Below are 106,041 nucleotides of genomic sequence, written 5' to 3'. Positions count from 1 at the left end.
ATTTTCTGGTTTCTTTAGTCCTCTGTGATTGTAAACTGAATATATTTGTATTGTGGTCCAATGGGAGATCCCCAATGGGGTGAATGGGAAGATTTGAGTTGATTGTTTCTTAAAAAGTGAATATAATTTGTGCTGTGTTTTGTTTGTTTTTTTATGTTTTAGTTGCCTTCATCATGAGACTCTGTACCGGGAATGGTTGTGGCTCCCTCTGTTGGGATATGCTTGTTGTGCTGGTTGGGGTCACCTATAATTAACCCCACATGTGTCTTTTGATTGTGAAATTGCCAGAATACACACTGAAGCGGGGCATCTAGCCCAAAACGTCCCTGTGGAAATATTTAAAAAGACAAACCGCTGGACTGGTCTCTATTTTTTTTAATGATTAACTACATTTAGGATCCAGCACTTAGTCTTCAAAGTCTAATCCTGAGTTTCTATGTTCCAAAACAAGGCTTTGGGAAACACAGATCGAATTATAACAACCATTTTCACAATTTCCTGACATTTTATAGACATAACAACTATCGATTAAATGAGAAAATAATCCACAGGTTGTTATACAGGAATCCTGCACTCTTGTCCTTTAAACAATACAATAAAATAAAACAGAACAAAAATCGAAACTTAATCTTAACATAAAATCCCCTCACTATCTTATTTAACCCTCCTGTTGTCCTCGAGTCAAGGGAGGGAGGAAGGAAAGGGAAAGGAGGGAGGAAGAAGGAAGGAAAGGAGGAAGGGAGGAAGGAGAGAGGAAAGAAGGAAGGGAGGAGGGAGGGAGGGAGGGAGGAAAGAAGGAAGGAAAGGAGGAAGGGAGGAAGGACAGAGGAAATAAGGTAGGAGGGAGGGAGGAAAGAAGGAAGGAAGGGAGGAAAGGAAAGGAAAGAAGGAAGGGAGGAAGGACAGAGGAAAGAAGGAAGGTAGGAGGAAAGAAGGAAGGGAGAGGAAAGAAAGAAGGGAGGAAGGAGGGAGGAGAGAAGGACAGAAGGACAGAAGGAAAGGGGATGGAGGGAGGAAAGAAGGAGGGAGGAAGGAAGAAGGAAGGAAGGAGAGAAGGAAGGAAGGGTGGAAGGACAGAGGGAATAAGGAAGGTAGGAGGGAGAGAGAGAGGGAGAAAGGAAAAGAGGAAGGAAGGACAGAGGAAAGAAGGAAGGGAGGAAGGAAAGGAAAGGAAGGAGGGAAGGAAAGAAGGAGGGAGGGAGGGAGGAAGGAAGGAAGGAAGGAAGGAAGGAAGGAAGGAAGGAGGGAGGGAGGAAAGAAGGAAGGAAAGGAGGAAGGGAGGAAGGACAGGGAAGAAGGAAGGTAGGAGGAAAGAAGGAAGGGAGAGGAAAGAAAGAAGGGAGGAAGGAAGGAGGGAGGAGAGAAGGACAGAAGGAAAGAAGGAAAGGGGATGGAGGGAGGAAGGAAGAAGGAAGGAAGGAGAGAAGGAAGGAAGGGTGGAAGGATAGAGGGAATAAGGAAGGTAGGAGGGAGAGAGAGAGGGAGAAAGGAAAAGAGGAAGGAAGGACAGAGGAAAGAAGGAAGGGAGGAAGGAAAGGAAAGGAAGGAGGGAAGGAAAGAAGGAGGGAGGGAGGGAGGAAGGAAGGAAGGAAGGAAGGAAGGAAGGAAGGAAGGAAGGAAGGAAGGAAGGAAGGAAGGGAGGAAAGAAGGAACAATCAAAACAGACGGGGTCAATTTGACCCAGGAGGACAACACAAAGGTTAAGGACCTTTCACTCAGATGTCACAGTCCTCATGATGGATTGAGTTTGCTCTGCTTTCACTGATGAAGACCACAAGATGCAGTCGAAAGCTCTGGAAAGTTCTGACAAATAACATCTGGTGTTTTGGGCGGGGGGGGGGGGACAGGTGCACTGACAGGTTATTATTTTACACCTTTATTTCCAGACACCAAACTCACAACTAGTGTATCTTTTATGTCTTTAAACTTGCTGGAAAGTAGCCTATGTAATCATTGTTGACCACATCTATATGGACTCAGTAAGTTAAAACTATATTTTCTCTCACAGCCCTTCATCTTATTTTCTATTTACGTGTTTTCCCTGTTTGCATTCATTACAGAAGTGACTGCTACATTTGCTTGTGAAAGTACAAAAGATTCAAAGTTATTACTCAAAAATGTAGGGCATCTCTGACTGTAACAATGTGACCCAAATTCTCTGATCTCATGTCTGTCTCAAATATCAACAAAAAGCTTGTATCTTTATCTGCCTTGAAAACGGCGCCAACAGTGACACACTTCACTTCATGTATCAGTGCTGACTGATTAGCAGCAGGGCCACTGTTGGTCCTGCTTCATGACCAGCATCCACCCTGACATCCAACTAATCTAACATCATGACCCGGTGCAAGACTAAAATAAGTCTGACGCAACAACATTGAAAATTTTTAATTTAGATTCAACAGCAATGCATCTTTTCAGAAACACTATTTAAAAAAAAGACTTCCCTCTGGACAACTTTCAGTGGAGTTAAGAGTTTAGTTTAGTGGAATTTGTTGGAATTAAGACATAAAATTAAGAAGGACTCTGAGCCCAAAAATGAATGTTTTTGTTGTTTTATATAGACGTTTTTTTGTGTCTTTTGCTAACTCATTGATATTGACTCATTGTTTTAGAGTTTAATTGATCACCTATAGCACTAATATTGTGTTAATGTGCACACTCCACCTTATTAAGTCATACCTTACACACAAAGGTCTGTTAACTTGTGATTGTTGGTGCTACTCAGCCTGTGAAAACACAATGTCATCGGTGGCTCTGAAAGGGGTTTGGTCCAAAAGCTGAAAATTTGAAGTCTGGTAGTGTTGAGTGACAAGATGCTTGTGAGTTGCATCAATCGAAGTATAGGACCATGATTCAGCATTTTTGGACCTTGACCCACTCAAGATACTAAAGGTCAGGGTGTCTTGGCCTCTGCTGCTTTGACTTTGATATTTTCTTTAAAAATCTGTCTCTTTTGAGTCTCCCAGTATTATGGAAGTGCAATACACATGTAATAATATCACTGGAGGAAAAACTGAACTAAAATGATAAATATATAACCTTATATTTTCTATATGTGCCCCATATTAAAGCGTTTTTTCATGTCTGTCCATTGAAGATGTTTTATTCATGTACTTAAAATGTAGGTGATGGAGGGCAAAATCCAGAGTCCTCTTGCTGTGCAAACCTGCGTTTAAAAGTTTATCTGAAGCCATCATAATGAGTCAAACCAAGCAGATATCTTTATTACATAACAGTCTTTTTAGTGCCAATGTCCCTCTTTTAGTTACTTCCACCACAACTCAACAGGGAAACACAAAAAGGGAATTTGATTCTGAAGACTGTAAATGTGGCAGATATCCACTTGATATGACTAATTCAGACTGCTGAAGCCTCATATAAGCTCCAGATAAACTTTGAAATGCATGTTCTCACAAAATAACTGCATGGGCACACTGTGGATTTAGGCTCACATTACTAACACTGAAAACACAATTGAAGGGGATCTTTTAATAGCCAATATGAACAGGAGGAATGATTAGAGCAAGGAAAAAGCTCTATCACTGTTCATATGAGAAGTTTCAATACAGACAAATGAGAAATTGTGAATCTATCCTTGAAAGTACACTTGGTTTTAAAAACAAGTACTACATATTGCCTTTAATTATGAGCCTTTTTGTCCTGAACATTTGTACTTTTTCCACTTTATTATTTGTTGCTCTTATGCTTTTCAGGGCCATACTGTAACTACAAGCAAAGAACACTATGGTCGTGTACTGTTTTCCTGAGAATTTGCAAGTACGAACTGAGGAAAGTGACATTCAACAATTAAAAAATGACACTCAGTATACTTAAACTTAACTACTTTTTGGTGAGCAAACAATTAGGAGATTCAGTGCTTGTCCCCCCAAATTTTAGCATTAATATCTTCATTTTGGAAATAAATTAAACATAAAGTATAACTGAACTTAATAATTTAAATGAGAAAATCCTAAATCAGTCCAAATGTTCATTTTGCTGTCAGGTGGTGGGGCAGTAGTAAGGCCCTGAATAAAAAATATTTGTCGATTAGGGATTTAAATCAAGCAGTTTAAAAAAGCAATTCAATGTCACTGTCGCCTCTATTTAAGTATTCATTAGTACAATAAGAAAAAATGTCTAAATCAGACACAAGATACCCACCATAAGACCAACAAAAGTAAAGGATTGTGCACTGGTGAGCCAGTAGATGGCGCCCTGTCATATCAAATGAAGAGGAGCCCAAAATAAGATAGAGCAAATGACTCCAAGTTACTGCAGATCACACAGCATCTCTGCTCCTCTGTGTTTTATCTGCAATGGACGCCTGTAAAATCTATTTGTTCTCAAGCAGTGACATCTCTGCCTATAATGGTTTAATACTTCCAAACTGAACAAAAATCCATTAGGCTTTATGCCCAAATCCATTATCAGAAAATGCTTGTTCCCTCGAGGTCCAAACAAAGAATCTATTGACAAACTAGTTGTGCTGCTTGTTTCATTCAAAGAGAATCACTGAGGTTTTATTATATCATTATGTATCGCTGCCATCTGCTGTATTGTTGATGGGACAGGTGTCCACTGACCACACATGTTTATACATGCAAATAATTAATCTGTGGCAACACTGCAAATACTGTGTGACAACATGTCCAACAAGTAGATAAAACATCATTCTGCTTTTAAAGTGTTTGATATTCCTGAGTGTGGTTTCAGTGTTAGCTGTGTCAATGCATTCAATGTAGATAGTATGGCTGTTAAACTAACAGTTGAAACTGAGCCAGTAACCCACAACATGTGAACATGACCCTCTGTGTAGTTGTATATCATGATATTGATATATATCTACTGTATTATAGAATCTATATAAACCATATATATCATGATATAATTAATATTCTGGAAAACAACTAAGGTGTCATTTATGGATAAAATAATCAGTCAGAAATGTTTGTTTGTGGTTCATTTTGGCAAATTAAATGCATGAAATCACAATCAAGATACTTCACTAGAATGATGCAAAAACCATGCGATACTTTGACATGTGACACATTTTCCCAAAGTTTTACTAAAACCAGAGATAAGAGAGTGATGACAAACAACTATGTATTGTTTCATGGTTTATATGTTTATATTGTTCAAACCTGAATAGTAATCACTGGATATAAAAGCTGCTTAGATTAAGTTGTTGTGTGTATATGGAATTACTTAATAAGAGACAGGAAATTATATATAATGTATGAAGGAGTTATTATTATTATTTTTTTATGTCAGATGTTAAAATGGTCCATCCCACATGAATTTACATCACACACAATTATTCAATTAAATATGATTTTCAGTACTGAAATCACTTTTGATCAAACTGTATGTACCCAAATCTCAAGAACTGAAATCCAATATTTAACTTTTCTGTCAAAATGTAAACTACCTCACAGTACACATATCTGTACGTCCCACATGAGGGGTTTTCTTACACAGTCGACTATAGTTCCCCAATTACTTTTATTAACTTTCACTTATTTATTTTGTCAATATGTTTTCCCTGGCATGTGAAATAAACTTTCATGTTCATAAAGTAAGAACAACACCCATACATATTACATACATATTAATATAAAGCTGTGGTATTGTGTATTTTGTGTGTATTCCTTTGTCGTAAATGTATAAGTGTATCACTGCTTTGTTATATACATGCACCGTGGAGCATTGTGGGAACAAAGGGCATATTTTTGAATGATCCCCTTAAGTCCCACTTTAAATTTTAAAGTTGCATAATGATGAAATTATCATGAAATAATTTATCAAACCAGTAGTCAGCAGCTCTCAGGCTCTAAAGATTCACTTTGTTGAGTTTCAGAAAAGTTTGAAATCACCTTGTTAAGGAGACATTAGAGTAAACTTTCTATGACTCCCATAACAAACTTATAAATTTATAATCTTACCTATGATGTGTTCAAATCTGCTAGCTGCTCATAAATATTCATAATGATTTATAACAATAATCATAACACATTATGGAGCATTTCATGATGATGTAAAAGGTCAAGTATCACAATACTTAATAATTGCTGGTCACTCACTGACATATTTAGTAAGGATCATAGTGCATTATAATACCCAGAGCTTTACAGTAATACATTATCATCATGTTATAATGCATCATAATCACTGTTATAATACATTATAATGTCATTATAATTTACTCTAAGTGGTCACTGAGTGTTTTAAGTGAAGTAATGATATTCCTGATATAGGCAGATATTATATATTACAAGCTGGTTATAATAACTAAGCGGTCATTATTTGCTTTGAAAATTGAATTGAAAAGTGAAAAAATGTAATTACATTTACACACAATGAATTGAGTTCTTCAATTTCACAACTAAATGATGGCTATTAATGCTGATATTTAGTGTCTGTTACACTTTCTAATGATAAAAACACTTAAAATGTGTTATAGTCTGCTTATAGTTCCATATAATTATAGTTGTAATCTCATTAATACTCATAATGCTTCATAATCAGAGCACATTACAAGGAATTTTATAATGACTGAAGTCAAGTATTATAATACTTTTAACTGGTCACTCACTTTTTGCAATGATGATACTGAATTATTATTCTCATTCTCATTTTATAATGCATTATACTCACTTATTCTCAGTTTTCACTTTTTCTGATCAAATGTTTACATATAAGTTAAATATACAACTACAGGTACAGCAAAAGTATTGTCTATAAGTTTAGTCTTTAGAGTGAGTTTTTTTTGGGGGAGAACACTACATAAGTCAGTTGTCCATCATCAAAAAGTTGTGTGAAATTGAAGAACTCAGTTTCTGTTATGACTGATTAAACAAATACATACATTTTACAACATTTTGTGTTCTTGTGTAAATTGGATTATATTTTTAGACTTCACTTAACGCAAAAAATGACCACTTTTACGTAGTGATTTATAACTAGCTCGTAATTAAAAATATCTGCCTATACCACAGGGACATGATTACTTCACTTAAAGCACACAATGACCACTAAGAGTAAGTTATAGTCACATTATAATGCATTATAACATGATTGTGAAGTGTTACAGGTCTGAGAATTATTATACACTATGATCCTTTGCAAAAAGTGTCAATAAGTGACCAGAAATGATGAAGTATTATGATACTTGACATTATAAGTAATTATAGGAGGCTTTATAATGTGTTATATTATTGTTATAAAGTATTATTAATATATATGAGTGCTTATAATTAGCAGAACACATTTTATGTATGTTTATAATGCCTTATGGGCGTCATAAACAGTCTTACTAAAATGTCTTATTGATCAGGTGTTTTCAGACTTTTCTGAAACTCAATAAAGTGTTATAGTTAATTTGTTATTCTATTGTTACAAAGCATTATGAATATGTGTTAGTACTTATAACTGTAATTGTAGAGCACTTTTAGCAGATTACAGTGATGAGTTATGAGTATGTTCATGATGCATTGCAGACATGGGTCTCATAGAAAGTGTACCTGTCACCACATATCAGCATTAATCAGATCTCGCCTGATGCTGAACAGCTGAATAAAAAATACAGCAGCTGATAGTTCATTCCTACAGTGGCTCAGCTCGGTTCAGCTCTGCAGGTCTTGTTAGTATTCAAAGAGAGCAGGCTTTGCCACGGAGGGCAATTACGTTCACAGAAAATTAACATTCATTGTGTGTCAGTGACATTATGCGAGTATCTGTCTCAGTATGAAGCATCCAGGGACCGAGAGCCGTGTAATCAATATCTATTAGTCCTCCCATCAGAAGAATTAGATTTCACTATTGGATCAGCCTGCTCCCCTGACTCCACGTCAAACATTATAAGTTGACTGAACATGTCATGCGCTGATGTGGCTGCCTAATGAAAGAGATCATGTTGAACTCAAATACAATAAGAGGAAATATGATCCATCTCATGAAGAACTGTTCTGAGCGGAGACCAGCAGGTGTCAGGCTCGCACTAGGAACAAAGAGGAGAAAGTGTTTTTCACATTTTTATTAATATTGACATGGGTACATACATAAATGGAAAAAATGGTGGGTAGATTGTGTCAGAAACCAGGATTAACTACTGTTAGATCTGCTCTGTGTGTTTTCTTTTTACTTACAAACCCAAATTGAACTTTAAATGACAGGAAAAAATGAAACGTGTGAATGGCAGTTTACACATATTGTAGACCCCAAAAAAAAAAGAAGAAGCTTCAGATGATAAGAAAAAGTTTTGGTTTTTGTTTGTTTGGTGATGGGATTTTACAGAAGCATGTCATGATAGAAAAGAAAGAAACCCACAAACAAGAGAAGATGACGGGATCAGAACTGCGGTCTAAACTGTACATGAAATCTATAAATGGCTCTTCTTCTTCTTTTTTTTTAAAATGACCTCAAAGGTTTTATGACACATGACTCTGTGAAAGGAAATCTTTTTTTGTTGTTGTTGTTGTTGTATGATTTAAAGGGCTTTTGAAGTAAGTGCTCACAATAATGTGCTCTATTTTAAAACATAATGATCCCTCTAAGAATTTTGGTATCAGGAGGAATGGTCAAATTCAGAAATGTTGCCCATTTAAAGTGCTTAACAACACAGTGTTACAAAGAATGTAAAGAATAAATTAAACCAAAAACAGATAAATAACAAATATATGTAAAAACTCAAGATATTCAAACAAGCAACAAAAGCTAAATAATGAGATACATTTCAACTTAATGTCACAATTATACAAGCCATTGCACATCGTCACGTGATATATATATATATGTATATGTATATGGTGTTTTTTTTCTCCTTTTAAGGATAGCTAAAGAGCAGACGACTTTGATTCAGAGAGACTCGTCTTTTTGAGCTTTGCAGCTTCAGATCAACATCCTTTGATACATGACGTCATGTTTTAAGTAGAATCCTGATCTCTTTAGCACAAGAGTTCAGTTTGTTGGGGAGACATCGCTGCCAAAACCTCTCCTTCAAGTCTCCATGTATTCACTCAAGTGCTAAAATCAATATCTATACAGTAAGGGTGGTAATCCTTGGGTTACAGGTGTGAAGTGAACACACGAGAACTCTTGAGGTGGACCTGTGCGTGTGTGTGTGAGTGCAGGTGTGTGTGTTTTTTGGCTGTGCTGGGCACTAGGGAGGCAGCAGCGGGGGCTTGAAGGTGCAGGCTCCGGTACACTGGCGAGGGGTCAGCATCTTGCACGAGAAATGATGAAGGGCGTCATGAGCTTCTGGGGAGGAACAAGTCCAACAGTGAGAACATGCAGACCAACACTCGCACTCAATTTATTGCTCAATTTAGTTGCAAGTTATTTCCCACCCCACCAAATATTGACTACTGATTGGTATCTTAGTCACTTGTCTACATATCGATCACACTAATGTTGAATTTTTTAAAAAGTAGCACTTGCATATTTATGTTTGTAGGCAACAAATAACATTGATTCCTATTTGGACCAGATCAATTTACCTTTTAGCTTCTGCTGTATTGCATAACGAGCCTTTCTCTCTTGGTCCAACTCGCTGCACAAAGTGTCTATCAAAAATAAAGTGAATCAAAAATAAAAAATAGTCAAAAAAAAAAAAAAAAAAAAGGAAAAGAAAACGTGAGCATCTGAAGAGGACTGTAATGTATGCCATTTGCCCCTATGGTATTTAGAGTGACCCTTCTGTGTACTTGAACCCTGTATTTAAACTACTGTAACATTAAACCAATCCTTTAACGGGTGGCATTAGTTGCTGTCTACTGCATGTAACCGATACAGCGCGACATAATGGTCCGTCTATTCAGTTTTCCAGAGCATGATTTAGGAGAAAATAACCTTTGCAAACAAAACAATGTGGTCTCAGGTTCACCTTTTGATATCTAATAATTTACTCAACTGCAGAAGAAGAAAAAAAAGATATGGCTGGAGTTTACAGGAAAAAGGCTGGACACAAATTGTCAATATTTCAATATGCAAGTGTCACTTTTCCTCTTTTTTGTGTTTTATAGAGAGACTACCTAGTTCAGATTGATTGATACAGCCTATAAAAGGTTGTTTTGTGGCTAATTTTTTCCCATAAACTTAAAGAGCATTGATCTACATCCGCTTTACAGTCATAATCTATGGAGGCACAAACTAGATAGAGCAAGAGAGAGAGAGACCAACCTCTAACAATCTGCAGCTGCTGGACCATTTCCTCTCTGTAGGACAGCTCGCGCTTCATTTGATCCTGAAAATTATCTGAAGAGTACCGAAGGCCACATCAGATGGAAACTCTCTGACATTGTGAGGAATAAACTTAAAGACACATTCCTGGATTCAAAGGACAAAAAAAAAAGACAAGCTCTCCTCCTAAAACACCCGGGCTACAAAACGCAGGGTTTTCACATCCAAAAACATCACAACAAGCATTTAGAAAATACCTTTTTTTTCTCTACCTTTTAAATGTTGAAATTCTCTCTCCAACTTTTTCCTCAGCTCCACTTGCTCCACAAGCTGCTTCTGCAACTCCTCTGTAAAGCCAAAAGCCAAAAAGTGTTCAGTTATTATAAAAATGCTGCAAGTAAATGTCATTATTCACCTTAAAACATCAGTCTGGTGCCTAATGGTCTTCTGAATAACAAGCAGTTAGAAAACAAATGAAATAACTTTAAATGAATTTATTCTTCAAAAATGGTAAAAAGACATTTTTTCCCCTCCTTAAAAAGTCACCTTCACCTAACTCACATCAGTTAATTTCCTACTTACTATGATGTATTTTGAATATCTGCACATAAAGATTTAAGTCAGCCCAGCAAACCGACTTCAGGTGCGTTTACATCCTTGATAACAACCATTTCACTGCTTTCCTCTCGCTCGCTGCCAGAGTAATTGCCATGCATTGCCTGGAGGTTGAGACGATAATAATGGAGTCCCAGGGTTTTTCCAAGCGTTGTAAAATAATTAGCTGCCGTGCCTCGGGGTTATGGCTCTGTTCGTTAAAATATTAATAGCCTCTAAACGATTTCCTCTTACAATAATAAGTCAAAACTCCCACATCTTGTGATTAAGTGGTTAACAACGATGGAAAACACTTTAGGCCCCCAAAATGTAAATTCACATTTTGAATTCTGGCACGTCATCTTTAGCAGGCCGTAGGCGCGTAGATGCATTTAAATGCAGCAGAAATTAACGTTTAATATTAATATTATACACACATTTTCTCCCCATTTTAATAATTGAACAACTCTGGACAAACGATCGAGTTAAATTTAAGGTGTTCAAGAAATTCAACCTAATTAGCAATTAATATGATGTGTTTTTTCGATTAAATTTAATTTGATGTTTACATTTTTATACTATACATAAATATCCGTCTTAATAACTCGAGTCTTAATTAATTTTGGTGACCAAGGTCCTGCCAGCCGTTTAGCTGCTGTATAAATACATTTTCTTGGCAGGCAGTATTAAATGTACCTAAACGACGATTAAAACGAACATAATTGCAAATGATAATTCATATCGCCTGCTATATTTCCCCTTCTCTTTTGTGTCCTTTTGAACCTTTTGAACCTGAAGATTGCTTCTTACCTTTCGCCATGGTCTCCAGATCTCTCTCATGCACGCTGATGTCGATGCGTAAAGCCCCATCTGCTGCGCAAAAACACGAAAACATTATTTATCTCACAAATATATATAAAATAAAATATAAAATCTATATTATATTGTAAAATGAGTATGAGGAATTACATTAAAGCACCTTACAGTGAAGGAATGGGTATATTTTAATATTTTTTAGGTGATAAAAATGTAAAACAGGATAAATGAATAACCTTGTCTGTCCTTTTGCTCCTGATAATTGCGTTGGCTCTGCTGTTCAGACACGTGATGCACACCTAAACATAAACAAGCGACAACAACAACAATCAGTAGAAAATGAGGAGGGGGAAAACACCCCAATTTGCATAAAAACTATACCATAAATGGCACCGATAATTACCATTTGATCTGCGGGGGCTGCTCGATTGTTTGGACACAAATGACGAGGGCTCGCTCAGAAGCACGTGGCCGTCCTTTTCATGAGAGTACACCTGTAAGATGAAGCAGACAATCCAGTTTAATGATACACACCAATTATAGGTCATTTTACTGCAGTTCTTCACTTAATTGAGGCCTTAATTCTTAAAAGACAAGGCGCCCTGCAATTTGTGGTCGTTCCCCTTTAAAATAATAATAATTATTATTGAAAAAGAAAGACATGAAACCATGGAGAAGGATTGAGTGTTTTAAGGGTTTAATAAACCAACAAAACACTGGTGTGGAAAAATATATAAGGCATTTTGACAGGACTAAATCAGAAACCAAATCAGAACAAATTGGAGTTATTATACTCAAATGATCCTGGTTGAAACTGCAGAATACGTGATATATTATACAGATTAAGGTAACGTAAGGTAAAGGTCTTTTTTGAGGGTGGGGGGTCTATGTGGGCCTTGATGCCTCCCGGAAACCAGCTGAGGGTGAGTTTCTCCAAACACAATCTGCCTTATTAACTCCACATTCTTATTAAAATTAAGAAAATAAGTCGATTAAAAACCTGCAATTTCTAAAATCCAGACCAATTGATCTTGATTATAGGCCTCCTCTAGTCGTTTTTAAACTCTTATAATCGGGTTTTTTTTTCCTACTATTGCGACAATCCCGCTCTCCCCCCTACAGGGATCATTAAAGTTTCATTTAATCCAATCTTACTTCATGAAGAGGAGAGCCATTACGCATCTGTCTATCCTCATCTGATGACCCAGTGTGCACGGAGTCCTCCGCTGATGCTGATGCTGCACCGGGGCTGGAGGCTGGCTGCTCCTGGCTCTCCTCAGCACCCGAGGAGACCCGGTCCGGCACAGGGGAGTCACGCTGGTCCACTCCTGGCGAGATCCGGATCAGCTCCTCGTCGTCCTGTCCCCGATTGGACTCCACATCCACGTCCAGGTCATCGTCGTCGTCGTCGACCACACTGTCCCTGTCCGGTGATACCGATCTGTAACTGGAACTCTCGCTGATAAAATCCGGGGACAGGTAGCCAGGGCGCGCTCCGTAGCTGTCCCGGCTGCCGTAGAGTTTGGCGATGGTCTCTGCGTCTTTGACAACGGGTCTGAAGGCCGAGATGTAGCTGATTTTCCTCTGGGGGGTCTCGTCGCCGGACTTGTCCTCGTCGTTCCTGTTGGTGGAGGATTGGGAGCTGGGGCAGCGCTCTCCTCCGTCCTGCTGGAGGTGTTGGTGATGGTTGCTGTCTTTGGGTGTGTTTGCGCCCCGGTCGCTTTGGTCCGATAAGTCTAGCTCGCTCTGCCGTACGCCTGGCAGCTCCGGGAGTTTGGGCGGAGAGCCCGGATAGGGAGGCATGGGAAGGCCGCCAGCTGTAGGCCAAAAGACAGGGAAAGCAGGGTAGATGGTGTCCTTCGCACTGGGCCAAAACACTCCAGGGACATTGGGTTTGTTCGCATCAGGCACACCGTCATTCTTTTTCTGACACAGCCCATAGCCCGGGAAGCCATAAGGGTGGTGGGGGAATAGGGGTGGGGGGATTTTCTGAAGCATGCCAAAGCTCTTGCTGGGCACCGGGATGACCGGGTAGCTCCGCGCGCTACTCGCCAAACTCAGGTTATTATTCCCCTGATCCTCGTCGCGCCGTAAAGTTTTGTGTGGGATCTCAGGGGAACTGGTTTGGGCAAGGCTGGAGGAGGCCTGCGATTTCATGGACGAGCTCATTCCCGACCCACTCATAGGAAGTGTCCTCTTTCTGCTCCCCCCGTTGAACATGGCCTTAACATCCTCCCACGCGTGGTTTATGTCATCAGATGATTTCTTTTCCGTCAGTTTCAGGTGGCGCCTCCAAGAATTGAAGTTGGCCGCGTCCGGCTGCAAATACTTGGACTCTGGGGTGCGATGGGAGTGGAAAATGAATTTATTTGGGGAGAAATACATGTTGCAAAAGGTGCACTTAATGCACTTTGCTCTGGAGCTGTTGTATCTGGCGGGTATGAAGCTGCCCCTGCTGCCCCAGGCGCAATCGTGAGACACGTCAAATGCGAAATTTTCTGGTAGCTTAGGGGGGCTGTGCGCTCCCAAAAAGGACTTGCAGAGCCGCTCGGCCTCCCGTTTGGTGATCATGCCACAGCGCCTGGAGGAGATGGGCATGGCCCCAGCGCGCCGCAGGAGCTCCAGCTGGACAGGAGTGCACTGCACACAGGTGATGCCCAAAGCCACCCGGCGGTTGTGTATTTCGTTGTAGCTGTAGCTTTTCAGCAGGGTATTGGAAATCTGCGCCAGGCAGAGTCTCTCCTTACCGTCTATGACTAGACAGACGATGGGCACCCCGTACAACGAGGTCTCGCTCACTTGGTTTGGTTTGAGGGAGCTAGGGCTGGTGAAGCTCTGTGCGTCCTGCTTTAAATTGGGGGAAGAGCTGGCGTCTCGTCCCGCGTCTCGAAGCTGTCCGGGCATCGACTCCATCCCTGGAAGCCTGTCAATCAAAGAGAAAACTGGAGTGAACCGGAGGCCTGACTGACAGCACAACACTGTCATTGTAACATATTCAAATAATTTAGCCTGAGGGCAGAAAAATTACACTAAACATTTTAGTAAAAGAAAAGAAAAATATAAATCCAAATGTCACATAAACATTAAATGGAAGGGTGTTTGTATCTACATACATAGCCAATAAATTGTAATTAATTATTATTATAATGAATACAAGTAATAATAATAATGATAATGATATTAATAATAATAATATTAATAATACCTTGTAGTTCTTATCATTGCAATTGCTGGTAGCTTAAGTATTGTATTATTTTAAAGTCATATGAATGCAATTTTCTTTTGCAAATAATAATAATAATAATTATTATTATAATTATTAATTCTGGATTACCACTAATTATACAGTAAACATTTGAAAAAAGGTGACTAAATATTAGGCTACTAAAGCCAGTCTTTTTGCAGAGGGTTACAATAAAAAGTGAAACCAATCAAAAGTCTGATTAATTATTTCTCATATGGCTTCATTCCTCCTCTCATCCGGCCTCCTCTCTCAAGTCATCCGGGTTCCTGTGCGCGGAGTTGCATCCGCTGTTTTCTTTTATCTTCAAATCGGCTCAGCACTTATGGGGCAACTACTTAAGACTCACATAAGATCTTTATACGCGGATAAGGACAGAAGGAAAATACTGCCTGAGCTGCACCAATGCGCTTAGCAGAGAGGAAAAGAACAACTATAAGCTCCTTTCCTGGTAATTACACAGATCCAAGCTAGCGTCTTCGCATTGTTAATAAAAGACTAGCCCTATATATAATTAAAGCTTCTACGTAGATTAGTCGCTGCCAGTTGCTCGAAATTAGGTTGAAGCAGGCCTATCTCACGTTCACCTGAGCATACTTACTTTTTGCATCTCGTCGTTGCATTACGCAGGCCCGCAGCTGATTTAATGATTTATAAAAAACATGGATGACTATTTTAGAGGGGACTAACAAAAAGCAGTTGGTTGGTTATCATCACATTGTGCATGCAAAATAAAAATGATACATTACAAAAAATTAAAATTAAAAAAAAGAGCGACTGCAAAATGATAATAATTTCTGGCTGAATTATGAATAGAAAATGCATACCTTTCTCTTCTAAAAAAAGACGACACACTCCAACAGGGTTCAGGATGAAAAAGTGATAATTAATGTGAACATAAACAGATGGAGATGCAGGGCCGGTGAGTCCAGAGAGTCCAGAGAAGCTCGATGCCAAAGTCGAGACGTATCTGAGTAGAAACTATGAGCCTGAGTCTTTATTTCGGTTTATTTCAGCGCAGGCAGCAGCAGACAGGACACCTCCATCCTGTTGGATCCTGGGGAGGTGAATGGCGTGAAAAGCGTGTAGACAGGAAGCACATGGCATCTCTCTCTCTCTCTCTCTCTCTCTCTCTCTCTCTCCCATCCCCAACCTCTCTCTCTCTCTCTCTCTCTCCCAACCCCCTTCTTTCTCTCTCTCTCACACACACAAACACACACTCTCATGTCAAACTGGTGTGTAAATTCTCTCTCTCTCTCTCTCTCTCTCTCTCTCTCTCTCTCTCTCGCTCTCTCTCTCTCTCTCTCTCTCCCTCTCTCTCTCTCTTAGATGTTTTAACAATTCACAGATTTTGCAGCACTGACGCACAAATAATGAAAAGAAGAAAAAAAAACATGACACCCAATTAGGCCCCTGCTGACCTCAAATGTACAAACATTTTGACCTATATGCCTCTCCTTATATAAGAACATGTGTGTTTTTAGATATAATTAAGAGCAGAGTGACATGGCTGTGGAAACATTTGGAAGAGGACACCAAAATAGAGCGACATTACATTTATGATATCAACGACCCCCCCTCAGGCCCCTCAAGGACCCTCTAGGGGGCCCTCGGACCCCACATTGGGCACCACTACTACTACTACTGGCCTGATGGTGTGTGTGTGTGTGTGTGTGTGTGTGTGTGTGTGTGTGTGTGTGTTAAGCATCAGTTATAATAATCACTCACATCGTGTATTTCCACAGCAGGAGCGGACTGACGAGCAGAGGCAGAGCGAGTGGCACTTTGGAGGGCAGCAAGAATGACAAAAGGCCCGGGCTCATTTATCAAGTTACGCCGCCATCTGTTAGGCTTCCACACCGGCCACGCAAATCAATGTGAGGCCTCAGCGATAAAAGAAGAGGAGTCTAAGAAAGGAAAGGAGAGAGAAAAAAAGAGTAAAGGACAAAATACGAGGATAAAATACATGAATTTGAAGGCGTTTTAAAAGATTTCAGGCTGTTTGCTGTGAAAATGGAGTGAATCTGTGATGAGCTCCAGTCATGCAGATTGGCTGCCTTAGAGACTTTAATTTATTATTAATAACAGGATCGATGGCCGATTGCTTAACCGAGCTAACGTCCCGTCTGTCTGCTGCAGACACAGTACAGGTGTCGATACCTGCAGCAGGTGGACAGACAGACACACGAAAATCTGTGGAGGAATGAAAGGAGGCTGGCAGCAGCTTAAGTCTCCTCTCTGACATTATGCATAAAAAGATGAAGGGCAGCATCACCTTCCTGTCCGGAGGGCTCCTGAAGCTCCTTCTACTCCATCGTGGTTGTTGGTTGGTTTTGGGAGCTGCACTGATGTTACAAGTCACGAGGACCTAAATAAAAGTTATTTATCAATAATGATTCTCGTCTTTTCTGACTTCTCCACCCTGTGACAGTGTTGTCTAGACCAGTGGTTCTCAAAGTGGGGTCCCGGGACCCCCAGGGGTCCTTAAAGGGGCCCCAGACAAAAGTGGAATAATTCATTTCCACTATTATTCCATCCATAAGTAACACAATGACAGATGTGTTATATTTTTAGTCATGGGTTTCATATGCTTTCAGTAATAAAACATGGGATCTTTTAGGGGTCCTGGATATGAAAAAGTCAAAAACCACTGGTCTAGTCTGAGGCCAGTATTAACTTCTTAAAGTTGTCAGTCAAGTGTTGTCCATGTTTGAGCTTCCACATCACAATCTGTCAAGTTGACACACAGTTTGTTGCCCTTTGTGACTTCACTAAGCTGCAGTGGCAGACTCAGGCTGTCTGAGGGGCAGGGGCAAAACAATATAAATGGCACACGATATATATTCAACGGGCCTCGACAGCAGAGAACAACGATGCATGCTTGGTAAAAAGACTATATGCCAAATTAAGATCAACATTTTATAGGGTGATTAAGAAAATATAGAAAACATCTGTGTATTAAAGGATTTGCTTTTTAAACATTTTTATTTCTCAAAACACATCTGTATTGAAATCATGGACCTATTAACATTTTGAGCATTAGCTGTTCTGAGTGGTCTCGTTAGGGAGTGAGAGAGAAGCCAGATTGGTTAAATAAAAGGAGAAATCCTTTAGCCATGAGTTTGTAAATGTTAACGACCTCGTTAAGGTCAGATGGGTCATCCCTCTCAGACAGACAACAGCAGAAGATCTAAGAGTCTCTGTTTCTAAGCTGGATCTTGATCAGCTTCAGCTTGGAGGGGTTTGAGGGGTTTCGTCAGCTTTGTGAAGAGTGTTCACATCATTTTATTTAAGGCACGTAGCTTGGACATTGCTGATGGGAGGGAGGGAGGGAGGGAGAGCAGAGGAGGAGCGGGACACCTTAAGTTCAGTGACAATACTGTCTGCCTCCGTGTCACATCCTTGAAAGTCTGGGCAGCTCTGACATTTGTCAAGCCGTTGCTGTTGGGGTGATAAAGGCACTAACATACAGCCCTGAACTGCACTAGTAGAGTATGTTGTTACCTCGACCATGGAAGTAAGTTGTTTTCACTCCTCTCTGTTTGTCTGTTAGCAGAGTTACTCAAAGGTTTCGCCTCCAGAGTTCATGACAGGATACATTTTTTAAACTTTTTCTCACACCTTGGCAGAGATTTAAGACATCCCTCTAGTGCTAATGGCTAACAGAAATGCACCATATTCTCTCTCATGTCCTTAATGCCTCTAGCTGCATTTTACAGATCTTTTGTATTATTATCAATTTTCTGTCTGTTTAATTCCAGTTTTTATGAAGTACTATACTGTAGGTAGAAAAGGCTAAATATGCAGTTAGCCGGGCTACTATCCTTCTAGCATACAGATTAGCACGTTAGCATGTTGGACGGAATAAACAAACATAGAAGATATATTTTACATACATTGCAAAATATATCCTTAATAATATTGAATCCATACACTTGTTTTAACAGCAAAAAAATCCATACCTACCTCACACAGTGTCGTAGTATCAAGGTTACAGTTCAGACAACGATCTAAAGAGGGTGTGACCTAGCAAATTATTGAGTAGTCCTGTACCAAAATCACTTAATAGAATTATGTCAGCTACTACAACATGTTTTTAAGGCTGCTTTAGTTTCCTAATGGTCGGCCTACATAAAGGACACATTAATTCATACCATAACAGCCATCGTGAGGGAATCCTTGAGGCCACAGTGTCTTTTCTCCCATACAGTGAACGCTATTGGGCAACTTTTGTCATTGAAAGGACACCTCAATGCTGAACTTCAAGTATGTTATAGACTTAGGGGAACTTTTTGTTCACCAGAAGGGCACCTATACAATGCATCATAGAGTACTGGGTTACATCCTCTTCATGTAAAGGGCACATCATGTTTTTTTATTTTTGGGGGTACTTCACAGGGCACAATCACTTTTCCCTCCACTCACAGGAAACCATAAGGGTACTTCATTACAGACTCTCACATATAGAGGCGCCTACAGGGAATTTCATCCTGTTTTACCCATAACCAACACAATCATGACAGAAATTTGGTATGTTTTCTCCTTCGCAGGGGCATCTTAGAGGGCATTTTATCATACTGTGGACACTTTTTCAGTATTTTTTTTTCAATGGGGTCCCTTGAGTCTTTCAGTGCTAACCTGTAATAATAAGCAGCTTATGGTGTAAAACCAACATTTTTTTGGAAGGTGTTATTATTTATGACATTCATTTGTCACATCTAAACTGGGTAATTTCAATAAAGTGAACCCAGAAAGGGAGTCAAATCACACACTTGATACCAATACACCTCCAATAACGCCTGATAAAGGTCTATTGTTATTTTCAGTAAATACAGAGTGTGCTGGGGTTACAATACACTACCTTCTTTTATATGACCCCATCCTCCTAAACACCTGCCCACCAGGTGCATTAGACAGTATTAGACAGTAAAAAGCTTCTCTGATTTGAAGCCACATATTGTCCACGTAAAGTATACATTTGGTGATATTTTACATTTTTCTTGTCAACAAATGAATCTAAAGGCTGATAAATTTTACTCCTCTATACTGTTGAGCTCCATTGTTTCCAAAAATGATTTAAAAACACACCAGTGACCCTCACTGTTACACTGGCTGATGTTTTCCTTCATTATAAAGAACATGGGCACTGCAGTGTAGTGAATCAATCCCACATACTCACCCTGGTCCTGTAAATACTCACTAGAGCACCAAATGTGTATGAATCCTTCCTAAATAAATGCAATATTTTATCCTATCTGCTGGTCTTTTTATGGGATTTGTTGAAAATACTGTGCAGTACAGATCTAATACAAACACCATCCTTTAAAGAGGAACTGATTGGGTGTGGACAGGTTAAAAAATGTCCAAGTCTGACTTAAACCGATAATTGGGTTAGGATTAGGGTTAAATGAACACTGAAACATGTTTTTTTCTTTCTTGTTCATATTGACCACTACAGATCCCTTCATAATGCACTTTCAATGTAAGTGATGGAGGCCAAAACCCACAGTCTTCCTTCTGCACAAAAATCCATTAAAAAGTTTATTTGAAGCCAATATGAAGCTTCATCTTTCAAAGTACTTTCAATAGTCCTTTTAGCACCATGGTGCGTCTTTATGTCACTACCCTTCCCCTGCAGCTGAAAAGTCTGTTGAGACTCAAAGACATGTTTTACTACAAAAAGTAGTGAATGTGTCTAACTCAGACTGTTGAAACCTCATACAATCTTCAGATAAACTTTTAAATACATATTTGCTCAAAACGAGGACAGCAGACTTTGTCCCCCATCGCTTACATTGAACACGCGTTTGGAGGTGACTTTCTAATGATCAGTATGAACAGGAGGGATGAATATAGCTAGGAAAGCCTATTTTAATATTCATTTAGACACATGTCTACTGTTTTAATACATAAACTGTCCCTTAAATGCATTTGTGTGGGTGGTGGTGGTAGGGGGGGCTTTGGGCAAGAGTGCGCTCAATTTCAGTATGGACCCCAGAAAGCCTCACAGTGGCACTGCCTTGAAACTGACACACTTACATTACATTAATCTACAGAAAGACAGCGCCATAATTAAATAAAGATATATTTGAGGAGAATCAAAGAAGAGAACCAAGAGAGACTAATGATTAAGAGTGTATTTTAGACAATTTGTCACCAATAAAGTGACTTAGGGGCAAGACTGACCAGGAAACTCTGATGTGAGTGTATGAAGTGTGTATGAAGCATCATCAGTCTGTGTTGTGCAGCCTGAGCTGGCCAGTTTTACCTCCCTGCAATATTGATGCTGAACTTGATCCTAAGCGCATCTTCTCCTCTTTCACCATCAAGAGGCTCCCCCCCCCCTGCAGCCCCCGCCAATAATTACAATTTTATACTGTAATTATTCCTCTCTTTTTAATTATTTAGACCGCCGACCTGAATGCAGCCATTGTCGCTGCGTATTCCGGGAGAAACGTGAGCTGACGTGGCGGGATCAGCAGCGAGGGGTTTTTAATTAGACATTTCAGCGGTAATTTTAGGCGAGCTCTTTATTATTACTGTTGGATACAAATTACCCGGGCCTCATTGATATGCGCTCAATTGTTTAAACAAACCTTTAGCCTGAAATATTAATGCGCTTCAGGTTGAAGTCATTATAGGAGTCCAGAGTCAGCAGGTGAACTCAGACCTGATGGATTATTTAACACGGCGGCTGTTTGTGGAAATAATATTTAATACGTGTTTGATTTGCAGTTTTATAAAGTGAAGATTTAGTCTTTCTGATGTAGAGACTTAAGACTGATGATACAAGGATATACATGTGAAGAGACTCTGTTTTTAGTTTTCTTACAACATGCTTTTTTTGTACTTAAATGACAAAATAAATAGAATTTATAAACCATCATGTGAAGGATCCATCTTTACTCTGGTCTACTTCTTTTTTGTGTATACTTCCTTTAATTGCTCTCTTTCCCCCCCTGTTCGGCACTGAAAGCATAACAATCCCTCTTAATCTCAAACTAAACAGTTTTTATTTTTATTTTTATTTTTTTTACACTTTGAGGAGTTTCATTGGCATACTCCAGCACATTTAATTAATTTAAATATTTAAACTGAGCAACGTGTAATGATTAATAATGATATTTTTCTAAACCTCATTGCATTTATTTGACTAAAATTATCACATTTTCCTCTTTTCAAAAAAAAATGTTTTTATGTATCACTATAGTTTTATATTGCCTTATTTTAAGCATTTTGAGTAACTGCATGTATTTGACAGGTTCAACACAAACAAACATGCCTATTTCACAATTATTTCATCTCTATTATAATTAAATGAGTCAACAAATGTGACGATTTAGAGGCAATATGGTACTTTAAGGGAGACTTATGCCTGTTGTTCTTTAATATTAACATTATTTTATGAATGGATATTAAAGCCATGGATGTAGCCTGGATATGCAGCCTATAATGATGGTATAGATATGGGCTTTTCATGATTAACACAAGTTAATGCGAGTAGAAAATGTGTAAACTAGCCTTTATGTATCAATGTAAAATTGTGCTTTAAACACACACCTCTGTCCCTGTAAGAGTAAACTGATTACTCTGACTATCACTGATTTGAGTCTGAAGCTTCGGGATCATATTTTCTGCAGAGCTGCTCCATTTATTTCACAAACACCTGCATTTTGTCACATAATGCAAAAAAATAAATATATATATAAATATAAATGAATCAAGGCCGGCTCAATCAGGACGGGTTTAATAACAGCAGCAATTGAGGCCAAATGTTTTATAATTAACAGTTGTATCAGCACCCTATAAAACCATGACCCCTATAAATCCCATTTTAGAGACCAATCAATCCTCCTCTTGGACTAAAGGGCCTATTGATCCCTTGCTGCTCGGCTCACTTAAACGGTTTCTCCGCATCCTTTTTTGTTTCCAGTGAAAAGAGCATTTCGATTGCACTTTTTTATTGGAGGAAAGATTCCGCCGAGAGGAAAGCGATGGCTCGAAAATTAAACGGTGACATTTTAATTACAGGACATTGATAAAGGGATCTGGGTAATGGCTGTGTACAGGGCGGCCACTCATTGTCCCGCCTGATGTGCTAATCAAGTCGGACTGCTCTGGAAAAAGGTCATCGGCCGACACAAAGCAGGAACGCAGCTCGGTGGGAATTTGGGAATATGAGGGTCCCGGACTGCTCGAAATGAAGACGCATCTCCAAACAATGCGCGGTCAATATCCCGAGGAGAGGCCCGCCAGATGAGATCATGGAGCATCCAAATTCTCATTCCAGTCATATTATCACTATAGGTCACATCAAGCGCGCCCATAGATCATCTGCTGCCACAATTTACATGCTGCAGAAAACATTTGTGGCGTAAAGACATGACAGTCCTGACTAATCATCACCGCTGCTCCCTGATGGCTGCGGCTTAGTTAAATCAGCCCACGTGATTGGTGGTAGGTGATACTGTCAAGTTAACATCTCAGCTTTCTAGTGTAACCACTTGCAATTTATTACACCATGGACTGAATCAGATTCTCATGGCCTCGACAAGAATTTTATAAATGCTGGTATCATGAGTCAAGCCCCCAACCCAACACTCACATGCAAAGAAAAAAGTCAAAAAATGTAATTTATAATTATAGTCTAAGTGTCAGTCTTTATCACGACACAAATCTGAAGGGCAAACACTGAATGGTTCAATTTAGACATGTTTCTCCTGAGTGACAACATATAGGTTATCACCTTTTTTTTAACCCCCCCCCCCCCCCCACACACACACACAAAAACCCATAATCTGTAAGATTGGGTTGTAAAATATAAACTGCACCTCTGGCAGGGCCGTAATAACCTTATTGGGGGCCAAGGGGCACAGAAGTAATGTGGGGCCCTATTAAAGGTGACGTTCATAAATTTAAAAAAAAAATCAGTTTTAAAGCATTACGCACATGCCCATATATGTATTGAAAGAGTTATTGATCACTTTAAACGCTCTCCCTGTTCATAGTGACCATTAACAGCTCTTTTCCTAATATATTTTCAATGTGACCAATCAAAAGTTTGGACACACTTTTTCATTAAAGGGAAGGTGTGTCCAAACTTTTGGCTGGTCCTGTAAACTAAAATGAGACCAGTAGATTGAACTCAAGTAAGTATCGTACAAAGTTACGCTCGGTTTAGTGCCAGACAAATGTCAAAGTCAAAGTCAGAGGGTCTGAGAGTCATCCTTTCATATGTTCACACTTCGAACATCATTTTGAGGAACTTGGATCAAACATGTGATTTTTACTTAAAGTATATATTCTAGTCATCAGTTTGGTTTCTTTTTAACTATAAATGGTAATAATGTTTAGTAGATGTAAGCAACTTTTCCATTTTGTATTAGCTTCTAAATCCATGTGATCAAACTTTTGCAGTAAATAATGTTTAGGTGAATCCTCGAGCAGCACATTATATTTTCCAACCAAAATATATTTTTAAAAAACTGTGCAAACGGTGCAGAGACAACTTAAGTTGACGACAATAACAGTAGGATATAAACACCTGAAAACAAAACATATAAGTTGAGCATTGAGTTTTATTCAGTTTGACAAAAACAAAGTCCACCTGTCAAACTTTTCTTCGGTAACAACAGGCGGCACTATAGCAACAGGTTCTTCGCTGCTAGCAGACACGCTAGTGTTAGCATGCTACGTCCCACCTGCATTTTCTGATGTGGTACAATTTGACTGTCGGAGAGCTGTGTCATCATATGACTCTGTTTCCATTCTCACTCTCTTTGTGCTCTTTTGTAGCCATGCCAACATCACTGTCGTGTTTTCTTTGCTTTTCCCGGTTATTGTTTCCGACTTCCGTGACTTCCATGAACAAGCGAGTGAGCGTCATGTGGAGCCGCAAGAAAAGAGAGAGGTGAGTGTTGTGTAGTGCGCCCTAGGTAAGAGACACACTGATAAGGAGAGGACAGGAAAGGGGCTAGGGTTAGGGTTAGGTGCCAGGGTTAGGTACCAGTGTGTACCGGGCCACTTAAAGCAATGGTTGTAAGTGATTCTGATTAAACGATATATGACGTTCAATTAACTTCTGTTTATGTAGACAATGCGTTTGGTGTGACTAGCGACTGTGTGTGTGGTTATGAGAATGAAGCAATACAGCACACATTATAATTGTTGGTGATGTTAATTTTTGTAACTGATTGCTATAGTTTTCTGTATATCTGGCAAACTTTCAAGCCTTGTGTGTGTGTGTGCAGTATTTTTTTTGATGACGTCATAAAAACAGAAACCAATAAACTTTTGGCCATTTTAAAATGAGCACACTCGGCCTGCTGCTGTGAACATTTTAGAGCCGTCAGACTCAGATACAAAAATGTTCTGATCAGAGTCTAAACTACTAAAGAGGCTTTGGGCTGATGAATCAGGACAGTTCTCATACTGATCCAGCAGCAGGTGTCCAAGGCTGTTTTTATTTTTTAAACCATACTACTGTAAATGTGACAAAAGCAAAATGATTTCTTACCTTGCTTGAGCCGCAATGAAGATGTGCGAGAGATGCTGCACTGGGTATTATAGAGTCGACCATGCATTCATCAACCGCTTATCAACTTTGTCAAACATGAAACACTTTTCTGGAACCTTGCTGGTATGAAGTTCATACAGTATAGAGGCAGCCCTCTTCCCCGCTGGAGATTCTTGTCATGAAAAAAGAGAGAGAGAGAAAGAAACACACAAATACAAGGACGAGCAGCATTCTGACTTATATTACGTATTTGTTATATTACTGCTTTTGGCGTCCCTCAGTAGAATAATTGGTGCTTACATTGCTGTGTAAAAGGGGTCAAAATAGCAGCTAAAGCACCTGTCAGACAGTGAAGGTAACCTCACACAAATTTTTCATTTTTCTTATGCCTGCTTTCATTTAATGACCAAATAAAGCCAAGAATGAATTTCTACATAATCATAATATGAAAGCATAGACCAGCTTTGAAAGCGCACTGTTTGGCCTACTTTCTAAAGCTCCTGATAATACGTACAATACAACACAGCACCAACTGACTACATGCTGCTTAGGTGTGTGTCAGGGTCCTGAAATACCTTTATGGTAAACACAGCTGTGTGATTTTTAAATCCCACCTGCCAGTTAATAGATGTGGGGCCTGTATTCAGACAGAATCTTGCATAAATAACATAGCACAAGGTCTCCAGTCAAAGAACAAAGCACGACTAACAGTGAGTAATATAATAAAGGTGTGAAGGCTGAAAGTCTGTAAATTGACATGAGTAAATGAGATTTGTTAATTGAATCATCTCGACCAGGCATAAGGTGGGAGAGGGTCATGTGTTAGGTTGTGTGTGTACATGTGTGTATCTGTCTGCAGCTAATCACTCATAATAAACTGGACCCATCAGCCTTGTATTTTCTGTGCATATTTACAACAGTATGCTCAAGGACCTCTCATGGCCATGGTAATTCACAATTTCTGAAAAACTTATTATAATGCCATTCCTTATGAGCCCATAGTAAAGCTTAGACTTTTGTCTCTTTAGCAGACCTCTACATTTTACAATGTCCAGTACAGCATAGAAAAAGGCATTTCTAGCAATCAGTTAGACTAAAAAGAAGCATTACCCAGTCTGTTGCATCCATAGAAGTTTTGTCTCATATGTTATGATCCAAACGTTAGGCACAACACAAGATGAAAAAAATGCTGCTTTTTTGTCCTCGTCACCATCTTGACTGTACACACCTGGCAGAGATCTGCCCTCTACTAAAATGCAGATCAGTACTATTTTGTGCTCAAGACAAAACAGAGAATTGATGAAAAAACAGTAATTAAATACAAGACCTCGCTGGTCTCCTGTAAGTGAATCAAAGGTTGTGTTTCACACTGAAGGAATAATTTAATTAGCTTGTACAAGGTGATGGTGTCAAAGCAGAAAATTAATCATCTATTATGCTACACCTGAATATATAAATTATCTTTCAGTACAGCAGTCAGAATATGTTTGCCATCAGCAGCGTGACAGCATTATTCATTTTTCTTTTTAGCATGGATAATAAAAGATGGTGAATTCCTTCAAAGTCCAACTTACAAGTAACACCTACTCAGTGTCTACATGTTGAATATTCCTTTAAGTTTGACTGATAAAATGAAACCAAAGCATTACTCTTTCAAAGTGAAGCTCTTGGGAACACAGTAAAGGTGCAAAATATAAACTTTTACATGAGACTATATCATATATCTGAAAGAAGCCTTATTTCATATTTAAATTCCGACTTATTATTGAGGTTTTGAATTAAGGATATAAATAAAGTGCTAAATAAGCCACAACCATCAGTCTTCCTTTCTACACATCCTTAACATTATAAGACTTTCATTCATGTATGTAAATTCCAAACATTGCAATGCTCATTCTGGTTGTCAAAATTATAACAATTATCAATTAATTAATACAACCTCTTTGTATTACATTAAGTTCCTCTGGATATTACCCAGATTAGTTTGCAGCATCTCATTGTGAAGATGCTGAGAGGATGAAATACATTTAGTGAAACAAGTTCACTATGTTGTACTCTTCTAAAGAACGATAATAGACTGGTAAAAGGTGTGCACGGGTGTTTTTGAGGTGATTATGTTCATTTTGAGGAGTACAGAGTCATAACAGATTGATGGTTAGATATGTACATTTACACTTCAAGTGAATTAACCTGTAGAAAAAGAAGACTGGACGTCCTTGATGCTTTACGAGAAAAATTTAATGTAATTTAATTTTAAGTAAACACAGTCTTCTCGACCACATTGACAACATTTTACAGGTTAATGAACAAATTAAAAACCAAGAATAAAGCTGATGTTAATTAAAGGTTGACCAAGATAATTATGAAATGCAAATTAGAGGTGAAATTTAGATAGCAAGGTGCTTTCAGGTTTGGGTCAACTCATGCCAAGATATCTAAATGTCAACCTGTTAATGAAGAGACTGTTTACTTAAAGCCATTATAAGATTTGGGGTTGTGTCCTAAAGGTGTACGGAGTCCTGTTAACGGGATTTTAAGATGACTCTATGTACTTTAACTCCATGGTCACTTTATGTGCAATCATGGACTCAATGATATGGGTCAAAAATCTGTATGAAATCTTCTTGAGTCGCAGAGAGAGGTAGACTCAAGGTTATCACAGATTAAGACGATATTTCATGAAGACACAAAATTCAACTATTGTATCTCTCAATATTTTAAGACGCAAAGTGCAGTAGTTTTTGTAGAGAAAAAGAAATTTAGCTCAAAAAGGAAGACATAGTGCAAATGTTGGAAACGATTTTCAGGTGCGGACTCGTAAAATGGAGATTGAGTATGTGATTGTGAATGACAGAGTGGCTCATTAGTGTGTTTTTAAGTTTGTGGTGATAAAGAAACTGTATCAGGCTTTAGATGCACGGTATGCAATATTTGTTAAAAATCAAGTGATGTTAGTTCTGGTCTTTTCATGGGATTCATTGACAATAAGAATGTCACCAGCTCTAGCCTTTAAAGGGGAAATAACATGCTTTTTGTGATTGGATTTTATTTTTATACTGTTATGTTATGGGTCAAAGTTCTAAATCTTGAGGTGAATGTTTGTAAAAATACTCCTAACAAGTCAAAAATCCATAGTTTCAGTCTGCTCTGAAAGCTCCATATGCAAAAGTACTCCCACTTCCTGCTTGTGATAACATCAGATGGTTTCTGCATGCTCACAAACGATTGACAGCCGCCCGTTCGGTAACTTTTGCTGCTAAGATTGTTCCATTGTGCTCTTGCTCTGAATCAGGCTCGAACATGTACGGATGTATTTTAGAAGTTCCCCTCTCAAGTAACGAACCGGAAAAAGAAGTGAAAAGTGAAATCCTACTACTACTACTGTTTGATTACGTAGCCACCAAGATGCAGCTACCAGGAGCTAACCAATCAAAATAGAGTGGGCTCATTTGGGGAGGAGGGGGCAATAAAGTGACAGGAGCTAAAATGGCCTGTTGGAGACAGAGGCTGAACTGAGGGGCTGATTAAAGGGCCAGTATAAGACACATCATTGGTTTTTGAACTGTAAATCATGAAGATATATCCCTATAGAGCCCCAGAATATAAATATAGACCTGGTAAAGTGCATGATACGACCCCTTTAAGATTTCAGTGCAGAATAAGAAGCTACCACCAACATACTCTTTAGCAAGGCACCAGTGTCCAGCAGGGAGAGTGATCTTACCAGCAGGAGTGGAGGGTGGGCAGAAAAACAGATTGTCTTCTTATACTGATGAGACGTCACTTTGTGTCTGTTTGAAAGCACAAATATCAGTTTTCCCTTTAAAATAATCTAGAAACACACATCAAAATATACGGAATGATGTTTGTGACAGAATATGTTGCACTCAAAGGTCGAGGTAATGTAAAGCAAACAACAAAGACTTACCCATAATGATTATGTTTAAATAATTTTTATTTTATTTGTGCATTATGGTTTGAATATGTGCGAACAAATAATTACATAATCAGCCAGTAACATCACAGCACACAGCAGGAGGTGATCTCTGTTGTAAGCAGGCTGAAAGTAAAAAAACAATAAATATTTTCATGGATACTGATGCTGCAGATTCATATTTAGAAGTCACAGTCAATGAGTACAGAGCTGAACCATCAAATAAACAATAAAAACATGTTTGTATGAAGCTCCTTTAGAGCTCAGACCACACCTGCTCAGAAATATGAAATTCATTTTTATTTTTGGTTTGATTTGATTTGCTTGAATACATTAATGTTTGCAGAGTCGTAACTGGCTAGCAAAGTATTCGTTGTTACATCTAAGGCCAACTTAATGTAAGATCATGTCTTACAGGTATTTTAAAATGATGGTTAAATCTCTATGATCCAAAATGACACATAAATATAAACAATATGTGGAATAACAGAGTAGATATTTTATGTTGGTGAACCATGTTACTGGATTATATTAAAAATCTTTCTACTTCTCATTGTGGCGTCTTGCACTAACACGCTTCCCAAAGTGAAGGTAAAAGCATATTCATCAACATTAAATAGAAAAGGCTGTGCCTCACTTCAGCTTTTAGAGGCAAATCATGGCACACATGAACTTTGTCAACATGGGAGGGATTATGACACATTGTGCCTCTGCTGGTTGTGTACACTCATAAAAAAACTGTTTACTTCACTTTCATTAACAAACACAAACATTATGTGGTATGATTCAGCTCATAAACTGTACCAGGGCTGCTGTAACAGAGTGAAATACTAAATAAAACTACAGACAACTTTATGAGCAATAGTAGAGGACTGGACATGGAAAGGGATTCCATTTGAAGGTCAATTTAACAGTTTATGATTATATCTGTCATATATAATATCGATCACATATAACATTTACTAAGAAATCATCTTTGTAAGGCAGTACATATGAAAAATCTAATTGTTATTATCATCTTTCGAGTTCTGAACACAACAAGCAGAGGACACTATGAAAAGTTTCTCCTCTAAATCATAATCTGTTTGACTGGATCAATCATGCAATAATGTAATAAGAAGTGGCTACCAGCACACAGTGGTGCTGTGTCCCGACTCCATCTCACATACCCAATTGATATATCATTACACTGCATATTTTCATTCTTTATATTATTCAAGAAATGATTGCACTTTATAATTTTGCACTAACATGAAACATGTGCAAAGCTGGAAAACAGACAGTTAAACTGGAAGAACACAAGTTGAGCATGAAAGCTCTGGAGGAGAATATTAAGTCAATCTATAACTAAGACCTTTTGATCTGGAGCTGCTGCACCATCTTCACTTTGTCATGTTCATCAACACCACAAAAATAAAAATAATAAGCAAATACTTACTTAAATCAAATTTAGTCAATTCTCAGATGATGAATATAGAAATAATGATTTTCGAACATGTTACAAGTCCTCTTAGATTTAGTATGGAGTATGGAGTTGGGACACAGCTTGGGTTTTTCCTCCATTTCCTGTCAGGACAAGGTAACTTACACAGGAGAGTAAATGTTACCTCAAGTGGCAGAAACTTAACATACAATGCTAAAAAAATCAAAAAGGGTCTCACATTAGGTTTGATTAATATATGACACATTTTGATGTAGAGTTCCTAAATTACAAAGGTAACGCTGGCGCAATGTATAACCGCTACAAACAAATGTTTTCTCAGATTTGAATTATAGTCCAAGACAATATGTGTGTCTCCTCATCATTAAAGAAGACAAAAGCACATCTAAACAAGGTGCTGAAGAAACTACATGTCGCTTGTTAAAGAAATCGGTGCTCTTTATCTGAGGCTGCTTTTACTTTGCCTTTGTGGAAGAAATGACATTTAATTGCACTTGAGTGCTACACATTCCTTCAGCTGCACATAAAGACCTCGTCAAAGCATTCATCGTCACTTAATCCATCACATTTTGCCCCAGTCACAAGATATAATTCACCATTTGGCTCGTCAGTGGTCTTTGGTGTTAAGTGCACTGCATTAATGTACTCCCTTTACAGATTATCAACTGATCTCATTAGGCAATATAATACAATATCATTATTTCTGTACAGTCCATGATTAATCTTACTAAAGTAAGGATAAAACAAGTATTTAAAATGAAAAAAGTGTCTCTTTGTTAGGGGAAGAAGAGTTGTGATCTCTTTATATTACCAACCGTCTGTTACTCTTAATGGTTTCTAAGAAAAACTAAAAGCTAAAGAGTGGAAGCGGAGATCTGGGTATGGAATTGTTGATTCAGTGGCATTTAACATCAGGCATTTCTGCGAAAAAGGGACAGGAACAGATGTGCAACTGACTAAAAAATGGTTTAAACGAAAAGAAAACCCCTGGTTCCTCCCGGTCAGTGTCAATGACGGTAACATTGTGAATCAAAAAAAGATGGCTGTCAATATTTCATTCCACTAACACTGCAGTGCTCCTTCGGACTCACTCATACTGTGGGCTTGCTGTTCACTTTACACTCCTTTAGACAAAAAGAGAGAGAGCTTTGAATCCATTCATTCTCTAAACTCACAAGGTTTGGGAATCACTGGGAGACTAATATTCTAGTCCAGGCATTGAAAATAGGTACGTTTTTGGGGGAAGCCTTGCTACTACAATGACAACCTAAGTTTGCTGAGGTAATAAATTATACCACTGGTAAAACAGGCACACACATGGGCAGTTACTCACAGGCAAAAACCTTAACATTCACTAGAGGGCTGTCAACAGTAAAGCACAAGACGGTTATTTGAGATACCATCCCAGAAACAGAGCACAACTCTGTCAGCATATTGAAGTCTTAAACTGTGAAGTCATTTATCCTCACTGATCCTTTAAACTGGGTCCATTTACCTCTCTTCATGAGCTCGGGATGCTCACTGCATTTCTGTATGCTCCCGAAAAATGTGGGGGACGAAGCCGCGGATGGAGCCCCACACTGGAAAAAATTTGCTCTCCGGACTTTTTGAATGCAGAGATTAATATTCGGTTCAAAGGATGTGAGCTCTTCATTTTCACGGCACATTCTTGCTGTTAAATGAAGAATTACTCACATGAAGTCTTAAACATCTAGTTTTTTTTTGTCCATGTACGTGAAGTCCTTTGTACAGTGCATATTGACGTACTTGACCCTGAAGCCCTCGTTAAGTATTCAAGGTTCGTGGCCAAACATCCTCGCCCATCTTAGGGCGGACAAGCAGGAGGACATCAGACGCGTCCCTGAGCCTGCTGCGCTCGTCTCTCCTCCAAACAGCGACAAACCCACATCGACACGACCTCTGCATTTCCATCATTATACTGTATGATGAAGGAGTGATCCTAAAAAACAAGAGAGAAGAAGAGGTTTCAATTAAGGAAACATTTGATCAGTTAGAAGTTTTATGGCTGCAGCTATCAACTTTTTTCCATAATCGATGAATCTGGCAATTTTTCTCGGGCCACAGAGAGATATATAACAAAGCCAGAATTTGTATTTCCAAAAACAAATTCAAAATTGTATTGAATAACTGATTTTTACATTTATTTATTACATCAGCTGCTTCTGAGTTAGGTGCTTTAATATCTCATAATTCTGCTTTGAATACAAACTGTTGGCACTAATCTTTCTCCATCCATAAACAGTCAACACAAATAATGATCTTGCTCATAAAAGGGAGAAAATGATATTGTAACAGCTATTAAAAATGGTTTATAACCATAGTGCGATACTTTTTTATGATCAGTTTTATTATAAGCAGATTGAAGCTGCAAACATTTCAACAGCTTTATGTGAAGTGCGTTGTTTAGTTTTACTTGTATAATTATTCTAAATCATTAGTAAAGGAATAATAATAAAATACAAATAAATTAAAGAGGAACGTCATTAAACACTCTTAAATATTAAAGCCCAACAGATTTGGCTTTATATGCAAAATGTTTCTGCGATGGCTTGTCAGGACATTTTAAAGAAATGTGTTTGGAGTTTATTGATCTACGTGAGTCATAACAGGCTGTAAAATGAGTTTGGTCATAAAAACCATCAACAATAACACAAAGAAAACTTTTGGTCAATCCCCTAAAAAAAAAGAAAAGGCGTGACTGAATGCTTTTGATTGTGATGATAACTCATCTTCACATTTTGCACAATGATACAGTTTAATTCTGGAGGTATATATCAGAGTATCTGTTTGATTTCCATCAGTGGTGTCAGTAATTGAGCTCAGATACGACACGCTCTCTGTTGATTGGTGGCTCATCACGTTCATTAAATACTTCAGCGTTCACTTGTTAGCGCTGCAGGATTGAAACAGAGATGTCACATGTGATATCTCAATGACAACAGTCCCAATCACCAGCCTCATCTGGGAGACGCTACAGACCTCAGCACGAGGTCACAGAGGTCACACGGGGATCAAAGGGGAGAGGGGGAGGAGGTTGTAAATGAGACAAGTCAACTGAAGCTGACCATGATTTTTATTTGTGGTGTCTCGATGGCCAATTAGTTAATATAGTGGTTGGTCGGTCCAAATGAACTTGTCAACACTGATTTTAACGATATCTGCTCATAACAACAACAACAAGAGACTGTTACCATTGCACCGTTGGTTAATAGCAGACTGTCTCGGACTAAAGGCTGTGGTGGGGTTGAAATGGACTAGATTGTTACAGCTGTGTGAAATGGATGCACTCGAGAGGTGAGATGTGATAAAATCGTTTCAATGTGGATTAATGGCGCACACCTTCTGTCAGTTTGTGCTCGAGGGTCCTCATGGTGTTGGGCTCACTTATACATACAGAAAGTGACAAAAGTGGATGTTAGCTATGTGAAAAAGGAGAGAAATTCTGTACACTTTCTCATCACCTGTGCACAATTAGCCATTGCTGGATTGTCTGTTTTGGAAATTTCTAGAAATTGACATTTAAAAGGTGTGGGAGGAGCGGCTTTCAGACACTGTTCTGCCATCTGACACGATCTATATGAAGTATACTGCCTTAAGACGAAGAGATCAGTGTTTTACTGAGATGCTGTACTTCGATTCAGGATACAATAAACACAAATGAAGACTTAGAGAGTAATAAGAACATGTCAATATGCAAAGCTTCCAGAATATCATTAATGTCCCTCTATAACAGCCACATACTGTAAATAGTTTGACTCAGATTTGACGTGTAAAAGTGATTTCAAGGTGAGTCGTGTTGTTGTCAGTTGTGTTGTTAATGTTAAAGCCCCTCCAGCAACACCCAAACTGGTGCAGACAATGTAAGATTAGAAACAAAGTAGGACAGGCTGACAGTGACACCCCACTTTTTCCTGCTTGTGTCGCCCTCGTCCTTTTGCATTTAGACTGGAAAAATGTTCAATTCAAGAAACTAAATCATCACATGACGGATACATACGACATGATAAAGTTAAAAGGAGTATTTTATAAGTTTGTAGCACCGCAATTCTAAGTTGAAATCTGCCAAAAATCAAATGACTTATCAGACTTATGTATGACGCCAATTCTTTCTTTAACTACTACAAACACTACATGTTCAGTCTGTAGTTTTATATTTTTGAAGAAAAATGGACACACATTCCACTGTGTGCTAATCCTGCACAAACTATAGAGAGTTGTGAAGGACTGGGGGGAACCCCATCAATCCTGTTGTCCTTCTAATGGGCAGCTGGGGTTAACACAGTCTGAGGTTAATTACTCTCATATCAGTGATGTGTGTGTGTGTGTGTGTGTGTGTGAATGTGTCAGTGTGACACGGGTGGAGTGGACGCTTCTGGGTGCCCCGATGTGCTGAATACTCATCTCATCAATCATTCTTCCTTGCCTCAGTAGAGAGGGACTGATACAGAAATAAAGGAGGAAGTCCTGAGTGATGTTCTTAAAATCCAGCGCTCCACCTCTGCTCTAGAAATTAACCCTGACAGGCCGCTGAAGTCTGCTGGAATTTGACCTGGATGAAGATGCGTGGCTTCGGCTTTGCACACCACACTTTAATCACACAATCACACAAGTCGAGACGCTGTAGAAACAATATTAACATAAGCCAAACACTTCTATCTTTCACCTGAAGCTGCTGTTCAGGCCTGATCTTTCTTTTACTCTTTCTATTTATCCTTCAACTCAATACAGTAAGTACTGCCACCTGATTGAAAGTAGGTTTGTGAATTATGTAAAAAATTGAGAGAGATAAAGAAGGTGAGAAAAGAGACATAGAGAGACATACAGTACAGAGAGTCAACAGGAGAGACACCAGTTTAACAAGAAACTGAAACAAGTAAATGTAGCTTTTGATGAGATTGTTTTTTTAACTACTGATTCCAAGCTAAAGAATGGACTTTGAATCTCAACTTCCCATCACTTTAAAATACATAACATTGGCTTATAATAACTTTCTGGTGACTTAACCCTACAATTTAATTATTTACATGATAGGGATTTGCTTTTTGCCCCCAAAAGGGAGGCAATTGAGTCTCCACTGTGTGACCGTGTAAACAGATCACTGTCCCCACAACATGAGTAATTAAAGTACACACACGCGCACACACATAATCTAATAATTACATTACCTGCTACTTAAATTGAATATGGAGACTGTAAGGAAAGAGTTATAAATACAAAGTGAATAACTACTCCTTAGTTAGGTCATTGAAGGTGTTCTGACTTCCTGCTGTAGCCAAGTGTGGACAGAGGTGAGATGGGGGAAGGACTCATTTAAAAGTAACATTAATCACCGTCTGGCCACATCAAAACGGGATAATCACCTGCAACTGTGCTGCTGAAATAGAAATGGCTTAAACCCAGGGGAAATTCTACCTAACTCTTTAATTGTTTGAAGCCTTTGAAGGGTCTGTTTAATCTAAGATTAATTTATGCAGTTTTAAATAACTCTATGTATGATTAATACGCTCAGAAGAAATTAAAACGAGTTTGAGGCAATTATAACAAGAGACTGGTCATCACCTCATTAGAATAGTGTTAGAGGAAACATGGTGTGTGTGTCGGTGTGTGTGTGTGTGTGTGATACAGAGGAAAGGGTGAGGAGGTAGATAGAATAACTAGGTCTTTACAGATTTACATGCTAATCACAAGCTCCCTCTGGAAACTGGTTGGCACTGGTTAGTGTGTGTTTAAAGGGTGAAAAGTATCAGTAGTAGCACTTTGGCCAATCTTCCTTCACAGGGAATAGAGGCAAACTTCTCTGAGCAGGGTTACAATGCTGTTTCCCCCCTAAACTTAATGATCCAAGCAGCTAACGCTGCTTTCAAAACTATCTGCTGCTTTCAAAAATGTCTACTTAGTAAAAGAGGGCTTTTTCTCTCCAGATATTCACCAATAAATGGGCCAGAACTCTAAATGTTAGCCACTGAAATGGAAAAAGGTATAAAAAAAGGAGAGTAAAATGTGCAAGAGCATCATTGATGGCCTTCATGGCCTAGTTTAGTCTCCAACCAAGTATACAAAAGTGAGTGTTTCCTGGCTGTCATGTGCTTGGAGATCATATCATGTTTCTGAACTAATAAATCCTACTAGCTGATCTCAAGCATGGCGAGACGTGGACTGTAGGAAGGAGAGAGTGAACATCCACAAGTGTTTTGATCCTGCTGAAGCTCACAGCTCAAACTAAGTGGCTGGCAATTAGCAGAGTGACATGACTATAGCTTTTCTGTATTTGGTCATTGTGTACTGGGAGAAAACAGGGTTGGACTGGGACAAAAAAAATGGCCCTGGACTTTTTTATACAGACCAGCCTGGGCTAATAATGGACTGATCAAGTGGCCCACATAGCGACAGGCCCACCAGAATTTCTCCTGGCGCTCCTGATAGCCTATTTTTAGAGAAACCAATACAATGCTGTCTGTCCAACTGTATTCACTGATGTCTAATTTAATTTTCATGTCAAAAAAGACAAGAAAATTCACAAGGCAAGACAATCATACAATCGATACGGATTTTTATGTTAAAAAAAAGAGAAAAAAGTACAAGGTCTAAACACCAATTTGATTGTAATTTCGACTTCAGCTATTATTCAAAATAACATGACAGATGTGCAGCAGGGCCATACTGTAGTGTACCACAATGTGTGAATGGGCTTCATGTCAATAAAGACCCAAGGGTGAAATGTGAAAACATTTGCAAGCAGAGGTGCTGACAGGAAAGTTTAGGGAGGAGGTGACATCAGTGGTTTTGGCACGAAGAACCCTGAAGAAGTGCAATGATATGTAAACATGCAGGTGAAAATCCTTTTAGCACGTGTAGCGATGTAAACATAAAGGCAGCTAATCCTCAGATACTAAAGTTCACAAAGTTAGGATCAAGTTACATGATGAACATCATAATTAAACTTCATAAAAGACAGCACACACATGAATCATTATCAAAAAACTAAACATACTGTGTAAAGTATGTAGTAGATAGTAGTAAGTAGATATCTTTCAAAGTCTTTTTTCATTACTATGCTTCCATCGCAGCTCAACAGGGAAACACGAGGGAATTTGATGTTAAAAAGACTGTAAATGTGGCAGATATCCACTTAATATGACACAGACTGCTGAAGCCTCATATAAGCTTCAGATCAACTTTTATTTGTGTGAGGATTTTAGCCTCCATCACTTACATTTAAAGGCACATTTGAAGGGGATCTTTTAACGGTCAGTATAAACAGGAGGAATAATTACAGCTTTCTGTGTTCATATGGACACCTGGCTGTTGATTTAAGACATGAAACATTACACACCTATCCTTTAAGTCCTTTTAATTGGATTATGCAGTAGTTTGACCCAAAAAACTAAACTGACAAACAAACAAAAACAAGACAATAGAAAGATGGAAAAGCACATGACGAAATCCTGTAGAACTGCATTTAAAATCTAGCAGTTTATTGGTGTATCAGACGCATTCAGGCTATTGTGATTGTGGACAAATATATATATTGTCTTATATCATTAAATTGGAATGAATGTATGAATATAACATCCAATTAATAGCCATAGTTTACAACAGTGTTTGATACTTTTGTTGAAGTGGTCAAAACTTGATGATACCAAGCTTCCCATCTGTGTGTGTGTGTGTGTGTGTGTGTTATGTGCATGTCTGTGTGAGCATATGCGTGTTAGTTTGTAACTAGATTTAGGGACGGTCAGAGACAGGAGGGGCTCCTTTGTGAAAAACCGAGGGGCTCATCTGGTGTGTCTGGGGTTGAAAGGGGGCTAGAAAATTTGTCTCTGTGTGTATGTCTGCCTATGAATAGTAAAGCAGAATAGGGGGGCTGCATTGACAAGGGTGCTAAAAGGCTGTGTGAAGGCTGCTGGCTAGGGAATGAGGGACGATGAAGGGTGGGGGGATGAAATGTCCATCAAATCACAATCAAAGAATATAACTGTGTGGGATGATCAGTCCTGTTTTTCTTCCCCTCATCCACACAAATGAACACATGCATAAATATGCTAAATAATGCTGCACCATTTATATTGTGTGATGCATATGAACTAATACAAAGCTAAATGTAATTTTTTTGTCCTAAAGCCTAAATGAGCCATTGCATGCAGCACACATAGTAAGTGGACTTGGACTTGTATTAAAGGATCAGGGAGAGAGCCTGTTTAGAACCAAAAGTAGGAAACCTCAGCTGCAGCTATTTGGTGATGACCCTTCTTGTCTAACGTCCTGGGAGCGGGCCAGTGGAAAGTCTCCTCAACTGACCAACGTCATTAGCTTATGATGACAGGATAAGGTGTCCACAATGAAAAATGCATTGGTAGTATAAGGAGAGAAAAACACACTCACTTTCCTCTCTGATGGCTCATCATGTTATTCTTTACATCAGAGAGGAAGAGGAGGAATATCTCTCACTAATAGAAAAAGTATTTAGCCTGATACAGCCAGACAGATGTCAGTTAGTTATTTCTTCTGGAGCAATCAACCATAAACTAATGACAAATAGATTATGAGTCATGGTGTAAAATGTCTGGGCTCAGATAACCTCAACATTTCCATCTCCATTTCAAGTGTTGAGGTTTTCTGGTGTGGTACAAGTTACTAACTCACAGCAGAAACAATTCATTAAACTGACAAACTGTACATCACTAACTTCACAGTGGTAACACAGTAGCAGGTCATTTCTTTAGCCAAAAACTAAATATCATAAAAACCAAGAGCTTGATGGCTCACTTAATATGTGTCGATCAATAAAATCAATTCAGCTTTACTAAGCTAGAAAACTGCTTTTAATTTGTTGTATTATCTGTGCAGCTGGCTTTGGTGAAAAGGACATGGGGACAATTTTTGGTTTAATTCAATTCCTGCTACAGTTAAACACTTAATAGAAAAAGGATATTAAATTGTATGAAAGCCAGTTTGATTCTGGGAGCACGGACCAGCATTCTGCTTTTGTGAGGTGTTCAGAGCAACAATCAAGCAATCATTTTGCAATTCATGAATTAACACCATGTCAAATTATCAAATTTATAATGTTTTTTTCATTTAAAGCCGTAAAAAAGTGATTATTCCTGAGGTCTCTATTGTTAACACTGGCTTCAATAAACATGTTTAGACCATCATACTGTCACCAACACTGCCTGACATGCCTTTTGGGGCTGTTTCAACATAGGTTCATGGTAACATGGTAGCGCTTTTCAATGATATTAAAAATCTTCTGCTGTAGCACACCACTGTAAAGCCTTAGTTGGGTAAAATGACTATAAAATTAAATTGGATAAAATCTTAATAACATAAACAACATCTAATTCAAGTAGCTGAAACACAGTGTGTCGAGCTTCAGGGACAGAGCCCATCGAGAGCAGGCATACAAACAAATAGCAGCCCTTTAAAGAATGTCTAATAGGATCAAATCACAGTTACAATAATGACGTCAATAAAAGCAATACCAGTGATTAGAAAATCCACATGCTAAAAGCTGATGAGCAAACTAGAGCTACTAGGTGAGTTTGTATAGTCATAAAATATTATTATAATATTATTTGCTCAGTGTCTAAACACCTTCTGTGTGATTTCTAGCATTTAACTTCCAGGAGAAATGAGTTGCAAAGATAAAACACTGAGAGCTAATGGTGGCACTTTCTGTACAGCAGAGAGAGAGAGAGGAGAAAGAGGGAGATGTGGCTGGGTGCATTAACATACAGATAGAATAGGTAAAGAGTTTTAATGTACTCAGGAGGATGGGGGAATGGGGAAAGAAGAGTGAGAGGTGGGAAGGAAAGAGAGAAAAAGGAGGAGCAGGAGAGAAAGACAATCAGCAGGCTGGTGCCACAAAGGCAGGCATCCATGACCTCATATCTCAGTTCATCATAGGCAGAGGAGGAAATGAAAGGCCTACAGGAGGACTAAAATATAGGTAAAGGAAAGACAAAAGGGATGGAGGGAAAGGGGGGAGTCAAAAAAAGCAAAAGAGAGGAGTGTGAAACTGTTTTTTTTTTAAAGAGCACAAGAATGTTAATGAATATGAGGGAAGTGGGGCAGAGCAGGAATGTGAAGGAGGGAGAGAAATCAGAAACACTGACAGGAACAGTGCTGAAAATGCCGACATGTGAACAATGATGACCTGCAGCATTTAAAAAACAGAGATGGAAAAAGAAGTGTATAGTTGAAAAGGAAGCAACATATAGTGATGTAAAGACCTTGTGATTGAACAAAATTATAGAGGAGATCTTTTTGTTAAATGAAGCAACAGAAATGCTTTCTTGCTCTTTAAGATTGTCTGTGTGCTGGATGTTGCACACATGCATCACTGAAGACAGAAACATTCATTTATCCAGCTGTTTCAACCTGCTTTGTTCTGGTAAAGACTCAGATGTAAAGTATCATTATTGTCCTGAATCTTGGGCTTTTAATTCATTCTTGAGGTTTAAACCAATCCACCATCAGCTAGAACAACAAACAGTCATACTTTGTTTTTATTTGGACCACAAAAAGACCAATAGTCAGGTCCAGTCAAATCAATTTCATTCATAGCCTACTATCACAAATCATAAATCAGCCTCAATTTGCCTCTATCCATAGACACTCGGTTTGGATAAGGAACACCTTTCCTCTCACCTTTAAGCAGTAACGAAATGAATCACAAATAATTGTCAACTTTTAAGAGAAAACAAAATGAGGAATGGGCTCTACTCATTATCTTTGTATGAAATCCCTCAAGTATTTTAGACTGTTACTACTAACAAGATCCAAGGATACTCATAAGTAGTGTGCCTTCACAGTTTTTTTCTTCCTATTTTTAAACTGTTTTATTTGATGGCTGGTTTAACAGGCCTATTTGTCATTTATTCAACTTTTAAGATTTTAATTTAATAGATAGCTTAACTACTGTCTCTTTAAGAAGGTATCAGAAAGTAAGACATGTTTTACTTATTCTGTTCTACCTGAGTTTGTGGGCTACTCCCAACAAAAAGTGCAGACACACAAGAACAATCTTCTTGACAGTTTGTACTGTTAACCCATGGAGACATTCTTGATTGTTCAATTGCTCTTACAGACCATGAGATATTATACCATAATGTACACAGTAGTGTAGTGAAGCACTGGATAATTGGGTTTTCAGAGTTCAATGGATCAATTGTGTTTGTATATTTGGGGGAATAAACTGCCTATTTATTAGTGAAGGTCCAATGCCATCTGATAAATACTGGTAACTAAATATTCAGTGTAATCCTTGTCCTTGCAATTTTGTGTTGAAATCAAGTTCTGGTTGGGACAACGTGTCATGGAGGTCACAAGAAACTGCACAGTGAAAAAGCTGTTATAGCAGTTGTCAACTATTCTTATTCTTCCTCATGGACTGAACACAAAATCAGCCAAACAAGGTGTGTGGACTGGGAGATCAGCAAAACTCAAAGGAAATGGGCAGATTATTGTATCAAACTAAATACAACATTCTCTCCACTCCAACAATTATATAGATACACTTTGAAAACATATTGTTTGCAGTAGAAGGTGTCACTCATCACAAACAATGGAAGTTGGGTTCAAATAAAGGTGAAAATGGCACAAAACAAGCTGAACTTCTCCCAAAATCAGTGCATGTTCTCAAGGGAACCACTTTTGCCTGAAGCACTAATTCCCAATGAACCAACATTTCCCTTTAGTCTTCCTTTTTGGGTGGGAGACTGAGAACATGAAATCTGTTAGCAGCTCTGCATTTACACCCTACGACCCTCCGTCCCCATAACACAAACCTTCCACCCTCGTCTCTCTGTGGACCTAACTGTCGCTGTCCTTGGTGCTAACACAGACACTGGAGTGTGTTGCAACTCTTAAAAGGCGGTTTGTGCAAACTGCTGTAGTCTTGTGTGTTAATGCTAGAACAGAGAAACCCATCAAGTCCACACCGAGTGGGAGGCATATGGTGTTGTTCATATATTTTATTCAAGTTTTCTCTAGAAAGCTGCTCTGAAGGATTGGTATTGGGGATGATTTGGCCACTTTGATGAGCATTGGCTAAAGTTAATCCAATCAAACACAGATGCTTTTGTTACTGTTCTCTACTGTGTTTTATCCACCCCATCCGGTTAGTGCTGCAAAGCTGCTCTCCTGCACAACAGATTGTCAGATACTCAATTTTAGAGGACTCGGATTGAGATTGGGACCAAAAGAACTTAATCTGGACATCCTTAGTTTACTGTAATAGTTATTTGATCCCTGTATGTTTGGTAAATGAGCATAGGCTTCAAGATTAGGTTAGACAATTAAAACAATTTAAACTGATTTATATTTATATAGTCTTCTGATTCTTTGAATGTTCATTTGTGTGTGTGGTATTAACATTCATATAAATTGTTGAACTGAAAGGTTTTAAAATCACAGTCCTGATCCTGAAGAGTACATATTACAAATGGATGTATGGATTTTCAGGCTATGTAAGTAAGTAAGTTGTAGTGAGGACATACCGTCTCAGTCAACTATTTAGACACAATTTCCCATTCCCTTGAATCAGAGTGTGTCCAGGCTTTCAACTATTGAACTTATCCTGAAGCAGCAGGTATAATGCAGAAAAAAATGACATAAATGGTCAAAAGGGAACAGTGATTTATATTAAATTGTAAAAGTGCGTTACAATTTTTAAGACATGAAACATTGACAGTGTCTTTTTATGTCTCCGGTTTGCAGGTGAGACATGATATTAAAATAATGGATGTCTACACGTTGTTTGGCACACTTTCTTACCAGTACATGCACAAAGACAGGCAGACGCACACACTTAAAAACAATTTCCTTTTGTCCGATGCTCAAATTTTTATTAGGCTTTAAAACTTAATTTTTATAAACTAGAATTAATCGACTCTTGGGCAGCTGCTAAGCCTAATTCATTCAGGCTGGGTCCAATGCAGTGAATTGAACAAATTATTGCTGAAGTAGGTCTCAATCCTACCTCAAGGTTTCTCAGTGACCTCTCTCTGACATCTTTCATTACTATTGAAAAGTTCATTACTGTTGTTTCCGCAGAGCAATGCCAACTTTAGGGGTCCTTGAGCCAAATCACCTCAAACATTGTGAAAAAAAAATACAATTATATTCCAAAGGCTACAGAGATTATAAAACTATGCTAACAGAATTGGAATTAATGAATATGATCAACCTCTGTGCAGAGTTATTCAAAACTTCTATTTTGTAGGGGTGAGGTCTGTTTAATTGAAGGTTTGGTTTAACTTACCATGAGGTTATTAGGGGCAGGTCTCTCTTTGGGTTGCCGCCTCATACTGAAAGAAAGAGACACAAGCAATTTATATTCAAGCAGTGCTTGTAAGCTCTTGTTGTTGTTACTTTCATTTCTAATGCATCATTTTCATTTATAAACGAATAGCACTTTTTTAATGAATATTACTTTTTAACTGCATGAGATTTACTACTACTGCATTGTCCCTTTGTGTACTGTGTTGTCCTTTATGTGTGTGCTTGATGTTCTTATATGTACAGTAATGTATTGTATCTCTATGTGATCTATGCACCAGTGAAAGACACATTTCCATTATTGTCTGCATTAATAGACAATAAAGTTTTCTTGGATCTTGTATTCAGAGGAGGCTTGAGACTAAATCTTTCACGGAACTGAAAGAGAAGGCTTCATACACACAGGTGAAATTATAGTTTATCAACACATTACATTTAAAATAAAATAATTTAATTAATGTTTCCTAATTATCAGACCACTAAACTCATAGAGTTACGACATCAGTGTGCGTTTCTGTTAGCGTCCTCCATTTTATGTATATGTGCACTGTCTGACAAAATGACCTACATAATGGACTTTGAGGGATGAGTGCACAAACTAGTTTATGTATCACAATGAATGGGCCATATAACCCTCTAAGAATAGCCAGGGAGAGGCCAGTGCCAGCCCTGCACCAAGACAGGGCACAGCACCCGTAAATCAGTGTGTCCTGAGAGAGGTGCCCTGCTTGAGTAAATAAGGAAGGTATGGGGGGGTAAACAACAGCTGGCACCTGTCTGCTAGTAAGTACACTCGCACAAATACTATTTGGATGTGGTTTGGGTGTGTATACATACATGTCTGGGCAACTGTAAAGGTTACAGGAGGCTAATGAATCAGGGGCAAACACAGAGTAAACAATGTCTTTGTCCTTTTGCATTAGATAAATAATTCACATTTTATTCAATATCAGCAGAACTGAACATCATAGCTAAAACCATTAACACCACAAAGCATTAATACACAAGTTAAAGCACTTAAATGTAATTGTATACCATGATGCCTTTTATTAATCTATGACCATTTGGTTCATCTATGTCAAATGCAGCTTGTTTTTTCCAATTTCAGTCTCGCTCTGTGGGGCTCAGATGGTTTACTGCGTCAACATATGAATCTAGTATCAAGTAGAATCACTAAACAAATGCACTACACACAGATGATGTAATTGAAGACACATTTCCATGTTAAATATGAAGGAAAACTCTAAACTGTATTAAAAGTAGCAGCAATTGACTTACCACTGAGTGATGAAGTGAACAAATTTCTCACTGAACTGGCTGACAGGAAGAACTGGAGGATCCTGTGAAAGGAAAGAAAACCATTGAGACAAAAAGAAATATTTTATTCTAGGGTGATTATAACTTGGTGCCCTGACCTTACAATCTTGAATCTTAGCTGTACATTCTTCAAAATTCTCTTTGAAATCTAAATTTTAAATATTTTTCTTATTTTTCTCTTGGATACCTATTACAAGGACAGGTTCAATCTAAGTATTGGCAGGACTACAAACATATGAAGGAAGGGTTCAAATTAAACCACTAACATTAAATAGTAATTATTCTAGGCAGTTTTTGGACATCAGAATTCAAGTTGCTCATGGAGACATGCTGAATAGATTCTCTATGTGACTGAACCAAGTTGCACCTGTCATTGAAAAAGCTAATTAAGGTCTTCTTGCTGAGGCAGACATACTTATTGAGCAAAAAACTCTTAAAATTAAAACTAAACAAAAATGTCCTCTTTGACTGACAAGACTTAATAAAGGAGGACAAAATGGATAAAAACTCACGTGGGCATTTGATCTTTTGGTTAATTCTGCATTCGAAAATTATCTGCCTAAGTTAATCAAGAAGTACACAATGCTACAGGGTTTGTGATTGTGTCTGTCAGGGTTGCTACATCTCATCAATGGATGTTCTATGAACTGACTCACGTAGAACAGCTGTGCCAGACTGATCCTCTATAGCCCCTCACCTCATTACTTGATCCACTCCCTGATTGTTGCTCTTACTCTGGGTTCTTTACCTACCCTTGACTGCTGATATGAAAAGTTCTTAACATTCAGAGACTCACCTCTGTCCTTAAGGAAACAATGGCAACAACTGAATAATAACTTAGTGAATAATACTCTATTATCATTCATTCACTTAATTTAACATCATTTGTATTCTCTTTGTTGTGTTTTCTTTGGCTCTGTCCCAGTAAGCTATAGCAGAAAGAAAGAAAATACTCCTCTTCCTAGTTTTTTGGTAAAATTTTTCTACTTTTTAAATCAGTAAAAAAATAAAACAGGTATGCTTTGATGGTATTACATAAAATAATGTAAAGTAATAATAGAATTTAGAATGAATGATGAATACATAGTAAAACGTATTGTATCATAAAGCGTTTTGTTTTGAATATCCAGTGTTCAAATATCCTTTTTTATATCAATCTTTAAAATACACCAGCTAATGAACTGAAATAACTGCCAGTAATTCATCATCATTAACTTCTCCAGATTACTAAATAATACAATATATCTCCTCAAATTTGACAATGATTTTAATGTACTATACGCCAACTAGAATATGAACAAAATGATGCAGGATTATCTTTTAGTGGTACTAATTTAAAATCAATTGTCAATCAATCTAATTAAAACATCAAGCATAAATCAACCAACAGGTAAAGAGTAGGTGTAAATGCTGAGCTTATATGGACAGCACATCCAAAGATATGCAGGGAGATATGAAAAAAAGAAAGAAAAGAAATTCCCTATTCTACTCAGATATGCACAAAAATCATAAAACCTGGGTCTAGAACCAGGGGTTTATTCAAATGCAGGGGAATTAAACCTCTTTATATTTGAAACCCTGCTGTGCCATTAAAAACACCTTTGGGCAGTGTTCGCCATTCCTTAATGCTCTGATCGGCAGGCTCCCGCAAAGCCTGATGCATGAACCCATTTAAATTAACAAAGAAATGGGTTCCTTCTAATCTCGCTGCACTTCAGAGTGCTGCCGCCGCTTGGATGAGCAATATATCATAGCGCATGCACGCGTGTACACACACGCACACAGACAGACACATGCACAAACAAATGCCCTTGAGCACTGCACACCACAAGCCTGAGTGTACACTCCGTTTAGAGTGAGAGTACCAAATAATTTGCAACCACAGTACTATAGTGTACACACACACACACAGACACACAGACACACACACACAGACACACGATCAATTGGACTCACAGTTTGTGCAAAGTGTTGACTACACAACTAATTTATGTGTTGTGTAGGCTAAATCTGATACAAAATCTCTCTCTGCACTTTCCCCACATATTTGCATGCACATGCACCTTTTGCAGACACAACCAGAAATACACACATTTATGCATGTATTCATGTCTCCAGCTGAGAGGAACACCGCTGCAGCTTTGATGTGGCAGCAGGCAATGGCACAAAAGACAAGCAGGCTGATGAAAGTGGCTAGTCTGTGTGCATTATTCCTCTGGTTGTCAATGCGCTCCACTATGAGACAGAACACACACTACGAGGGTACAAGGGTACGAGTAAATATACATGTCATTGCCATGAAGCAATTATTAGGCAAAATTAGATCAGTAATTACAGGCTTGAAAATAAAGTGGGAGTTCTTTATTAGTGGAGCCACTTGCTATTCAACAAATAGAGGAGAGAGGCACATTAATGAGGGTGGACAGAAGACAGATGGTGGAACAACTACAGAGAACTTCTCGTTCAAGAATTAGACTGAAGATGGTGCATTTCAACAAGATGCACAGGATAATTCCTTATAGTGTAGGTGGACCTAAATGCACTTAATTGTAAGATAGTCAAAATAACTGAAATTAAACATCAGCAACGAACATGAGGTAACTAATAAGCAGTGATGCCACTTTTTGGCTTCAAGACAGAGTAGAGCATTTTAGAAACACACTCATCATTAAAGGCTCCAGGTTTTATTCTCCTTATACAAGTTTCTCTGTTTGTGGTCTGACTGTGTATTATAGCCGTTTTATTCAATTCATTTAAATACCTTTTACCAATAAAAGAGTCTCTATGTTAAATCTTCTATGTTTGTGGTTTGTGAATTCTCCAGGTAAACTGATCTTACTGTTAAATCTTATACCTGAATCTTTGTTGGAATAATGGTTCCCGTTGTAGCCTCCTTTGTGGTTGAGGTTTACTCAGGTCAAATCATAATCATTTTTGTAGCTGTTAATTTGTCCAATCCTCTATGTTCATCTCCGTATATATTTGCGCACCTGAGTGACAAGCATACCCCGCAACACACACATACTGTACCTCTTGCTACAATAATATTCATGATTCACTCACAAGAGCACATTTCGCATTCAGCCATTGAAGCAAGTTTCAAATCTCCAGTGAATAAGTTATACATAATATCAATGCATCACAACCAAAGGAAATAAAACTGTACTTGGATCACTTCCACAGTGTTTACTAATGGGCAATATCTACAAAATGTCAGTGAGTAACTTATGATTTATCACACCTGCCATGATAGGTGTGTCTAGCTCAATTAAAAAATACCAAAGCATTAAATTAACTACTCTATGAAATCGGATATTTTTAAAAGGAGCAGTGTAAAATATCTATTTGCATCTAGCGGTGAGGTTGCATATTGGAAACAACTGAATACGCCTCCCCTCACTCTAACCTTCCAAGTGCCTTTTCCCCCCACCCACACTGTGAAAATCTGCTCTGACTGGCTAGTACTTGTTGCCTTTGTGGTTAGATGGTTAGAGTTAAGGTAAAAATATCAGGGTCAGAGCCAATCGGAGGCAGAGTGGGAGCAGGTCTTCACAAAATGCAAGTGTGAAAAAAATAACACCTTACAAGCATGTAGGAGAACCTATGGTGGCCGTGAAACTCGCCAGTGTTTAGTTTGTGTATTGTGGGCTACTGTAGAAACATGGCGGTGCAACATGGTGGGATCCACGTTCCCTGCTCCCTGTGTAGATATAAATGGCTCATTCTAAGATAACGAAAAGTTCATGGGATTATACAGTAATTAAAACATAGATGCCACTAAATTCTACAAACTTTACCTTTAAAAAGCAAACTTAAAAAGGCAGCTTCTAGTGGGATATCACATGAAAATGCTAGCAAAAGTACCACAATGAAGATGAACCACAATCTTTGTTCTACTTCAGGGGAGATTAAATAAATAAATCTCTAAATCCTAAAAGTTCTCAACTGGAAACAAACTGGGAACACGTTAAGATACAGGACTTCTGTGTATTCTACTGCTCACTGACTGGTACACACTTCCTCACTATAGCACAGTCATCAACATTTACAACTTCATCTTTCCAAAGAGTGTTTATACTCTTGCATCTTCCTCTGAAGCACTGCATAAGCTGGGACAGTAAGGCAGCGCTGGATCGCCAGGGATAACAGAGTGTTCTCTCGCCTCAAGGGGAGACGGCAAAGGGCACAGGAAAAATAGTTTGAGTGATGCCTCCGTCTAGCTGACTAATGAACAGTTCAACCAGGGTCAATCCATTACAACCAAAAGCATTTAATTATTAATTACGGCCAATCTATAGGCAGTTAAGGACACTGTATGTTTAATGTGCGATATGGCTTATGGGGGTTTGAGGGGCTGGTTTAGGCTATAGAGGTGTTGTGACATTTTTGCTATTAGTGTATGTCAGCAAAGAACTGAGGCAGAAAGGAAAGGAGAGGGAGGTCCTCAGCTATGATGAAAATGAAGGCATGTGGATTAGGAAGGCCCAGATTGAGTAGAAATGTATGGTAGCTTGATTTAAAGTATTTCAACTAGCGAACTGTGTTTGTGTTTTAAGAGAGAAGAGCAGGCACAGAATCAGATGTTACCTACCGTAGACTCTGACTAGGGTGAATAATATGGCAGATTGTACTTAAACCTGTTTCTATAATACACTGCTTTAATGTGCCATTGCTCTGAGACAATCCAGTTATAATAAGTTATATTAAGATTCATCCATGTCTGGGTTGTTTACAGTCATTGTTAAAATCTCAGCCAACTCCAAGCATAGCATTGTGAAATGAAGGAAAGAAAGGAGGATGGGCAATAACAAAAACAAATAAGTGTGGTTAGAAGCATTCAGATGTATCACATTTGACACTGGTGCAACATAATCTTTCTGAATACAATGCTAAAGGGTATCTGCTTTATAGCGTGGATAAATATGCTTTAAATAACTAAATTAAATTAAACAAATTAAGTATTTGTGCATGTGGTCTGACTGTTGCTTTTGTACACATGTAGGTTTACATGTGTTTATTGTGAAATTAAAAAAAAACAAAACAGCTGTGCTACTGCTGTGGTCGTGATGTGTCATAATCCGTCTCTTTGGGTTTGTGTACTGTGAATATGCATTTTATACAGAAACATAAAACACATGTTGTTGCTGTTGTTGTTGTTTGTTTGTTTGTTGTTTCTATAGTGTAGACTATTGTGTGTGTGTGTGTGTGTGTGTGTGTGTGGGGGGGGGGCGTAATTGTAATTGGTTGTATTTATTTTAACATGGACCCCAGGAAGAGTAGCTGTTGCCTGGGTAACAGTTAATGGGGATCCAAATAAACTAAACTAAACATAAAAACAGTCAGTAGTTTTGGTTGTCTGCTTTGTAGTATACAGAACTGTAGCTGTGTGTTGTGTGTGTAACTCATGACAGGTCCAACCTCTACAGTAATGTGCATGTGCATATGTGTATTGCCTGAGGCAGTTGCACAGGGTGAAGGGTTGACTGAGTGGGGAGCAAAGCCGCCTGAGTGGTTTGCTTCATTAGGAAACAAAATATAAGCTTTCCGGGCCATTAGGACTGACTTTAGATGCAAAAGCACATAAGACGACGACTCACCTCATCAACGATGCATTGCAGTAACTGGAGTGGCTGGAAGAAGGGAGACACAGTGCGATGAAAAAAAACATGTTAGTGCACATGGAATTTCAGGGCAATCGGGAAAATCAATAGTGTGATAAAAAAAGTATCTACTTAGATTAATCAAACGCAGCGAGCTCAGACAAAGCCATCTTTCAGCTCCTGAATGTTTTTATTATTCCATAATGGCACCTAATGTAATACCAGCAGTTTAAGCATGATCTGATATTTCATTGCAAAAATGCAATTTGAATGTATTTTCAAGTGGGAGAGCCAGCCAACAGTAACAGACTACAGTGTGAGGGACCTCTATTTTCTTTTCTCCTATTCTAATGCAATAAAACCTACCATTAAAGATCCTTGGTTTTTCTGAATCTGTAAGGCAAGACATAGAAGAAGAGAAGAGGCAATATGTAATTAGCATGTCATAATCAAGACGATGCACTTGGACACATTATGATCACTAGGAGAAAATTATTGCTTTCCTGGTGGCAATTTGCGTTAACACCATTTACATAATGAAAACACACAAATGTTAATGGCTTCGCTCTCATTTGTGGAGAATGGGGGTAGAAGATCCACTAATGCTCATTTTCAGAGTACCACTTTATTCCTGCCCTCCAGGTTATCTAGATGTGCTGGGATGTAGAATAACTGTTTCAAACACTATGATCAAGCCTTGTAATGAGCATGCTCTATGTTTCTATTTCAAAAGGTGCAGCACTAACAATACACAGGCTGTGACATGACATGCTACCAAAATCCATTATGACAAGAGGGTCAGAGCTATCTTACTTTTGAGCGATACAAATTGATTAAATTTGATTAGAGTGGGAGATTTTCAAATGAGTGGGAAAAGGAATCCACAAAAACTAGTGTTTATCATTTAAAAAGGGAGAGGGAGATAATATATAGGGGGAATAGGATAAACCAGACAAAATATATTCTGTTTTAATTTCCAGAATCACACATTTGTAAATTAAACATTATACAGATTGAATGATAGAGGGTCCAAGACTTAGGCTCAATGTTTAATAGTGTTTGGCAAATAACTTGCTCATTTCTTCACGTCTTCAGGTTTATCAAATAGTTTTGACAGTGCACTTATTGATTCACTCAATTAAATACAGGTTTTCACCCTCTGCAAATACCAAGAGACTCCTAAACTGCTTCTATATCCAGTTTTGCCTGATTCAAACACATTAAAGACAACTATGGTAAAGTAATTTGTTCAGAAATAATTACTAGGACCAAATTGCGTGCTGCTCCAGGGGTTGAAATTGGATAGTGGGAGACCAACTTATTCAAGCATAATTGAGCACTTATTCTTCTTGTACTAGGTAGCATAGCCACATATCAAAAAGTGAGGTTTTCCCTTTCACATTGTCTCTCAACTCTAGGCTGATTATCTGATAGGCATATCATTAACTGCATGTTTGTCCTGAGGGTAAACATTGTTTAATAGGATATTTATACTTAAACAAGATTTCCCAATGAGGGATTTCTTCAAAATGTTCATCCCATACCTGATCTATGGGTAACGAGCAATTGTTTGACAGTAGTGTTGGGTTTTTATCCATGACAGGAGTTAGGAAGGGAGACACTTCTTTTACAGACTGTGAATGAGAGTGTATATACCTTGTGTGTGTGTGTGTGTGTGTGTGTGAATAAATGTACTGCAGTTGTGGAGAACATCATCGACTTCTTGTGCCTCTGAGCTTTTGGAGCCCTGTTACGAGCCACTTAAGTGGTTCTGTGACAATTTGTGAGTCACATCAGGCTTTTCTTTTCTTTTTTTGTTATTTGAAAATATCACAGTGGGCTCAGTGTGAAAATAAGATGCCACAAAATCAATTTTTTGGATGTCAAATTATTTCTGTCCCTATTAAGAGCAATTCAATAAACACCTTTAAAAAATCAGTTGGCTTTTTCACTTCTTAAGGATTCCAAAGATATTTCTTCAAAAGGTAATAAAGCAAAAAAAAAAAGAGTCTCCCTGTGTGATCAAAACCATCAATTTCAACAAAGGTTGACTAGCATATTTTTGTTAAGGGATGGGCAGTCTCCCTCCATCATCATGGAGATATCAATAGAAGAATAAGGGGAATGGTGTGAGGTCATGTTCTCGGTTTCCTGTACTGTTTAGTCAACAACAAATAAGATGCTCTATTAATCTGAGATGTGCTTTACTGAAAGTATAAGGTGTTAAAAATCATCCAGCTCATCTCTGATCTCCTTTCATCCTTAACCAAAAGCTTCAATACTGCTCCCTACATGGTAAATTCACACTTACATCACATGTTTAATGATAGAGAAAGCTCTATCAAGTCAAAATATAATTGATCATTTATCACATACATTTTCAAAAAGGTTTGTGCAGATGTTCAAAAATGCTTGGATGCCAAAAATGAACATGATAATAAATAGTGAGAGACGAGGGTAGATTTACATAATCAAGATTGAGAAGGGAGGGTCAGTATTTTCTTTACATCATTTGTAAAGTAGTCATAAGCTAAAAGGGAAGCCTAATACACTGAAATGCAATTGTAATTAGTTTCTTAAAGGAGGACTTTTGAGATCAAGCATAGTCTTTGGAGTTGACTTTTGTCGTTGAAAAATTACAGCAAACATTGTTTACAACACGCATACAGTATATAAGTACCACGGTACCATTTTCTTTCCATTTGATTTGAGAGGAAAAAACAAAATAACATTGGGTGGGGGGTTTGGGAGTGTGGGGTGGGGGCGTCTAAGCCGTTTGATGGATGCAGTGGTGTGTAATGCAAGTTCCTGAAACATGCACACTAAAAAAACTGACAGTGTTTCATCCAGACATCTATTCAAATTTGAGAAAATATGACAAAATGAAGAGAAATGAAAACAACCATGGAGCAAACAAAAAGACAACAAATCAATCAGAAGTAATAGTGCTGGCGGCTGTATACACATCACATCAGGTCTGGTGTCTTCAAAGACTTTCAGAGCGAGCCGAGCAAAAACTCCATTAACTCCTGACAAAGAATGCAAATGAATCCCGACATGTGGTGAAGTGGAATTAAAGAGACCATCTCTAATCATGACAAACATGAGGTGATGACTCCACTCTGCGTGCATACATACACACAAAAGAATGAATACAAGATAATGCATCAACTAAACAACATCCACAAATGAAAGAAACTGGCAAGCACTCACACTTTCCCAGAATGTAACACGTGTGTAAACGGTACTAAAATTGGCTTTTAAATCATGAATGCCTCAAAGCCTAAATCAACTTTAACAACTTATCCTGTATCTTACACTAGTCTACAGTGGACACAAATGCAACTGATTTTCTCCTCCAACTTCAGTCCTCAGTCTGTACTAAAATGTTCTCTGTGAAGTGTAGCAGGGGGTTTTGCACAGACAGCTGTGCCAGCGTCTGTAAAAATGACAGCTTAGGCCTGAGGACTTTGGCTGGCTGCGCCTGACGAGCTAGATCCGAGCGCTCTCACCACACCGCTCTGCTACAGCCTGCAGGTGAACTGTCTGCAGTACCATATGGAGCTCCAGGAAAATTAACACTGAGAAGAGGAAAACTGTGATATAGAGCCTAAACTACATCTATAAACTGAATTATATTAGTCATATTTTGTCCACTTCATTTATATTGAGGGTAGATCTAACTAACACTAATTTGCATGAACACACTAACAATAAACTAGCAATTAACATGATAATGAAGGAATAATCAGCGCTCTAATATCAGGCGTGCCTCGGATCAAGTTATACACACTCATACATATACGTGGATAACAACAGCGTCACATTTACATCTCTAACAACTTTAAGACTTTTACAAACACACAATGGCTCCACTGCACAAAGATTTCCATTTGCTTTTCATCAGGGGTTAATAATCAATAATCAATCCAAAACAGCTATGACCTGAAAGACCAAATTATACCGCATAAGATAAGACCCACAACTCACAACACCAGCTTGGACCAGCTCTTTGTAAATTGGTTTCCTCTTTCTCAGAAAAGATAATTGCCATACAGATAGATACAGTCACTTAGGCAATCACTGGGCAAATAGTGCAGTGGTTACGTCACACTTTGCTTCTTTTATCTGACTTTCCGTGATACAGGGCGCCTCAAAAAAAAAAAAAATCAACAGGTGGAAATGGTACTCAAAATAACAAAGTTTCAGTTGTAAAATGAAGGTTTCCAAAGCCTAATTTGTACATGTGTGCTATGTAGTTTAAAGAACAAACTGTTAATTTGGATAAAATGAATCACCATTAGATTTGTGAGGGCAGCAAGGAGGTAACCTGAGGTAACCAGATTCAGATTGCTCAACTAGAGATTAGTGGGATAAACCCATCTTAAAAAGGGCTAATTAAGACTTGATGAGATTTGGAAGTCACTTCTGTGGTCGGCAATTACATTTGCGCAGGATTTAAACTTAATGTAATGAGGGAGAAAACAAATAACCCCACATACTGTCGGAAATACATTTAAAGTTATATTTCGCTACTGAATAACAAATCTGGAAAATTATTCTTCCAGGTCTGTACACAACGTTTTGTAACTGTTAGATAGAAGTATAATAATAACAATCATAAATGTGATAAAGTTATTTGATGAAATTCAAAGTTTGGAATAAAAAGAAACACAAATAGAATAAAATACATGAATAGAACATAAACATTATCTTTAAAAAATTAAAAAGGAACATAATGCAAATAACATTGTAGTTTAACCACCACCACCAACAACAGGAATAATCTAAATCTGTTTAAAGAAATCATCTCCTTTTAAAGTATTAAAATATAAATAGATAAGAAATGATTATATACAAATCAGTATAAATACAACAGTGCAAATACCTCACCTGTGGATATGGGAACATGCCTAGCGCCAACTGTGTAAAGAAGAAAATAATAAGTGCTACAGGATATTTCTGAAACATTTGTAAAGGATAAGTCAGTACTGAGCCTATGGTATTATCTGTCAATACCTGTACAAACTAGTGCAATCCAATCAAACATACCATACCTATATTTGTGCAGTTTAATAACTTATTTAGGCTTTACTCTCAGCCCTATGTGTGTCTATATATGTGAGCTCAATTAAAACATCTCAGACAAGGTTAAGAAATATTATAAACTTCACAAAAAGGTTAGAATTTGTTGTATGGCAGCTGAACTGGATTGCATTAGACATCACAGGTGTTCATCATATTTTGTCCACATTTCATATATATATGCTGTATGCAATAATCTGTACATGTCTGTTCATTGCCAGTATCTTAATGCCATGAAATAAATGTGTAGACCTAGAAAGAAAATGAAGCTGAAGTCAGTGAAGCGTGCAGAGCTTGAGACTTTCAGTCTTTGAGGTAAGCTTAGTGCCCACCTGCTGATAACACCTCCTCATCAAACAACATCAGCTATTAGTTTATAACCCCCCCTACGATCACCACCTGCTGAGAACAAACTAGAGGGATAAAGACGACGAGGAGGAAAGGATTGTGGGACTGTTGTATGAAATGTGTGTATGTTTGTTATTTTGGCTGGGGGGGTTGGGTGACAGCTCTCCTTGACATTTGGTAATTCACTTGAGGTGGGCATTTTTCATCTTGGTCAAGGGCAGCTTATTGGCAACATTACGTTATTAAAACGTCAAAACACTCACAGTCTTTCCTTGAACATAAATAGACCAACTAGTAGGCTAAAGATCAATCCAAATTGAGTGGGACTGCAAGCCATTTCATTTAGCTTAATGTAGACCTCCACGGATAGAAATAAAGAGAACATGGCCATGGGGTCCACTACAATAAAACTCCATCTTTATCACAAAGAGATCATGTCAATAATTTTGACATTGCTCTTTTCCATGGAACTCATCCATTATTGTTATAATTGTAATGACATTAAACATTATTGACAAACAAAGCTGAGGTAGAAGCCCAAATCATCTGTTTTACAGTGGAGGGAGAGCTGTGGACAGAAACAGATGGAGAATCAATAGTGTCAGTGGGAGGACAAGAGACAAGGGAAGTGTAATACTGAAATTAAAATGTTGTTTGAAAACGCAGGGTGTCAGGCATGCACTCCATCATGACTCTGGGGACGGATGAATACTGATGCATACACATATGGACACACAAACACACACAGAGCTGGGTCGTGCAGCTCAGTCGATGAGCAACAGCCAGTCTAAAGACATAAAATAACCTGTAAGATTTAAAGTATGAGATGTTAAATGATTTAATTAGACTGCTTTTGCAAAAATATTAAGCTTCCTTCATCAGTGTTTCCAACAATAGTACACTGTCAAATACTGTATATACACTGCCATACCTCCATGAAAGAGATTCCCACACTCCAGACATCTGCATGGATGCCATACTGTTCCCCTGATATTCTTTCCGGCTGTGGGGAAAAAACATCAACACCCATTAAGGACAAAGTTACAAGTCTGAGCCAAATTTTATCTTCAGTAGAGAAACTTCTGTGACATGAAAATTTGGGGTCACTCACCGCCATGTATGCATTAGTTCCCACATATGTTTTGGCAATAGAATTCACCAACTGCAAATAAAAGTCATGAACAGTGGATTAGCAACTTCTCATGCTGCATATCAACATAAATGTAGACTAGTCAACTGACAAAAACGTAATAGGGTAACCTTTAAAAGTCATTACTCTACTGTTCTATATCAGCTGGATCTAACTAACATTACCCATATTTATCAAAATATCAGGCTGATATTTTGGGCTGTTCTCAACCCCTTGCAAAAGGGAACAGGGGTCAGACAAGGATACATGAGTGAGTCTGTGAGTGAATACAATGGGGCATGCCATCAATGACAGGACTGTGATAATGAGTGTCTATTCCCTTATGGCTGTTTTTTTTTTTTGTTTTTTTTTTTTTTGGAGCATGCCCTACAGATGAGTGAGAGAGGAGGGAGTGAGATTGTATGTGTGAAAGAAAGATAAACAGAAAAAATAGAGCTAAAAAGACAAAAGAAAAGTCAATACTGCTAGTGTTACACACACACACACACACAGGGTGTAAAATTCACCTTGGAACTCCAACAAAGTGGATATTAATTTACTATAAAAGGAATGGTTGATATGTTAGTATGTGTGTGTGTGTGTGTGTGTGTGTTGAAGGGGGAGACAGATCCTAAGGGTTGATGTTCTGGGGAACGTTGAAGGTCTGTCCCTGATGATTACATTACAAAACACACACAAACTGCCCACACACACACACTCACCCAAGACACACACACACAATGATGAAGGTATTGTCTGCCACCCACGCTCACCCCACATCTTGTGAATACATATCAATGAGGCTTTGCCGTTGTGTGTATGTGCATGTGTGTGTGTGGGGGGGTCATAATTATAACAAGAGATTTTTTTGCAGTCTGCAGAACAATAGAGGTGGGGGTGGGAGTCAATGTGAGAGGAGGACCCTTGGGATAGTGCTGGTGTTTTGAGTTGAAAATGAATCCAGTGATTGACAGGTTGACCATATGCACACAGAACCCCCCCCCCCCCCCCCACATTCACACACACACACACACACACATTCACTCACACACACACACACACACACACACACACACACACACACACACACACACACACACACACACACACACACACACACACACACGGAACAGTACTATGGTGAAAGAGCTATAGACAATAGTTTTTCTTTTTTTCCTCTTCCATCTTCCGTTCTCTGTAGTATCTCTCTCATTCTCTCACTCTCTCTCTCTCACTCTCTCACTCTCTCTGACGCTCACACAAACAAATCAGTGTACCTGTGTGCTGACACCAAAGTCACAGAGCTTGACTTGTCCTCGGGTGTTCACCAGCATATTGGAAGGCTTGACATCTGTGGAGACAAACTGCTTGATAGGACTGCAACATCAGCACTCTTCGGCTTGTCTTTATCAACTCTGTTCTTTTCTTTTTTAATAACACACAACCCACGCACTACCTTACTCACCTCTGTGAAGTATCTTCAGGCTCCACAGATATGTCAGGCCATTGACTACCTAGAGACACAGATGGCAGAAAGAAATATATTAATTTCCAAATCATTCAACTTCTAACCGGCACATTCGGCTGACTAATTAATTCACTTTTATGATTAAGTCCACTCCACATGCTTTATAGGACAGTACAATTATACTTGTGAAAATCAACAGCCTTGACCTTAATATAGAATTTAGACTAATAGACCTCGTCTGTGATTTCAATGCTCAATGATGAAGCAGCTACTTTGGCAACTTAGATCAATGTGACATTACAGGCAGAGTTTTTTCAGGCTGATACCTCGAATCACCTCTTCCATTCTGTGAAGGCCCTTTACATCCATGTGAAACACATATCTAGGGATGTTGGATAAAGTCTTATAAAAATAAATGTCGACCAATAGGCGCTATACTGTGATAAATGGACAATAATGCTGTTTGCACCTCACACTTGGCTGACATGGCACGGGTCACTGAGGTGGTCAGAGGTTGGGATTAGACAAGATTCACCCTGAAATCTTTTTATATTGCTGGACTGTCCTGGTTGACACATGTCTCTAATGTAGCTGCCCTTGACTTGTCCATCAGCAGGTGCGTTAAAATTACCAGGGAATCTTACTGTTGAAATGCTTGAGATTCTTGACAATTGTTAAAAAGGAAAAAATGTTTCTACAGCCTGACAAGAAAAGATGTCATAAGAATTTGCTAGTCTGGTCTGCAAGTATTTTTAAGATATGTAAAAATGGTGAAGATTGTTGCTCAAGGATTTCTGTCAGAGGTGCTTGTTTGAGTGAGAGCTGTGTTAGTTAAATGAGTGCCATGTCTGAAAGAGGGATCAGCTGCACCCATTTTTGAGACCAGGTTTATTCTTTCCTGAATTCCTCTACCTCCCGAATTCTTCAAATTCTTTGAGTCTTTATAAAGGGGCAGAGGATCCTAAAATTGAATATAGTTTAGCTGTGTCCGCTGCAGCTGAAGACTTTGTATAGGACTGTGGTGGCAAAGAGACAGCTGAGCTCTAAATTAAAGCTTTCAATTCACTGGTCAGTCTTCATTTCAGTCCTCATCTATGGTAACAAACTTTCGGTAGTGAGTGGAAGAATGGTAAATGGTAAATGGACTGCACTTATATAGCCCATTTCTACCTTTAAGGGCAAGACGCTTAACAATTTTTGCCTCTCATTCACCTATTCATACACGGATGGCGGCTGAACTGCTATGCAAGGCACTGGTCTGACCATCAGGAGCCATTTGGGGTACAGTGTCTCGCTTAAGTGGACAACTTGCTCTACTTCCTGAGCCACATCCTCCCTGACAGATTACAGACAAGCAACTAAGAAGATGTTTGTCCAAAGGATGGTTAGTTTCTCTCTCTAGAGGATTATATGAGGAGCTAAGGACCTCACGTATTGAGATGTTGCTCCTACATATTGAAAAGTCCACTGTGGATGTTTGGGCAATGCACTCACAGGGGGCCATACAGTTAGTTGAGCTCCATTTAGCTAAATTCTCCCAGTGCATCCAAAGACTCTGTAATATTAGCTTAAGTGATAACATTAACGATGCAAAACTGAAAAAAGAAAAAAAAAAGAGTATACGAAAATCACCGCTTTGTGTTGACTTTACCATTTATGAGGTTTGAGAGCGGACTCTAGCCCCTGGGCTCTTGTATCCATTCCTAACTACTGGGCTATATTAGAGGAGAACTGGTTCGTAATGTGTTTATAGAGCCACTTACAGCCACTCTCGAAGGCGAAGTAGAAAGTCGGTTGTTATAGAGAGAGGGGAGATGGGATATTGTTTAAATATGAGGATAAGAGCACCCATTTTCAGACAGTCTCTTCTGGAAGTGGATAGTGGTGTGCTCGGTTGTACGGAGTCACCCCGTTTCAAAAGGATAGGATAGTAAGTAAGTAAAGATGTATTTATAAAGTACTTTTCAGAACAAAAACAAAAAAAAAAAACTAGGGGGAATGGGGTTTCTGAAGCCATTTGACCATCCAACAAGCAGTTCTGATGGAGAATACTGGCAGCATAATCCACAACAACAACTTCAGAGACAAATTAAGACAGCAAAAAAGCTCTGGAGTCCCACTGCCTCAAAAGGTTGTGAAACTGGCGTGTGCAGCTTCACTCACACCCTCTTGGGTGCTTTTCCTTCTGTGATAATTAACAACTGTGACAGTGGAAAGAAGGGAAAGCTGTGAATTAGAATTAACACTGACTAAATAGCTGTCATTGTTTGATTACGGACAAAGTTAAAGGGGGAAAGACAGAATCGAGGAAAGGAGACAGGAGAAGGGTAATGAGTGTGGAAAGGAGACATGCATTTGTCAACATCAAGGCCATTTCTATAGAAATGCTAGTTTTAACTGAGAGTAGAAAAGGAGAGAGGGGAGGATATGTGGAAAACAGCACTGACTTTGTCCACCACTTCACCAAATAGAGGCTAATTGAAATATTCACACCTGTGGTTTTCTTTTCTTCTATCCCATCAATAAAATAACTCTTTTTTCCCCCTTAGCCCAGTTCTGTATTCGACAAATGAATAACAGGTCACACTAAAAACTGTGGCTGCCTGGCACACATGGACGATTACACCGTCTGTTGCATCATGAGATATGTAGCTGAGGGGTACTTCAGGCGACTCCAACACTGTAGATAACACACTTAAATAATTGTTTCTAAAATTTCATAAACACAAACTGATTAAAATGTTTTTCATTCAGTAATCACAAACTACTAATGAATAGGTTTTGTGTATTTCATTTAGACTTACTGCCACTGCAATCCTACCCAGCACGTGCTCTGGAATCCTTTTGTACACGTCAAGAGACCCACCTGCAAGAGACAAAGCGTTTTATTCATTTAGATAGTTACACAGTAAATGACTTTATAAATTATGAACACATTTCTTAAGAACATTTTTTTTGTAAGTATGAGGAGTTTATTGTTGGTTTGGCTCTGCACATGAGATTTGTTGAAAATACAAAAAAATATAGAAAATAGTCAGAAATATCAAAAATGTTCACAGAAACAGTCAAAGATGACCAAAACAAAGAAGAAAAGGATCTTTTTTGAAATGTTCCATCTGAGTGTGGACTTTCTCATAATAGCGGACCAGCGCTTTTCATATCTTCAATGATTTAAACAGAGCGCACACATTCCAAGTATGTTTCAAGATAAAGTCTACGACTATATTCAATATGTTCCCTGTTTGTTACAATTCCATTTCATGACAAATACTGTATTTCTAACAATAAAACAGGATTCAAGATGAAAAATGTACTGATGTTTCCTTATCCTGTCCAATATTCAGAACATTGAACTTTCTTGTCTCCAAATAATCAAGTACAACCGTAAAGTTCCATAAAGTAAAGAGTGCTCAGAGGTTAGACAGACTTTGCTGACAAGTTAGCAAATGTGTGAAACAGGGGAATCGCTGCATTAACACGCACTTGGACAAACACACACACACGCACACGCACACACACACACACAGAAAAACATAGACGGTCCCCCATCTCACACCAATCTACACACACACACACACACACATACAAACACACCTATAAATGCACTCAAGTCAAGATTTATCACGCCCTTGTAGCTTTTAGCACACAGGCATGCTAAGCAGCTCACAGTGATACACAGTGATCTGCAGAAGTGAGAATGGATACACAGTAGAGAGACAGAAGACAGTTCCCCTAAGTCCAGTCTACCAAGCTGTGGCTAGCAAAGAAAAATGACACGATCCACTGGTTTACGCTGCGGAGAAACTCACCGTCCATAAATTCTGTGCATATGGATATCCTGTTCTCTACAAAAAAGGCACTGAAGAAAGTGATGATGTAGGGTGAGTCACACTGCAATCAAGAGAAGAGACAATTTCATAATTAAAGAGCATATAAAAATATTTATGCTGAGTAGATAAGTAGAATCAAGTGCTGCTGAGCAAAGCAGTTCCATTAAACACAACAATATACTGAGCTCAATGTGGTTTGTTCATCCTCTCTTTCTTTCAAATCAACCACAACTGCTTTTTTCATAATTAACTATGTTTATTACCCAAAATGCATCACTATCCACTTTAACCTCTTAAGCTCCCCAAGGACACCGGCATCCTCAGCCAACATTGCTCTCTTTCAGAGGCGGCAACGGGCTCAGTTTTTAAACTGTGAAAGAGTGAAGATGCTGGTATCATATGAAACTAGAAGACCTACTGGACCCATTGGGACCAAACATACCAAGCATGTCATCATGGCTTGTCAGGAGGGGGGCTAAATCGCTCTCCAAAGATAGGCTAAATTTTAGTGAGGGAGAAACTGGCATGGCCATTTTCAAAGGGTTCATTTGACCTTTCACCTTAAGTTATTTAAGTGAAAATGAGTTGTGTGGGTACCCACACGTCTCCTTTTTACTGACTGACTGAATAATGTATAACACTTCTATGTGGCATATACTGTTGACCTGCTAACTCCTCCTAAAGATCCCCTGCCTCCCGCCCTAAAAAAGACAAAAATGAGTCCATGATAGAAAGGGGCTAGTGGAAGAGGTAAGATCGTTTCCATAGTCAGATTGTTTGGATGGGTACATTTTCTAGGCTTAAGAGTAATCCCTCTTTTTGAGCATGGGAAAAAACCCACATGCCTGTTTCATGTGTGTGCTACGTGTGTCCATGTGTCACTGATCCCCAGCTTATATTGTAAAAGCGGAGGCGATAAATTGGCACTGCATTACTTAGACTCATTGTTAATTAACACCGCACATATGATAGGACACTCAGTGAAGAAAAGAAAAAAAGGTAAATAGAAACAAAAAAATTAGTCAAAGCTGACCTTGTAGAGTATTTCTAACTCAGACATGATCTGCTTCTGTAGTTCTACCGTGATGTCTAAGGGAATGACCTGTAAAGAGACAAAATAATGAAAGATACAATCAATAAACAATATAATACAGGAGGTGTTATGGACATGATGTCTTTGTAAAAATAAAGGTTTATTAAGTAGTAGAGTAAACAGCGTTGCAATGATGAATTTGAGATTTGAGGTTTTTTATTTCATCAAAGTCTCAATGCAGGTAGTGATGCAGGTAGTGATCTCACCTTCACAGCTAAAACCCTCTTGCCAATAATATGGTAAGCTCTAGAAAGACAAAAGAAAAAGAAGACAACATGAAACAAAACTATACAAAGATGTTTTTGTTGTCCCCTGTGGGCCTTTGATTTGATTTTCAAGTTCATTTTCATAGTTTGCTTTAATGTCAGGAGTATAAGTACAATATGTATTTCCATTAGTAGAATAAAGCAAAAATGTAAATAGAGAGATGCAACCAAACAAGAACTGGCACGTCTGACCTGCCATCACTGAAAAAGTACAGGTGATGGGAACTAAAAGAATATAGATGACAAACCGATAAAATAAACATTCCTCATCTGTGATTTTCAGTGCAGTAGAAGAATCAGATGAAAAAAGTATGTTATTTATCTCAAAGGTCAGAGGTCACCACCCAAAACCAGATCCAGTCAGACCTATTACTACTTGTTCCAGACAGAGTTTTGAGTTGCAAGTACAGCAGCAGCCATAGACCGCCTCCGTAATGATTTAATTATCAAACTCCTTAATGCCAAATGACGGCTTTAGTTACAGCCCTCGAAGGTTAGTTTACGGCACCAGTGACAAAAGCTCAGGACCTCTCAACATACAATCCTCAAGGACGACTTCTGTCCAACAGCTGTCAGGTAATGAGGATGAGGTGGGGACAGCATACGTCACACGGTTTGCTTGCAAGCCAGCAAAGTACATGTGATACCTGACTACTCACCTGTCAGCGGGTCTTCTAGAGAGAATGTATATGTGGCAAGGTGTGATTAATGTGTCTTAGATTGGAGTATCGCATTGCTCTTCGGCCAGACACCTCTAAACTGGCCCAGGCCTTTAATTAATGACACCTATTAGTGCCATGTCATTTATTTACCTACAGTTAGAACTAACACTGGTTCCTGACTGTATCTACGCCATGCTGTACACTAGCTGCACTTCATCCATAAGGGTCTCATAACTGATGAAGTCAAGAACAAACTGTATATTTTGGGGGATCTTATAAAAAATAATTGAACATTAGTGGGTTATTTTTACTTTTAACTTTCCTAATAATTCACAATCATCACACATATTTAGTTTTATTTAATTGCATAGTCATTTCATAGTTAGTGGCAAGTTTTATGGCTGTGGCTTGGATGTGGCTAACTTTTTGATTTGTTTCAAGTCACATGAATGTTGACACATAAATGATTAGACCCCACAAATACGTAACACAAATATGGACTGGCCAAAGATACAGAATCATTTTTTCGATTCAAGTTTGTGAGAATGAACTGCAAGCATGGTTATGACTTTCATAGACTCTTTTTGCCCCAAGAGTGTTTTTTGATCTTAAATGTCATGTTTTGTGGAAAAGAGCTCTTTGCACATAAGGCTGATGGTCTTGTTTCCATTTTGATGTATCAGTCTTCCTTGAAGCTACAATCAATATCAGTTAAGCATGACTGCTACCTCTTAATTAAAATAAAGATGTTAATTGAGGCAAGATCACAGGGGTAGACATGTTAAATAGTGACTGGGCAGGTAATGTGTGTAAAGGTATCCTGAAAAGAGATTGAACCAAGTCTTCATCATGCTAAACAACTTGTAGTTCTGTGACTAGTCTAGACATCCTGAATGACATACTGAGCCTGTGGCTGCCACTGAACACACCTAACTATTACTTGAGGAGAGCAGCTCTGTGTATGCGGGACACTGTGTGCATAGGTAATGTATGTTTGTGTTTTGTTTTTTTACAGGCCTACATCTGTTTATTAACACTTAAAAATATAATAAAGCTCAAGAAATTATTTGGCATATTGGTTCAGGTCCAAATAATTTTTGAATGTTATTTTTTAACAGAGTGGTTTCTTAAATATAATTACCATAAGACTGAAGGCATTGTCTCCATGATCTATATTTATGAACGATATGCCCAACGTATATAGAATATGTTTATGATTAATAACCCAGTACTAATTAAATGACGAACACACTGTTTAAAAGTGTTTATAAGAGCATACTTTTGGGATAGAAATATGGTGTGACTACTGTTTGCTTAAAGCTTTATTCCCAGACTGTCCTTGACCACCTCAGGGCGGAGCATCCCTGTATGAGTTACAGTGACAGGCTAGTGACAGCGGGAGAGATGGGGACAAGGTTACATAGCCACCCCCCGCCACTTCCCCCTGATCTGACCCCAGTAAACGTGCACCATTGCCTGGATCTTATTTACACTCCAGCTCACTCTGTAATAAAAGCTCCATCATGCAGTATTCATAGGGTGTCTTTCTATGTCTCTGAAGTTAGGGCTGTAGGTTAGAGATACTGGCCTCTTGGATCAGGGCTAACGTGGTACTTTTTACACTGCCACATGGATGATGGGCCAGCTTTCTCTCTCCCTGACTCACCTGATACAGCTGTAATGGTGATCCTGACAGACAGACAGAAACCTAAACTCTGACAGACATACGCATAGAGTACAAAAAACCTTCATGGGACTTCAGGAGAGTCAAAGGCAGAAAACCATCTCTTGATAATGCTGGAAAACCAGATGAATATGTTAAAGAGTTTAAATTCTTTGGCAATACTATGTCTGGAAATTTTTAATGGGAAAGCAATGTTAATAAAACTGTAAAAATTGATCTTCAGAAGTCGTATTTCTTAAAGAAGATAAGGAAAGTTATAGTCCAATTTTACACAACTGTCTTTGAAAGTGTGTTAATTTTCTTTGTCACAGTTTGGTTTGGTAGTCTGACACTACTGCAGAAACAAATGCATGTCAGGACGAATGGATTTGGCACATTATATTTACTATTATGAACAAAAATATTGCAGCTGATTTTTATTCATAGAAGTTGTCTTGTGAAATTCACCAATTGTCAGACCAGTCACACATGTCATAATACAACAACAGGAAAAGAAAGCCATTGTCATTATCAACATGCAACAGAAGGTAAGAGCTGCTGCATTATTACCTCTGCAATACTGAAAGGTGATTAGTGTTACTGCTACATTTAATTTTACATTTACTGATTTCAAAATATATATCTGTCTGTCGGGCAATCTGTCCAAAACTTTGTTCTAGCCGGGTCCAAAGAGAATCTATCCCACTGACTTTTTAAGTAGCACACTTTTGTCTTTCATTCTTCACACACCTTTAATGTCCTTGGGCAGAGATTGTCTGGAAGTTTGCGCTACAACAACCGTCTAACTCTTCCCTGAACACTCATTGTCATTGTTGTTCTTCTCACTCTTTATTATTCAGCTAGTTCTTCCACATTAGTCCCCATATAGTTTTTGGACCTTTTAAAAAGATGCATACTTTGTGCAAGAAAAACCATTCAAATGTCAAACTATTCAGCATATTCCAGCAATTTCATATTAAGTTTTAAACATCAAAATGTATAAAGGCAGTTATGCTTGCTAATATTATTATTATTATTCGTAATATTCCTATTACTATTGTTGTTATTGTTACTTCTCTATGTCTCTCGCTTCTCTTGCTTTCCCCTTTTCTCTGTTAACCCAACCAGTCAAGGCAAATGGCCGCCCACCAAGAGACCCAGTCTGCTTGAGGTTTCTTTCTTGTTAAAGGGGAGTATTTCTTTGCTGCTGTCACCCAGTGCTTAATCACGGGGGAATTCTGTGTGTATGTAAAATAAAGAGTACAGACGAGACCTGCTCTATGTGAAAAGTGCCAGGAGATAGCTTCGGCTGTGATTTGGCTGTGACTGTGTCAGCCCCTGTTCACTTATATTAATGAAATCAAAGGTCAACATACGATGAGTTATATATAAAACTTTTAAAATGAACACCACTACTGCAACAGTACAACAAAATAGGAGAATTAAATGTGGACCCTTAAACATTAGATCTCTGTCAGATGAATTAGTAAACAACCAAATATCAGATACCATATTATTATTATTATTATATTATTACTGAAACCTGGCTATGTAATGAAGAATATGTCAGCCTAAATGAATCCACTCTCCTCAGTCATATTAATACTCACATTCCTCGAAACACCAGTCGAGGAGGTGGAGTTGCAGCCATTTAAGCTTATTAATCAATCCTAGACCTAAACTTAATTATGACTCATTCAAAAGCCCTGTACTGAAGTCTTTCACACCCAACCTGGAAAACTTTACAGCCAGTTCTATTTGTGATAGTGTACTGCCCTCCTGGCCCATACTCTGAGTTTTTATCTGAATTCTATCTGAGTTTTTCAAACTTTAACATTCATGTGGATGTCGACAATGATAGCCTTAGCACTGTGTATATCTCACTATCAGACTCATTTGGCTTCTCTCAGTGTAAATTGAACATTTAATAGTCTTTCCACAGAATCTAGTTTTATCGGACCATTACTTAATAACTTCTGAATTCGTATTACTGGTCGTCATGTCATTAGACAAAAACATCTTTACTAGATGTCTATCTGATAGAGCTCAATTTAAGGAACCAATTCCATCAGCATTGAAATCAATGCAATGTCTTAATATAGGAGAGGACTCTTATACTAACAAAACTATTTGTTCTGTCCTCGTCTTTAACCCAATTAAACTCATTTGTACATCCAGGAGTAATACAATATTGGCCCCGTTTTTGTCTTCTTCTGTCATGCAGCTCCCCAGTCTCTATCTTTCACTGTCTCTGGTGTCATATCAGTGGAATTCAGGCAGTCCAAAAAACCTTGTGATTTTACTGGTTATAGTATTACAAGATGGTGGTACCTTTGTCATGAAACATGTAATGCAGTTTCTCTTTTTGTTTTTATTTGTACGTTGGTTATTTAATTGAAAATCGTTTTAGTAAAATTATGTTAACTTCATTGGCTGCTTTATATCCACTTTAAGATCTTGTCCCTTCTGTTCCCCTTTTAGATCCAAAGGTTGAGTTTGAACCCTACCAAGGACAACACTCAGTAGAGCTGAAGGTGTACACATACTTCCAGGCTACTAATTGAGACTGCAAAACCCAGTACTCCTGATAAGACCCCCCTTCGCCTCTCTTTGTCTGTTTTTAACGGTCAGTCACCTCAAACCTTCAGGTTTCATTCACAATTCAAAACTGCCTTTATCTCACAAACATAAAAAACAACAAGTACAAAAACAACATTACATCCTGGCATGAACTGGCACAAACAAAAATATGTCTCCTAGTCACCTTGTCTACTCCAATCCCATTTCATATTATAGAAATGTCAGAGATTAGAGCATTACTCTGGGTAGATTTTCAATACTATTCAGATTCTAGCAATGCAATCTAAAACAGCTTTCAGCTATCATTTGTAATTTCTTCAGAGGTTGCATTTCCTAGTATAGGTAAAAACTGGTATGAATACTTTCAATTCTAGTGTTCAGATGACACTTTACAAACTAGTTTGTTTGAAGTATAATGAAGTCTTCATCTCTATCATCATGTCAGTGGGTACATGCATATTTTCCTCAGCTTGGATGTCACAGTTTACAGATAAAATCAAGTGTAAGCTGGCAGGAAAAAGTCAAATCGCAAGCGGTCGCTCAAGATGCATCTGAGAGGCACTGTGGATGACGGTGTGAACCAAATCCTGTTAACTGGTTCTAGACACAATTTTAATGTATCTGAACACATAATACTAGGTAACCACCAATTAGCCAAAGAGGTTTGGTCCTTCAATGTGAAATCCAATCAATGAGGTGACAAAACAAAATCAATGGAGAAAATGGGCTGAGACTAAAGGAAAAGCTATGGGTGTCTAAGTAGATGTCACCACAGTTACAGCCAAGCAAATGTGCTTGTTTTAATTGCACTGCTAGATCCATGAGTCACAAAAAATACCCTGTGTGTCCTTGTTATTGTATTTATAAGCCACAGAGTCGGTTAGATTGTTGGACAAGATGGACCTCTGAGAGAGTGTGTAATAAAAAACAAAGGCCGACATTGATGGATGGTCGGGTCAGCAGCAGGCTATGGAGAGCTGAGGTGTTGGTAACATCCAATTGAGTCTAAATGGCTCTGGGTCATAAATGGGCTAAAAGGTTAAAAGGTGGGGAGTCTTTGGTAGTGCTTTTCACACGTGATAAGCCTAATATAAGATGGACCAAAGGGTAGAGGCTGAAGTGCATTGAGTGCTGGTTTCTAAGCAAGCAAGAACCCAGTCCAGGCCCGCAGCGTGTATGCTGCAAGATCATCGCTCCTTAGCTGCACCAGACTGCAAAATTTGTTTTTTAGGGCTATGCAACACAATAAAAATGATCTATAGCCTTCACAATAATATAGAAAAACCTGATCAAAACTAATGTACATGTGTTTCCATTACATTAAGAGTAGTATATGTCTAGCTAATTCTTCATCTTATTAAAATGATGATGAATACATTGTGAATATCTGTCTGCTGGAATGAAAATCAGGCTTCAAGAGATACTGTACAATGCCATGTGCTGTACAGCAAAGCAGCACCTCAGCAGCAGCTTCAGTCCTGTATGTTTGTCTGTTAGTGTTTCCTATTGTTAAACCCGGGTATAGTGATGTCATCACATTTAAAGATCCCAGCAATCTAGTGAGTACGATTTTCATAGACAAATAGGTGATGGTTAGAACAGCAAAAATAAAAGATGTTATAAAGACTGGTTTTTGAATGAAAGCATGAGTAGCAGCATTAAGTAACATACAAAATCTGCATGTACTGAACGAATCATGGTCAATCATACTACTCATAGTCACCCAGAATAAATACTGGCAACAGAGTAAAAACAGCCATTGATAAAGGAAAATCTCTTAAACCTCTTCCTAAGTACTTTGGAGGCAATTGCTTGTACAGAAGCAACACCCGAAGGTTGGGGTCAGCAGTGATCGAGGTAGACAGCAGATTAAAGTGATCCAATCAATCTAGACTCCAAAATTTTTTGTTGTCTCTTTATATCCCTGATTGGATAACTGCAGCTTCCTGTCTAGACCTGTTAAGAAAATCCCACCATGATAAAGCTCTGGTAAAGCTAAGTGAACACATCCTGGTTAATTGACTTGATGTAATTATCAATGTTTTTGTCTCTCAAAGTAGGTGAACTTAGTCCTTATAAGAACATAAAAGATTTAATAAATTGACTGGAACTGTAAGAGTGGAAAATCCAGTCAAATTCAGCGTGTAGCCATTCTGGTACTCTCACCTTGTCAATATAACATCAAAAGTGACACAAAAGGGAAGAGTGGCAAGAAATATTTGAGCTTTTCTTAATTGTGACAAAACAATTTAAATGAAAGAAACAGGGAAGTAATTAACAGTTATTGATGAAATTTCCAGAAGGTCGTGTTAAGACCACAAAACACCAAAAACTAAACAATTAACACCTGTTCAGTTCAGTTAGAAATTCACTATTTCCTGTAGCTCTTATAACCAGTTCAGTTTTGTAAAGGCAAAAAAACCCCATAAACTCTCTCTGTTTGATATACAAAGGACTTCTAATAGATAAAAATATCCACTTATTTTTTCATCTTTTACATCTTAATTAGTGCCTATTATATGCACTAATCAAAAATAGCAGAACTGATCTGGCAGGGGCTCGGACCCAGAGGATATCAAGTACTGCAGAACTGGTCACTTGAAGAGAGCAAAGGGCTTGACTGGAAGTGGGCAGGTGCATGTGAATGACTAGAGAGCTGTGGAGCATGTGAGTGCTGTAAATAGAAAGATACGTTGGCTGTTAGCATGCAAGAGCCAGCTCTATTTGGGTGGAAGCCATCGCTCTAGTAAAGCTGTCTATGCTCCCAAAACAAGTTCAAAATTGTCAATGAAAGCTGCTCGTAATCACTGATGCCGATGACAGTCAGGTGAACAGGCTCAGCAGGAGACTGAACTGACCCACTCCACAGCCAAGAGTGGGGATTGTTCAAGTGACATAAATGTGTCAGTTCTGTGACTCCAGGACCTTCAATAGATGAATTAAGTCCAGTTTAAGCAGTTCTGACTGTTCATTCAGGATTTCATTTGCTCCCACATGGACTACAATCTGCTCTGATTTTGGATGGTCTTGTGTAATCGCCAATATTCTGCTGACTATTTTCTGGACCCTTGCACCAGGAAAACAGTAAGTTTTCACTATCTTTATCCTGATTTTCCAAACTAAGAAGTCCATATGATATCCTATGACCACAGTAATGAAGTGGGATAGTGATGGATCTGTGCTGGATCTGGCTGCTATGCAAGTGGATGGCAGGAGTAAAATGCAGTGTAGGAAGCAGTGGAGAAACCAGCACCCTGGGTTTCCTTTGCGGACATTCTTACAGTGTGCCTCAAGCCAGCCTCGTTCTGATACAACAAGGATCTCGACAACCTGGGAAAACGGTGTTGAACCACTGCACCTCAAAAGAACTGCTGATATGATTGTGCCATCTGGTAAGGATAATAAAATACGTAATAAAGTGGGAAGAGACTCTATTCAGCGATTTGCAAAAGGAGCAACATTTCCAAGCTGGAGAAAATAATGTTTGGCCTGCTCTACCTGCCTGGGTATTTCTGATCTGAAAAAGCACCAATAAAACTGATGAATGTTTTGATCTTAATTAAAACCTACATGAGATTTTCTGAAATTCTCAGATAAAAAAAACCCATTAAATTAAAAAAAAGAAAATCCATAACTCCAAAACAACAAATATAAAAAGGTAGATTTTTTTAATGTGTATCCCCCCCCTCCCCCCCCCTCCTCTCAACCATAACAGTTTCAGCACCAAAGAATATGGATTTTCTGCTGGGCTAAATTGACTGAAAAGTTGTTGGGTTTGCAATATTGGCCTTCCCCAGTGCAGTGTAACCATTTCTAGTGCCAAACTGATCAGCAATCCCTTTCTCCTACAACTATGAGAGATTGGCTCTTAATGAAACTACCTCAAAGCCATAAAACAGTAAAAGGGTGGTTGGAGAGAGAGAGAGAGAGAAAAAAAAAAGATTGTCCTGTGGATTTTGCTAGATGGGGAAATTTACTGGGTTTGCTGGAGAATATTTGAGGCAGACCACTCTGTCAAGTCAAGGTTAGTCTGAGCAGTGATCAATACTTCAATCTCAATAAAACAGCTCAATAGTAGCGGATTGATGAGAGGGAGGAAAAAGAGGGTGGGGAAAAGAAGGATAGAGGCAGCGACGCAAATGCCAACCTTGTCATAACGTTAGCAGGGTAGTGATACATCTGTCTAGTTGGTGAGGATGGAACTCCTCTATTGTGGCAGGTAATGTGCTGTACTATAGACTGATTAAGTCAACTGCTGTCATACCTTACAACCTCAAATCAATATCATATATGTTTGCAACCTTCAAAGCGGAATAAATAAATGAAGACACAAACCAGCTTGATAGATGACACACGAAACAGTGAGAGATAAATGGACAGATGGAGGAACAGGGGAGAGTGTTCAAGAATGGATAACTGTACACATAACACTATTGTAGAGTGATGTCTGCAATTTTGTCATAAAAACTGAGCAGAAAAAAAAACATGAAAAGTTAAGAAGTATATCACACTCATCAGTCTAAAACCGGCCACTTACTGAGACATTGTTCCTTAATACTTGCACTGTATAGCAGCTTCAGCATCACTGAATTCATCATTCTCACTATCTCACTTGCTTCAGCAGGTATCTTTTCAGTGTCACTATCTGTTATTGTGCTGTGGCCTTGTGCCTCAATGTGAGAGCCGGCAAACACTTACCTGTAAACTGTGCCTCCGTTTCCATGGCCAAGCTGCTCTTGATAGTGGATATCTTGGGCATTTATCTGAAGAGCAACAAACACACATACACGCATAAACAGGTGTACAGCATGGTGCTTGGATGTTATAACATAAGAAGACATGCGACCAGTGGGATGATACTGTATGTGTAACTACGCACAAAAGAAAGAGAGGGCGAGCTGCATTTTCACTGGAGGCTATAAACACTCCAAGTTCAGCAACATAAGAGGAGAAAACGGAGAGGCAGAAGGAGGAGGAGAGGAGATCAATACGACGTTTGCTGTCCAATTTATAAAAAGGACATTGTGCTAGGATGAGGGAGGGAGTGACTGATGTAGAGTTTAATGATGATTTGTTTGCTGTTGTCTTTGCAGTCCACTTTGATTAGAAGTGTCAGATGGGGGTAAAATAACAGAGCATGTGCTAACATGGCTATTCTGGGCAAAAGTTTCCTCTACTCTCCAAGCAATCCAAAATGACCTGTAGGTTCCTCTGTAAATTAATGTGGACAAACAATACTGTAGTTATAATTGAGTTAGACCACATGTGAACATTTCTCATGTTAAGCTCTCAGGTAACGAGACAGAGAATACAACTTAATTTCCTAAAGGTAGAATTTTTACAACTGTATAACGTCTCGCTCAGTATATACCCTGTTCAGAACTCCACTATAACTAAATATAAGGGTTACTTATCAAAAATGTTTGTTTATATTATGTTACTCATTAAAAAAAAGGAATATCAGCAGATATATAGTTCTTACATTTTCTTTTAACCCCGTTAATATTAAAATCAGCATCAAGTTTAAAAGTTCTATTGTTCCCTGTTGGTCTCTACTTCTAAATAATGTCCTTAACTTCATGTATGTGTGGAGAAATCTATAACTAAACCAGTCATTATACATTATTTTCACAAATAATTATGCCGTGTTGGAGTTATAGAATGAGAAATACTATGTTACAGCAGTGACTAGCAATTAAATGTTTAAGAAAAGATTAACATGCTAAGTCCAATGTGTATATATTAATGCATATGAATGTATTTATTGCAAAATATAAAGAAAATGCTTTTGCATTGACAAGTTAATTGCTGAGACACAAAACCTTAATTTTAAGTAATATTATTCACAATAATAAATAAGTCTCAATGACATGAAAATTTGCAAGTGCAAAATATTATTACCCTGTATATCCCCTTATTTATTTATTTAGTATTACAAAAAAATTTAAATTTCAAATGAATCCTGTTGTGTAGAGTACAAGTCAAACGTTTGGAGACACTTTCTGTTGTAACAGAATAGGGAGGCGTGTCCAAACTCAACATGGCCAAAATGTGAATTGCCCTAATATTGAACTATAATATTATCAAATTATGAAATATAATACCATCATTTATTTTTGCAACAGTCCACACAGCTGAGAAAATTAGAGCATTTATTTAACATGCGTGTGAATGCAGAGCCCTGAAAATAAGTCTGTTTTATACACTGAGGCAGATACTGTATGATATCAACGTGGGGCAGCCAAAACTAATTTTGTACAGACAAAAAGAGGCAGGCATCCCAACACACATGCAGGCGTCCATGCAGTCAAAACTCCCCCGCCCCCTGTTTGCTTCAATTGATTTGATAACATGCTGAGGGTAGGTAAAGAGAATGAGAAGAGATGGAGGAACAGGGAGTGAACAGCTCTATTAGTTCACTGTGTTACAGCAGAAACCTGAGAGGCCGCTGGCTTAATTGTCTCCCTGACACGTTAGCCACTCTGACTGTGTGTGTATGTATGTGTGTGTGCGTATAAGTGTGTGATAGAGAGTGTCTGCGAGTGTGTGTTTCAAGGATCCCACAGACCCCCTGTCCTCAGTGTGGCTCAGCCAAGATATATAAGATATAACATGTCCACAGTTGGAATAATCAACAATTACATAGAAAGGCCAAACATTAGTTACAATGGGTCTCATCTAAGAAGCACTCAAGCAAACATACATTCTTAAATTGCGAGTACAAGTGATTTAAGACCATTTGTGGCACTCATCAATTTTCTTGTACTTAGAATTTCTCGAAGGTAAGAAGGAAATTTAAAAGTGGTCCAGACCCTGTTGTATGTGTCATGAATAGATAATCTCTGCCTTTAACACTTGTTTGACTTACAATTATAATATAAATAAAAAAATAAAATTAAAAAAATATGATACTGAAATTAACAAATGACTTAATATACAAGTAAAGCAAATTTAATGCAGAATTTATATTGTTTACCATATTTTTTATCATCATAGCTGCAGATTTACTGAAAGGTTTATATTTTTTGTAATTATATTATTATTTTTTTAAGCATATTTTGGAACAGCAACTTCTACAATTTCAGTAGTTGTGAAGGAACTTAGACAGCTACCTCTGTGTCTCTCTGCAGCTCTCTTTCCGGTATCATCTCATCTCACAGCTGACACTATAAAATCACCTGTAGACTAGAATATTCTCTCATCTAACTTTCATCTTTGACAATCACATTCCTTGACCGCTTCCCATCACAGAGCGGTTTGTTTTACAAAGCACATCAAATCATTCCCTGTATTTTTTCTGTCACGGTACACACAAGTTCTGACAACATGTTAACTTGATTCATACATTCCTACTAGCACACTTAAATGTGTTAGGTCTCTCTTCTGATTTCTTAAATCAGGACTTTAATCTTTACACTTTTTTACACTTGTGCACAAACAGAAGGGAACACAAATTCTTATGTGGCAATTTTAGGGGTGTGGATTATGCTAATGGTCACATCTCACAAACGTGCACACCTTCTAGAGAAAATCTGAGAGTTTTAGGATAAAAATACAAAAATGTTCTTGCATGAGGTCCATTGTTCTCTAGTCATTGGAAACTAGTGGTGCTTTTCCATTATACAGTTCTAGCACTAATCGGCTTGACTCGACTCAACTTGACTCTACTCGGTTTGGTATCAGGTACGTCATTTTCCATTACTTCATAGTACCTCCTCAACATAGGTGGGGTCGTCATAGCACGGCTCCTCTCGCCTGCCATCACACACAGGAACGTCTGCACCTTGTCGAAGGACCACGGTGTAGTTTTGAGCACAGGAGCCACTTTAACTCAAGTGAAACTCACTGTAACTAAATGGTGTGAAACTTGCTGTAACTATTGTTGCCATTATTTAAAAATTGCGGGTTTTGATTCTTGTGTGGGAGGTCGGGCTTATGACTCTTCAAGTGAAGACTCTCTGACCAATCTGTGGCCGGCAGTCTGCTGACGTCATATTTTAGTTTTGGCTCGGCTCGCTTGGAGTAGAGTGGAGTCGAGTCAAGCCGAGTAGTGCTAGAACTGTATAATGGAAAAGGTGTGATAGCAGAGGCTGTGAATTAAAAGCAATCGAATTCTACTTAACCCAAAAGACAAGCTCACCTGTCCATTTGTCAAGATCCTCTTCAACTCAGCAGATGATTTCTTTAAGCTGGAAGATGAAAAGAGCACAGAATCACTGATGTAAGTATCACAGACATACGTCTACTCATCTATCAACAATCCACTCAAGTTTATTCCCAGTAGTGTAACATGCTCAACGTGCCCCAGCATGCTCACCTGTTGCTGGCCAAAGTGTCCTGAACAGCATGAGTGCAGTCATTGGCTGGGTTAGGTCTTGTATTAACCTGAAGGTTTGCAAACACATTCACGTAAGCCAGGGACACACGCACACACACACACACACACACACTTACTTTTAGTGGTCAAGGCCAAAAGACAGACAGGCAGACACACAGACATATGGCCAGACCCCCTAATGAACAAGAACAAAACACAGGCTCTCGGTTCAGCCTCGAGGTTAATTGGCTTTCGTGGGAGAGAAGGGAGGCGGGCAAAAAGAAATAAAAAAGGTGTCCACGTACAAGGAAACAGCTGACAGACAGCAAAAGGAAAAAGAGGGGAGACTTAAAAATATATTTGCATGCTGTGACGACCCCTCCTGCTCCTACTGTGCATGTCCTGACTATGTTCTCCTCCCCTTTCAGGAAGTGGTAGCAGAGTGGAGTTTGTCAGTGGGATGAGGTTCACCTGGGTTGCAGGTCTGGAGAGTCCACTTAGCTGGTCGGCTCAGTGCTCCTGGTTATTACTTGTTTGATTTGTCGTTTCTTTCCGAATTTAGCCGACATTATTTTTCACTCATCCACACAACTCCTTACATCACCTGATTTTGTCACGTCATTTATTTATTTTTGTAAATACTTTGATTAAATAAACAGTCTGATAACCTTCTGTGTGTTCTCCCTCCTATTTTTGTCTGAATTATGAGCCAGTTCATGACATAGGGACTCATCTAATCAGGACTTTGGTAAGATTGGTTTAATTTAGCAGTTCTGAATTTCTTTTTTGTATGTTACATTTGGTCCACTGTGGTGCTCATTGTTTTAAATACACATGCACTGGTTGTTTGTGTCATTTGTGGTTACGTTGGGAGCGAGGGAGCTTTTGTTAGTTTTGTTCTCAGTTTATGTCCAGTGTGTTGTGGCAAATACAGAAATATGACTTAACTTAGTGAGACAGAAAAAAAAGGGTTGTTAAAGACTGAAGGAAAATAAAGTTAAGACATTAAAAATTTCATGCCTCACTAGGGACTTTGCTCTTTACATCGATTCATCTGCATCTATGTTTACTCCAAAGACCTCTACACTCAACCCAGATATCAAACAAAAAAGAAGAGACAAGACCCTGTAAAGGGGATGCTAAAAATAACTAATTTAATTGAGGTCAAAAGGCCGCTGTGTTGGGTCCACTAAAGCACAGGGATTCTCTCTTTAATTAGTGCCCAGGAAGACCTAATTTAAACAGCGCACAAGACTCCCCTCAGCCAATTACTTTTATATTAAATCAGGAGAAAAGAGGGGAAAGATTACCAAAAAGACTAAAGGTTTTTGGAAAACATCATCTTCTCAAAACAGACCCTTGACCTTAAAAAAAAAAAACACTGACAGTTGTGTAGTTGTTAGCAAAGCTCCTCGGAGGATACATTAAATAAAACACATTTTATTATTGAAATGGAGATAGATGTAACAATCATCTGGAGAGATGGAGGCGATGTCAAGTCATTTAACCCATGGTAATTAGCAATAGAGTTTCAATAGCAACATATGCCCAACATAAAATGGGAAGGTCTGGGCAAGGCCATTTGTAAATGGAAAAGAGGGGCTTGTAATGACAATTTCATGGTTGAACAATGGCATCTTCTTACTGCCTGACTTTGGTCTAACCAATGCTGACGTTCTTCCCATAATATGGTATGGAGAGAGGATCATAATACTCTCGAGGGGGAATCAGGGTTTCCATATAACACCTTGTTCTTAAATGACTATCTCTGCATTAGAGAAAAGAATGCAGAACAGGGAGGTAGGGAAGGAGAAAGAAAAGCCCCGATTACAGCCACAGCCAGCCATCTCCATACATAAACATAGATGAGGGGAGCAAGAGAATGAGTGAAAAGGAGAGCCTTGACTGCAATTGACATTTCAATAAGTGGAACACAGCGTTACCAATCCATTCGCCTCAAAACCCCCCACCCCTCACCACACACATACTCCCTCGCACACACTCTGTGTAAGGCAGCTGAAACAATTATTGAGATAGGTACCTTCAGGCCATGTATGTTCCGGATCCCTGGAGTCTTGCCAGCTGAAACAGTAATTGACTAGATTGTAGAACACATCACTGGGCCATTTACAAATGTGCTGAAAAGGAATCAGTTCTTTATAAAAGGCAAAAAAAGAAGAAGAAAGGAATGAAATGAGGGTTACTTTGAAATTAGTTGAAGGCAAAGAGGGTGATTGAGATGTTGGACTCTTGAGACGGCTGGTGGTAGGTAGGAATAACAGAGTCACGGAGAGAAAGGAGAATGAGAAGGAAAGAGAGAGGAAGAAAGAGATATAGATATATATATAGTGAAAGAGTGAGAGAGAGGCTCAATACAGTTTTTTGTCACTTTGCCCTTGGGGATTTTGTATAACTCAAGAATAGTGAGAAAACTACATGTAGATATAGAGAAGGTATGTACTGGGAAGGCATTCAAACTGCAAACTAATTTTTAAGGATGAAACTACACAATGCTCGACATCTGGGCAAGGCTTAGCCTTAACACAAGTTCGGAGTTTCAATGTCCTTGAGGTGAAAAAATTTTGATTTACACATGCCATGATAACAGCCGATAATGAGCCACTGAATTGTAATGTTGTCCAGAGGCTATAATGTTACTTCAGGGCACGTAACACTCCCAGTTTCTTATTGTTTGAAAACAGCTCAAGTGATTCACAAAAATCTCTATAAAATAGTTTGTGACTTCTGGGAAAGTGCAAATATTTTTACATGTTTTAGAATGCTTGTGACCAATTGTCAACACATTAATTACAAAAATGGAGAGCCTCTCAGCATTATTACATCCGTGACAAATTATAATATGTCACTCCGTACCTCGTGGAAAAATTTGTAGAGGGTCTGGCATCAGTCCATTCATGCGTTGTTCATTCATTGTGTTGAAGTACTAAAGGGGAAAAAGAAAGTCACAAATTGTTGAGAGGTTTCAAGTGATCATTACAGAATCTGGAAACTAACAAATATAAACAGGTACTTTCACAAATAGAGGGCTAATTGAAAATCTGTAAAACAATGAATAAAAAACATGCAGTCTATCATAAGAACATAAAAGCTAAGGAATACAAGCTTTACTAAATTTGCAATATTATGCATAAAAAAAAAAAAACTTGCTGCTTATTTAAATGAAATCAGAATTAATCCAAAGTGTTCCCAAAAAAAAAAAATGTGAGCACGCTGTGTTGAAATCTGTTGCCGATGAGGACCAATGCCCTGTGGGCTTGTTCTGAAGGAGTGTAGCATTAACCCTTTTCTCCTTCAGGTCAACAGCTCACCAAACACTCATATCCTACAGGACTAACACACACATACACACACACACACTCTGGAGCCTCTCTCAGATGCTTGCCAAGGCAATGCAATAATTGATGTTTCAGTTAACCAAACCATCTGTTAAATTGTGTGTGTGTGTGTGTGTGTGAGTGTGAGTGTGAGAGAGAGAGAGTCAGTCTATACATGTGTGAATGAGTGTCTATGTGTGCATATGTGTGCTTACGTCTCCTCCCTTTTTGGAGGCTTCAGCAAAAATTAAACAATCGGAGACCTTGCGCCGCAGACACAGTTGGACATTTGCAAAGACGTACGTATCTATGTAGTTTACGTGTGCATGTGTCCATTGTTTCTTTTCATTTACAATCCAGTATGATCCACCAAGTCATCATCGAAATATGTAAATTTGCTCTCTCATTGTGGGGGGAAGGAGGGAGGGAGGACGATGGGACCGGCTTGGATGGGAATGGATCAGAATGGCTACCCAAGTGGCACAGCTGTTATTAAAAGGCCTATTTATCACTGTCAGATCCCTCCTCGCTCCTAGCCCTCTGCTTTCGCCCTCCAGCGTTCTCACTAGGCCACATCTGAACAATGGGCCTAATACCAAAAACATGTTGTGTGTGTTACGGGGGTTTGGAGGGGGGGGGTTCCGGCTTCACGTACCTTTAATTTTCCGCTCAGCTAGCTTATTGATTAAGGCTGCAATTACCACGTAATCCGTAGTAGGTATGTTATTAAAAGACATTCTCCATTGTTGGCCAATAACTAAACAGTGTCCGATCCCAAATACAATCGCTCAGCCTTAAGGGACAAGTGGGAGAGTGAGAGCAGAGACTGGGTCTCATCATCATTAGCAGACTAAGGGGAAATGGGAGTAAGAATGGTGGAATTAGAGCTATTACCTCCAGGGGGAGCTGAGTGAGGAACGGATGAGGTCACATGTTTTTTTTAGCACCTGACACAGGCCAGTCTTTAACTTTGAACAGGGGCGTCTGTCTTTCAAGGTGTCGAACAATGATTAGAGATGCCTGGAAGACTAGTGGGTCTCACAGGAACATGTAGCAATCAATGTTCTCCGTGATGGGGGATACTTTTCACGATAAATACCCTCTGCAGACTGATGTTAATTAAGTGCTGAATTTGAGCATTAATTTTGTTCAGCAATAAGGTGCATGCATTTTTTCGCAGGGCAACATTAAACCAGATCTCTTGAATTTGAAAAAAAAAGAAAAAAAAGTAGTGTGTAATGATAGCATGGTTTAAAGTCTGGTAATACATTTGTTAACTAATTATCACAAACAAACACACACAGAAGCACATGCACACACAAAGCAGCCATGAGAGACTCTAATGATTTATGCCACCTTTCACCTAACATGCTGGTTTCCCCTAATTCCTATTAATTTCACATAATGGCTGTCTGCTCACCTGGAATTAACAACACTGAGGCAAAAAATCCACCAGGGTCTCTACGGAGGCCAAATGGCAACCACAGCAAACAACCACAACAACAACAAAAAAATCCTAAACACAAATGCAAATGAATGCTGAAATGCATAACCCTTGCATAAAGACATTTGAAGAACTCGACTAGTGTAAATTATATTTTAGTGAGCCCGGTATTTCCCAGGTGATCAGTAGCTTTTTGTACACATGGCTGTCCCACGAGGAGAAGAAAGCCATTACAGCACTCCTGGATTTGTTTGCCAAAAATTCATTGTATAAATGGCTTTTGAAATCTGTGGACGAAGCAGTGTGGAGGCGAATAGAGTATTTGTGCTGGGCAGACTGATGTGAACAGTGGGGTAAATTAATATGCTATTAAGAGGTCACATCATCTGAATAAAGAACAATATCAACAATGTCAATAAGTTGATGTTTTGCATCACAAAATGAAATCAGTAGTATAAAATGTCACAGATCATTCAAAGCATTGTTTCAGCCTTTTATTTCCTTTTTATTGTACCCTGTTTTTCCAAATACACAACATACAGGTACATTACTTAATTTAATAAAAGGTAGTATTAATTTGGTGTATTCATATAAAATCTTTTAGAAATGTACTGTCAATGTATTGTTAGACAGTCAGTGATTGATATTTTCTTTTTTTTTTTCTTTTTACCTTTTATGCACCAAGAAAATGAATGGAGAAAATAATCGACAGGTAAACAGCAGCCCAAAAGAGTGCCTTTGATTTTATTTCAAAGATGTTAAAAGACTAAACAAAAAGATGTGTTTTAATTATAAAAGATCAGATGCACAACAAACGACAAAAATATTAGAGAGGTGCAAGAAGACTTTAGCAACAAAAGAGGGCAGCACAACAGACTTATTTCACCGCCTCAAGTGGAAACAACCGGTTGAGTACGAGGAGAGACAAAAATACTGTGAGGAGTATTGTGTCATATCATCAAGAATATAATTACCGCAGAAATACCTAAAAACATTGTGATATTATTTTAAGGGTCATATCCACCAACCCTACATACAATACATAACAATGGTAGTAACACAGGGAAACTGTCAAACACATCAATACTCTGACTCACTCAAAAGTCTCACAGACACAGACAACTGCAAAATATTTTGATGTGAATCATAAAGCTGGCTGAGGTCAGTACTTTTTCCATCCTTGTTTCACAATGCTTATCTGCACAACAGCTGTCTCTTTTTCCATAATCACCCTGCTACCCTATGCTACTTAATGATTAAAAAGCAACCAGAAGTGAATGCATGATAAAAATGGACAAAAAACAAGGAGTGTAAATTGTGCCTGTGGCTGTAGCAGCATCATTGTGAGCTGATGGGGGGTAAAAGACATCCACAGATGAAAGTAGATTTTGAACAATTCTGCAGCCCAGGGGGGCCGTTCTTTAATGAGGCAAAACTTTAAGTACTGAATAATAAATAATAAAAATTGACAGTTCATTTAGCTTTCAGTGTACCTCGTAGAGCAACCCATTACATGTCATTACTCTTACTGTCCGTGGAATGAACAGTAAGTATGGCGGAATATGAAAATGATGCACTAGGTGGGGGTGCTGCATGGGTAGTGGAGGTGTGTATGTGTGTGTGCGCTGGCATATATGTGCGTGCATATGTGTCTGTGTGTGTCTGTGGGTGTGTGTGTGTAACTGCAAACTACCAACAAGCCAGTTGTTAGGTTTGGTTAAGAGAGAACTGGATGAGGCTTTTCTATTTCAAAAACACATACTGGTTTGTGAACAGCAGGTAAATACACAGACAGTGTCAAGAAGGAAGCACAAAGTAGTAGTCAGTACCACAACCACAGCCAAACCGCATTCCTGTGGTTTGGTTATGTTTAGTAGTAGTAGTAGTCATAACAGGCAAAAACAAAACGCAGCATCTGATAGGTAAGGATTTGATGACCATAGAGAGCTTCTGTTACCCTGACATGAGCTACTACAGAAATAAAAGATATTCTATTCTTATGTCCTTGATTAAGACTAGAAAAGTTCCCCAAAAACACCATAAAAGTCTGAGGAAGAAAGTTCAAAAAACAGCAACAGATGAGAAAGAGGAGGAGGGCTCTCTGTTTTAGGACGATCAGACATGCAACAGATGTCTTATAAACATTGGAGACAGAAACAGTTTTCAAAAGAAATCGCCCCTAGAATACTGAAAGATTATAACAGACACATTTTTGGTAATGCAGTCTGAGGCATGGGTGTGTGTCATAAACAAAAAAAAAAAAATAATAATAATTTATGTACTCACATATGACAACATGGCTTTGAGTTCTTCATCACTTCTCACAGTGATTCTGTCCCCCACCTCATCTTCATCTAAGAGAAAAAGTTCAAATTTGGGTTGTAAATCATTTAAAAAATAATCAGACACAAGCAGTTTTCAACGCCACAGGCAACACTCATAACAGAACACATTTTAAACTATAATAATGAGTTGATTTAGAGTTCAGAGTTAAGACTGCTTGACTCTACTTGTTAAAGATATACTACGCAGGATTTTTTAGAAAACAATGTATCGACTCATACAAACATAATCCCTCCCAATCATTACCAATCATTACTTATGACCCACTAGAAGTGAGTGATGGTGTTTTTATCTGCAGAGATTATTTTTGCTGTCTTCAAAACTATTCTGTACGTCAACCTTTAGGCAGTGGGTGTGAAGCCCCAAGAGTGTGCAGGGTGTGACATTTGGACTCGAAGCATAGCGTCCAGGTTACATCACTATGTCTGTCTCTTGTCTCTTCTGCTCTGCTCTCCATCCCTGTGTCACAGATGTATAAAGAACTCCAGGTCTGTTTGTCTGCTTGACTGAAGACAGCACTGAGCAACACACACGCAGAGCAGAGAGGCCACAGCGGATATGATGAAGCTTTGCATTCACATAAAATCTGGCACCTTCCTGCAGGGTTGTGCGGAGGTGTGGATGTGTTAATATGTGATTTACAACATAACCGACTTGAATCAATCAATGACAAATGATTTATTTATCTGATTCACAACTTGGTTCTCACCAGCACTGCTCTCTCTTCATATACACCCTAGCTCATTCTCTCTCTCTCTATCCCCCTCCCTCTCTGACCTGGAGAGGAGGGGCCAACTTTGAATGACTTACAACAAAATGTAACACAACAATATAAACTGCATTTAATATTCTATCAAAGAAGGAAAGCTGTTTCATGAATGTCCTTCAATTTTATGAAAACTGTCATGAGGAGTCACTTCTTTTGAAACAGTACACATCACTTCAAAAGGAACACAATGAGAGAAAACACTGCAACACTATTGGGAAATTGTGGGTGACAAAACTGCAAAGAGTTTCTAAGTTCTTGTATTTCCAAGTATTTCCATGAATTTTGTAATGGTAAAAAGTTGCTGCTTTTGTCAGCATTTCGTGACCAATCTAGAAACAAAGTTGTACACCAGTATGTTCACACACTTTATCCATCAACTTTTTAGCATTACAATTACTGATTCAGACCATAATCATCACCAGTAACAAGTTATTCAGAAATAATGTTGTTTGGATACACTAATTTAGCAATCACAATGGCACAATTAAACTATTATTGCACATTTTCATCAGAACAAATGGTAAAAGGATAAAACAGATATTTTCATATTGTTTATTAGGATACATGTCAGTATGAAATATGGTATAATTCATATTATTTGGATATGTATCGATGAGCTTAACTTAATCCAAATTCTGCTATATTCTGTCTTCTTCACACAGCTTTATGTACCTGATGAGACAGATAATACCTGCTTTAAGTGCAAATTACTAAGTTGGTAAACTATAAGACTCAGGTTTTGTTGTAATAAGAAGCTGTTAGTTGCAAGCAACCCTTCAGAAACTTCACAGTATCTTTGACATGATCAGGACCTACTGCTGTGTGGGACAAGTAGAAACTTACATTCAAAGGCAGTGACGGTGGCTTCAGGCATGACATCTCTGATAGCGACCTAAAAATGATATTTACAAGTTATACAGAACAAAACTGCAGACAGATGCACATAAATAGTTACAGATACTATTCAGGAGAGAGACGTAGGCTACAGCTTGTTACATCACAAATATTACAATGTAAAGTGGGGTCACGGCTTTGTAATATTTAACTGTTCAGTATAACACACATTCACCCAAATTCTTGAATTTAAACTACATATATGTCGTCTTTCTAAAAAAGCTACCATCAAGGAAGAATGAAGTGAAAGTTGGCTTTGAGGAAGACTCACCAGCAAGTCATTGAAGTTGAGAAGAGATGGACTGTCGACGGACGAGTCCATGTCTCCTGCCGGCGTTTTAATACGGATCACTATTCCCTCGGGGTCCATAATGGAGACGTTGTTCAAGTAAAGTATAAGCATAAAGAAGAAAAAACACGCTTCATAATAAACACTTGGCTGGCTGTCTAAGCTAACGAGCTAATTTCCTGCTAACATATGCTAGCATCCTGTTCAGTGATGGGAGAGATTTTAAACAACGTCAACCATCAAAAGCTCAGTCACTGCCGGAGTCACGTCATAACCGTATGAGAGGTTTACTTTTTAATGTAAACTTCTTTTAAACTGCGTTATCGGAAAGGTTTAGCTATGCAGCTAGTCTAGAGGAAACCATAACAGCTCGCTTTAGTTTTTTCCCACCCGTATTCTGTGAAGACCCTCTTTAGGTGCTTTCTGATTGGCTGTGACCTATTATTTTCAACCTAAATCCAACCAATAACACTCCTCATTCAACAACATAACCAATCTGACCAATGAAGGCAAAGAAAACTAGCCAATCAGCGTAAGAGTAGGGCGGGTCTTCGCGGAATGCGGGTTGAGGGTAAAAAATAAGGCCAACTGCTCCGAATCAACATCCGGTTTGTACGTTTCAAATTAAAAGATTCCCATTACTGTAACCTGTAAAAACATGGCTTCTTTTACTGTGAAGTGACTGTCATACAGTGAGCAACAGATGACAGGCCTAAGTTTTACTTAAATACATTTTTACTTCCATCTGTTACACTTGACTGTATCCATTTTATGCTAAAATTCATTTAAGAGGGAAATATTGTACTTTTTACTCCACCAAATTTATTTGACATCTTTAATTACTCCTGAGATGAAGATATGACACAACGGATAATATGACAACACTGGAGGGATTTCATATTTCTCCTGGACTGGGAACGCCTTGGGATCATTTCTGGGCAGGAGGAAGTCTGGGTTTCCTTACTCAGCATAATGCAAACCGTAACCCCGTCCCATATAAGTGGCAGAAAATGGATGGATGGCTGGATGGATAGATAGATAAATAATATAACAGGTGTTTAAAATACAACACATGTTTTTACACACTGCTTTTTGACATCTTACAAAAAGCAGTGTGTAGTCGGGGTCACAATTCTGATATCTATGAGTTGTTAATAGCTCCACCAAATTGTGATTTTTTTCTCTCTAAACTTCTCACATGGTTTCATTTCAATAGATGTTCAAATGATCCAATATTTCACCAAAAATCAAAGATTAGAGTAAAAGTCTAGAAGTCCAAAAACTTAAAACTTGTGTATCAGATCGTTGTTGGTTTTTTCTTATCATTATTATTATTTCCTCTCCCCCATTAATCATCTCACGACCCCTCAGATTTGTCTGGTGACCCCCTTGGAGGGACACGATCCCTAGGCTGACAACCACTTGATTAAACTAACTTCACCTCCAGCAGCTACAACAGTGACAGGCTGCTTACAAAATTATGCTTCAGTTTAATAATTTAGTAATGTAATTTATTATAATACATCAGTCACAGGGACCAAACCACTACTTTTACTGTAATACTTACTGTATTGCTAATACTTATGTACATATTATGCACTAATTCAAGTGGGACTTTTACTTGTAATAGAGTATTTATACATTGCTGTATTAGTACTAAAGTAAAGGCTCTGTCTTCCACTACTGGTAACACAAATATTGTATTATTGACTCTGCAGTGAAAATGATGACATGCTTGAAATGCTAAATGTAAGCTGTCACTTTACTAGCATAATTAGTCTGCATTCAAATATACGCTTAACCACTTAACACACGCCCCTGTTTTTTATGCTGTTAGCCTAAACGACATGCCCAAGTTGTGAGCAGCACAGATCCCACATAGTTTGAGACTCAGAGATGTGTCTGGTATCATTGGAAAGGAAACACTCTCAGGATTCTTGTAAAAGTGTCCGTGTGATTCTGTGACTTACTGACAAAGAGTGGCAGAGGTTACAGTGATGGGGTTGTTTACTCACCCATAGGTTTGCCTTTACAATGACATGTGTACAGACATTCAGGGACCTCTCAGCAGGATATAGACACAATGAGGCCACAGACACATGTCTTGGCTTCATGCAGTCCAAATTTGGAGTCAAAAGACCAAAAGATGAATTTTTCTGAATTATTTTTCAACAGGTATGTCCATGCGTTTTCCTCAGGTCCTTTTTGGAGACTCCAAATGGACAAATGGCCATATCTATACTATTGGCTAAAAGGTTATCAACTTCATTTCACCGAATATTTCCATAGGCTGGAACAGCAGTCAATCAAAGCCATGTCGTCATTGTTGTCGGTCACATGTCCTCATTGGCTTTGGAGACATGTACTGCCTAAACCTAAACACCGATTGGCTTGTGTGTGGTGTCGTCAGAAGCAGGAGAGGCTCACGGTCGTATACATCTAGTCACGTGTACTCCGAGATGGACGTGCAGGTCAGGAAATGACGTAAACGGACCGTATATGGTTTGTTATTTGTGTTATTACGTTACGTGTTGGACTAAATACATGGACATATTGAGGAAAGTATTCCGGTTTTATGGAAACGGATTTCATATTTCACAAGAATGGATATTTGGCGAGCTGTACAGAAAGTCCTGAGTCATAAGATGATCGTTGTGGATAAAGGGAAGACTTTGAAGGTATGTAGCATTATAGCTTTTCTTACTTAGCTCAGGGGCTAGCCGAGCTAATCGGTAATACTATTACGGCTGTGAGCAACCATATAAGTCGTGAGTGGTCTTGAATGAATCAGGACAATCTAAGCTTTCCAACAATGTACGGCATGAGTATATATGTTTAAGGGTTGGTGTTTAAAACATTCAAAAGAACTTGTGGCTACCTCCTAACATCCGTCCCGTCCCGTAGACGGAACAGCGTGCGTTAAGTGGTTAAAAAAAGCTCCTAGCACATTTCCATATTATGTCAAAGCATGTCTTAAAAATCTTATCTGAAATCACTCTTTCAATGAAGGTCTGTGCTTCTGCTCCCCTTACAATAGGAGAAATGACCCAGACCTACCAATATGTGGTAATGTAACTTTATTTGACAACCATCAACATAGGATTTAATTAGCAATTTGACCATCGCCAACATTTTTATAATTTTATGCTAGACTCTTTTTTACAACTTTACCTTATTGGAATGTGAATATAGTGTGAATAATGTGACATCAAAATAATTACAATACCTTTTTTTCAGTGTCATTGTTGACATTATGTACTGCTGACAAAACCAAGATATCATCCTAATTATAAATGTGCTGCGGACTAGAGGAGTTGGATTGAAAAGCTTTGTAGAGAAAAAGTGCATGAAGGTAACTGGGTACAACTTAACCTTTTAAACTGAATGGGAATTAATACATGCTCCATCATGAGAGATTGTCACTACATTGGACTGCTTTTGTTGACTTGACATTGATGTGAGCTCTAGTATGATGAAAGTACAAAATTGAGTATAAAATAACATTATGGGGGTATAATGGATGTGTGTATAATGATTAAATATCCTTTTTTTATTTTTTTTTATTGACCTTAAATCCCAATTATAAAAGTTTATTTGGATACTATATGAATGGTCCTCAGTTTCACGGAAACACAAAGTAATGACAAAGCTCCAAATCTGCATTGAAAATACAAACCTCTTGGTAAAAAGTAGGAGGTGAGCAGAGGGTTATGTATCCTCGTGAGTATTCAAAGAGGTTTTTATCTCTTTAATTCCACATTAACACAGCATTAGTATTTTAAAGTTTCCAGTCAGCATGAATCATTGTAATTGTATGACTAAATGTAACATTAACTGGCTCTTAGAACCTTTAGTGACTATGGCCTTATGATTGAGGAGCAGAATCAGTCTGTCTAGCTGTTCATCAAACAGCTCTGATTGCACTGAGAAGAGAGACATTGATCTCTGGCCAAAGTGAAGTCTCTTTTTCTGTTAATTTACCACACTTTACTAGCAGAGCGGATACCCAAGTCTGTTGACCGTGGTCCTGCGTGAGGATAAGAACTTGTTAAACTTGTTCTATCTCCCCCATGGCTCCCGCTCAGACTTGGCTGGATATGCGGTACTTGAAAACAATATCAATGAGACGTGCGCTGTGCCAGCCATTCAACAAAAGTCTCCACCCCTGAATGGCCTAAAGCTGAACTTCTCTATCAGTGGTTACCGTCTTGTTTAAAAAGTAAAGAATGCATTGAAAAGGGAACCTATCTATCTATCTATCTATCTATCTATCTATCGATCTATCTATCTATCTATCTATCTATCTATCTATCTATCTTAAATGTATCTAACTGCTTATTTGTCAATCTATTGCCAACTTTCTCAAACACACACACACACACAAATACACACTCACACTGAGGTTAAAAGTTCATCGCATTGACTCACTTTGAATGTACCTCATCGCTTACACCTGTGCCAACAGCTGGGTTAAAGACCCATTGATTTCCATGTAATGCCTGAAATTATTACTTTGCCTAATTGTTACGGGAGCGTAAATGGGAAAAACAAAGTCAGGCTATCAAGTGTCCTGATTAATGCCTCCACCAGCACTGACCTCTGATGAAAAGCAGAGGATCTATATGGCACTTTGTCAAACATGCTCTCCCAGGACTTGATGTTAGGTCCTTCTGCTTTAGGGGCAACGAGGATGAAGCCCAGTCAGCAATCCATATTATCAGAAATCAAACTCCTGACTTGGCTGGGAGGAGAAAGTGGAAAAGGAAGGCCAGCATTCTCTGTCTGGTAATTAAAAGCCATTTTATCAGACCTCCTCTGTTGCCCTGTACCTCTTTTTCTTACTATTGACAAGCTGCTTAGTGCAAAGTGAGCTCAGTTTCACTCTAAATATATGAGGCACACTTATTTAACTTTCTCAGCAAAGAGGGAAAAGCAAGTAAACAAGACACAAACTAAATTGTCCAACAAGATTGCCCATTACTTATTTACAAATAGTTTAATTTTCATTGATGGCTGTTTTTCGTGTGTAACAATGTGTACAAATGCAGCCTGTTATTGCTTCTTCTTCCTCCTCCTCCTTCTCCTCCTCTTCCTCTTCACATGATGATTATTATTATTTCATTAGTCTGTGTCAAATGTATTGGTCGCTTTGTTGTGTTTATTGATTAATGAGCCAAAGTCAGCACTGTCTTCTTTCACTGTAATGCTGATCTTGAAATACTATTTGTCTGCTGGTTAAGCATTGATCGTCCTCGTAGATATTGACTGTTACTAGGTAACCTTCTATCTACATGCCCCTTTACATTAATAGTAATTATTTAAAGTGAAAATGTGTGTGCTTGTGGTTTATGGCCTTCTTTACCTTGCTAGAGCCAACAGTAAGGAGGACATTACTGGCTATGGCCTCAAAGTGGAGCTATACTTGCTGTAAGTTCAGTTAAAAAAAAGAAAAGAAAAGAAAAAACCGTGTCCCACCATCTGTCCAGGGCCACATCCCAACTCAGGTATCCAGATGCAAACCCTCCAGCTGAAATAGAGACGTGTCTCCTCAGCCTTGAAGCCTGAAGCCTGTTGTTTATTGATGCTGCCAGAGTCCCTGCTCAGATCGATACCATCTCCCTCAGATGGGCCTTCAACACGCAGACTTCAAATTGAGGTCAGGATATGTAGAGGGTTATGGCACTTCAGCAGATATGAATTGCCTGAGGGGAAGCGATCATTTGTTACATCTTCCTTTAAAGTTCATCTCCAAGTTGACCTGTGATGAAGCATGGAGTGTTTGTGAGTCACTGGTGTGAGAGTTATGAGGAAAAGCACCGATATATGGACAAGCCGCTTGAAGGAATGGATTGTGTGACTACCTCTCAGCTCTCGTAGCAGCATGCTTTCTCTGCCATGTTTCAGATTCACCTCTGAGGTCCCCTTTATGGCTGCATGTTGTTTCTGTTGTTTCTAATAAAGAGGAAATATTGGCGCCTTCTTGACCTGCTCATAGGGGCCATAGAAAAATTTATGGGGTGTGTCTTCTTCATAGAGGCTGCTTTTGAACTGAGCCCAACATAAATAACACATCACCAGTTCACCAGAGCTCTATTGGCTCTTCTTTCATGCTCTGGTCAAGTGACTTTATTGAATGCAAGATGTGATTACATGGTGTTGTTTTTCACATGATACAGAGGGAACAAAAGTGCTTGAAGCCCTAAAATATTTTATTTGTTTGAAATATTTCACTTCAGCTTATTATGTTTTGTTATGAACATATGAGCATTGTACAACTGGTAGTTTCAGTCCAGGGATCTGATTGTTAACAAGACTAAGGTCAAAACGGTTGAGCTGTGTATGAAACTCAAGAGGGCAGATACAAGATGTGAATGACCAATGATGTAACTTCATCACTGTGTCAGGGACAGACATTCACATTAACAGGACTAGTCCAGCTCTTACGACCCTGCCAAAAATGCTCCAACAAAATTTTGATTACTCGCATGATGCATCAATTTTCTCCAAACCAAATTATGTGGAAATAAAGTAGCAAGTTAGTGAAAATGTGGTTTTCTCCTGTTTTATGTCCTAATGTACCTAAATCACTTTTTATGACATAATTTAGGAACTTTAAAAACCTTGACTCAAAAAAGAACAACACTAAAACTAAGCATGCCTGGCTTTATGACTGATTTAGCCATGATGATAGTGAAGAACAGTGTATTTATATGTCATTATATTACAATGTATTACAATCAAATATATTGATCTGTTAGCCTCAAATGATTTTCATTAGGCATTGAGTGACTGCATGTGTACCTTTAAAGTCACATGGTTGATTTTTTGCAAGTTCAACATTATTATGTGTGTACCACATATTATTGGATTAGGAAGACTTCAGATGGAGTCTTTATTTGAGTAAAAATGGTAACACTAGTATGTGAAATAGGGGAACTTTGAGCAAAGTGTTGTCAGTGCAGAGCAAAATCTTGTCAGTGTTATATTGTATACAGTAATAGTTGATTATTGTTACTGATTTTAATTTGATCACCAGTGGAGGCTGGTGGATAATTTCAGCTACTTTAGAGTGTTGGGTATTTTTATCTGTAACAGTGCGTTGGATTACATAATATTATAACATGTTTTGCATGTACAATCTGAATCTGCAACTATTAACTATAGTTGTCACATAAACATAGTGGAGTAGAAGTATACAGTAACATAAAATAGAAAAAATGACGTAAAAGACAAGTTCCTCAAAACTGCATTTAACTACAGTATTTGCATAAATGTAGTTATAGAAATTCCAGCAATAAATACAGTATATACCATAGTTGTTGTTTGGTTTAGTTTAGTTTTGGCTAAAGCTGCATATCAGACTGTAAGTAATTTTACCTGCTTTAAATTATGTATTACTATAAGTTAGTCAGGCAAAACAAAAGGTGGTAAATACACAGTCCAGTTGGAAATTAATCTAAATAAACAGTAAGCAAAACATTGAGAACAGAGCAGTAGTAACAACATGTAACTGTATACAGTACATGTGCATGCATATGTGCATGTGGGCAAAATGAGCGACCGCTCTCTAACCACACATTGCTTTGGTGCAGAGTGTCAGGTGGCCTGTTTGTCAGCTGAAATATTCATCGAACAGATCAACGGAAAGTCTGGCTGGCTTTTCAACTGACAACTGCATGTCAATAATTGATAGGGAATGAGATAACCGACTTAGTGGGTGTTTGGGGGGTCCTTCTCTCTCTGTAAGTGATGCCTCTGACCTTTGGTGTGTAAAAGAACTCATCATGGTCAGTGCTCACATGTCATATATAACCCAACACAATGAACAGAACAGTGAAAGTAACAAAGAAAATGTAATTTAATATTTAAAAAAATATATGGTTTGGCATCCTGATTAATCATGCTTTCCTGTGTGTTTGGAAATCTTTGTTTTTAAGTGTACAATTTGACTTGATGCTGCATTATTAAATTATTGTTAATTTAAATGTAAGTTAAGTTCTATATTAAAGTACATGATGTGGCCCTTCAATGACCTGCTCTGTATTAGCATGCTAACATCATGCTAACATGCTTAACAACCAAACAAATTTATATTTTCACTATGCAAAATATATTCTATACTGTAAAGTCATATTTTACTAAATCAAGATAGCATGTATTATCATTATATATAATCATACTATAATGTGTTTGCATTACCACATGAACCATCTTAAATCTTAGTGATATTCCTTCTGAATGTCCACAAGCCAACAGCATCAGTTATCCTAAAATCTCCTTTAAGTAGACACTTCCTGTCAGCTCTAATGGATGTGACCTCTGACCTCCCTGGAGGGAAAAGTATCTCCTGTTAAGGTTCAATGCAATTTCATATTATTACGTTATTTTGATCAGTAGGTGAGGATTATTTACAGGTTTTAGTTAATTGAGTAGGTCATTAGCACATACGCATGTTTGGTCTAATTTATGGCAGACAACATACCTGATACTGGGGTGAGTCAGTGGAAAGTTGTGGTGGGGTTGGTGTGTGTTGGTCCTTGCTGTCAGATGAGATTCTCCTGACTGCCAACACACTCAAATATTTAGCCCTCTGCCTGTTGTCTGACCTTCTGCTCACAACCAACAGTGGCTGAACAGCAATTTTATCGTCCCAATTATCTCTGTAGCACCTGGAGTGGGAAGAGTATTTAAGCCTAAAGTGATGCGCTCATTTGGGGATTACTCAGCAAATATTTGTTGTTGGTTTACTAAAAAATGATAAAATATTACAGTTCTAACAATAAAAAAATAGCATTAAAAACTGGGACAAAGTATAGGCTTGAAACTCTGCTCAGACGAGTACATATTGATTCTCAGACAGCTGAAACTGCTGATGATTAATTCATAATACTAATAATATTTAACTAACTAGAAGAAAAAGGGCCACACTAGTATATTAAGAGTAGCAAACATACTTTTACCCAGATTTGTGTTTCATGTATTACACAATGCAAGACAGAGTGGACAACTGCTGCAGTTATCCATAATTAGTTTTGGAACTTCTCAGCAGTCCAGTTCAAGCCTCCAGGGTCAATTGTCCCGTTGCTGAGCAAACAGTTTTGCTCTGGACGGTCAGCTGTCCCATTTTGAGATTTATGGTGTGACTGAAAATTATTCTGTGACATGAATGAAACATTTAGTACAGAGTATGTGATTGTACTCATCTAATCAGCATTTCTGGGACACCACAGGTAACTGATGAGCCCTCTTATAGTGTTTTGAGGCAAAATCAGTGCCCACTAGATACCTCTGATCATTTCTATACAGTGTTGGGGTACATTCCTGTTAATCACTTGGACAAATTCATAATGTTAAATATAATGAAACCAAGATGTAAATGGAAATAGTGGTTTTGTGGGGTCTTTTAAAAAAGCTTTATACTTATTTTGTACTATAAATTGATTTACAGATTACTAATAAAATCTTAAAATCGGTCATGTAGTGGGGTGTCAGGGTCATCTGTTATAGCCACTTAACACTTCTGAAGGCCTGCGGATACAAAATTAGTCATAAATAGGAAAAAAAATGACAACCTGTATTCAGAGAAAGAAGAAAATTATAAAATTTGGAGGCACTTCAACTAAGACCAAAATTGAACAAATCCAGCCTTGAACCTTGCAGTGAGCCCATAAAGAACTCCAAAATGTCTGACAACCTGTTTTATATTAATTATGACCAAAAATACCACGATTTTCTTTCATTTCCAAAGTTGCGTTTTAGTTTGCGTTTAACCTCAGACATTTCCTGACTTGTTGGAAGTTTTGAGACATTTAATAATTCCAGTTTTTCATTATTCTTTCAGGTTATCAAGGATACGTCCAGCATTTGATTTTTACTTTTACATGTGTGTGTCATCAGACATTACTGTGGCAGCTATCATTGTCTGGTTAAATCTGTCTGTGTGTGTGTGTGTGTGTGTGTGTGTGTGTGTGTGTGTGTGTGTGTGTGTGTGTGTGTGTGTGTGTGTGTGTGTGTGTGTGTGTGTGTGTGTGTGTGTGTGTGTGTGTGTGTGTGTGTGTGTGTGTGTGTGTGTGTCTGTGTCTGTGTCTGTGAATGTGTGTCCACACTGCCTCATTGTGGGATATAACAAAGCCCTGGAAATACAACCTCCAGGGGTCTTACCTGGATGTGGCGGCCCCCACTTTTTCATTAAAAGCTGCAATCCTGCAGCTGAGGCTCCGTTACACCACAATGTGACAGAACTATACAAGGGCAAACATATGCCATCTGGACCCAACCTTCAAATATGCCTCAATAGATAGATCTTTTCCTCGTCTCTATTTTACAACAAGTTTGAATGCAAATTGATGCAGACCATTCTCAAAGAATGTGTGTCGGCCATTGTTGTTGGCCTTGCTGTGCTGTTTTCTCAAGCTTCCCTTGTTTAAGTATTGAAATGTCTGCATATTGAGATGGGAGTGGAGGCTTATTATAAGAATTTTGTCAGTGAGGTTGCATGAGGATTCAGATGTGAGCTTTTCTTCTACCCAGAAAGATCATGCCAATCGTTAAGTATGCTTATAATATAGTAGTAATGATATGTCACAGAAAGACATCAGCTTTTATGTTGATTTATTAAATAATTTTAAAAAACATATTCTGTACTGTCCTATTGGCAACATTTGTTGTTGCACATGAAGAACATTTTGAATCAGTCCGTTCCCTGGACTATCATGATTTTGCTGGGCACGTGAGAGCAACAGAGGTATTGCAGTGAGGTAATTGAAGTGTCTGAGACCAATGTGCTCCGGAGAGATGTGAGACTACAGTAGCGATGTAATTACAGGTCATAAGTTGACCACCCCAGAACCACAGTGGGCGCAGGGAGAGCTGAGCCTGTCAAACACTCTGACATGCACACACAGGTACACGGAGACACACACGCACACACACTCACACACGCACACACACACACGCACACACACACATACAAAACAAACACAATTTTTCCCCCCATAAATCTTCAGAATCAAGTGTGATGAACCCTGTCTTAAAGCTGAAGATTGTTAGCCTGTCCTCAAAGTTGTGAATGTTTGTCAACACCATATTTGATCATAGTTGAATAGTCAGGAAGTCAGTTTTATTGAGAGCAATCTTCAAGTCAGTCCATATAACACTACCCCCTAGCGGCAAAAAAAGGAACTATTGAGTCAAGGAATAAAATGCAGTTAAACTAGAAGGTAGCTTTGGTGTATTCTCCTTACTCTACAAAATTAAAAATAACATGTATACAAAATTACATGGCTTGAACATTCAAAATTACAATAAAATTAAGACAAAACAATAACAATTAATCTCTATGTGTAGGCTATTTCTTTTTGATTTGGACACAACCTCTACCTGGTTAAGTGGTGTAACTGGTTCAAGCAGCTGACCCCCCTCAGTCAAGTCATTTGTTATCACCTCATGGCTCCTCCAATACACTGCAATTGGCTGAGCTCCTCCAAGGTGAGGGGTCAAGCCTTTAAAAGGGAATTACTTCATTGACACAATAAGAGATGACAGTTTATTTGACGTCTTACCACCACTTCACTCCCCTCTTATATCCGGACCTGCCCTGCATCCTAACTGCTCCCCAGGGACCACTGGATCTGTGTTTGTGTGGGGGTGTGTGCGTAGGTTGGTGGGTGCATCCATGTGTGTTCCTCTGTGTGTGTGTGTGTGTGTGTGTGTGTGTGTGTGTGTGTGTGTGTGTGTGTGCTATAATTTGATCCTCGTTCAAATGTGACATTTCTCTTTCCTTTCATGTGCTAGTGCTAATATAATTTAACTGGAAAGAAATCAAGACATTACTTAAAACATTGTTGTAAAATGATTGATGCATTGAAATCAAGTGTAATTGCTGTTGGTAGTGTTAAAATACAGTATCAGTGTGCTTACAGTGTGTGTAAGTGTGTATTTATTACTGCATCCATGTCAGGTGCATTTAGAAAGAATAGACTGCAGATGTTCAAGCTCAGTCCTGGAGTCTCTCTGTGTGTGTTTGTGTGTGTGTGTGTGAAAGGAAGAGACAGCGAGTGAGTGAGTGATTGACACCAGACGTGTGTGTCACACCCAGGGGGATTGGGAGAGGCCACGCAGTCAGTCTGGCAGGTCATTATCAGTGTGTCACACAGTGGTGTGACGGCTACATCCTTTGAGACAAACACACTACACACAAGACACACAAACTCCTTCACAGAGTCATTGAGGAATGCCTATTCAAGCCAATCAATTGGGCGATCAATTGGGGACCAACTGGCAATCCCCTGCAATCAATACACCCCTTGTTGTATGACTCCAGAAGTGCCACAATGGCTGTGGCACTTAATTAAGTTGTTAATTGCTGTGTTAAGCTTTCTCAGGTACCCTCCCTAGACGGTAATTGAGAGTGGCTGGACAATTCGGCTATCGGCAGCACTTTCCTAAATTTAATCACAAATCCAAGTAATGGCAGAGACTGTAATACAACGAGCCAAACAACAGCTTTCGTGTCAGTTTACATGGAGACTGTTGCTGAATCACTGTTGAAAAGTAGATATAATGCAAAGTATAGCTTCTGTTGTGCATCCTAATTACACCATGTAGCCCTTTGGATGACATCATGCAGCATGCAGTGTTTTCACTTTGATGATCACAAGATTTCCCCTCAACTCATCCATGAACTTTTATTTCTTTAGCTTTAAAACATCAGTGGTGAGCTGTGGTGAATGTTTCATGATTTGGGAGTGCTTACTGATGCTACAACAATATATCTGACCAACATTAAGAATTAGTGCTTGTCACTGGTTCCCAACCTGGGGGTCATGAACCCCACTATAGCTCGCCAAAGATTTACAGGGGGGTCACTCTTGGTTTAAAGGGCTGTATGAAAATGTATTTGAAAGAAAATGATTAAATGTATATTTTTTATTATTTTAGATGTTTTTATTAAAGATTTAAACTTCACTCTCTGCAAAACAGCCTCATCCTAAATGAGAAAAGTACATGTTATTATTATTGCATTGAATAAATAATATGAAATACCCATAATATATATATATATCACATCATCTGTTTACTCAGTGGTAAAAAGGGACTTTAAAAGGTTGGGAGTCCATGGTTTAAGTTGTGCCTCTTGGCTGACAGTTGTTATTGAAAGAAATAATGTTAAAATGATGGTGTAATAATGATAGTATACTGTAATATAATCACTTACTTCTATGTGCTGTTTGTGTAATACACTTGGTATCCACATAAAAACATAGTTATTGAAGCTTTTCTCACTTGCTTTAGCATATTTGTGGGGATGAAATCATTATTCTGAACACACTGTGGGCTATTTTTTCTAATGTTTCTATTACTCTCAAGCACATTTATCAACATACTCATTGTGTAAATCATCCAAAATACATTATTCAAACATCATGTCCTTTGAGAATATAAATATTTAAGGGAGAGACAGAGGGAGGACAGAGCCAATGTGCTGGATGTGAGGACGTTACAGCAGAGACATTTAGAGGAGGGTTACACCATAGATTTGTGAGTAGTTTAAATATTATCATCCATCCATCCATCCATCCATCCACCCATCCATCCATCCATCCATCCATCCATCCATCAATACACTTCTGTTTTTGAAATGTTTGGATTGTTCTTGTGGTGTTAGAGTAGGTTTTCAGTTACGTTGGACCAATGTGGTGGACCAACTGACTGAATCATGGATAAAGTGACCTAATGTAAAAATACATACATTTCAAAAATCATAGAAAAAGAAACGAGCTGTGCCTCACCAACGACTTTTTTCTCAGTATTTTTTAATTAAATAGAAATCCTGTGTTATTTCTACAATCTAAATATGATTTGTCTGGATTTACTTACATAATAAAGACAAAATCAACACAAGACTTTAATCTAGTGGAGAACATTGTCGTTAATATAAAATCACTTCACTGATCAGTCTTGGTTTTTAGATTCCAATGTAGTGAGACGTAATCTACAGTAAATGCACAAAGTTATCAAAGACCATAGCAAACAACGACATGAAACGGCCAGTATTCTGACTGCTGTTCTGTAGCTGTATTGTCTGAGATGTTGTTCATATAACAAAACATTAAAATCAAAGCAGGAGGTCTCCATTTTAAACAGGTGGCCATTCCCTGTTGTGTGGGTCTAATTTAATGAAATATTGATGTTCCTGCAAGTGTTCTGTGATAAAAATCAAACGCAACCTCCCACACAGCCAAAGCCTTTTACCTCACTCCTCTACATGATGCTTGGTCTGAGGGGGGTGATTACCAGCTCTGCATCCAACCAGGGTGGGGTTACGCGGGAGTCAGACTGCCGGCTGGCACTTTTATGGTTGTTATTAGCACAAGTCCCAGCGTCTCGGTGTTAACACGCCTTTTGTAGCCTAATCCCATTACGTTCAACACTCAAATGGAATTCAGATGGAATGGTATCCTCCATTTTAAGAAACGACTCCAAACACAGCAGGCATCTACATTCTTATTCCTGCTTTGCTGGGGAATTAGAGCAGCGCAGGCAGGAGCCAAAGGCGTATCAAATCATCATTACAAAATAGGAGCTTTTACCTCACACATAATACAAATGTTTTCACCGTAGCACGGAGGCCTGAAACTGCTGCATGGCTCTTTAGAGATTTGGTTAGAAGTGTTGGGGTATAGTGGAGCAGAAAAAGTGGAAGTAACAGTGAGACAATGAGAAATAACCACTGCTGCTCTAGGCTCTGTGAACAGGCTTGCCATTGATTAAAACAGCAAGGTGTGCAATAAAGCGCAAGGCAAAGTGTTGCCTTCCATATGGACCCCCGGACCCTTAGGCTCTGGCCACCAATTGGGCCTTTCTGTCTGCTGCTGTTCCCCTTTTCTCCTTTATGCTTCCCCTTCGCTCTCTCTCGGTCCCCAGATGGTAAAAACAATTTTCCAGCCCTCTGTCTCTCTCTGCTGCTGCCCGCCACTCTGCAACCACAAAGGGCCCTGGCCGTGATTCAACCGTTTACTCCAGTAATTAACAGCACCCATACCACAACAATTACAGTCACAGTACACTCCAAAAACACACACACACACACACACACACATACACACACACACACAAACACACACACACACACACACACACACAAACACACACACACCAGTATTAACAGTGTCACAGTGTGAATTAGAAGGGAAGGAAATAGCCGGAAGCTGTAAAAATAAAATTAAAATAGTATTAACAAAAAAGGTGAGAACAACATGCTGGCACTACAGCAATGATTACCTCATAATTAGACGAGACAAAGCTCTCTCCCTATCTAGTGGCAAAACACTGTAATTACTGCCGTGACAGAAAATCAAAGGCTACTTTGTAAGCAGCAGGAAAAATTAACATTTCAGGCCCTGAAGCTGTATGTCCTGATTAGAAACGTATTAAATCAATGCATTGCTAACTGCTGGGCATAAATACGTCCCCTCCTGAAGGGGTCTATAATTGCGAGAGCAAAAAATAGTGGGTTTCAATTTCACAAAGATGTGGTATTAATTGTAATGGCAGCATTATGTGTCCAATGTACACTCCTTTTGTTATAAGATGATGCACTTAAAACAGCTCTTTTTTTCAAATGTGTTTTTAGTTTGAATGAACATCAAAGCGTGTTTTACATAAATTGTTGGAGGCCACTAACATAATGTGTTTCTCAGAAGCAACAGCAGCTGTTGTAAACTGCATCTATATGCTATCATCTGCATACTGTACTTTGCTTAATTCATGTTAAGGAGGAATGGCTGCTGCAAAATGATGAGATGGGTGACATGAAATCAAAGAAAACTTTAGTCCATATGTGAGTGTGCAGATTTTCTTGTGTTAGCTTGCAGCCTTTTTAAATATATATTTTTTAAATTCCTTTTTGTGAGTTTCACTAATTAAGCCTTTCGCCATGCAGGATGACATTGTAAATAAGACTTTGCTCTTAGGTTGGTTGAATCAAGGTTAAATAAAAATGAAATTAATTACATGATAGCTGCCACCTACAAAAAGCTTGTGTTGAACTATCCCCCGGTCATGACTACAAAACAATGTGTTGCCTTTCTGATGGAACAATCTATACATCTTTATTTTAGAGCAGCATTTGCTTGAATTCACAAATGTGTAAGTGATGAATCTGTGAAAAAAAGATGCCAAGCTGTTAATTATCACACAGGTTTGCCTCTATTTACATTTTCAAGTGATACAGACGTATCACCTTGTAAAATTTCCTGACCTGAGCATCGGACATGTGACTCATCATAAACCACATGGGTTGTGACTCACCTAGTATCTGTCCCTGTTTAAATTGATAAAAAGCTGCTAGTGGGAGAGCCAGCTGATCCCTAGCATCTTTAACATGCCCACAATAGGCTCCTCGGGAATACAACTAATTACTTCACATCTGTATTTATTTGATCCGCGTGGAATTCTCCCTTCTGTCACCAGTGCCGAGCTATGCCAGCTAAGACTAACAGTGATTTATCTAAGTGACACTTCTGGCGCAGATTCACATCAAAGCAACGCCAAAATCAATAAGGGAAACATGGGGAAGACGGGGAGGAGGAACTTTTTTCCAGCAAAACTGTCATGCATAAAAATCCACCAGCATAAATAAAGCACGCCTGCGCTTGCAGGTTTGCTGAATCAGATGGGGAGGAAATAAGATACAAGCTGTTTGTTAATGGTAGCTTAAAGAAAGACTTTCACATACAGCATATTTTGGGAACTTTAATCTACAGCACTGATGGAGACTATCTACCAACTTCATACAAGAGCAGCTTCTAGTGACCTCTGTTGTACACTGAGTGAACTGCAAACAACTTGCCCTGTTGTGAACTGATGGTGCCCTGTGCAATGAACCAGCTTGTTGTGTTGTATTAAAAGGACTGGAGGGCTGAGTTGCATAAACAAGAAATTCAGCTGCTTAGAGGACATGCACTGCACTAAATAGTTCTACAAAACTGTGTTCACTCATCATGATACAGGTTGATGGTCTACCTGCTGGGCATTTCTGCCTGACGCACCTCCACCGGTGCCTTTTTACTGCAGGTGTGCTCTTAACACACCAAAAAACACCTTTGAGGGCCTAAGCGGGTCATCAGCTGGGGACCACCAGTCATAGATGTTTCGCTCCTTTAACCCCAGTACATCTCCTGGTGGCGGAGCAATGCCAGGGATCTCTCCCTGCCACCCCCTGCTGACACCCTAGGTGTTGTTCGGCCCCCAACTCCTATGCTTCCTCCTTAGCCACAGCCAGAAGCTGCCTCTCTCCGCCTCCTCAGCCAGTTCTTTGATGGCTTTCCGTTGTTCCCCTCCTATGCATCCCATGTCACGGAGTAGGCGAGCAGTTGAGGAGCCAACAAACCCCCGACACCCCACTTCTACAGGGCACGTGATGGCTTCCCAGCCTGCCTCCTTGCACTCTGCTGCCAGGTCAGCATACTTAGCCCGCTTCCGCTCGTTGGCAGCCTCTATACCCTCCTCCCACGGGACAGTGAGCTCCACCAGCAGGACCGTCCTGCGAGCCTCTGACCACATGACTAGGTCCGGCCGGAGCGATGTTTCAACAATCTCCCTGGGGAACTGGAGCTGTTTCCCCAGGTCGACCCTCATAGACCAGTCACTGCCGGGTGAGAGGAGTTTTGCTGTATGTCTCTGCCGGGGCGGGTTGATTTTCTCTCCGGCCCTCGCGAACAGGATGGGATGTCTCGCTGGAGCGGAAGGTCTGCTGTTTGCCTCCTGTCTGCACGACTCTGCCACCTCTGCCAGCTTCCTCAGCACAAGATCGTGTCGCCACCTATATCGGCCTTGTGACAATGCTGTCTTGCAGCCCGACAGGATGTGCTGGAGGCTAGCATTGACCTTGACGCACAGGGGACAGGTCTCTTCGGTACCAAACCATTGGTGGAGGTTTCGGGGACAAGGTAAGGTGTCGTATGTGGCTCTGATCAGGAAACTGAGCCTTGCCTGGGGGATCTTCCACAGGTCAGACCAGGACATAACCCTGTCCGTGAGTCCTTCCCATGATGTCCAACCTCCCTGCCGGCTCTGAGACACCGCCTTGATGTTGAGGCGTTCCTGCTCAGACCTTGCCACTTCAGCCACCACCATGGCTTTCCGCTCTTCCTTGGAGGCCTTCGACCAGAACAAGGGGGTCTCGCCCCTCCCAAGGCCTGCTCGACCCTCCTGGACTCTGCCGACTACCTCCTGGTGCTTCAGCCTGCCGATTGCCCTGTCGACCTCTTCCTGGGCTTTCCACTTCCTTCCTGTTCTCACCTGGGCGCCCGCTGCCCTCACCAGCTGGTCAGAGGATCCCCTCAGTTCCAGCACCATCCGTGCCTTCTCCTGCTTGTATCCCAAGCTGATGGATCGAAGTGGCAATTGCAGCATGGTCCTGCCGAAAAGGCCTACATCTGAGAGGCATCTCGGCAGCCCCAGCCACTTCCTGATGAACGAGTTTGCCAGCCCGTCCATCTTGCTTGCCACTGAGGAGGGGAGGTCACACATCTTCAGAGGCCACATCACCCTTGGGTACAGTATGAACTGGTAACTCCATACTTTGTACTTGCCGGGGAGCTGGCTCTGGTTGATCTTAGCCAGGCCATCTGCGATCTGTTTCCTCACCGTCTCCCCCACCTGCCTGTCCGAGAGCTCTGCTGTGTAGGTCCGACATATTAGTATCTGATCCCCACATCACATACACACATATCATCCAGCTAAATATAACCCTTGCAGCCTGTTTTTAGTTAATGAAAATAGTTTTGTGTTCTCATTATTAGGTTTGACATTAAAGTCTGAAGGCCACTAGCGGCCCCTAGAGGCTTCAATGTTCATTACACCCCACAACATTATATTATTAGACAAAATAAACAACATACTGATGATTTATTTATTCTGAGGCACTTTGAGATGAGGATGACTTTAGAAAGGAAGGTCATGAATAACCATAAAGTCAGTACATTTTGCCAGTTTTCCAGTAAAGGTTAGATCTCTAGACCGGCAGGACATATGTGGGTGCCCTTGAGCAAGGCACTTAATCACCAACTGCTCCAGTGGAGTTGTCAAGTGATTCTTGAATATTAAAATGTTGGAAAAAAACACCTTATGAAAAATCTTTCTCTCTTTATTCTCCCCGATTCTTTCCTTCACACATCAAAAGAAATGCAGGACTAAAACAGAAAGTACTGTCCGACTCACTTGACGAGTTACTTGCCTTCTTCCAAATTAGCCCTCAGGTAACAAGAAACATCTCAGCATGAGGCACCACAGCATTATCCCGCTGTTTCCCTCCAGAAAACAAACAAACTGAAGTCTTGATAAATGAAAAAGAAAAAGAAAAAGCTCAGTATCTTCACAATCTCTAGCCTTGAAGGTGATGGCTGCTCCCGGCAAAGTGTTCACATAGCTATACAGTTAATTTAAAACAAATTTACATCATAGTGTTGATTATTTAAACACAACTTGGAAAAAAGCAAGACTTTAACTTCTTAATTATTCTTGTTCACACTGCATTTCCCATGCACACAGTTGCCTTAAGTGCAAATAAAGCCTCCCATCTG

General features: G+C 38.8%; 2 protein-coding genes across 3 annotated transcripts; both read right to left on the bottom strand.

Annotated features, from left to right (window-relative positions):
* Nucleotides 1-9,160: 9,160 nt before the first annotated feature.
* skor1a (SKI family transcriptional corepressor 1a) lies at nucleotides 9,161-14,502 on the bottom strand. Its single transcript, XM_053320797.1, has 8 exons — nucleotides 12,745-14,502; nucleotides 11,993-12,083; nucleotides 11,826-11,888; nucleotides 11,584-11,646; nucleotides 10,452-10,526; nucleotides 10,180-10,254; nucleotides 9,498-9,563; nucleotides 9,161-9,258 (listed from the first exon to the last, which is right to left on the bottom strand). Exons 1-8 carry the CDS (start codon nucleotides 14,500-14,502, stop codon nucleotides 9,161-9,163), a joined length of 2,289 nt encoding a protein of 762 aa, XP_053176772.1.
* A 16,365-nt stretch (nucleotides 14,503-30,867) lies between these two features.
* Nucleotides 30,868-86,834, bottom strand: map2k5 (mitogen-activated protein kinase kinase 5). Of its 2 annotated transcripts, XM_053316112.1 has the most exons (22): nucleotides 86,438-86,834; nucleotides 86,116-86,164; nucleotides 84,447-84,514; nucleotides 80,256-80,325; nucleotides 79,423-79,463; nucleotides 77,382-77,449; nucleotides 77,205-77,253; nucleotides 73,763-73,827; nucleotides 64,100-64,139; nucleotides 63,834-63,902; nucleotides 62,780-62,861; nucleotides 61,775-61,836; nucleotides 58,968-59,016; nucleotides 58,780-58,853; nucleotides 57,485-57,535; nucleotides 57,305-57,376; nucleotides 55,834-55,863; nucleotides 51,307-51,333; nucleotides 50,938-50,970; nucleotides 45,302-45,363; nucleotides 44,007-44,052; nucleotides 30,868-32,681 (listed from the first exon to the last, which is right to left on the bottom strand). In XM_053316112.1, the coding sequence occupies exons 1-22, from the start codon at nucleotides 86,567-86,569 to the stop codon at nucleotides 32,571-32,573; spliced, it is 1,350 nt and encodes a 449-aa protein (XP_053172087.1). In that variant the 5' UTR covers nucleotides 86,570-86,834; the 3' UTR covers nucleotides 30,868-32,570. The 2 variants fall into 2 exon arrangements, with proteins under 2 accessions (XP_053172087.1, XP_053172095.1); XM_053316120.1 differs by lacking the exon at nucleotides 51,307-51,333.
* Nucleotides 86,835-106,041: the final 19,207 nt, after the last annotated feature.

The sequence above is a fragment of the Scomber japonicus genome, chromosome 1 (assembly GCF_027409825.1).
Source record: "Scomber japonicus isolate fScoJap1 chromosome 1, fScoJap1.pri, whole genome shotgun sequence".
In the NCBI taxonomy this organism is placed as follows: Eukaryota; Metazoa; Chordata; class Actinopteri; order Scombriformes; family Scombridae; genus Scomber; species Scomber japonicus.
The sequence above is the reverse complement of the archived record's forward strand: the minus strand, read 5'-3'. Positions and strand labels throughout refer to the sequence as shown.

Excerpts from the sequence above, each read along its gene's own strand:
- map2k5 (XM_053316112.1), bottom strand. The coding sequence starts at position 86,569 with ATGCTTATACTTTACTTGAACAACGTCTCCATTATGGACCCCGAGGGA. Across the intron at positions 86,165-86,437 it reads TCAACTTCAATGACTTGCTG|GTCGCTATCAGAGATGTCAT; the intron begins GTGAGTCTTCCT and ends TATCATTTTTAG. Across the intron at positions 73,828-77,204 it reads GGATCTTGACAAATGGACAG|ATAAATGCCCAAGATATCCA; the intron begins GTGAGCTTGTCT and ends GTTGCTCTTCAG.
- skor1a (XM_053320797.1), bottom strand. The coding sequence starts at position 14,502 with ATGGAGTCGATGCCCGGACAGCTTCGAGACGCGGGACGAGACGCCAGC. Across the intron at positions 11,889-11,992 it reads CAGCCCCCGCAGATCAAATG|GTGTGCATCACGTGTCTGAA; the intron begins GTAATTATCGGT and ends GTTTATGTTTAG. Across the intron at positions 10,527-11,583 it reads TCTGGAGACCATGGCGAAAG|AGGAGTTGCAGAAGCAGCTT; the intron begins GTAAGAAGCAAT and ends TTGGCTTTACAG.